This window comes from Lagenorhynchus albirostris, chromosome 5, assembly GCF_949774975.1.
Source record: "Lagenorhynchus albirostris chromosome 5, mLagAlb1.1, whole genome shotgun sequence".
In the NCBI taxonomy this organism is placed as follows: domain Eukaryota; kingdom Metazoa; phylum Chordata; class Mammalia; order Artiodactyla; family Delphinidae; genus Lagenorhynchus; species Lagenorhynchus albirostris.
The window spans coordinates 142,365,985-142,506,868 of NC_083099.1; the positions used below are offsets into that span (position 1 = coordinate 142,365,985).

The 140,884-nt window shown below is 51.8% G+C and overlaps 2 protein-coding genes and 1 long non-coding RNA gene across 13 annotated transcripts; 1 reads left to right on the forward strand and 2 right to left on the reverse strand.

Moving 5' to 3' along the window:
• Window positions 1-1,774: 1,774 nt before the first annotated feature.
• On the reverse strand, window positions 1,775-15,140 carry RSPH1 (radial spoke head component 1). 2 transcript variants are annotated; one of them, XM_060149473.1, is made up of 9 exons: window positions 15,087-15,140; window positions 12,503-12,616; window positions 12,295-12,400; window positions 10,182-10,272; window positions 9,357-9,492; window positions 5,794-5,865; window positions 3,557-3,713; window positions 2,646-2,789; window positions 1,775-1,827 (listed from the first exon to the last, which is right to left on the reverse strand). In XM_060149473.1, the coding sequence occupies exons 1-9, from the start codon at window positions 15,138-15,140 to the stop codon at window positions 1,775-1,777; spliced, it is 927 nt and encodes a 308-aa protein (XP_060005456.1). The 2 variants fall into 2 exon arrangements, with proteins under 2 accessions (XP_060005456.1, XP_060005457.1); XM_060149474.1 differs by lacking the exon at window positions 12,503-12,616.
• A 16,464-nt stretch (window positions 15,141-31,604) lies between these two features.
• Window positions 31,605-99,695, forward strand: SLC37A1 (solute carrier family 37 member 1). 10 transcript variants are annotated; one of them, XR_009540822.1, is made up of 22 exons: window positions 31,642-31,726; window positions 32,405-32,506; window positions 38,613-38,802; window positions 47,084-47,165; window positions 55,105-55,237; window positions 55,877-55,955; window positions 59,593-59,728; window positions 61,698-61,774; window positions 62,676-62,842; window positions 67,591-67,628; window positions 73,631-73,711; window positions 78,638-78,766; window positions 81,957-82,047; window positions 83,701-83,763; window positions 84,210-84,295; window positions 84,798-84,846; window positions 85,942-86,015; window positions 88,794-88,872; window positions 94,419-94,516; window positions 97,860-98,093; window positions 98,225-98,289; window positions 98,719-99,695. XR_009540822.1 is itself a non-coding variant. In XM_060150981.1 (20 exons), exons 2-20 carry the CDS (start codon window positions 38,747-38,749, stop codon window positions 98,732-98,734), a joined length of 1,599 nt encoding a protein of 532 aa, XP_060006964.1. In that variant the 5' UTR covers window positions 32,103-32,506; window positions 38,613-38,746; the 3' UTR covers window positions 98,735-99,695. The 10 variants fall into 10 exon arrangements, 3 of the variants coding, with proteins under 3 accessions (XP_060006965.1, XP_060006966.1, XP_060006964.1); XR_009540821.1 differs by lacking the exon at window positions 31,642-31,726 and adding an exon at window positions 32,095-32,306; XR_009540827.1 differs by lacking the exons at window positions 31,642-31,726; window positions 32,405-32,506 and adding exons at window positions 50,678-50,823; window positions 57,114-57,330 and having other exon boundaries at window positions 38,765-38,802.
• A 35,276-nt stretch (window positions 99,696-134,971) lies between these two features.
• On the reverse strand, window positions 134,972-137,500 carry LOC132521358 (uncharacterized). The gene is made up of 4 exons (XR_009540829.1): window positions 137,304-137,500; window positions 136,788-136,893; window positions 135,864-135,980; window positions 134,972-135,299 (listed from the first exon to the last, which is right to left on the reverse strand). It is a non-coding gene; the product is annotated as an uncharacterized LOC132521358 (long non-coding RNA).
• Window positions 137,501-140,884: the final 3,384 nt, after the last annotated feature.

A 140,884-nucleotide genomic window follows, 5' to 3' on the forward strand; every position in this document is an offset into this window, starting at 1 on the left:
CAATACTGTTGTGTCTCAGGGAACAGGGAGGCCCAAAGAGAGGGAGAGATGGGACAACAGCCGGTCAGTGGAGCAGTCAGAACACTCACAACATTGATCCATTTAGTTGGCCATCTTATATGGGTGCAGCTCATGGTGTCCCAAAACAATGGCAATAGTCATGTCGAAGATCACTGATCACTGGAATTATCACTGAGCCATAAAAAAAGAATGAAATCATGCCATTGGTAGCAATGGATGGACCTAGAGCTCATCATACTAAGTGAAGAAAGACAGACGGAGAAAGACAAATATCATATGATATCGCTTATATGTGGAATCCAAAAAAATAAGATAAAAATGAATTTATTTACAAAACAGAAACAGACTCCTCACGGACATACAAAACAAACTTATGGTTGCCAAAGGGGAAAGGTCGGGGGAGGGATAAATTAGGAGTTTGGGCTTAGCAGATACACACTGCTATACATAAAATAGGTAACCAACAAGGACCTACTGTACAGCACAGGGAACTATACTCGATATTTTGTTATATATATATATATATATCTGAATCACTTTGCTGTACCCCTGAAACTGACACGATATTGTACATCAACTCTACTTCATTTAAAAAAAAAAAAGATCACAGATCAGATCACCACAACAAACATAAAAATAATGAAAAAGTTGGAAATATTGTGAGAATTACCAAAATGTGACCCAGAGACGTGAAGTGAGCAAATGCTCTTGGAAAGATGGTGCCAATAGACTTGCTTGACACAGGGTTGCCCCAACCTTCAATCTGTAAAAAAACACAGTATCTGCAAAATGCAATAAAGCAAAACACAATAAAACAAGGTGGGCCCGTACTCAAGGAACTTGGATGTGACGTAGGTGTCAGCCCCCAGCCCACCAGGAGGCCTGAAGAGCGTACACACAGGACAAAGCCATCTCTGCGGTCAGCCCTGCCCCTCAGCCTTTTGCGGGGACCTCCCGGCAGGGAGCCCCAAAGCCCACCCCGAGATGCCGAAGGCGCAGAACGGATGGGAGGGCCCCCTCCGGCGGCACCTGAGGGTTTCTTACCCAAGCCTGACATGTATTTGTTACATTGCGTTTTATGAGCATTGCACACAGGAATTCTTATTTTCTAGGTGTTTTCCTGGCTCACTTGAGGGCAATTTGAGAGAGGGACTTCACTATCTAGTCACTCAGCTAACTTAGCCAGAATCCATTTCCATTAACCATCTTCAGCAGAGTTACAGTCATATGATGTTTTTCTTTCTCCTAGGAGAAAACAGCACTAAAAAAAATCATGGCAAAATAACCTGGTAACTTTTTTTGTTGGCTGCGTTGGGTCTTCATTGCTGCACACGGCCTTTCTCTAGTTGTGGCTAGCAGGGGCTGGTGGCTTCTCTTGTTGCGGAGCACGGGCTCTAGGCACGCGGGCTTCATTAATTGTGGCACACAGGCTCCGTAGTTGTGGTGCACAGGCTTAGTTGCTCGGCAGCATGTGGGATCTTCCTGGACAAGGGCTCAAACCCATGTCCCCTGCATTGGCAGGCAGATTCTTTACCACTGTGGAACCAGGGAAGCCCCAACCAGGTAACTTTTAAAGAACTGGAAGCAGAGGCTATTTCATAAACAAAGGATAATGAAGAAATTTATTTGCAACTGTAAAACATCTTAACAAACAACTAAGTAAGAAAGATTAGTGATAGATGAGTAATAACTACCCTGGTAACAGAAGCATCTTTAAGACTCAACCTCCTACCACTCGGGCTTTTGCTTCATCTTAATCCAGCAGCTCTGGCTGTCTGGCTTCCTCTTCTTCAAAATTAACGTTTCCTGGGAAGAAAAAGGAAATGTGAGTGTGTTACCTTTTTTCTATTTAAAAATGCATGATTTGCTAGCAGATCTTTTGCAATAGGTATTATAAATATTAAACATTTCTATTTATCAAGCAAAATCATGGAACGTTAAATTTTATCTTATACAGGCTTTTATAGATTTTCTTTTGGTACCAGTAATAAACTAAGCAAAAGGTTTATTCAGAGTAAAGAACATTCAGAGTAAAGAACATTCAAAGAACATCCATGTAAGTGAGAGTAAGGTCCAGCATTATCTTTTGCCTGCGCGCACTCATCAGTGAATAAAATTGCTGGACTATAATTTATAAGTAACACTGTTGAAACTCTGATCTCTGTGCAAGCTGAACTCCACGCTTCCCACCCTCCTCCCACACCCCCGTAAGAGCATTTGTGTGTTAATGCTGAAAAATTAAATGGTAAAAGGGTTTAAATTTTGAAGGTGTTTGCTGTATATTATTATACGTGCATTATTATAAAGCGTTATAAAGGTGAAAAGCATGTAGTAAAGTGAAGCCGTGGGATCAATCGACTGGGACCTGCAGCCCGAGGCATGCCGTATTGCTGAAATGCAGATTAGCAAGGACCCAGTTAGAGAGAACATGCATCGCACGGCTGTCCCTACCAGGACACCTAAGAAGGAGCGACATTCCCAGGGCAGGTCCTCTGAGATGTCCCATCCCTCAGGCCTGGCCCAAGGACGACCTCGGTCAAAGGCAGAGAAAACCCTGCGCCCACCCCGGCGTGCCTGGTGCCTCCTTCCCTCCCGCCCTCCTGGCCCCCAGAGCACAGGCTCACCCTGCTCTAAGATGTCGTAGTGGAATTCCTCTCCGTCCTCCCTGCTGGCGTCTCCCTCCTCCTCTCCAGGATGCACTGAATCTAATTCCCCCTCTGACATGTCGTCGGTCAGAGGCTGGACCTCCTCCACCGGCTCTCCCCCGTCTGAGATGGAACAAAGGGAACCGGTATCAGCAGACGCCTTGCCACACCCACCCTGCTGACAGCAGTGCCCGCTTCTCCATCAGGGGACCACCCCCTAACTCAGAGTCACAGCTCCACCCAGGCCTGGCATCTGCTCCCTCATCCCCATCACAGTGATAGGCTCAGGGATGGGCATCACTGCTCTGAAGCACTAATTCCCAAGGGCTTTTTATTTTAAGTATACAATATATATCCCAAGGGTTTTGATGAGCATTTGGAGAGAGAAGCTCTCTGTTCCCTAGGGTTCTTGAGCGGATTGGGTGGCAATCTGATAAAGTCACTGAGCTTTGGTCGCCAAAGGGAAGAGGATGCTGGCAAGCAGAGCCAGTGCACAGGAGAGAGGACATCCGGGCGCGGAGCCCTGATCCAGCCACACCTGAGGCTCTCTCCTCCCCCCACCGCTCCAGTTGTATGAACCAATGAATTAGTATCAGTATTTTTCCACTTAGGCCAATTGGAACTGGTTTTCAATCACTTGCAACAGAAGGGCTCCTGCCCAGTGTAACCTACCTTCGACACTCCACAGCCCCCTGAGGACTTCTTAGGAAGCCCCCAGCGAGGGTCACAGAGAAACACTGTCCAGATCCCCTTTAGGAAGGACCTGTCATCCCAGCTGCTGTCGGAGCCTTGCCCAGGTCACACCCACCCAATCACTGACCAAGGGGAGGGACTCAGAGCCTGCTTCCCGGGGAGCCCTACTCCATCTGCCCCCCAGGGCCTCCATATACCCTCAGCTCCTGGGGCCTCGCCCTGGCTTGGTCCATCCGCAGCGGGCTGCTCCTGGAGGTGGGGCGGGGTCCACAAGGCCAATTCTGTGATTTTGGTCACTTTCCATTTTGGAACGACAGTTACCGGTGTCTCCTCCTCATCCTCTTCTCCTCTTTCCTAAGTTAAAAAATGTAACTTGACCAACATGCATGGGACATTTAAAGTGAGGGGAGACGGGACAGGTTTTGAATTGCCTTGGGGCATTTTTATAACAGGATTCAGTGATCAGCATAATTGCCAACTCTCCGTAGTACAGTCCAAGGGCTGAAAATGAATCTTGAAAGAACGAGGATGAGACACGAAGGTGAGGGCAACGCAGTTCCTGTACTCATTCCGCTGACGGCACAGAAGGCGTAACGCTTCCCAGTTAAGAAATGACCAGGACTAAGCGCCCTTTGCAGCCGCTCAGCCACATTTCAGCTCTAAGATTCTTTAAACATAACAGAACAAACACTGAAACTGAGCAGGACCTCGTGGGGGCTCCTGGACACCAAAGCCTTTGTGTGCCCCGTTTCTTGTTTTAGGGAATAGGCCCCAGCCTCCATGACCTTCCCTGAGTTCCAAAGGGCAGGTTCAAGCGGTTACTAATCAGGAAAGGGAGGGGATGCAGAGATAAGAGGGGAGGAACCAAGAAACAGTGGTGCAGCCTTGGGGCAGGGTCCTCGTTCTGCCTCAAGGGACACACAAAACAATGTCTCTGAACTCTTCTGCAGAACTAAAACCCCCAAGAAATGGAAGATGTTCATCTGAAGATGTGCATTTGATGAAACTGGAATGTTTCATCACTACTTGACGAAACATTGTTCATTCCAGAGAGAAGGTCACAGTTTGATAACCTTGAGAAGCTCATCAAGAGACCCCCTGAGGCCAGATTAAAGGAGCACAGGCCCTGCACACACCCTGATCCTTATCAGCAGCCCCACCCTTGAACCATTGCTATGAAACTCCTCACCAAATTCCACCAGGTTGGGACACACAGTTTTGAGGGCATGAGCCCACTGTGTCCCCCTTTGCCTGGCAAAGCAATAAAGCTGTTCCTTTCTGCTTCACCCAAAACTCTGCCTCTGAGATTTGATTCAGCACAGGTGTACAGAGGCCACGTTTCGGTATCAACATCACTGTAAGAAAAAGCCTAAAAACACACAAAGACATCCATGGAATGACACGGAAGGGCATAAACCCTGAAGCTCTCGTCTCAAGGGTTATGGAGAGAAAAATAAAATGCAGTGGAAGTAGACAAAGTTCATCAGTTCCAAACGTGGAATAATTTATAATAATGAAAAATTCCAACAAAGGTTAACAGCCAACACGTGGCAATCTTACCAAGCATATTGGTCTCCGTCTCAGTTTTGTAACTATCACAAAACTCCAAAGATTGAACATCAATCTATAAATATGGAAAACTTCACTGTCGCAAAGATGATAACACCTGTGACAAAGAGTGACAGACCCCTGCCTATTACTTCCGTTGAGTCACTCAGAAATACACTGCTTTCCTCCGTGTCCAAATGTCTGAGTTTCTCCAGGACAGTGGTGCTTAAACTTGAACTGCACCAGAATCCCGTGGAGGGGTTGTTGAAGTCCAGATCGCTGGTCCCAGCCTGAGTTTCTGATTCAGGAAGAATGGGGTGGGGCCCAAAACTCTTCATTTCAAACAGATTCCCAGGTAGGGCCAGAGCTGCACGCGGGACTGCGCTTTGAGAACCGCCCCCAAGGGTGTCTGCTCTCTCATTGGCTCCTGTGTGATCATGTGATCCACCCCCCAACCCCCCCCACACCCCCCCAACCCCCACCCCCCCAACCCCCCCCACTCCCCCACCCGCTTCAGGCGCTCACTCCTCCAGCTGCTGGGCGTGTTGGCAGCTGGTTGTTCATAACAGAGTTCCTCCCAGGAACTGCCCTCCATCAAAGGAGGCCACATTGTCCAGGTTTCATGCCCCTGTCCACGGGCAGCCCACAGCCGGTGACTGGTCCACACGTGGGTCACAGGTCCTGGCCTCCATTCAGGACACTTTGAAGGGTCATCCCATTTCAGAGCTCCCATGGGGTCCCGTGAGAACCCAGCTTCCCCTTCTGCCCAATCCCCTTTCCTATACTCCCTTAGGGCAATTGGTCCCCACGCAGATCTGTAGGATCCGTATCACCAAGCAGCTCGTTTGCCTATGAACGCAGGAGTGATATAGACTCTGCAACCTACCACATCTGTTAAGCGATATTCCCCGTGCTGTTCACAGCCAATATCAAACACGTACTTTCCAGGGCCAACGGGCTACGAGCAAAGAGAAACCAAGAAATACTTCACTCTTGAGCGTCAACACCCAGTAGAAAGTACAAAATGCTTTATAAATGTGACTTTCATAAAACCTACCCCGAATCATGGAACTGGGGAAAATTCAGTATGGATTAAAGATGCTTTTGTGAACTAATGGCTAATGGAATGCAAAGTATAACGCCCCCTTTTGTTTGTTTTAAAAAAAAACTTTAACTACATTTTATCTCTTTATAAAAGTAATGTATTTATGACAAAAATTTCACTTAGTTGACCCACACAAACTAGCTAAAAATAGTACTATTGATATTTTTTTAATTTTATCTAAATATACAATATTGTGTTAGAACTACTAATATTTTGATGTAGTCTCTGTAACCTTATTTCTAATACAGAGATTTTTTTTTTAAATAAAAATCTGACCGTAACTACACGTGCTGACTCTTATTCTATCTTTACTTAGAAATAGGGCATGAACGACCTCCCATATCACAGATATTCTTCCATAACATCAGTTGTCAACCTGGTATGTTATTTCATCAAAGAATCATAATCTGTTTTACTCACCTACTATTGTTGACATTTGGTATGCTGATACTTTGGCAAAAAAATGCTATGGTGAACATATTCTGAGTTAAATCTTTAGGTCCACCCGTGGCATTTTCCTCGGGGTAAATTTTCAGAAGTTGAATTTCTGGATAAAAGTATGTGTTTATATTTATATATATATATATATATATATATATTTATATTTATATATATATATATTTTTTTTAAACCAGAATAAGGCTCTAATAATTTTCTTTCCCACAACAGCACTTAAGAGCCTCTCGTCCGCAAACCCTTATTTTTTCTGGGCTTAACATTTGTTATACTTTTACATTTTTTATATACATGTAAAAACAGGACCTCATCCTTTGAAGTCACACCTTTTAAGTTATTAGTAAGGCTGAATTTTTTTTCAACATTTTTGAAATGTAAATCACGTTGATTAAGTGCTTTACAAATTAAATGTTACAAATATCCCAACCCCTTTTGTCAGATAGCTTTTACATTTTCTTTATGGTGCTCTCTAATCTATACTGGCTTATTTTTATCAAGTGAAACCTTTTGGGTTTTCCTTTCTATTCTTGTATAGAAAGTCCTCTTCCTCAATCCAAAGGTCATAAATACTTATTCTTCTATCTGTGACTTTCTTGTTTGCATTTAAATCTTTATTTCTTCTAGTAAGTATCTTCTTCTACATGCTGGAGGACAAACTTTGGTTTTATTTTTTCTCCCAAATGGTCATCAAGCTGTCCTAGCACCATTTCTTTTTTTTTTTTTTTTTGCGGTACGCAGGCCTCTCACTGTTGTGGCCTCTCCCGTTGCGGAGCACAGGCTCCGGACGCGCAGGCTCAGCGGCCATGGCTCACGGGCCCAGCCGCTCCACGGCATGCGGGACCCTCCCGGACCGAGGCACGAACCCGCGTCCCCTGCATCGGCAGGCGGACTCTCAACCACTGCGCCACCAGGGAAGCCTCCCAGCACCATTTCTTGACTTCTCCCCACCATTCCTTTTAACTGGAAATGACATCCTTTCAAGTGCTAAATTATTTTATATACTTCGATCTGTCTGTGGACTCTCTAACCTGCTTCCCTGATCTATTTTTCTCTATCCTAGTATCACACTGTTTTCATTATCGAAGATTTATAGTGTGTGTTTTCATAACTTGTCAGCAAGGATGTGAACAGGTAATTGTCTGAAGGAAGAAAGTCAAACCAGCAATAAAAGTGTGTAAAGGTGCTGGGCCTCACCGGGAATCAGGGAATTCCACATTAAAACTATGAGATAACATTTTTTACCCACCAGATTTGAAAAGAAAATGTTAAAGACTAATACTATCCAATGTTGATGGAAGAAGTGATGAAGAGACTCCCATAGCCTGCTGACCAGAGTATAAACTGGCTTAGCTTTTCAGGACAATTAGAGTAGCCATCATCATTTAAAGTATCAATACTTGTAGATTTCGCAATTCCAGTAACTAACCTACATAAAAACTTCTGAATACACAAAAAGATAGCTTTTTGGGGGGTATATTTTTGTGTCCTGATATAGTGTGGTTCTATTTATGTAATTAAAATCCCCATGCTGGGCTTCCCTGGTGGCGCAGTGGTTGAGAGTCCGCCTGCCGATGCAGGGGTCACGGGTTCGTGACCCGGTCCGGGAAGATCCCACGTGCCGCGGAGCGGCTGGGCCCGTGAGCCATGGCTGCTGAGTCTGCGCGTCCGGAGCCTGTGCTCCGCAACGGGAGAGGCCACAACAGCGAGAGGCCCGCGTAGCGCAAAAAAAAAAAAAAAAAATCCCCATGCTGTAACTCTGTATAAGCTGTACGTGTAAGTCTGTGCCTTTGCGGTGCTTGAGGTGGGCAGGTGGGATCCAGAGTCTGGGCGTTTCGCGGGTGGAACTACGCTCTGGCATGACTTTCAAGTCTTTTTCTAACTAGCAGAACAAAGCCCCGCTCTGCTCTTACTCCTCAGGTGAGTCTAGGTTCGCAGCATTCATTGGTTCCTCCCAATTAACTCGTATCAAATTCTCTTTCTTCCACCCACCTCCGTGTGCCGAAAACTATCTCATGAGATTTTGCTGGGAGTGACGTATTCCATGTACAGATTTGAGGAGAACGTGCCTACACTTACAAAGACTAAAAGCAGAGTCTGCGATTAGGGTGTGAATTATATGGAAGTGAAAACTGAGTTTTAAGGGTCTGAGGCTGCTTTATTAAATCAGTTAGATGTTCCTCTGTCAAACTCTTAACACCTTTCATTTGCTCAGCAAACTCTTTCTTCGGGGAAAGTTACTGCTCAACCCCTGATCAAGGCTACATGGCAAATGCAGGGTGGTAGGTAGGTTCCAAATTATTCAGGGTTTCTCTGCATCCCATCAGGGCTCGGGCAACAAGGACAGGTAAGGCCACAGAGTCCTTCAAACAGAAATGACCCATCACGGGTACTGCGAACCGGAAACCTTCAGACCCCTGGCCTCCAGTTCCACCACCACCTGGAGCAGGTGGGTGGGCATGGGGCTCCAGGGAGGACCTGGTGGGTCTTCCTCCCTGCGGCTCCAGCTGCGGGCCTCCCAGGGGATAGAAAGTCAAAACACCCACAGGCTCAACTGCAGGAAATGCTCCAGACAAATACGTATTTCATATCCGATTTACTCATGAAACCAAGGTCAAGATGCCCCCAGTGCTATAATGATTCCCGCTGCTGGGAGAGAGCATGGATGTTACTGAGATGCAGAGAAACTGGTTGAGCTTCCCCCGCCCCCGCCCTGCCCTCTGTGGGTATCAGTGAGGCTCGGAGCTCAGCACAGCTGCCCTGTTTCCCTATCTGGAGGGGGTGGGAGGGTTTGCCTGGGTTTGTCCTATTTTCTGCTCACACATTTGCACAGGCTCGGGGAGGAGAGTGTTGCTTATTTCATGGGCAAACATCGCTGCCCGTCGACTTACATTTTTGTTCAAGAACTTGCCCTGGTACCTGTGGTTCAGGTGGATGAGCTCGGCCGTGCCCTTCTGCTGGCCGTTCACCCAGGTACCCACGTACTTGCTGCCCGTCTCCGCGTAGAAGTAGGTGCCTTGCCCGTGCCTGGTGAAGATGAGGACCGCGATGCACTCGGTTCTGTTGCAGTGAAAACCCTTCCAGGTTTATGAGACACACATTTGTTTTTGTGTTTTTTTGCGGTATGCGGGCCTCTCACTGCTGTGGCCTCTCCCGTTGCGGAGCACAGGCTCCGGAGGCTCAGTGGCCATGGCTCACGGGCCCAGCCGCTCCGCGGCATGTGGGATCCTCCCGGACCGGGGCACGAACCCGTGACCCTTGCATTGGCAGGCGGACTCTCAACCACTGCGCCACCAGGGAAGCCCTGAGACACACATTTGAATCAAGGGGGGCCTAGGCTGAGGTGGGCTCACCAGTGGCTTCTATATCTGGGCCCAATCTAAGCACACCGCCTGCTCGCGGCCCCAGCTGAGAGCAGGCATCCCTGCTGGACAGCGGCGGCCTCCTGCCTATCAGCTGGCTGGCGCGTGGAAAAGGCAGGGCTCCTGGGAGCTGCAACTCAGTGCCCAGAAGGTTCTCCTGTGCCCTCCGTGGCCTGGGGCCCTTGGGTGGGTTCCCGGGAACCTGCAGCAGTACATTGCTCCCACGCTGGCCTTAAAGCCATGAACCATGGGGCAGAGCTGGCCAGTGGGCTCTCCAGTCATGATTCTGTTGCTTAGTCACCGTCATGTGCTCATGACGTGAACTGATCTGCGGGCCCAGGGGGAGAACCGAACCTTTGGTGAGCAAACCACTCCCCGGTGTAGCTGTCATTGTTGACGTAGTAGTACACGCCGTGGCCATGCCTCAGGTCATCCGCCCACTCCCCTGGAAGGGCCACACAAAAGCAGGGGTCAGGAGGAAACAGCTCCGCCCTTCACCGCTGTCCCTGCCCACTCTGACCCCCCTCCATCCCTGCCTCTCGGCCGGACTGATGGACACCTGGAGTGGGGAGCCGGCGGAGGGAGGCTGAGCCGGGCCTCTGGGGGGACGGGCTGGCAGGTGTATGTACTGGGCCACTTTTTCCCACTTGGCCGGCGGCACAGCAAGGCTTCAAGCCAGGGTTTGCTGCCCTATGGACAGTGGCCCCAGCTCCACACCCCTGCTGCCTCGTGTGCGTTCAGTGATCCAGCAACAACTTGGAGCCTCGGTGGTCTATTCTCAGGCATTTCCATCTGTTTCCCACCTCGCACCTGCTCTGGCGCCTGGGGCCGCACCCCCTGCACACCTGTGTGGAGCATCCTCGCCAAGTGGCCGCGAGCCGGTCTGCGCCCCTTTCGGCCAAAGCAGCGGCGAAGAAGTCCCATGTTAACTTGGGCTTTGGGCCGGAAGACTGTGGACTTACTGAGCTAAAATGAGTACTTAGCCTCCGACCTCAGAGAGGAAACCCCTGGGCAGTGACTGCGCCCTGCACCCATTAAGGTACAAAACCATAAGGGGACACGACAACTTACAACTGCCTCCAAAGGCGTTTTATATGTTAGCTAATAACCTTCGCAGTAAAAATTCCTTCAACCCCCTACTCTGAGCGCGTATATGTGTATCTCCACATATGCATATATCTTCTCATACATCACATATATAATATATATAAATAGATACGTTGTTCAAATTAGATTAACATCTACGCTGAAATCAAAATGACAATAATGAGATTAGGTTCATCAGAATCTGGAAAGAATTAAATCCTAAATTAGATTGTGTCAAGTTGATGTAAAAAGCAGATGGTCCTACGTCTGGAGCCAGGCTTCTAAGATTTACGAAACAAAACCAAAGAGAAATTCCATCTCTAGTAGGAACAGCAGTGGCACTGTCCACCCAGGTGTCGGACTCCAGCAGAAGCCCTGTTTGAGGATGCCTCGGTTCTGGTTTTATGTGGCCACCAGACCCGCAGCTCCAGCCCACACCCTCAGAGGGTGGAATCCGTGGTAAGAAGCGCTGCTATCGCACAAGCTACATTGTGGCCCCCCGACGTTTACTGAACACATACTATCCGTCAGGTCTGGTTCTGAGCATCTCACGTGTGTTCACTCCTCTGAGCCTCGCACTGCAGGGGAGAAGCTGAGGCAGGGAGGGATGGGGTCCCCTGAACCAGGTCACACCTACTGTCACACCAGTTCCGGGGTTGGGCTCACAGACCTTTTTGGAAATCTGATGAAAACTAGATAACTTCCCAGAAAAGCAGCCCAGAACATAACCTTTGCACACCGTTGGCGAGGCTCACAGCCCACCCCCGCTCGTCTCTCTCCCTGGGTTAGGAACGGCCTTCACCGGCCTTTGGGATGAGACATCACACTGTCGTCACACCAGGTGACAATGGTGGGTGGGGCGGCAGTGCGGTTCTTGGAAATAAGGGGACAAGAGTTCCTGAGCCACATAACATTGGCACGGAACGCACTGCGGCAGAGGTAAGGACGCCACTTTAACGAGGCAGAATGCCTCCCAGATCAGAAGCCTTCAGTGAAGGAACCACCATCTAAACCAACAGTGTGCTCATCAGAAGACGAGCCGGTCAGAAATGGAAGACAGCAAGAACAGCTCCAAGGACACTCTACCACTGAGCACCAGTTGACCTGGGTCCAACCCACCCCCCGAGGTCCGTGCTCGCCCAGCAGCCTCTCTCAGCGCATGGGCCCCCAGGAGGGAATGCGCAGGCCACAGGGACAGTCACATGCCCCCCTGTGGATCCGTTCACTAATTACAAGGCTCTCTGGTTTCTGCATCAACCCTGTGAACACAGGAACGTAGATTGTATTTGTTGAATGACTGGGGAACTTGAAGCTTTCGTGTGTGTCTCAGCAACCCCAAGTCCTCCACAGCACGGAAGTCTGCTTTGTGGTAATACTTTACCTTCATATCTTGATCCGTCTGGATAGATAAAAGTGCCTCGACCGTGTTTTTTATTTTTAACGTATTCTCCAATGTACCGCGCACCACTTTTAAATTTGTAGGTCCCCTGAAACACATTGATTATATAATTCATATCAATCCTGAATTTAATCATTGCTAACAGAGTATTAAAGTGGGTAAACCACCCACTCAAGCCACCGATTCTGACCTGGCCGTGCCTTTTACCATATTCATATTTCCCTTCATACGTGTCCCCATTGGGCAGTCTCGCTTTCCCATGTCCATGCCGCTCACCGGCCTCGTTCCGCTCCCCTTCGTATTCCTGGACCGAAGAAAACAAGATGATCACAGTTACCATTTATTAAGCACTAATCAGGGACCTCCCTGGTGGTCCAGTGGGTAAGACTCTGCGCTCCCAAAGCAGCGGACCCGGGTTTGAACCCTGGTTGGGGGACTAGATACTGCATGCTGCAAGGAAGATCCCACGTGCTGAAACGAAGACCCAGCGCAGCCAAAATAAATTTTTTAAAAAATGACTAAAATAAATAAAAGCACTAACTATGTGTTAGGCATTTTATAAATAGTATTCCATTGCCTCCTCCCAATCCTTGGCCTTGTCGCACAGGTGAGGTAGGTGCACACCTGGGTGACATGGAGCATCTGTCCAGGGTCACACAGCTGGTACCTGTCCATGGTGGGACTTTCACTCTCTCCCTCCAATGTATTATGATAATCCTTTACACTGTAATCAAAACTGACCATTTTGAGGAAAATGCGAGGTGCACCAAGTTGTGTTCTTTATAGGAACACATTTGAAGTAGCATTTGCGGGTGGAACGTGTCCTAAACCCACCTTCCTCCAATAATACAGAACTTAAAATGCAAATCATCCCTGGGGTGTCTGTGGCCTGAAGACAGCTTTGACCTTCAAGGATGGTGGGAGAGGGGCGGGGGAGCTGAGGAATAAACTGGGCTCAGTTGTCAACTTGAGTCTCCCAACTCAATTTAGTTTATCTTATTTTTAAACTCCTTATCAAGAGACTTAAGGTTCAAACGCTCATAGCTAAGATCGATAATTAATCTATCTTAAAAGTAAATCAATAAAAAACATAATACAAGCTTGTCGCTTCCCTATTTTCTCCATCCTTCATGAAATAAACGTTTCTCAAGCACCTAATACATGAGCGTAGAGTGCAAACAATGAATGATGAAATGGCGAGGAGCAATGAAATGAAATGGCATAGAGCAATGATTTGACATGGCGCTGGATCTGGATAGACATTACACATGAGCTCAGACACATTCAGTCAAGGGCTTCAGAAACAAACATTTTTGCAGTTCTTGTGCTTTTCTAGCACCGTTTGGCTCAGAAACTCATGCTCAGATTATAACGCAGAATTTTATAACCTTACAAACTTGTTTCAGGGTTAGTCTACGTCAAAGTGTACAGAAGGCTCCTCCTGCCACCCCAAAGGCCTCTCAATACACCCAGTGCTGAGACGCTGGGGTGCCTGAATAGGAAGAGAACCCTTGAAAATGACCCCAACTGTGAATCGAACCTGAAAATTATGGACACTAAAAAGTTACAGATCGGTAGGGCCATTTGAGGGGATGAACTAGAAAGCTTACTGGGAAGGTGATGTAGCTTGGGTTCCCCAGAAGCAGACCTTGGAGAGAGATTTTTTTTTAAGTGCTCCCAGGAGAAACCAGCAAAGGGGGTGCGAAAACAGACGTGAAAGAGGCGGCTGCCAAGCATGGGTGATGTCGGGTGATGTCCCAGACTCAGCCTCATCGCACAGGGGGCTCTGGAGTGTAGATCACTGCAGTTTGTCCTGCCTTTAGCACTAGCTGCTGGCTGTCCCGGGATGCGTACATCCCAGGCACTTCTGCCGCTCCCTGCTGGCCAGGCGGCTCCAGTGCACAGAGGTGCTTGTCTTGAGCAGCAAATCAGGCAGAAGCTGGAAGATGGGTGTGCAGAGCTAGTAGAAAAGGTCTGAGCAAGCACACCTATCTCAGCAGGGGTGCTAGATTTTTCAGGTAAATCTGAAACTATTTCAACTCTGTACCCTGCACACACACAGCGGATGAGGTTCCCGACCTGCCAGCCAGGCAATAGTCACCCTCTGGCTTCGGGCAGCACAAACACGCCCACATGGAGCCCAGCTCACGTCACTGAATGTGCATCCCTTACCGCCTCTCCGCTGTCTAAACCAGGAAATATTTCCAACGACCCGGGTCATTTCCAACAAGAGTGAAGAAAGCACATGTGATTATAGGCCTGTATGGTGATACGTCAGGAAGCCTTCGCTGAGCCTGGGACCGCCTTAGCATTTCTTGAAGGCTGCCAGGAAACAGCTTTCCTCCATCTTCCTTTAATCCTGAGGAGCCAGGCTCCATTACAGAAATAGTTTCAGAATAATATACAAAAATACATTCAAGAATAGTATGGTAGCTTGGGATGACCCAGCCATCCAAGGAAACTGCCTCGATGAAGGGTGACAGCAGGGAAGAGGACGCTTCCAAAGCCTTGGATTTGGAAATCTTTGCCTTTAACGATAGGAGGAATTGGTGGAGCGGGGAGCGAGAAGGGATTCGGCAGGCGGACGTCATAACGTTTCACCTTTCACAGCCATCTTGCAGGACGCAGCGCCCGCTGTGGCCTGCGTGGTCCTTGCTCTTGGCTCGGCCTCCCAGTGGGACTGTGGCTGGCCTCCAGGCCACCCCACTCTCCGAAACCGGCTTCCAAGGGTCCGCGCACCCCTGGGAGCTCCCCCCCTTACCCGGAGATCTCACCCCAAGATATTTCTCTCCCTCCTCCTCCAACTCTTCCGAGCCCAGGTCCGACATGATCCCGCCCCAGTCTGGATCCCGGGTGCCGCCTGAGCCTTTCTAGTCGGTAGGTACCAGCTGCCTGCACCGCGTCCGCCGTCGCCACGGAGACGCGGCCAGGCCCGCCTTCCTCCTAACTGGGGCGTAGAAGCCGAAAGGTGGGGGTAGGAGTCACTGTTAACCATCGCATGCTGTCATAGCAACGGGATGCATCCACCAATCGCCGCTTGGGACGGGAGAGAGGCGGGGCCTGGGGCGGGAAGGCGTAGGGAGAAGCCAATGGCAGCCTTCGGGGGCTGTCATAGCAACGAGAAGGGGAGCCTCGGCCAATCGTCGCGCAAGAGGAGGGAGGGGGCGGGGCCTGAGGCGTACTAGGTACTCACCTGCTCGCTAACCTGGACACCACGTGGCTTGCCCCCTTTAACCAGCTGCTGGGTGATGCTGCAACGAGGAGGGGTGCAGGAAGCGCGTCGGGCCAGTTCTCTTGAGGCCTTCACCCCTGCCTAGGGCTGGGCACTGCCCCTTCCCAGCCCCGGCCACTGGTTCCTCGGATCCCTCGGCAGGCCCTCTTCACCTTTCTGAGCTCTCTTCTGATCCTTCCGTGTTGGCGGTCCACAGAGATGTGTTCTTCGAGATCTTTTCTCGTGTTTGTAAACACCTCCTCCTGACTCAAGGAGTCAGCTCCGACCTACTAGCAGATGCAATCTACACTGATGCCCGTCAGGGTTTGACGTCTCTCCTCCACCCTACGTGTGAGTCCAGCCCCCTGGGGTTCCCATATGGAGCTCGCTCCCTCACACACGCCTAGACAGTCACTCACACGCGCACACATACACCTGCACATGGACACTCACTCCCACTCGTTAATGGGCCCCTCCTCCTAGCTTCCCTCCGGTCATCTGACCCTCGGCCTGCCCAGGGCCCCTCATGATCTCCTTCCCAACTCATCTGTCACCAGCCCTGATCCCAGCCTGTAAGTTCTAGCGGTGGTCTCTAATTCAGCCTCTCTATCTCCAGCCTTTGGTACTCTTCACCACCTCACGTTCCTCCTCTACTCCGAAGCCCAAATGCAGACCAGCCTTATCCACTGGCGTTCAGTCCCTCCATGTTCAAGCCCTAAGTCATCCTCTCAGCCTCACAGCCCACCATCCCCTTCCTATACTGGTTTAGATGCTCAGACAAAAGAAAACCACAGGCACTTGCCCCAGTACATCCTTCACTTCCCCACTTCTATGCCTCTGCCTGCGCCAGACCCTCCCTGGAAAGTCTCCCTTCCCCCAGCCCTGCCTATCGAAAGTCATAGCCATTCATCAAAGACTGGATACGAGACCACTTCCAGAAAAAGCTCCAAATTCATGATAAGGGTGCCCTCGTGGAGGAAGAGGGGAATGGGGCTTAGAGAAAGAGGAAAGGACTTCAGCTCTGTATCATCTATCTGGCTATCATCCATCCATCTACCTATATATTTTAAAGGTCTGAGTGTGACAACATGCAAAATTTAATTTTAAGTAGTGAGCTTTTATTAGTATATAATAACCATATTTCTCTGTATTTTTAACTTTTTGCTCTAAATGTTGGACACCTCCCTCCAGTTTCTATTGATCCTTCAAGTTAGCTGTGCTCTCTCTTAATTCCCATCGTACCTTTAGCCATCTTCATCAAATACACAAGACAAGTTCTGTCTCATGTGACAGTCATCTGGGTGGGTATCAGGAGCCATGCCGCCCTCATCTTCGTTTCCCCCTCAGCACCTCATGTTTTGCACACAGTGGATGCCCAACCAAGCCACGGAAATCCAGTCCATGTGGGCCTTTAGATCCCCTGGTGAGATGGAAATGTTTCTCCTTTATCACTTTTACTTAAAAGAATCTCTGTTTTGTGTGTGGAAGTAAACAAAGACCACCCAACGAGAACAAGCAAAGACTATTTATTCGCGGCTTGCTATAGCAAGGACTCAGCCACCATCACTTGAATTGCAGCAGAGACTCAAAGGCTGGCAGAGGAGTGGGAAAGCTTTATAGTGGGAAAAAGGAAGGGGGTTGGTGCCCTGACTGCAGGCTGTGGGTGTGGGAAAGCTGCCGGAGGGCTCACGAGAACCGAGACAGCCCGTGTGTTTGGTTACAGTAAAAATTCAGCTTTCTCTGGTTGGTCCTAAGGGGGAAGGGGGGGGCAAAAATTAGGGTGCCTCTCAGTTATAATCAAGTCCAGGCCATTTGGAGCCCATTGTTAAAGGGGTTATTGTTTGTTAGTGGATCAGCTAGTAGAGCTAGCGACTGACTTCCTGCCAGTCTGGACTACAGTAGGCTGGCTTCTTGCGATGGCTACTGTAGATAGTGGGTTGGTTTCCTGGGCTTTGTCGCTGCAACTTGTGGGTCAGAGTTCTATTTCTATATATGGTTTGGCCATCGTACATTTGTATATCCAATTTTAATGTGTTTTTGCAAATTATACAAATAACTGTGTTTCATCTTAAATCTAAATATTGTATGGTGCTCTTAGTTGCTTTTGAGATTTAATACCTTCAACAATAACCCCAACTTTTTGTTTATTTAAATCTAATATTTAAGTATTTTAAAAAATTGATCTAAATGGAGGGAAAACAGGTCTTAAAGTCATCATCATTTAGTGGAAATATTACTCCCCTAGAGCCAGAATGCCCAATGTCAAATTCTGGGTTCCCATGGCCTATTCGCTTTGGTGACCTCAGGCAACTCACCTGCCCTGAGCCTCAGTTTCCTATTCTGTAAACTGAGGGGAATAAACCCTTCCAAACTCGAAGAGCTGCCCTGGGGATCAAAAATGGTACCTTATTAATGTATTGTTATTTATTATGATAGCTATATAATGCCATCAATGAAGATCTAACAAAGAAATCACATATCGTTAATAGAAAGTTATCCTCGCACCCACCCACCCCCCTCCCAGGTGTGTCGTGTGATGTTGCTGGGGTATGGGGAGATGGGGGAGGGTAGCAGTGCCTGAGGAAACACAAAGGCCAAATCCATGAGGTGAACGGCTGAATAATCAACAGATCTTCCAGAAGACACACAGCATGCCAACGTTTCCCTCTGAAACAACAGCATAATGGAAGGTTGCAATCTCAACCGCATCTCAGGCCCAAATCCATCACTTACCGAAAAAAGAAACAATGTACAGGCAAATTAACACACAAGACCCTACAATTATATTGTTTGTTAGTTGCAAAGAGAAAAAGATTGTAAACACCCCAAATTAACAGTTTTTCTTGTGGGAAAAAGTGGGGACTTTAGAAGGACCGATGACTATGGTTTTCTTCTTTATACTTGTCAGTTGCCACATTTACTACAGTGGGGTGTGTCTTTTTATAATAATACCTCAAAATATTTTAAATATTAGAGATCTGGAATGGTAATACAATCAAGAATATGCAACCAGATGTTAGCTTTTTTGCATATAAAAATAAATGTCAGGAATTCAATTTTCAAATTTTCTCTAAAAATGCCAGTGAGTAATGTTTGCTAAGTTCTGACTCTGTGCTGGCAGTGTTTGAAGAGTTTTATATATGAATTATCTTAACAAATCCTCACTGTCGTTTCTCCATTGTACAGCTAAGGAAACGGAGCCACAGAGAGGTAAAGACATTGCTCAAAATCACACAGCCAGTGGGATTCAAACCATGCCATCTGACTCAAGCTATTGCTGTAAATCACTACACTCTACTGCCCCCCCGGATCTCTGATTTAAAGGAATAACTATGCTCTTCTGGGAGTGACTTTAACCATCTACCAAGCAGAGAACCACTGGCTCAAAGAGCCTTCGATTAAAAGACTCAGAAAGTGGTTTAAGCACACCCTGCCCTGGATCACATCATAAGCAGCTGGGTGCCTAGCCATTGAATTATTAGATCCTAAAATTTACAACTGGATTTATGGCTTATGCAAATTAGTCAGAATCCTCCCCCCCCCACCAAATCTTTCAGTCAATCTATAGTAATTTCATTACCCTGCAGGTTTAACAATCGTCCAAATAAGGCAAGATCAGGTAAACATCAGGACCGGTCTCCCAGCCTCCTGCAGCACAGAGCCCAGAAACTCCTTCCAGAAAGAGGCTGCTCCCCGCTCACGGCAGGTAGGAAGCCCCACCTACCCTCTCCCTATGAGACCTGCGTAGTCCAGAAAGCCCTCATTCGGCCAGCCTGATGCCGGGCAGCCCCAAACTCCCTGACCCTTAAGCCCCACGTGACACGCAAGTACTTGGTGATCACAGAAGCAGCGATTTCAAAATCCGAAGGCCTGCGAAACTGTGGCATAGCTCATCCTCCTTTCCTGGAGACAAAAGGTGAGGCCTCACTAAGAGGAGTTTCTTCACTGGAAAAAGGAGGAAATCCTACTTCTCAACCTTGACAGGGAGGCACTTCCCCTACTCCCCCAGCCGGCCCTTCCCATCACCCCCCGGGAGGGGGTTCCATCCTCTCCCCTCCCCCTGCCCTCCCCTCCCCCTCCCCCCCCACCGCAGGGAGCGTGCGCAGATGAGCCCTCCGTGGAGAAGGGAGGGGCGAGGCGGCAGGGCTTCAGGTGAGCCGCGGAGGTGAAGGACCACGGTTCCTCCCAGCTCCATTCCCCCAGGCAGAAATTATCTTCTTGCTTTTCTTAAATATAAATGAGACCCTCCTCTCTCTGCTTCTCCCACCCCCGCCAAAAGAAGGGGTGAAGGAAACCCGATCCGTGGTTCTGCCCAGAGGGGCTGGGGATAGTGGCTTTGGCTCCTTCGGTGGGACCGCCCCGGGGAAGGAAGGTGACTTGGAGGCCTCCTGGGGGTCCGCTTCCCGTGTTCCACAGCTTTCTGACCCACCTCCGAGCTGGGTCGGGGCTGCCTGGCAGTTGCCATGGCGACTGGCTGAGGCCCTGAGCCTGTCCCTTCTGGACCTTGGAGGACAAGGCAGAGGGGAGTCGGCAAATTGCAAACAGGGTTGTTTCTGTGTGTGTTTACAACTGCTCAGATAAAAAGCAGGGACTTTCAACAAAAGGAATTCAGGCCCATCTTCGGTGTGGAAATGTGTGGTTGTTTATTAAAATACTTGTGTTCTTGAGAATGGAACTATTTTATATATATATATATATATATATTTATAAACATACACTTTTAGGTATATCTATAGGTAGATATAAAAACACAGGCCTTGTAACTTCTTTTTTAAAATGGAGTTTTTATGGCATTTAGTGGGTAGGAGTCAGACCCAGGTTTGAAATCCTAGCTCTGTTTGCTTCTTTCTGAAGCCAATTTACCCATCTGTAAAACGGAGGTAATAGTTCACTGCCCTTTTAGGGCTGTTGTGAGGTCTAAATAAGATGTTTATAATGAGCTTAGCACGGGCCTAGCACACAATAAAACACCTAGTAAATATTAGCTATTACTAATAATTGTATTATTGTTACTCAGCACTTAGTAAATGTTACCTATTATTGTTAATAATTACACTGTGGTTACTCACATAGTAACCAAGCACGTTCTGTCTATCCATGGGTCTTTGGGGAAGTTCTGACGTCAGGTTGTCTTGGTCATTTTCAATTGTGTCTTCCCGGAGAGGATCAGACTGCCAAAGATGGTTCAACCAGGTAATCGTGACAATCAGAAGTTAGTCTGTGAAAAACAGATTATGTTTAATGCTTATATCCATTAGCACTGATACACATGAGGACGGGAAGAGACCGAAGTTTCTAGAAAGATATTGACGAGTAGATTCTTACGTAAAAGGAACTCTTTTAACTGTTTGACGTTATGTCTCTTATAAAAGTGACAACTGACAAGGAGGAAATAAACAGATACACACACACACACACACACACACCCCTACACACCTACGTGAGGTATGCGGTTTCATGGAAGGATATTGAGAATGCTGTAGTCCAGAAAGGAAGTAAATTCTTTTCCATCCAGGTAGTGGGATTATTCAGTAATTCAGCAGCAGCAGTGGGCGGACGGGTTCATGCAGTCAGGCAGGGTGGAGCCAGGAGACATCAGGAAGTTGGGCCAGCTCGAGTTTATGTTAGGCAGCAACTTGAGGGCACAGACTGTGCTCACTTGTGCTCACCTGTGCTCACCTGTGCTCCCCTCACCGCCCCCCACCATAGCAGTGCCCGGCACATAGTAAGCCCTCAATCAAAGAAGCTTGTGATCGTGGTGTTAGGTAGCATTTTGTAACAGAGTTGTACTTTATGCAACACTTGGGAAAGGAAAAAAAAAGGTGAAGTATATCAATTTCTCATTCTTTTTTTCTTCTATCTTTTTTTTTAATTCTCCTTAAATCAGATTCCATTTTCCAGGGGCTCTCTCAGTATGTCAGTTAAATAACTATGGCTTAGTGTGTGCTGGGTCCCTGGTCATATACTAGGGGTTATGAGGAAATGAGGGAAGAAAAAGTACAGACCCATTTGGGGCAAGTTTGACATTAATCCATGCTATTTAAAAAATTACCCAAACTATGATATCTGATGGCTACATGTTAGTGCCTCAACCTAGAATGGATGTCCTTTCCGACTAGTGGATAGGAAGGTTGCTTCTGTGTTTGATATTACCTGTCATCTTGCTCTGGCCAGTGGTAGAGGTGGTGGGAGAGTCCATGGTACGAGGGGCTGCACCTTCTAGGCCTAAGGATGGAGCAGTCTCTCTGAGCAAGGAGCAGGTGGGGAGGCTGCAGGCCGCTCTTCCCAGAGTCGGGCTCACCCTACCCAACCTTCAGGAGGTCGTAAGGACCAAATAAGACGGTGAGGATGAGAATGCTCTGGAAACGGCAGATGCTGGAGAAACGTAATGTGTACGTTGAACTCACATTTTTAATTCACTGGTTGTACAATATTTGATGCACACAGAAGAATACATGTTCATATGTGTCAGTGATGTGGCAAAGTCACACACAAATACCCGGGAACCTACTTCCCCAGATTAAGAAATGAATGAAGAAATAAAGAGAATCACCACGGACATCTGAGCGCAGAGATCTCTGTCCACACCTCAAATCCGACTCTGTAGAATTTGGTTATAGAGAATGAAGAGTTACTGGGCCGGTGGGAAGGAACCTTAAGACTAAATACCTACTACCACATTGCCTTTTAGAACGGCCGGCCTGGGCCTGCTCCCTCCAGCAGAGTGACCGATTCCTGCTGCTGCCCGGTCTGCTGTAAGTCCTTTCTCTTCTTTGCTAATTTGCTGGGCAAAACAGCGTCTCCTGGTGCCTTTACTTTGTACTTCCTTGATTATTTGTGAAGATAAGCACTTTTCCCTAAGGCTCGTTCTCCATCTACATTAGCTGTCGTTAACTATTTAGATCACATGTCTCCAGGACACCCTCAGAGATCCGTGTATGTCGTGCTCTCTTTCTGAAATGCAAGACCTACCTGGGTCTTGTTTCCCTACCTGGGGAATAGTTCTTCAACTTTACCCAGATGTCACCTCCTGGGGACGCCTTTGCTGGCTGCTTCAGGCCCCTCTGACCACCCCTCTGGCTGTGCCTGTTGCCCTCCTTGCATAGTTGTGACTTGTGTTTCGGGGTCAGCCTCCCTAAGGGTCCCAGGGCCTTGACCCCTGCAGTCTAGCGCAGAGCTTAGGCTCGGATTATTAAAAATTACTAAACGCTCTTGGCAAATTGGGGAAATACAGTAAAGTACAAAGAAGAAAGGAAAGAGGACCACGAACCCCACCTCCCAGAGAGAGGTGCCCCTGCTGGCATCTGGTGCGCGTCCTCCCGGGCTTTTTGAATGGGTTTATATAATGTGTGTGCTTAATTGAAGTCGTTTCATTTATCACTTGCCATTATCACTTACCATTATGGGGTGACATGTCCAAACTTCTTCAAAAGTGTTTAAAAGACTGAAAAGTATGTCACCTTAAGGATGTACCAAAATTATCTTGACTCAATCAAGATTTGATAAAAGAATGAATGGGAATGTTTAATACAAGTTTGAAGGATGTAGGGGGCGTTACCTAAGGAAACTGTACTCCATTGTGTTACTAAGAAAATACCGTTTCAGGTGTCTTTTCTGGGTACCTCATTCCCCCCTGCTCTGGGATGACCCCCTGAGGGGTCCTTTCTCAGCTCTGGGTGCTGGCCTCTCCTCCGTGGCTCTGGCGTACCTGCCTGTCTGTATGTACAGGCCCAGAGGGACCTTTAAAGTACAGTCCCTCGGTTTATAACACGTATTTTACCAAACCACACCTAGGCTGAAAAGTATTGAGCCTTGCTGAAGACCGTATAAAAATATTCCAACTTGGTTATCCTATTTATCTGCACTAGCTCAGCTGAGGGGTGACTCCCTAGTTGATGGACCGGTTTCCTATTTCCCTTTCCCAGACCTGCTATGACCTTATAGGCTTAAAACTAGGAGGAATTTACAGCGCATGGGCTCGGGCAACACGTGAGCTCCAGAGGGGAGCTCCATTGCCAGGAACACTTGGCCGATGACAGCAACAGTCCCTGCATCCGGTGCAAGCCTCTCTAGCAGCCCCGCTGGAGTCAGGGTCCAGCTACGCCCAAGGCACTCGGGCATCCTCCAGCGACCACTCCCCTCACCCCAATATAGAAGAAAAGCAAGAAAGCGCTCAACTGGAAAAACTGCCAGGGCCCTGGAAGAAGGGACCTTTGCCCACCTGTCTTCCACGAGCAGTTCGCCAAGGACCGCCCTCGCAAATGGCAGATGCCTCAAGTGTTAGGTGTTATCATCGGACTCACAAAGCTCCTCTCCCCCAAATGCGTCCCACCTCGGGTATCACGGGGTCTAAAATCCAAGCCACTGCCTAGGCTAAGCACGTCGTTCTATCTTTTTTTTTTAACATTAACGTTTATTTTTATTGTTTGAAAATACACGGCTTTGTCCTTTTTGTGCCTCTTCTCACAGCCCAGAGGCAACTGCTTCCCACTCTTAGCCTTTTCTCCACGTTTCCAAAGGCGATGAGTGCACCGCGACTTTACTGTCCAGCTTAGACCTCTTGCTCTGCAGACGAGATCTAGCTCTCTGACATCCCCGAGGATAGTTCTAAGTGCTGTTAAGGCTGCTGCCTGGGCTTTTCCCATCCAGGAGGAGAGCCTTGGGTCGGGACAGAAGGGGTGACTCACAGAATACGTGAGTCAACTAGGGTCGAATCAAGAGATCTGCAGCCCGAGGCAGCCGGAGGCCTGGCCGTCTCCTCTCTGGGCCCCTGGGGACCCAGCAGACCTGCTCCTCATTCTTGGTCAGGCTACGGCTCCTTGGTGTGTGGACTCTTGTCTGCCTGGATGTGCTTCTAGTGGGAGGCTCTTCATTCGGTTCTTTACCAACAACATCAGCAATGGAACCAAAAATCTCCCCGGCTCACCGGTTGAGCGCCCCATACTGCTAAAATTCTTGCTTTTTGATCAGTGGAGATAAAATGAAACGCCTTCACGGTCAGGAAACGCGTTCCGTTTCCTTCTCTCTCTAATAATATTTCATGCTTTTCTGCTTTCTAAGCTGGAGGCATTTTCACGAGCTCTGAAGCCCAGTATCCTCAAAGCTCCCTACGGGGACCCATCGGCACGCTTCCGCCCTCCCCAGGCGATGTCTGCTCCTCCCTGGCTGCACACGCCTCGCCTCGTGGTTTTCCTGCAGAGACAGAGCTTCTGGGCAGAAGGTCCTTTTTTCCAGTCTGATTTCTCCTTGCAATGCCCACTACTAGCACAGAGCTTGTTTGTGCATAGTAGGTTTGCATTCCTAGTGCCTCTCTACCATGGATGACCCAACCCTCCAGCAGGTGTCAGAGTTACCTCTTTCTTAAGACCAGGGAACAGGAGTGAGTCTTCCCTGCGAGCTGGGGGCGGTGAAAGCCGACCCTTCCAAGTGGAGCTGTCCACCTGTCTGTCCTCTCTCAGCGCCGCTGAGGCTCACGGACACGCTTGCACCACCTCTCAGATCGGCGCTGAGAGAAGTTCATTGTCTCATGACCTTCCGTCTTGTCTCCGGGCCACACCTGCTGTCCCCTCCCCAGGGTTCCCAATGGTTCCCCGGAACCCTCTCCATTTCCCCAAAACACCTCCCTCTTCACTTTCACAACTGACTCCCTTCTGCGACAAAGGGGACAGAGGGAGGAACCCTCCCCTCGTACCAGCCCACCGGCAAAGTGACGGCTCTCTCCCCTTTTTCCATCGTCTCTTCTCCAACCCGAGGCTCATTCCTCCTCACATGTTCTGGATTCCTTGTCTTTCCGCCTCTGGAGGGACATGTGTCATTCAAGCACGCAGCTCCCTTTCCTGGACGTGTCCACACCCACCCTCCCTTCTGGCTGCTCTGGGACCTGGGCCTCCCGTGAGAAGGGGCTAATTTCCAGGTCTGGGGCAGGAGGTGCATGGGATGAGCTTGTGAGGACATCTTGTCACCCTAGAAAGCAAGGACACTATCAAAGGTACCCGGGTCACGTCAGAAGGACTCACTGGCCAATGCGATTCAACAAGGAGAGTAACTGGAATGGATGCAAATACAGCAACTGTGGCTCAGGCCACTCATGCGGAGAATAAAAAAGCAGAACAAAGGAAAACTCACGGCTAACTTTTGAAGAACAGAAAGTCAACTCATTATTTTGACAAGTGGCAAATAAAGGAATTCCACGTGTATCCTGCCTCTCCCATATGAGCCGCGCTTCAGAGTTAACTAAGTAACTGATGAGGGGAAGTTTCTCTTTATAGAAGTAGGCTAGCAAATAAAAAGGAAACAATGAAATTATGATGTCCATTTCACAACTATGAATTCTACTTCTAATGAATTAATGAACTTAGGCAAGGAACGTCTAAGTACGGCAGAAGATGACCAGATACCAGGTGCCTCACTGGCTTGAATCGTCCCGAATCTGATCACGCCTCGGGAGCTCCTTGCCAATTCCAGGTAGTACAGGAAGTACACAAAGAATATGTTCGACCCTATCACAACGATGGGGTCAGCACAGTGCAAAGAGTAGGAGACTCTGCAGGAAGAACGGCCTGGCCTCCGTGACAACAGCAAGAAACTGCTTAGGACAAAGATGCAGGGGAATCTCCAGATGGAGAGATCTAGGAGACACATCAGACAATACATGTGTGGACTGTTTGGGTCCCCATCCGAACATACACTGACAGAGTGAGACCATTTATGGGGCACTCAGGGGAGTGAGAACACGGGCTGGGGATTTGATGCTATTACGGAATTATTCTTGCTTGGGGAGCCCTGATGACGGTAGAGTGATTATGTTGAAAACTGTATCTTTTAGAGATACACACTGAAACTTTATAGGTGAAATATAACGTCTGGGATTTTCTGCAAAATATCCTGGGAGAGGAAGTGGGTCAAGACAGAGGAAACAAAATCGGTGGCGCATTGATGAAGCCAGGCAGTGGGTACCTGGGGCTTCATTATAAGGTTCTCTCGACTTCCGTCTACGCTTGAAAATGTCCATGCACTTCCCTGGTGGTCCAGTGGGTAAGACTCCGCACTCCCAATGCAGGGGGCCCGGGTTCGATCCCTGGAGGGAGAACTAGATCCCCCATGCACGCCGCAACTAAGACCCGGCACAGCCGAAAGAAAGAAAGAGAGAAAGAAAGAGAGAAAGAGAGAGAGAAAGAGAGAAAGAAAGAAAGAAAGAAAGAAAATGTCCTTGCGTTTAAGAAATGTCCTTCCTCCCCGAGTCCTTCTCCAGCTTTGGGCCCTTCACTTCTCCCCAGCGCAGCCAACCTTCCTGAAATGGTTTTCTGCTCTCCTTCCTCACCCCCACCCAGGCCTCTGCCACCCCCCACCCAGGAAGCTTCACAACCTCCAGGGTGAGGCCAGTAGACAATGACTTCCTTGCAGCCTCCAGCTCCACGCCCGCTCCCTCCCCATCAGCAAACACTGCCTTGCTGCGGCTTCCTGGACATCACACTCTCTGGCTTTTCCCTCTGCTCCACCCACAGCTTCCAGGCCCTCCTCCCTGCCTGGCCCTTAGATACTGGCGCCCCTGGGGGCTCAGCCCTGGTCTCCGGCCCCGGGCAAGCTTTCTCCTCCCCTGCTGTCTGTACCAGGCCTCTCTCACCCACCTAGGATTCTTCCAGAGACTCCAGACTCACACATCCAACCCCAGTTAACAGCCCACGGGAACCAAACGCTCAACAAGTATAAATTAATTCCTTGCCCGCACCCTGCCCTTCAAGTCTGCCTGTCCTTCGTCTGTCGCCTCGCTCCACGAAGATGCCGCCATCTAGCTCGCTGCCCAAGCCAGACAGCTGGGTGTCATCCCAGCTCCGTCTTCTGCTTCCTCTCACCTCTTGGGCCTTCCTTAAGTCTGTGCTCCCAGACAACCATCCTCGGGCCGGATTGCTGCCAGGGTCCTCAGCCTCCCCACTCCCTTTCCCTGCTCCGTCCCCGCTCCCCATACCAGCCTGCGGGCTCGTGTCCACGCTGTGCCCCCTCTGCACAGACCATGTCCCTTCTCTTCCCCGAGCGCTTGGCCAACTCCTTGTATGCTGCTGAGATGTCACCTCCTGTGACCATCAAGTCTGGGTCAGGTGACCCTCTTTTGCACCCCATGTCCCCTACTGCACTGTGTGACACAGTGCTGTGATGATTGCTGGTGACCTGTCGTCTGACCTCTCCACTAGCTGGGAGCTCTTGGCGGGGAAGGACCATATCTGTCCTGGGCTGCACTGCGTCAGGGGGGCTCCCCCGGCCTCCGCCCCCCTCCTAGATCAGGGCAGTTGGAGGGCAGGAGGGGAAGTGGGGCTGCGGACTCCCTTCTTCCCCGCTGCTGCTTCTCTACCAAAGTGCCGCCCTGGTCCAGGGGGTCCCTCTATAGCCTCAGCGCCCTGGGTTCCAGTAATGGCTCACTTCCCTGGCCTCTTCAGGCCTCGGGTGCCAACTTCCTGCTGCCTCTGGCCTGGGAGTGCCTTCTCCACCACCTGCTCAGACTTATTGAGCCTCGTAGTGGGTTAAATAATGTCCCCCTCCGGCCCCGCCCTGCCCCGCCCCACAAACTCATGTCCCTCCCTGAAGCTCTGAACGTGACCTTACTTGGGAATAGGATCATTGCGGATACAGTCAGTTCCGTTGAAGTCCTCCCGGAGTAGGGTACAGCCTAAATCCAACATGACTGGTGTCCTTACAAGAGGGGGGGACACAGAGACACAGACACACGGAGAGATGATGTGAACACAGACAGGCCAGGTGACGACAGAGGCCTATTAGAGCGATGCACCTACAAGCTAAGAAACACCCAGGATTGCCAGCGACGCCGCAAGCTGAGAGAAGGGCACGAAACCCATTCTCCCCTGGAGGCTTCAGAAGGAGCACGGCCCCACCAGCATCTTGATCTAGACCTGTGGCCTCCAGACCTGTGAGACCATAAACGTCCATTGTCTTAAGCCCCCCAGTCTGAGGTCTTTAGTTATGGCCGCCCCAGGATATGAACCCAAGTCCCTTCCACTCTTGCCGCAAGCCTCTTGCTCTGTGGATTCTGCAAAGGCAAGGCCCCAGTTGACTGAGGCCTCAGCGCCTGGCACACTCTGGCCCTGGTAGGCACCCAAGACACATCTGTCGGATAAGAGTGAATGTGCCTCTCATTTGGTCTGTTCCTCTTGTTCTGAAATAAAAATCAAAATAAATTCAAAGCAAGCGTGGAAGTCTCGAGTTAAAGCAGAGGCCCGGCCAGGCAGGTGTGCTGAGCGGGAAGCCCCAGGTCTGGGCACCCTGGACTCATCTCTCTGGAACCCTGGCCATGGGCTGTGAGAGCGGCAGCCTGAGGGCACACCTCCACCGGTCCCCACGCTGTGTCATGAGTTCGAAAAGCTCGATATGAAAAGTTCAACTGGGTTGGAAATTCATTTATTGATTCGCACAAGAAATGTCAACATTACACCTAGAAAGAAAAGGAAGAGTGTCAGATTCTTAAAAATAATTTCAACTTTTGTGAAATTTGTGTGATTGTAAAAAAGACTTTAAAGTTATCATCTACCTGCGCCAAGAAAGAGTGTCCAGAGTGACATCCCAGCTGTGCTCCGTCCTGAGCTTGTGTGCAGTCATTTCAAGCATAACACCTGATACGATCATCAAAGCAATCACGCGTTTTCGTTTCAAAATGTGAACCGTTTTATTTGGAGATTTCATACAATTTACTAACTTCCCTAATCCATTTTAGGTGTTTCTTACAATCATACGAAAGATTAATATAGAAACTAATATTTTCTAGAAGATTAATATTTTAATCTTTGTAAAATTCATAGATGAATATTTTCGGCAAGTGTTATGTAGACCACCTCAGGTCCGTCTGGTTTTCCCCAGTGTGCCGTACAAACATCATCATTTTCTAGGTGAGAAATGGTGTGGAAACGTGGAGCATCCCCGTGCTGAGTCCTTCCGCACCTGTTCATGCACTTGGCAAACGTGGATGCGACCTTCTGAGTAGGGCAAGGCCCCGAGAACCCCTCCAGTCCCAGGCTAGGGGCCAGGAGACAGATTTAGAAATAACCAGTACCAGTTGGGTGTGCTAAGTCAGGAGCAAGAGGTATCTACAGTGCCCTGGGAAAGGAACAGACAAACACCTGACCTGGGTCTCGAAGTCTGAGCTCACTAGGAAGAGCCGGGGTCTGGACGGCTAAGGCAGAAATAGCCACTCAACGTGTGAGAAAGTCCTGGAAACTAAAAGAGCGGTCCTGAGCTTTGGTCGTGAAGTCGAGAGTGGGTTAGGGTCTTGTTTTCCAGCTACTAAGGACTGAGGCTCTTTCCTGATCCGGAGGGGGATCTCGAAGGGTTCTCATCAGGAAAGCCAGGGTCCCATCTGCTTTAGGAGGGCAATGTGAAGGGCTGGACGAGTGGATTCAGGAGGGGAGAGCTTGCAGGCAGGGAGGCTGACGCTCAGGGAGAGAGGAGGAGCCCGGAGCAGAGCCTGGGGTGGCTGGAGAGAGAGGTGTACCAGGGTGGGCAGGCTTGCATCACCATGGATGGAGAGTTAGGGAAGGGAGGGAGGAGGACTGTGAAAGGGGAGGTCTGCGGAAAGAGACCTCGCCAGGGGGAGGGAGGAATCAGGAGGCGCGGGCCACCTCCCTTGCAGGATGAGGGGCCGGCAGCCATCCTGCGGCTGAACCTCAAGGCTACAGTGAGGCTGGCCAGTCTCCTTCCTGCACTGAGAACGCTTCTCAAAGGCCTACAGAAGCGATGCATTCGACACCCAACTTAGCCAACGGGAAAGGATAGCAGGGTGTCCCCAAGCGCAGGCCTGGCAGGAGGTGGGTACCTGCCAGGAGGCTGTGCGCACTCTCCTTCTGACCTCTTTGGGCAGTTACTGCCAGGCCTTGGATTGGTTTTGTTAACATCTTTATTGGAGTATAATTGCTTTACAATGGTGTTAGTTTCTGCTTTATAACAAAGTGAATCAGCTATATGTATATATATGTCCCCATATCCCCTCCCTCTTGCGTCTCCCTCCCTCCCACCCTCCCTCTCCCACCCTCCCTCTCCCACCCCTCTAGGTGGTCACAAAGCACCGAGCTGATCTCCCTGTGCTATGCAGCTGCTTCCCACTAGCTATCTATTTTACATGTGGTAGTGTATATATCCATGCCACTCTCTCACTTCGTCCCAGCTTACCCTTGCCCCTCCCTGTGTCAAGTCCATTCTCTACGTCAGCGTCTTTATTCCTGCTTGGATTGGTTTTAACTTTAAGCATTGTTTTAATAAGGGGGAGACTTCTTCCTGCAATTTCTTCTGCAAAACATGCTTTCTGCCTCACTGGGCCCTTCCAGGGAGGTGCTTTCCTAGGAGCTGGGCACCTGGGCTGGATTTAGATGCCATGTGTCTACCGCGGGTGCTTTGCAGGTACCCCAGGAAAATAATCAGGCTTGTGCGGGGCGGTGCCCGGTCACTTTTTGGCAAGAAGTGAGCGTAGCATTCGCGAACACTGTTCCTGGGTGAGGTGGGAAGCCTGTTATGGTACCGGGGAGGGTCCGTCTGGTTCAGGAGACTGAGACCCAGTGCGGTTCTCCAGCACAGCCACGTGAGGGGCGTGTCACACACACACACACACACACACACACACAGGTGTGATCAAAGATGGTTCACCACAGCCGATCGTGGGCCCCATTTTCGCTTAATACGAGGCTACTCATGAGTCTGACCCCTGAGAGGAGGTAATAAGAATAATGTCCAGGAGACCAAGGCTGGCCCCCTTTAGTGCCGGTCCTTTTTCGGGAAGCCCGGCTCCGCTGCTGTCCGGGAGGACTTACCTTGAGGACAAAGGGTCCTTGAGGAGCTCTTCTTTGGTCAGTTTCGAACTCAAGCCGGGGCGCCCGCAAGCAGGTGCAAGGAGCAGGGACCGCGGGGAGGAGTCCTGAGCGGCGGTGGCCCGGGGTCTCCTCGTGGCGGCGTCCCTGCCCGGCCTCCCCGGGGCTGGCTGGGCCTCCGGGTGCGCTCCGGGGCCGCGGGAGGACCGGCGAGGGGATGAGGGGGAGGGGCCGAGCCGCCGCCGCCGCCGCCACCGCCACCGCCACCGCCCGGCCGGGCGCCCCGCTGCCTCAGGAAAGTGAAAGGGCCGCCGGGGCCTCCGCGCGCCGCCCCAGGAAGTCGCGAGCAGGAAGCGCCGGCGGCGCCCGGGCCGGGCAGCGGGGCGCCGGCCTGGGGGCGCAGGTGAGACGCGGGGACCGGGAGGGGGCCGGTGGGGAGCGGGCGGCGCGGGGACCCCCTCCCCACCGCCCGCGCCGGCCGGGCCGCGGGACTCGGGCGCCGCGGCCGAGCGACACCTGCCAGCGCGGGCGACGGGCGGGGAGGCCGGGGGTCCCTGCGCCGGGCGCGCGTCTTTGTGCTCGTCCGGGGCGGAGGCGTCCAGCGGGCCCCGGGCCCGGGGCGGCCCTTGCAGCGGGCGGGGGCGGGGCTGGAGGAGCGGCCGGGCGCTCCCGGACCCGGCGAGCGGACCCCGGGGAAGCCGGTGCCCGGCCAGCAGCCGCCCAGCGGAGCCCCGGGCGGGGGCGAGCCCAGCCGTCCTCCGGGCCCTTTCCCCGACCGGGCGACCGCGGTGACAGCCCAGCCCGGGGCTCGAGAGGGGAGCCCCGCGCGGGGTGGGCGGCGCGGCGGGACGTGGGTGTGCCCGCCAGTCCTCCTCCGGGACGGGCCGCCGGGGAGGAGCCGACGCTAAAGCCGGCGGGAGGCTCGGAGCGCCGGCTCCCTGGGCCTTCGGCTTGTTCGTCTGAGCAGCTGGTTCCCGGAGCCGGTGAGCCTCCTGGAGGGATTTGACTGGACTCAAAGCCCCGGAAAGTCACCCGGCTTCGGGGCCCCAACCGTCAGGCTCTTTTTTCCAACACCCCCCAGCCGCCGGCCCTCCCAGCCCCTGCAGCCACGCTGCTGATCCTGGGGACCTGGCGACCTAGGACTGCGACCAGGATCCTGGAAGGCCCCTCTGCACACCGCCAGGTTTGAATTTCTCCGGGTGGAATTCCAAAGCCCGCCTTCCCTTTATTCTCCCTGAGCTTTCTGTCTGGAAAGTGCCCACCTGCCCTTGAATCTGAATTGTGTGAGGATGTTCGAGTTGGTAACTAGATTAGATCTCCCCCTCCCCCCATGGCTCCTTCTTTAATGTCTTTTAAGGTCAACCTTGAGAACCCAGGGCTCTAGACCTCCAGTGTCTCACCATGTGGTTTTGGAACGGCATTTGCATGTTCTGTGTTGTACCCGCCACCTTGAGGTTCTGTTTGTTGGTGGGAGAAAGTGGTACAGGTAGAGGATTCCTTTTTGTATTTAAGCCCAGGAAAGAAATACTGGCTATTGTCATTAATTTTTAATATTGCTTACAGCCTTTAAAGCACAGACCATACAAAATGTTTTCTCTGAAAAGGAAGTTGTGTTTCTCTTTCTCTTTCTCTCTCTCTCTCTCTCTCTCTCTCTCTCTCTCTCTCTCTCTCTCTCCCCTAAAAGAAAAATGTCTGAAAACTTGTTTGGGGAACATGCATTCCCCCCGCCCCCTTTCAGTGTTACGCGCATCATTGCTTTTGAGACTCATTTTCGTCTCCAGCGAGTACGAACTGTTCCCCAGGTAGTGTGCTGAGGGTTGGGCTCCCTCAGGTCATCCCATTTTATAGTTGTGTAGTTTATAGAGTAGGTTGGGCACTTCCGGAACATGGGTATAAAAATGTATATTTTAGATTGTAAGAGAGATGCTCTAATGGGGTGTTTCTGAAGTTGCTATCTTTAACAGTAGGATGAAACTGGGTATTCTGACACTTTTCCCTACTGGAGTGGTGAGTTCCAAGGGTGCCTATTAAGAGCCGTTTTTTTAAAAGTACGTTTTCTTTTTTATGTGCTTGGATTATGTGCCAAAAACGGGGCTTAAACCAAGTGATCTGCTCCAGTTCTGCCGCCCTCTCTTTGGAGGAGACCTGCCCAAAGGAAGCAGGTTGGAGGGAGGAGGGCACTGAGGGAAACTGGACCAACCTGAATTTGTCCCACAGCGTCCAGCCAACCCAGATCAGCCTCCGGGCCTCTTCCTCGACGAGACAGTGGGGCTCACAGGAGAGCACGGAATTTGTCACTGATGACCTTGGCGGTCTTGACTGGCTGTCGCTGGAATGATTTTCAGTGGGCACCGTCCAGGCTTTGGAGGAAGGGGCCTCATTAAATAGAGCTCTTAATGTCCTACGTGTAAAATCTCTATGTTTACACATCTTAATTGCACTTGCAGTGAAAACTTTTAGCGCTTGAGTTCACGCATTTTACAGAGGGGTAAGAACCATGGTTTTAAAAGGAAATCAAGATTTTTTTTTCCTCCTGACTTTTCCAGTGTCTTCTGGATTTCTTTTTTTTTTTTAACATCCTACAGGTTTTACCAGAATTGAATTGAGGTTCATTGATTAGTCGATGTAATAGATGGCAATAGACTATTTCCAGATGAGCTGTAGGTACCTAGAGAAGCAGCATCTGGACAGAGGAGGAAAGTTGACTCTGACCATCCATTTCCAGGTGCTATAAAACTTAGACCAAATCCTTTACTCTAAAGGAATCACTCAAAGATTGTTTCTCAAAGTATATTTAGGCCCAAACAGGAGCCCACTCATTCTGAGCAGAATTTTAGTAAAATGGTTTTTTTAAATCTAGAGATTTGAGCAAAAACATTGCGAAGCATTTGTGGAGCTTGGTTCAGCGCATCTCCTGACCGCTCGCTCTGTGCTGGGTTCTGAACCAGGGGATGGGGACCAGGTGGCTGCCTGCAGCGCTGGGCCTTCCTCCCTGATTTCTACTGAGAATGACACCAGCTGCTGTTTACTGAGCATCTCCTCCACACCGGGCTCTGTGCTGAGGGCTGTCCATAGATCACTCATTTCATCTTTATAACAACCCTAAGTAGGTACCATCATCCCTATTTTCTAGCTGGGGAAGGTGAGGGAGCAGAAAGCTGGTGGCGTGCCTGGGATTAGCCAGCCCAGGGTCAGCTGTCGGGGCAGGTGGCACTCTGGTGGGATGAAGAGCTGCGGCTGTGACATAGTTAGGGCCCCGGTGGGGTGTGGGTGCAGGCCGAGTGGCCAGGCTGGCTGTCCAGAGCAAAGCTGTAGTTCCCCTGGCTGGAGCAGGGGGGCCTCAGTGCCTCACTGAGAGGAGATGGGGGGAGTGGGGAGGGTGTGAGAGCTTGGCAGGGTGCATTTTGAAAACTCACTCTGGAGGGAGAGCGGGAATGAACATGGGAAAACTCTTTTAATTGGGAAGACACAGGCACTGAGGAAGAGTTTAGGTCTTCTAAGTCGGAACTACTTGCTATTACTTATCTGTTCTCTCAAGGAAGTTGTTTAAAGACACTGAATACATTTCAGCTTTAACTCGAGATGAATGTTTAGTCAAAAGTCGCTTTCTTGAACACCATTATATAACCTGTGACTTTTCGATAAGCATTAAGGCGGAGCAGTGCATGCTTCTGCATGCACTGTGTGCTGTGTGATTTAATGCATGGGTCCCAAAGATTCCTTGTCACCGAACATAGGAGAAAAACTGAAGGCTGGCACGAGTCGTGAGGTTGGCTTTGGGACAGGAGACCAGGCCTCCCTGCGCCTTCCTTCCCGCCTGGCTCTGCCTTCAGCCCTGACTGCAGAATGGGGCCGTTTTCCAAGGCCTCTGAGGTGACCACAGGTGTGAGAAATGAGGTGGCACAGACGAGCTGAAGTTCATTCCCACGGCATTACGTGCATTTAGACTTCATTGCAAAGCCACAGTCAAATGATGGGCTTCGTGACCTGCCACCTTGTCCAGGCCTATGTTCCTCTCTGTTACTGTGGCGCAGACGTAGCCCGGGACACAGCTTGGGGGAATGGAGCACGGCCAGTTCCCTGGCACCCTGGTGAGGGAGCACCTGGTGCGACCACTGGGCACATATGGGTCTCCTGTGAATATGAATGTTAGCTCTGCAGAGTACTGTGATTGGGAGTGAACAGGTTGATCTCAGGAGGGCTTCCAGATAAAGAGGAATTCAGTGGTTCTTTCTTTTTTTTTTCCCCACTGTCCATCTGTTTATTATTTTTTTAACATCTTTATTGGAGTATAATTGCTTTACAATGGTGTGTTAGTTTCTGCTTTATAACAAAGTGAATCAGTTATACATATACATATGTCCCCATATCTCCTCCCTCTTGCGTCTCCCTCCCTCCCACCCTCCCTATCCCACCCCTTCAGGCGGTCGCAAAGCACCGAGCTGATCTCCCTGTGCTATGCGAGCTGATCTCCCTGTGCTATGCGGCTGCTTCCCACTAGCTATCTATTTTACGTTTGGTAGTGTATATATGTCCATGCCACTCTCTCACTTTGTCACAGCTTACCCTTCCCCCTCACCATATGCTCGAGTCCATTCTCTAGTAGGTCTGTGTCTTTATTCCCATCTTACCCCTAGGTACTTCATGACCTTTTTTTCCTTAGATTCCATGTATATGTGTTAGCATACGGTATTTGTTTTTCTCTTTCTGACTTACTTCACTCTGTATGACAGACTATAGGTCCATCCACCTCACTGCAAATAACTCAATTTCGTTTCTTTTTATGGTTGACTAATACTCCATTGTATATATGTGCCACATCTTCTTTATCCATTCATTTGTTGATGGACACTTAGTTTGCTTCCATGTCCTGGCTATTGTAAACAGAACTGCAATGAACATTTCGGTACATAACTCTTTTTGAATTATGGTTTTCTCAGGGTATATGCCCAGTAGTGGGATTGCTGGGTTATATGGTAGTTCTATTTGTAGTTTTTTAAGGAACCTCCATACTGTTCTCCATTAGTGGCTGTACCAATCCACATTCCCACCAGCAGTGCAAGAATGTTCCCTTTTCTCCACACCCTCTCCAGCATTTATTGTTTCTAGATTTTTTGAGGATGACCATTCTGACCAGTGTGAGATGATATCTCATTGTAGTTTTGATTTGCATTTCTCTAATGATAAATGATGTTGAGCATTCTTTCATGTGTTTGTTGGCAATCTGTATATCTTCTTTGGAGAAATGTCTGTTTAGGTCTTCTGCCCATTTTTGGATTGGTTGTTTATTTTTTTGTTATTGAGCTGCATGAGCTGCTTATAAATTTTGGAGATTAATCCTTTGTCAGTTGCTTCATTTGCAAATATTTTCTCCCATTCTGAGGGTTGTCTTTTAGTCTTGTTTATGGTTTCCTTTGCTGTGCAAAAGCTTTGAAGTTTCATTATGTCCCACTTGTTTATTTTTGGTTTTATTTCCATTACTCTAGGAGGTGGGTCAAAAAGGATCTTGCTGTGATTTATGTCATAGAGCATTCTGCCTATGTTTTCCTCTAAGGGTTTGATAGTGTCTGGCCTTACATTTAGGTCTTTAATCCATTTTGAGTTTATTTTTGTGTATGATGTTAGGGAGTGTTCTAATTTCATACTTTTACATGTACCTGTCCAGTTTCCCAGCACCACTTATTGAAGAGGCTGTCTTTTCTCCACTGTATATTCTTCCCTCCTTTATCAAAGATAAGGTGACCATATGTGCATGGGTTTATCTCTGGGCTTTCTATCCTGTTCCATTGATCTGTATTTCTGTTTTTGTGCCAGTACCATACTGTCTTGATTACTGTAGCTTTGTAGTATAGTCTGAAGTCAGGGAGACTGATTCCTCCAGCTCCGTTTTTCGTTCTCAAGATTGCTTTGGCTATTCCGGGTCTTTTGTGTTTCCATACAAATTGTGAAATTTTTTGTTCTAGTTCTGTGAAAAGTACCAGTGGTAGTTTGATAGGGATTGCATTGAATCTGTAGTAGAGTACAGATTCTGGGTAGTAGAGTCATTTTCACAATGTTGATTCTTCCAATCCAAGAACAGGGTATATCTCTCCATTTATTTGTATCATCTTTAATTTCTTTCATCAGTGTCTTATAATTTTCTGCATACAGGTCTTTTATCTCCTTAGGTAGGTTTATTCCTAGATATTTTATTCTTTTTGTTGCAATGGTAAGTGGGAGTGTTTTCTTAATTTCACTCTCAGATTTTTCATCATTAGTGTATAAAAATGCCAGAGATTTCTGTGCATTAATTTTGTATCCTGCTACTTTACCAAATTCATTGATTAGCTCTAGTAGTTTTCTGGTACCATCTTTAGGATTCTGTATGTATAGTATCATGTCATCTGCAAATAGTGACAGCTTTACTTCTTCTTTTCTGATTTGGATTCCTTTTATTTCTTTTTCTTCTCTGATTGCTGTGGCTAAAACTTCCAAAACTATGTTGAATAATAGTGGTGAGAGTGGACAACCTTGTCTTGTTCCTGATCTTAGTGGAAATGGTTTCAGTTTTTCACCATTGAGGATGATGTTGGCTGTGGGTTTGTCATATATGCCCTTTATTATGTTGAGGAAACTTCCCTCTATGCCTACTGTCTGCAGGGTTTTTAATCATAAATGGGTGTTGAATTTTGTCAAAAGCTTTCTCTGCATCTATTGAGATGATCATATGGTTTTTCTCCTTCAATTTGTTAATATAGTGTATCACGTTGATTGATTTGCGTAACATTGAAGAATCCTTGCATTCCTGGGATAAACCCCACTTAATCATGGTGTATGATCCTTTTACTGTGCTGTTGGATTCTGTTTGCTAGTATTTTATTGAGGATTTTTGCATCTATGTTCATCAGTGATATTGGCCTGTAGTTTTCTTTCTTTGTGACATCTTTGTCTGGTTTTGGTATCAGGATGATGGTGGCCTCGTAGAATGAGTTTGGGAGTGTTCCTCCCTCTGCTGTATTTTGGAAGAGTTTGAGAAGGATAGCTGTTAGCTCTTCTGTAATCAGTGGTTCTTTCTTACACATCATGTGAAGTTCATTTCAGTGACCTTTGAACAAGCTGCCCCCCACCCCACCCGAGGACGGATGCTCTACCCCTACCTGGTGGCTCTCATGGTGGGAGCGCCCTGTTGCAGGGAAATCCAGCTCTGCTGTGGGCTGGGTGGCCACACCACGTGCAGTTACTTCTGCCAGGGCCTCCGATGGTGCCATTGTCAGAACACTTGACTTTTCCACCCCTCCTTCTCTTTATAGAGAGCCGAGCCTCTGCTGGAAGGAAGAGGGGAGGCGAGACCCCACAGGACACCCCTGCATGCTTCCCAGGATTAAGAACCTATTTATGAAGCATCTTATTTCGTGACCGAAGCTCCACGGTCAGTGAGACGTAAATGGCCCCACTTCCCCCCGGCATTCGCTTCATCGTCTCGTTCTCCAGGGATCAGTGGTAAGTCCTTGGGCACGGTGCCTCCATGCAGCCAGTGCCCCCTGCCCCCAGTTTCATGATAAAACGCACGTGGATGACCAGCCTCCCCAGAACTGTTGAATGGTTTATTGGTGGTGGAAGCGGTGACCAGGAACATGGCTGAGCTGTCCATCTTTGGTTCTGACAGTGACAGACAGACTGAAAACCTTCGAGGTTTTCAGTGGTTTCTGGTCCACTGAAGATAATCCTGGTCCCCACCCACAGAAAAATGACCACTGACTACTGGCAGGGTAATAAAAGGGCTGTGGGTGAAATAAGTATATTAACTCTGAGCTTAGTGAGTGGCCTCGCTGGGTCAGGACTTTCAGAGAGAAAATGAAACCTGAACAAGTTACATGCAGATCACTTTGTGTTCTGAGAGCGCCTGGTGTGCTCTGAGAAGCTCTCTCACAGGAGATTCGTGAATCCCACACTCCCTGGAGCAGGCGGATCGTGAGGGCGGAGTGCAGAGCTGGGCTGTCTAGTCTCTAACCCACACTCTCAGTGGGTTTTCTCCCCTGCTGATCTCTGTTGGGAAGGAAGAATTGTTCCTCTACCCTCTTAGGTTGAATGATTGGGGGCATGTGAATTAAACTGACAGAAAAACAGATTCACAAGAGAAAAGACAGATTTAACCACATATGTGTGGGAGTTCACAGAAAAACGTGACTCCAGGGGGCCTTAGAATTTGGGGATTGTATGCCATCTTAATAGGGGAAGAGGGGCAAGAGAAGGGCGCTTTTGGGAAAACAGGTAATTTTTTGGGAAGGTAAATGTGCCCTTAGGAGACTAGCTGAGAGCTAGGATACCATTGTGCCAATGTCTGTTTAGGTGTGATGTGGACACGTCCCGTTTCTGGCATTAAGACTCAGTCTCTGCTGGCTGCTCCCAGGGGAGGATGTATGACAGCTGAGTTCTTTCTCAGAGGCTCTGCTTTTAGGCAGATAAGCGATTTCAGGACTCACGCGTCTTCTGCTCAAAATAACGTTGATGCTGCAGCAGCGTGTTCTGAATCCCTTCAGCTCCATCTCACCGGCGCACTCTTGGCCTCCGCACCTTTTGCAGCTTCTCAGGCCCAGGCTGGTGGGTGGAGCACCCACAGGATCTCAGGTGTGACTTCAGACATCTGGCTCTTGCCACAGCAGTTCGCTTGTCCACTCGTCTCCCGTCTACTGCTAATCTAGCCACAAGTGGTTCCCTTTTATTTAGCGGGTGTTTATCTTTCCCTTGTTTTGAAACTTTATTTTGATACAATTTCAAACTCACAGAAGAAAATAAGAATGTTACCAGGAGCTCCTGTAGAACTCTTATAATCACAAATTCTATTTTTTTTTTTAAGGTTGAGACCTACAGAGATAGAAAGGTGCTTCTCACACTTAGTGTGCCTGAGAATCACCTGAAACATGTTAAAATGCAGATTCTGACGCAGTAGATCTGGGTGGTGACTTCATTTCCCAGGTGATGCGGTGCTTTGCGTCCATAGACCACGCTGTGAGTTGCAAGGAGATAGCGTATTTGTCTTCATTTCTATTCCATCTCTACCTCCAACTTGCTCTTTGACCTTGAAAGGTTATTTCACCTTTCTAGATCTCAGCTTCCTTAGCTGTAAAAGAAGAGAATTAGCTTTTCTTCTAACATTCCTGCGAAGGACATTTTTTCTGTTTTTCTACCCAGCATGCGTTGCCTCTTCCTCACAGCACTTTGATTTCCTTTGGGGAATTGACTTCCCTCCTTTGTGTGCAGGTGTGATAGGTAGGTGAGTCTCAGGATTTTCCATCCCGTTATGGCAGCCCCGTGACCTTCCGCCAGAGCCCAGGTCCAGCAGGAGGCAGGAGAGGACCTAAGGTGGGCTACAGGCCTCTCTCTCCTGGGACTTTCCATCTTGAGTTGAGTGAACCTAGGGCAGAGGAAATGGTGAATCGCCTCTGGTCCAGCCGTGGGGGGCCAGGTTCAACTGGCAGACAAATTCTTAACATTTGTCCTCATTTACTTCTCCCCCTACTTTCTCTCATCTCGTGTGTGTGTGTGAGTGTGTGTGTGTGTGTGTGTGTGTGTGTGTGTAGATGTACGTATACACACACACACATTTTTTCCTGAACCATTTGAAAGCAAGTTAAAGACATTATGCCCTTTTATTTCTAAATACTTCAGTATGTACTTCCTGTGAACAAGACATTTTCATATAACTGCACACAAAGATCAAAATAAGCAAGCTTAACAGTTATAATGCTATTATCTAATCCACAGTCCACACTCAAAATTATATCAAATGTCCAATAATGTCTTTCATAGATTTTTTTTCCCTGGGCCAGGATCTCGCCTGGGGCCACACTTTGCATTTGGTTGTCCTGTGGGTTTAGTCGCCTTTAATTTGGAGCTGTTTCTTGGCCGTCCTTTGTCTTTCATGAGCTTGCCATTTATGAAGGATACAAGCCATTTATCTTATAGACTGCCCCTTGTTGTGTGTGTGTCTGGCATTTCTTCGTGGTTAGGTTCAGATTATGCATCTTTGTCAGGAATAACACAGAAGAGAGACAGCTTCTCGCTGATGGTAAAGGAGTTACGAATATTGGTGGCGGGGGAGGAGGGACAGAATGAACCGTGTGGTGTTGGGTTGGAATTAAAGATATCAAGAAGAACTGGAGAGGAAGTAGGGGGAGAAATGTGTGTGTGTGTGGTGTGTGTGTATGTAGTAGGTGTGTGTGTGTTGTGTATGTATGAGGGGGTGTCGTGTGTGCGTGTATGTAAAATGCCCTCTCTCTGCCCGCTGAGGGGCCCTGGGGACAGTAACACCCCGGCAGCAGTGAGCACACCCGGTGCTGGGTCTCAGTTTCTCTGTAACGTTTCCCACCGAAGGAGCCAGTCAGGCATCCTTGGAGGCTGGGTCAGCACTGGGCAGAGAAAGTGAGATGAGCCTGGAATATCTTGTGCCAAGAAATAAGGAAGTGCTTAAAAATGAAGGGGCGCTGACTGGCCCAATCTGGGATGAGATTTGAAATAAACGATACCAGTAATGGCTTATAGCCCATTGAATAAAACAAGCATCCAGTGAGTCCATTCTGCTCTAACTAAATAATGCATAAATGGGAGGAAGGAAAGCTCCTTCCTGCAGTACAACGCCAGCCGCTAAGTAGAGCAGGAGTGTCCACGCTGGAGCGTCGCCCCCTGAAACCATCAGGGCTGCTTGGTTTAGGCAAGGATCATCGATGGACACACACGACGGGGGGAAGGTTGGAGGAACAGGATATCTATGTAACCTCAAAGTACGTACCCACAAACTCCTTATTGACTACTAGAGGGAAAAACTGTCGCTCTTCTGAGGGGTGACCACGCAGAAAGCCCCTAAACCAGGCGGTCAGTGATAACATCACTGACGTCGTGGCCCTCCTTTAGGGTGCTCTGGAGAGACAAGGTATGCCTCGTTTCCTTGTTCCTAAATGAGGGATGTCTGCTTACTAATTTCTGTGCCAAACGATACTGTTCAGTGACTCTCGTCTAAAGAACTTTTTACTTATTTGCATATGACCAAGATAAATAACACTCAGATGAGGAAACAATATTCTCCCTTGAGTCTCTGAATTGTCTGGGAATGCCTGCGGCATTCTAGAACATCGCTGAGGAAGCTTTGAAGGTGCCTTGCTGAGATAGGCTTTTTTTGCTAGAAACTTGGGGTTAACCCAAACACTATTCTTGTCGTGTTGGTGGATACAGAGAATGCTATCTATTGTTACAGAAAGTAAGTGGAACACTGATGAAGTAAAGGTTTAAATAATTCATTTTTAATTGTATTTGCTTAATCTTCATAAGCCTAAATGTAACACAAAGCAAAAATTAAAGTATCGGATTATATTCGTATCCTGGCGCTGCTATAACAAGTCCACAAACTGGGTGGCTTAAAAGAACAGAAATTGGGGCTTCCCTGGTGGCGCAGTGGTCGAGAGTCTGCCTGCCGATGCAGGGTACACGGGTTCGTGCCCCGGTCTGGGAGGATCCCACATGCCGCGGAGCGGCTGGGCCCGTGAGCCATGGCCGCTGAGCCTGCGCGTCCGGAGCCTGTGCTCCACAACGGGAGAGGCTACAACAGTGAGAGGCCCGCGTACCACACACACACAAAAAAAAGAACAGAAATTAATTTTCTCGTGGTTCTGGAAGGCAGACGTCTGAGATCAAAGTGTCGGTAGGGTCGTACTCCCATGGAAGGCTCAAGGGAAGCACGCTTCCTTGCCTCTTCCCGTTTCTGGCGGCTGCTGGCGGTCCTAGTTTTCCTTGTCCAGCTCTACCTGCGTCACCACGTGGCCTTCCTCCCTGTCTGTCTCTGTGTCTCCCCCTGGCCTTTTATAAGGACACGGAGCTGGATTTAGGATCTTAGTGGATTTTAGGCCGTACGTGAGTTAAGTATGACCTCAGCGTAACTAATTACATCTGCAAGACCCGATTTCCAAATGAGACCACATTCTAAAATTTATGGTGGACATCAATTTTTGGGGGGACAGTATTCAACCCACTGCAAGATGGATAAAAGCAAACAAATATTATCCAAAGTCCTTGCTTCACAAGTGATAAAGGAAGAGGGTGGACGAGGATAGAATTACAAAATGAGAAAGGGCTTCTGGAGGATTGTTTAATCCCCATAACCCTGCAGAAGTAAAAAGTCTGCTCGCTCGCCCGGACGGGGGTATTGCCATGGCCGCTAGGAAGGCACCAGCCCCACAGTGGTTTAAAAGTGACCAGTGGGGCTGTGTTTAGGCCTTCCAGAAGTGGAAAGCTCAGCCTCTAGCTGCTGGGTCTTCCCCTCTCCTCAAATCCTACGTAATAAGATGAGGAAGGAGAGAGGAAGGATTTGAAAACAGGGAGTAGAGTTGGCCTGATACTGGCGAAATGAAAGATCGGGTTCCTCTTTAGGCGACATACATTCTGTGTGTGTCTAGGAAACTCCCGGTTTGCAGGGTAGGTTGACCCTTTGCCCTGATTCTGCAGAGCAGGTTCCCTCCGAGAACCCTGCTAACTGGCAGGCCAGTACTCTTCCCAAAGGACCTGATTCATCAAGGTGTTTCACCTCCACCCAAAACTGAACTGAAAATGTCTGGAGGCAGGTTCTCCACTCTGTAGCCCTTGGTGTTCTCGGGGCTTCCATGGCTGTGCTCCAGCGTGTGGCATCCCCCAGCACGGGGCGGTCATGGGAACCACTTCCACCCCTGCAGGCCCTGGGCAGGTGAGCATCCCATGCAAGACTGCCCGCTAGACAAGAAGGCGAGGGCCTGGGGATGGCTGCTGGGTTCCAATAACCTGGACACCTTGGCAGCCTAGGAACGAATGCAGGTGTGTTAGGGCCCCAGGGGTCTTCAGACCTGATTGAGGCATATGGATGAGCTCGTTATTTCGGGGTTTATTTATTCTATTTAATAAATATATTAAATGCACTTAATAAAACTAGAATATTTATAAGTGGAATGTTCTGGGTAGAGAGTGGAGACCATGAACCTGAGGCCCATTTTCTTTTTAAGTTTATTTATTTGATTTTTGGCTGCGTTGGGTCTTTGTTGCTGTGCACGGGCTTTCTCTAGTTGCGGCAAGTGGGGGCTACTCTTCGTTGTGGTGCGTGGGCTTCTCATTGCGGTGGCTTCTCTTGTTGTGGAGCCCGGGCTCTAGGCACGGGGGCTTCAGTAGTTGTGGCATGACGGCTCAGTAGTTGTGACTTGCAGGCTCAGTAGTTGTGTCTCGTGGGCTCTAGAGCACAGGCTCAGTAGTTGTGGCGCACGGGCTCAGTTGCTCCGCGACGTGTGGGATCTTCCCGGACCAGGGCTCGAACCCGTGTCGCTGCATTGGCAGGTGGATTCTTAACCACTGCGCCACCAGGGAAGCCCCCCCAAGGCCCATTTAAGTAGACCTGCTCTTTCCAAATCCTTGTGAGCTGGGTGATGATGAAATTCAGAGTCTCCTGGCCAATGGCACACCTGTAAGCTGGTTGTGTGTAGCATCCTTGAGGGCTCCAAATCCTCTCAGACTCTGATTTGGGAGGGGCTGGAGGTAACTCAGACTGAGAGTATTTTCTTACTCCTTGTGGAGATGGGAAAAGGGAGCTCTGTACCCAGATGGGGGCCGATCGGGGTCCCCCACAGTCCACACTAGCCCTAGCAAGTGGGCATCAAGCAACCAATGGATCTAGCTATGGGCTGGAAATTCGGGTGTTGAAAGTTCCAGTGGCCTAGAACCTTCATAAGCTGCTGCAGAGGAGCAGGGGGTGGGATGTGGAGAGCTTCCAGCAAGGAATTGAGAGACCTCCACCCCCTCCCAAAACAGATGACTTTCAGAAACACAAGGACAAAAGCCTAGACTTTTGTTACAGGTCCACTGTACTTGCATAGTCTGTGTTCTTTGCGATAGACGACACACTCACTGGGTTTTAGTTTCACTTTTTTCCTACCTGCTCATTGGCAGGGGTTCGAAGAGAAAAATCCTAGGAAAACCATCAGTAAATGTTTCCTTGATGAAGTCGGCGTGGTGTGCCCTCGCTAAGCGCAGTGTTCCGGAGGTTGACGGTTTGAGTCCCACGGTACTACCAAGCCTTTTCTCCCACCTGAAATATGACCTTTTGTTAAAACGCTGGCAATATTTATTTGACTCCTGCCTTTTCTGGTGGCCAGGGAGCCAGACACCCTCAGGAGTCTTCGTGTTAGTCCAGAAAGCTACCCTTGAGAAGTAAATCACAACATTGGAAACGTGGGTGGGAGACAGGAGGAAGGCCCTCTCCTCATCGAGGGCCTTGAATGAGCCGCCTCCCCGGGGGCCGTGGCCCCCCTGCAGCCCCTGTCTGTTCTGTCGCCCCTGCCTCCGCCTTGGGTCATTACGGGTTTAAGCCCGCACGCAGTTGGAAGGTGATTGGCCTTTGCAGACCAGAACAGGACGGGTTCTTCAGGGTTAGGGGCCCCAAGGACTTTATCCTCCTGACCCGTTGTCTTCCCCGAAGGGCCGCTTTTCTATAGGGTGGTTCAAACATTTAGAACCACATTTAGACCTGAATGAACTTTCATCTTCTTGCTAAAGTATCTTCTTGTCTGTAGTCTCCATACACCTCAGCACTTCCTCTCGAACTGCTTTTCTCATAAACCAAGCGCAGCAGCAGGGCTTTGGGCCACTAGTTTTTATGCCATTGGCCTTATTCATAGCTTGTCAGCGTCACTGAGATGTTCTCACTGAGGCCGGTGAAATAGTTATTTTTCCGCCTTGCTGTGTCCTTCTAAAAAGTAAAAAATAAATATGTTCTTAAATGCCCAGGGTAGCGGGCTTATAAGTCGCTTGCAGTTGATTCCGTTACGCACTAAATCATCATTCCTTTTTGTCTGCTTTGTAAACCCACGTGTACATCTGTGTCCCAGGTTTCTCTTTGGTTAGTTTTTCTCATGATGGTTTAAATAGTTTCAATTAACAAAGTAAAAGTGGCACATTTTTAAAATATTGTAGTGGTGTTATAAACAGGATTGATCTTTGACGTAGGACTAAGTAAAAAAAATACAGCATAAGGAAATTTGAGAATCCCGTTGCAATGGATTCTTAATGCACCTTTTTTTTAATTGAAGTATGGTTGGTTTACAACGTTGTGTTTAATTTCTGCGGTACAGCAAAGTGATACATGTATACGTTCGTTATACACATATATGTTCGTTTTCATATTCTTTTCCATCATGGATTATCACAGGATATTGACTATAGCTGCCTGTGCTCTACAGTAGGACCTTGTTGTCTATCCATTCTCTATGTAGTAGTTTGCATCTACTGATCCCAAACTCCCAGTCCAGCCCTCCCGTCCGCTTCCCTCGCCCTTGGCAACCACAAGTCTGTTCTCTATGTCTGTGAGTCTGTTTCTGTTTTGCAGATAGGTTCACTTGTGTCATATTTTAGATTCCACATATAAGTGATAGCATATGATATTTGTCTTTCGCTTTCTGACTTACTTCACTTCGTATGATAATCTCTAGGCCCATCCACGTTGCTGCAGATGGCCTTATTACATTCTGTCTTAGGGATGAGTAATACTCCATTGCATATACGCACCACATCTCGTTTATCCATTCACCTGTCGATGGGCGTTGAGGCTGTTTCCATGTCTTGGCTATTGTAACTAGTGCTGCTATGAACAAACAGAAGGTGCATGTATCTTTTCGAATTACGGTTTTGTCTGGGTGTACGCCCAGGAGTGGGGTTGCTGGATCATACGGCATCTTATCTTATTTTATGTCATCCCTGCCACTGTTTTGTGTTTCAGGTACAGAGCCTTCATTTTTATTTTGACATTTTTGCTGTATGCAAGTTTTCACTTATCTCGAAAGCCCATCAGCATAGTTAAGGTAAGAAATCATTAAAAGCACCCGATGTCATTTCCTGCCTGTAATCTCTGTAAGGAACTAGTGAGCCGGTTGGGGGGAAGGGGAGTTTGGGGGAGAGCAGTAAGATAAATGGAGAAAATGGATTGTTGAGAAGCAAGGTACTTTGCTGCTTTGGTTTTTAGTTTCTCTTTTCTGAAATTAATAGCTTTAAAATGGTTTGGGGATTTATAATTTCAGAGGTGGTATACTTTCGGTTATATTCGTTGACTGTCCCAGAATTCTAAAGCTTAATTACATATCTATTCTGTCTTGTGTGAACTTTCCCTCCGAATATATCCAGTCTAAAAATGTTCCCCAAATTGCTTCTACCGTCATTAGGCTTTGATCCTAAGTCTGGCAGTGGTGGTGTTTCTCCATTATTCTTAGAACACTGAGTTCCTGTGTGAGTGATGGGTGGGCAGGAAGTTATTAAGCAGGCATTTAACTCGACTTGGGGAAAAGAAGATTAAAGGAGACAGTCCTACGTAGTAGCCAGTTGTAACCGGGGGAAAAGCAGAGTCGTTTTCTTACCCTCACTGGAATGACGTCATTTTGCCTGCAGCCTGTCAGCTGGCTTGAATGGCTGCTGAGCCTTTATCATAGAAGGGACGAGGAAATCGTCCAGGGCCAAAGGTAGTTCATTTTACAGCCCGACTACCCCTCCGTCACTTTCTCCTCATTGGCCGGGACGCAGGTCCAGGACTGTGATTCCACTGACCTTTGTAGTCCTGCCTCCTCTGCTCCCCGGGTCGGGGGGAGGAGGGGCCGACTGCTGGACAGCTGTCGTCTCGGGCTCCCGGCCGGTGGCAGAGGCAGTGCCGAGGCTGTTGCTTCTCTGGACGGTTCTGTGTTCCCCGGCCTCCAGCAACTCCCAGTGGGCGTGAAACACCATCCCGCTACTCCAAGGGTCCTAAAATTCCTCGACCCCTAGTAAGCAGGCATTTCCCCGGCCCTTCCGGTCGCTTGCAAACTTCTCCCTTTTTTAATGTACGAAGTTTGAATAACTATGGCAATCTTTGCAGACCTTTTATAATGCAGTTTTCAAAACAGAGAAAAGGATGGGACAGGAGAGGGTGGGCCGTCATCCACTTGACCAGTGTCTCTAATATCAGTACCAAGGACCAACCCGCCCCTGTCAACTTAAATACTACTAATTCCTGCCTTCCTGGTTAGGGAAGTACACAAATGGCTCAAGAGAAAGGCAAGTTATGAAAAGGGAAGAGACCGTTGAAGGGACCTTAGGGAGTGCCTAGAACTGAAGGAGCCAGCGGGGTCGGGAGCCTTCCTGCGGCTCCAATGGATCCTGCAAGGCCGGGCGAGGGTCCTGGGGCCAGTCCTGGCCTGCTGGGGGCGTCACGATGCAGCAGCAGCCTGACAGGCGCGGGGCCCATGTTGGGACCGAGGCAGCATGCTGAGGGGGCTGGCCACTGGAGGGTCTCCTTCTGGTGGCCACGAGGGTCCCCATTTAGCCAGGAAGGGATGCGGCATTGTTCCAGGCCACTCTCGCGGCTTCCCCGTCGGGGGCTTGGGGCTTAGTGATGAGGGGTCCGGCTCTTAGTTAAGTTTTCATCAGTCACGGTGACTGCCGCTGGCTGAGCCCCGCGCCTGACAAGGTGCGCGCCTCCCTTATTTAATCTCATCGTCACGGCAGTCCTGCGCGTGTCCTTTTGAGGAAACTGAGACTCAGGGGCCTAATTCCTCTGTGCAGGCCAGGGCCACCTCAGGTGAATTCCACAGGGTCGGGCTGACTCCAGGGTCCCTGCCCTTGCCCTCCCTGCCACGGGTCTCTAGGGCAGGTGTAAGAAGCTGGGTACAGTCGCAGCATCACACCCAGATTTTCTTCAACACGCAGATTGTCTGACTTAGCACCTTAGACGTGCCTGGATGTGTGGATTGGCCTAACGCAGAACCCCAGGGCTTCTTTGCCTTCTGAGATAGATCAGATGTCACACTCCATATGATAAGTTACTTTGCAATGCCTTGTGCTGTATTTAGCTCATCTTATTTATAAAACTAGAAGTAGTAATGGTGCTGTTGACCCAAGGAACAGCCTGAATTATCTATAACCTACATTTATTAGCACATTATGAGCAAAACAAAATTAAAATACATTTGCGTACCTGGAACTGATCGCCAGGGGTGATGAATCATAAAGTGATTCATATTCTTTAATGTCACTTCCAGGGACGTGACATGTCGTGGTGGCACGAGGCTACTCTGTTTAGACTTAGTTTAACCACTGATGAAACCTTTCATTTTTCTCTGATTTTAGTATATAGCAAAAAGGAAAAATAAGTGACAGTGATGAAAACAGGGCTGGGAGGAGGTGGGGTTACAACCCTGCTGTCTTCTGAGAGCTGCCCCAATGCTAGCCCTGCCTCTTAACTGGAGGCCGATGGACAGGTGGGGCCTGCACACTGCCCGAGGGACACTCTGGGGGGCTCTTCCCTGGCCCCCCACCCCCGGGCTGGGCCAGAACAAAAGCCTGAAAGCAGAGGGTTCTCGGGGAGAGCCTGAGCTGCAGGGGATCCCCGAGGGGAGCCGTCACATTGACCGGTCTGAGTGTGAATGTCCAGCCCTCTCTGCACACACGGGACCCAGGAAAAGAAAGCCGTGAAATCCTCAGTGGCGGACAGAAAACAAAGCCTGAAAGGCTGGAAGTGTGTACCTTGGCTTTGGGTGGGAAACTTGCTATCTGGAAAGTTCTACCGTTCCCAGTATTCGTATTTAAATAGGACACAACTCCAATGAAAATCTCAGCAATGTCTTTTTTAACTGAATAAAATAATCTTAGAGTTTATGTGAAAAGAATGACCAAGAATTAATTACCAAGGAAAGTGTGGAAAAGGGAACATTTTTTAAGCCACTATAATCAAATTATTATGGTATTGCATGAGGATAGACAAAGAGGCCAGTAGAAAAATATAGAAAATACTGTGGAAACATACAGTAGAATGGCTGACAGAGGTGACGGGAAAAGTATAGTTCATCTAATAAATGGTCTTGACACAACTGCAGATTCATCTGGAAGAAATAAAGTTGAACCCCTATCTTATAAAAAATAGATGGATAGATTAAAGATTTAAATGTAAAAAATTAAAAGTAAAAATCCAAGAACAAGATGATGTCCCTCTTAGGGGTATGAAGTTGGGAAATCCAAAGGAATGATGGACGGAGGGGGTGAAGAGGCAGTTCACAGACAAGGGATATAGGGATATACCACTTTATACCCCCAAAGTGGCAAAACACCTAAAAGAGTAATAGCCCCTGTTGCTGGCAGTGATGGCGGGAGAAGACTTTCAGGTACGGGTGATAGAGATGTGAAGTGTTACGGCCTTTTGGAAAGCATCTGGGTAACACCTGTTGAAATTAAAAACGCTTGTCCTTCAGTCCTGCTTCTGGGAATCTTGTCCATAAGAATGGAAGCGCCAGCCCTTAGGAGTATTTGCATAGGCATCTTTTTTGTAGCATTGTCTGCAATTTTTTTTTTAAAGGAAAGAAATAAAACGTGGCTATTCTGTGAACTTAATCAGCAGCTGAAAGTCTGAATAAATTGTGGCACATCCATATTCCGATATGTGCAACCACTTAAAAGAATTCATTGGAGCCAAACCAGTCGACTCAGAAAGATTCCCAGCAGGTATTTTTGAGTCAGAAGAGTCAAGGCGGACATAAGTCCGTGTAGAATGATCCCATTTAAAAAAAAAAGACAGTGACCCAAAAGCTTCCCTGTGTATTTCTGTACACCTTTGTGAGTGGGTGTACCTTTGCACATGTAGGCGTGTGTCTGGTCCATTTTCACGTGGCTCCTGTGCACTGACCACCTCCTGGGTGCTGGGGCCCAGGTTGTCTGTTCTTCCTGTTTTGAGCGCTGTCTCATCCACTCTTGCTGCTGTAACAAAATACTGTCGACTGGGTGGCTGTAGCCAGCAGACATTTGTTGCTCACAGTTCTGAAGGCTGGACGTCCCAGGTCAGGGTGGGTGCAGCAGGGTCAGTTTCTGGTGAGGGCCCTCTTCCAGCTTGCACACGGCCGCTTCCTTGTAGCTTCACTTGGTGGAAGGTTGAGGAGCTCTCTGGGGTCCGTTTAAAAGAGCACTAATCCCATTCATGAGGGCTCCACCCTCATGACCTAATCACCTGCTAAAGGCCCTACCTCCTAGTACCGTCACCTCGGGGGTTAGGTTTCAACACGTGAATTTGGTGGGAACACCAGCCTTCAGAGCATAGCGGGCGCCAGAGCTTTCATTTCGCTTCTAGGACTTCTTTTGCATAATGCTTTGGAGAGTTCTTTTAACCGAGAGCTTCATAAAAGGAGTCTAAAGGACTAGTTAAAATAAAAGGACCCACACAACCTAATGAACCCTAGAAAATTTACTACACATATACATTCTGTATAGATTATGGACATACACGTGCACGTACGTGCGCACACACGACACTCCGTGTGTCGTTCAGAGGTGAAGTGAAGCTGACACAGCCCCCCTCCTCCTGATGAGGCCCGAATCCCCGGCTCTCAGTCTCCTGCCCCCTCAGCATCTTCTGGACCCCTTCCCCACTCCCACAGGCAACGAGCAGCTCGCTGTAGCCTTGGCCAGAGAGCCGAAGAGCCCATGTTTTTGGAATGAATGAGCGCATAAAGAGTTTCTCAGGGTGAAACTGCTCAAGTTCAGAGTTTAGCGCGTAGAGTCTTCATTAATGTACATTTATATAAAAACATTGGTGCCTAAGGGACTGCACGGGCCGGTGTGTGTGGAGCTTACAGGGAACATGTCTCCTGCAGCTCCAGCTGCCCAGTGCTGGGGGTGGAGGACGCTAGAGAGGGGATCTGTAGGTGGGAGGTAAGTGCACACCCCCATGTCTCTGCCCCTCCCCCCCACATGGTGCTTCGTGACGTCATGGCTGTTTTCTGCATCCTTCCATCATGTCCACACCTGTCTTCTCTCACTCCCCACCCACCCACCCCACCCCCCGCCCACCTTCCAGTCACTCTGGTGTCTTGCAGTTTATTGTGTTGTTGCCATTCCTTTGTGTATTACACAGACATTTCTAAACACTTATGAGCCCCGTGCACCTGGAATGTGCCATTCTGCTCTTCCCCCTTGGCGTTTCACAGCCGTATTTCTCGGCTGCCACATTGTCTTTTGAATGATCGACTTTTAATCACTGCCTGGTGTATTTTGATTAATTTTATGTGTTATCTGTTGATATAACCACACGAGGCCGGCTAAAAGTCCAATGCGCTATCCAATGCGTTATCCATTGCGCCATCCATTGCGCCACCCATTGCGCCACAGAGCCAGTTTATGTGTTATCTGTTGAAAGGCACATGTGTAAGAAATTTGCAAAGGAGACTGCTTTTATGAAAGCAAAGGACTAGCTCCCCACCCCCAAAATGATTTTATAACATGGTAAGAATCAGTTCACCTGGTGAGTTTTCTTTCTGACAAACTAAGTTTATCTTAGTTTCATTAATCCTTAATTTTCCTGCAGACACCAGGTTTGGGGAATAAAACTCATTGGAAAGTTAAAATACGGCAGAGTCTTATTAAAAGCTAACATGTGGTCATTTAATATCCTCAGAACTCTTTATGCTCAAGTAATGTCAAGCCTTTTATTGCTTTTGCTTCAGCTTCTCAGCGGGGTGGGCTGGAGATTGCATTTCTCATATGAAGGAGGAGGTCTGGGGAGAGAAGGGAGCTGAATGAGATTAGGGCCAGCTGGAGGCCCTGGGGTGCCCCTGTGTGGGTGGACCCCAAACACACAGCTGCCAGTCGCTGAGCCTTTCTGGGCGAGGGACCCGGAGAGGAGCTCTCTGCACACACCTCCACACGCCCGTCTTTACAGCAGCGCCGACGGGCCGCGCTGTGCCGGCTTCTTAAGAGGCTGCGGGGAGTCCCCGTGAGTCGGCCGAGGTTGGAAACTGGGACAGCAGCACCAGGATCCCGGCTCGGAGCCCGTCTCCCTGACCGGCACCTCTCATCCCGGGACAAACCAAAACAGAAAACCTCTTCTGCTTGTTCATGAAACAAAAAGGGATGATTTCTAATCCTTTATATCCCCCGTGCATGGTGAAGGAGGATGTGGACCTGCCAGTGGGAGCCGCGTCCATAACGGTCCTCTTCCCAGGCTTCCGTGTAAGGCGTGTGTTAGGAACCCCACGCCAGCCCCGCTCGAGGGTCCCCCTCAGCCCATGGGGGTCCTTGCGTCCTGCCTGTGGCTCCCTTATTGAAAGGTGAATAGACAGCAGGCCCGCTGGCTTCCAAGAGAAGCAGCAGAGAAAGGTGGGCGGACGCCCCTGACTTCTGAAGGCAAAGAGGAGAAGGAAATGATCACATCAGGCGGGTGGGGACGTGCTGGCTATCCAGCTTTATGCAGAGAGGCAGGGCTCCCCCGTGTCCCCGTCCCAAATTCACAGCCACGTCCACAGTTTCTCAGGCGGGCAGGGAAGGGGCTCGGAGGATCCCAGGATGGCAGCGCCCGGCCTCCACCACCGGGGAGTGGGAGCTCGGCGGGGGAAAGCTGTCTGCAAAGTGTTACTTTGAGTTTGGAAAGCGGAACCTCGGCTAGTTTTAGTGGAACCTTGTGTTTAAATTACAGCAGAGCAGCCCAGCGAAGATGACAAAGCCACGTAACCACAGAGTGGCTGGGTCCCGTGTGCCAAGCCGGGTCTCGGGGACGTGTGTCCGTGTAAAATCAGGTGTCCCACCGTGGCTGGCCACAGCCCTAGCACGGCGGCCTTTTGAAGGAGATCGGCCTCTTTAGTGACCCCTCCTGAAGAGGCGGGGAACCCACAGAGCGCAGGTGGTGGACAGGCCTCCTGGCTGCCCCCTGCACCTGGCGGACTGGGGTGCAGCTCCCTGCCCGCTGCCCTGTGTCTTGACCCTGGGGTAGATGTTCCTTCCGGGGCCAGGCTTCCTCACAGCCCCCCAGGCCCAGCCTCTCTCAGGTCGCAGCTCACTAAAGGCCGCCCCTTCGGGACCTCTGCTCCCCCTGAGGGCCACCGCCTTGACCTTGAGGACGCCTCCTTTCTGCCCTCGCTCACACCTGATGGATTGGTTCATCTGAGCCCCGTGTAGCGGAAACCCCAGAAAGCGCCCAGCAGGGGAGAAGTGGGAGCCGGGGGCCACCTGGGAGGGGACACGTGGTGGCACCGCAGGCGCATGGAGTCCTGTCTGCTGCCCCTTGTGTTTTAAGGAACAAGTCACCTGTTACTCAGGTCCCCATACCAGGACAGCCCCGGCTGCCCTGCGGCACTTTTCTGGAAGTGTGGATGCCTCCTTAAGGAGCACCTTGAGCTAGTTTTGGGCGGGGGGCGGGGGGGGGTTGACATGTGATTTGCACATAGTAAAGTGCACAGATCTGCGGTGTCTAGCCCAGCAAATATTTACACGCTCACCCGGGAAATCATCACGCAGGTTAAGGTCTGGTCCCGTCACTGTTGCCCTTCCCTAGGTGATGAACGTCACCTGGATTCATTCATTTCCCTCCTCCGGAGCTTCGTAAACAGAGTCTCCCATTTGTGCTCCTTTGTGTCAGGCTTATTTTGTTTCGAGATTCATCCTCGTCCTTGTGGACCTGTAACTTGTAGTCAATGATATAAATCCAGCAGGATGAATCCACTCTTCCGTTCTGGGCAGGTGGGCCCCCATGCTGCCCGGCTGCTCTGAGCAGTCGTCTCTGGGTGGCCCGGTACAGGCTGTGTTGGCTGTGTCTCAGGAGGAGACGGCCGCTAGGGAGCTGGAGGAACCGTCCTCGTTGGCAGGCACTCTGTGGGTTCCCTAGACACACTACCCCAGAGGTGCCGTATCCCCCTAGAACGCAGTCACCCTAGGACAGCTGTAGGGAGAGGGGCGGCTGAGCCCCACCTGAGTGCACTCTCTCTCTCTCTCTGGCTTCTGTTCTCCCCATGGATGTCCCAGGGTGAGCTGCACAGCTTCTGCACGGCTTCATATGAGGGGGAGGTCGGATTCCACAGCCAGAGCCCAAAAGCTGGGGACACCCCCGCTCAGCAGCTCCCAGACAACGGGACCGACTGTGGCTGGGCCCCATTTGGTGAGTTCTCCGTCCGTGCCCTGCTTTCGTCCCGTGACTGAAGCTGGCCTTCCCTGCGAGCCTCCTCCACAGGTGTCAGTCCCCGCGCCGGCTGGCTGATCTCAGCAGCGGTGACGATGCTGTCAGATGCAGCCGCGCCTCCAGGTGCAAACTAACCTCTCCTCCCAGCCTCGCACCTTCAGCTGCTGCACGTTTCCCGTGCCCGTGTGCAGGGGTGTCGCTCAGTGGTCAGATCTGCTGCAGGTCATCTGCAGGTTGCATTTGTCCAAGCTGGAAGTTAGGACTTACAGAGCGTAAGCTGTGGGTGGAGAGAAGAGAGCAATCTCAGAGCTGTGGTGTGGGGCTGGCCTGGGGGGCCCGAACCAAAGCCGGGGTAACATGTGAAACAGAACAGAACCCACAAGCTCACCGCCAGCAATGGGGATTTGACCTGATGGGAGTAACGTTTATGTAGCGATTATTGGAAACATGGTGACTTGATTTCCAGTTGCTGTATTTTCTGTGTTCCCTTCTGAGGACGCCGCCCAGACGTAGAGAGCAGAGGTCGCGTACGTCATTGTACCTCTCCCGGACATAAATTGGTGTTTAGTGAAAAGTAAACAATACCCTCCTTTTCCTGTTGCTTTTCGCCCCACGTAGATCAGGACAACTTCCAGCAGCTGCTCGGCGCCCTGGACTACTCCTTCCTGTGTGCGTACGCTGTTGGCATGTACCTGAGGTAGGTCTGGCTAAGACTGCAAGACCCAGGTGGTCCGCTGGGTGCAGAGCGCAGCTCAGGTACGGCTGAAGACGCGGCCCCGCCCGCAGGTGGCTGGTCCTCCGGTCTCTCCTCAGAGACAAGGGTGAGGTGGAAGCCAGCACACGGCCCGGGTGTCCTGCAGATCGGGCAGACTGTCCTCGGACGGCTTTCCTGGCCCCGGGGTTGGATGCACCGTGAGCCCTGCCGGGACCCGGTCTCTCAGGAGCAGGGCCCTGGCAGCTCCCCACCCGGTGAGCACGGCAGAGCCTCCTCTTCTCTGGTTTCAGGGGCCGCCGTCTCTTTCCTAACCCCGCCTGGCATCAGAGCAGTTCACACAGCGGGTGCTTGGCGTGTCCACCTGGATGGCCCACTAGGCCGGAACAGAGCCTCCCCTGAGTGCCAGAGGCCGTCCTGCCTGGTGGTGGGAGGTGTGCCCAGAGGCACATTGCTGGGATTCGATCCCGGCTTGACGGCCCGCTTGGGTGGCTTTGGACGAGTTACCGCACCTCCTTGGGCCTCAGTTTCCCCTTTGCAAAATGGGGGAAACAGTAGTTCTTAACTTACAGGAGTGTGGTGAGGTTTAACTGAGTTAATACATGCAGAATGCTCAGAACAGGGCCTGGCCCGTGCTGTGTTCCCAGTGCCTGTTACATACGATCGTTAGCCCATTCTTTTTTTTTTTTTTTTTTTGCGGTACGTGGGCCTCTCACTGTTGTGGCCTCTCCCGTTGCGGAGCACAGGCTCCGGACGCGCAGGCTCAGCGGCCATGGCTCACGGGCCCAGCCGCTCCGTGGCATGTGGGATCTTCCCGGACCGGGGCACGAACCCGCGTCCCCTGCATCGGCAGGCGGACTCTCAACCACTGCGCCACCAGGGAAGCCCCGTTAACCCATTCTTGATCCAGTTCTGAATTGGCCTAGGGAGGTGGTAAACATTAGTGGGTAATAACAGGACGTGCAGTTGGCCGGTTAAAAACTATTGCTACTGTGTCAGTCCAGCCAGGTTTAACAGGAAAAACAAAACAAAACTTACAGGGACTAAGGCCTTTAGTCCAAAGAGGGCTTTGTTCAGAGACACAGAGTTTCAGAGCTTTGGGAATCTCTGGAATCCCTGTAAACGTTTACCTTCTTCCCTGAGATCCACCCAGACTGTGTTATCACCGAGACCTGGACCCCCTCCCCAGCTCAGGACCGTCTGGTGTCTGGTACCCAGACAGGCGGTTTCTGCTGATGGAGTGGCTGTCGCCCCTTTGTTGAACTTGCACATCTGCATGGAGCTGCAGGGCTTGTCCGAGTGCGGAATGAATAACACGGATGCAGCACAGAACGGGAGCCCAGCTGCGGAGAAGGACAGCGTAAGCCTCAGGCGCCTCAGGGCGTGGGCTGCGACCGGGCTGCCAGCCGCATTCCATCCTGCGGTCAAATATTTATGTTCTAAAAACCGCAGTTTTACTGGACACCAATCATCAATAATATAAAAAGACCCCAAGGTTGGAGTGTGTTTTTCTCAGTCACTAGAAAACACTAGTTAAAGGTGGTTCTCAGCTGGGAGTGATGTTGTCTGCTAGGAAGCATTTAGCCATATCTGGAGATAGTTTTGGTCATCTCAGCTGGAGAAGGGGGTGCTACTGGCATCTAGTGGGCAGAGACCGGGGGTGCCGCTAAGTGTGCTACAGGACACAAGACAGCCCCTCGCCACAAAGAATTACCCGGCCCAACATGCAAGTGTGCTGAGGCTAAGAAAACTGGTTTCAATAAAGTGGTTTCATTATCGCTTATTTACTGGCAAAGATCGTTCTTCATGCAACTCGCCAGCGAAGGTTCTTATTAAATAATTTTATTTTATTGTGAAATAGCATTATGTATTTCATAATAACCTAATGTGAAATCCACAGTGGCCTCGTGACGGGGATGAGGGTGTACCCTGCTTCCTTGCATGCTTCCTCGCATGGCTTCTTAGTGACATCGTGACACGTTGCTAGTGAGATGGATGGTGTTAGCGTAGCAGGTAACTCAGACGTGGTGGCACCTTCGCTAACCCAGGTCATTGCTGGCAGGTTCAAGCAGGTGTGGCGTGGCCTTTATTACCTGTAGGAGCCTGATACGACGTGGAATGCTGTCCATTCCATTAGGCCTTTTCTTTAAAACTTGAAAATAGAGACCAAGTTGAGCCCCAGTATGGTCTAGCAAGACTAGAGGACGTTTGTAAGCCCCAGCCGATGGCACTAGTTGCAGGAGGCCCATCTGACTCTGACACTTACTCCGTGACCTTGGGCAGGTCAGCCAGCTCCTCTGGGACATGCTCCCTCTTCTCTGAAGTGAGCAGGATGAAGTGGATAGTTCCTTTAGCTCTCGAATGCTCTCGAGTTTGTATGTGATCAGTTTCTACTCAGCTTAAAATTGGACCTGAATGCTGTTTACAGTTTTAAATTACTTCCTCTGCTTTAGTGTTTAATAGGTCATCTGCGTGATACTAGCTTGATCTTTTTCTTTTTCTTTGGTAGATTCTGAAGGAAGATCTCGCTGGGGTATTTGTTCTTGAGATGAAAGACCAGAATTTTGGAGCTGGTTCCCAGGGTACTGTTCACAGGCAGGCAGGCAGGCGTCATCCTTCATTACGTTTCATATCTATCTGACTCCTAGAATGATTACGTGGAAGAAAACGAGACCCACAGAGTGTATGTAAGGATTGCAGAAGGCTCACAGTCATCTGTGGTTGTTCTCCAGCTCTTTATTCACTTAATAAGTCACAGTGTCAAGCTGTGTGACATAGTGACGTGTCCTACAAGGCAGTGAAGGATGTATTTCACATGGCATTGGGTAGTGAGGTGTGATGGTGGTAAAGGCCTGTTGAATGTATGTCCCGGTATGAAACTGGAGATTTTCACCCTCCCCGGCAGCACTGGAGCTGTTTGATTGAGCACCCACTACCTTGCCAGGCACTTAACCGAATTTATCTCGTTTGAGCACCCAGGCAGCTCTAGGAAGCAATTCTCCGGAGAGATGAGCTCTTCAGGGCGTCACGTTGCTGTTCGAAGGGAGCATGGAGGCTTTGCCCCACGTTTCAGACTTTACCTTAAGGAAAAGGCTCTGCCTTTAAACCAGATCACAGTGCTTGTGGCCAGAGGGTCGTTGGCAAGAGCGCCTCTGGCCTGGCCGCTGATGCAGCGGCTTAATGCCAGCCCGAGGGCCAAGAGGCGTGCTCAAGGTCACAGGTGACCCCTTTTCGTATTTGTCTACAGTTCGACAGTTAAACGTGGTTCTCTTAAAAATATACGTTCACTGACTGTTGTTTATATAAAACAGGATTAGCCAGCAGGACAAGGTTTTGGTTTTGTTTTTTTAATTGGCAGGCATCATATATGTCAGAGTGTCTCCGTTTTATTATTTGACAGTGACTTTCGTTAGAAATAGGAAGTCTTAAAAGGTGTTGCCAGTTTCTGGTTAATAAATGCTCCATTGAAAAATGATTGTGATGAAAATTTACTGGGAATTGGAGTGCTTTCAAGTTCTAAAAGCTCAGAGCATGAAAGCACCCAGCCAGGAATCGCTGGGTCACTTACATCATGGGTGTGTTTGTTTTCTCACATTTGTCTTTCTTTTTTCTCTGTCCCCAGTGGCATAATAGGGGAGCGTCTGCCCATTAGGTATTACCTGACTTTTGGAATGGTGGCCAGCGGTGCTTTCACTGCCCTGTTTGGGGCAGGGTATTTCTACAACATCCACAGTTTTGGATTCTACGTGGTGACCCAGGTAAGGTCTGGCCCACGGCTCACCATGTATGGGATTTCCGTGATGAGCCAGACGGGGTGTTAATGTCACGGGTCCCAGGCTCTGCCAAGAGAGGACATGGCAGGTGGTGGGAGTGGGCGCAGCACTGCGTCCTGGCTGAGGCCAGGGTCAGCGCCATGGCAGGTGGCGGGAGTGGGCGCAGCACTGCGTCCTGGCTGAGGCCAGGGTCAGCGCCATGGCAGGTGGCGGGAGGGGGCGCAGCACTGCGTCCTGGCTGAGGCCAGGGTCAGCGCCATGGCAGGTGGCGGGAGGGGGCGCAGCACTGCGTCCTGGCTGAGGCCAGGGTCAGCGCCATGGCAGGTGGCGGGAGAGGGCGCAGAACTGCGTCCTGGCTGAGGCCAGGGTCAGCGCCATGGCAGGTGGCGGGAGTGGGCGCAGAACCGTGTCCTGGCTGAGGCCAGGGTCAGCGCTGGTACATCCAACCCCTTTTCTCTCCTCTGCTCTGAAATTCCAGCCGGGAAGTGTTTCTTTCTTTCTTTTTTTTTTTTTTTTTGTGGTACGCGGGCCTCTCACTGTTGTGGCCTCTCCCATTGCGGAGCACAGGCTCCGGATGCATGTGGGATCTTCCCGGACCAGGGCACGAACCCGTGTCCCCTGCATTGGCAGGCAGACTCTCAACCACTGTGCCACCAGGGAAGCCCCGGGAAGTGTTTCTTAGTTTCAGGAGTTGCCGCCCAAAGAATCCTACTTGTCGGTACCCCGGCAGGGGGCTTGAGGCATGAAGCCCTTCTGAGTCCTTCTGCCTTAATTTGGGTGCATTTGAGATGTTCTGTCTTGGGTCAGACTTGACCGCTCTGGGGTTGGGGGAATGAGGGGCGTGGTGAGGGGAGGAGGTTGAGGGGACTTGGGGATTGTCGGGGGGCAGTCAGCGGGGGGCGGAGGGGGCGGGGGAAAGGCCAGGGCCTAAGGGTGCTGCAGGGGAGTGAGGGCCGGACGAGCATGCGGCCTGGCCCTTCCCGCGGGGCTCAGTGCTTCCAGGAACTCCTGGATCTGCCCCTCCCCACAGCCCTGTGGATAATATTAGCTAGAAATGGAAAATGACTTGAAACAATGACGCTCAGCTTCCGAGGCTCCCCAGACACAGCCCAGGGAGATGTGGCAAGGTCATCAGGGCACATCGTATGTAATTTGCTTTTAAAATTTTCACCATAGGACTCGAAAGAGTTTGGCTGTTTTCATTACCAAAGCGATGCACACTTTATGGTGATACAGAAAATCGGAGAGAAGGAAAAAACCTATTTCCCAGAGTCCCAGCACGTTCCTGGAGGGAAGGCTGAGCCTGGCTGGCCCTGAGGCCGGACCAGCGGCTCCCAGTCGGCCTCTGGAGGCTGGTCCTTCCCCGCGGCAGCTGGAGGAGGCTGCCCCTGAGGCCCCTGAGACTAAAGCAGAGCCAGTTGCTGATACACTTCCTGAATCCCTTCTTCAAACAAGAGCTCAGGGCGCTCTTGGCAAGTTGGAGAAATCATTTCTCTAGGCGCTAGTCAAGGTTCTTTTCCCTTCGGTCGTTAGCAACAGTACCTTCCTCGTGATATAAGAAGGGAAAACGTGCAATTCACAAGCCACCCTTATGGTATCATCACAGTTCTATAAAAAGGAGAGGGTTTTTCTCTTTGCATAAAGTTTTAGCTTGGAAAGAGAACGGACAGCTTGGCCCCAAGCTGTTGACAGTAGTTCATCTCCGAGCAAGAGATTTTCTTTTCTTTTTTTTCTCTACTTACTCCAAAATTTTCACAATAGGCACGTACGACTCTCGTGGTAAGATATATGCGTATATTGTTAAAATACACGTCTGGCTGTCGAGGCTCATATCGAATCGGGTTCTGCCCCTTCCTTTTGTGAGAGTCCCCGCTGGGCGCCCAGACCCCTGAGGCCAGGCTCCCGGGTGTGGGTGTCCCCCCTCAGCGGTCTCTTCCTTTGCCCTCTGTCACAGATCGTCAACGGACTGGTACAGACCACCGGCTGGCCCAGCGTCGTCACCTGCCTCGGCAACTGGTTTGGCAAAGGGAGGTAAGGAAGGCAGCCCTGCTTCCAGCACGTTCGTTTTCAGAAGATTCTGATGAAAACCAGACCGCTTTATGTTTAGTTTTTCTTTAAATTCATTACAGAAAAAATAAGATGACTGAAACCTCTGGGTCTTGAGGGTCTAAAATTCAGGCAGGCCTCTGTTTCAGGAGATGCCACCCCCGTTGTGGGCAGGGCGGAGTCTGGGTCATCTGCGCAGCCAGCCAGCAGCCCGGGCCTCACCTGGCCTCCTGGGAAGCTGGGAGAAATGCAGTCAGGGCCTTGCCCCAGGCCTTTCGAAGCAGAAGCTACATTTTCACAGGACTGAAAGGCACAGGGAAGTGTGACCTGTCCAGGTCACCCAGAGCCTGGTAGCAGAGCTGTACCCAGCCTCTGGTGACCTCACTGCGGTCAGATTCCATCGTAACATCTGTGTGACAGGCAGCACGGCCGGGCCCACGGTTAGGAAGTGGTCGAAGATGCCGGACAAGATGGGGAAACTAAAACAGGAAACTCACTCCTCCAGCCTTACTTAGCCTCGTTCGTCTGGCAGGTTCTTCAACGTGAACTTTGGTTGATGGGGTATTTCATCAAATGATCGTATTTAGATTGCAAAGGCACAAATTTAAACTTGGGGCCTTCCAAGAATTCTAGGAAAAGGCCTCTTTCTTCTTTTAGTCATAGAATGAATAAGCTCAGAGACACGTAATTATGCAGCCGGAGGTAAGTGAAGATACTGTCCTCCCGTAAACACCCCTGGTCCCGAGCCCTGCAGAGGTGGTGTGTTGCGCTGCCTGTTTACTTCTCCACCAGCTCTTACGCCGTCCAGGCACTGTTGTAACCTCACGTCCTGATCCGCGTAAGCCCCGAGACATCATTTGCCCCCTTGTGTTTTGCTGTGTTGCAGGCGAGGTTTGATCATGGGGGTCTGGAATTCCCACACGTCTGTGGGCAACATTCTGGGGTCCTTGATCGCTGGCTACTGGGTGTCCACGTGCTGGGGCCTGTCCTTCGTCGTGCCTGGGGCCATCGTGGCAGCCATGGGGATAGTGTGCTTTCTCTTTCTCATTGAACGTAAGTACCGGTGGGTGATGACCTCTCCCCGGGAGGGCTTTGCGGGGTTGCGGGGGTGGGGGGGCGGCGAGTTTAGGAGAAGAGGCTGCTGCAGCTTCATCGCAGGCAGGGATGGGGCTGTCCGGCTCTCCCTTGCCAGGAAGACTTCCGTCTTAGGTATAGGCTTCCCTGATGAGCCGCTGCTCTCCTGGTCTTGCTGGATTTTCGGCCGTTTCCTGACTTCTGGAGTAACCGGTGTTGACGCTCCTCCCGCCCTGTCCTCTGGCCCCACGGCACTGGGCATGCATGGTCTCCTGCCACGCTGCCCGCTGCCCTGCCCACGCCCGTCCTGCTGCCACAAACTGAAATGGGCCTCACCAGCTTGTGTGTCTTCTGATAAGATACAGCCTTGCCAGTGTTTTCAAACCATGACGTGACTTAAGATCATGTACCTTAATCAGGCAGCGTTGTACCAGAAAATCCAAGCCTTTGGTCCATCCTAGACTCAATCGCAGGCTTTTGTTTTAACTGAATTTTAAATTAATTCTTTGAATAGAAATCGGCAGGACAAGCATTGCTAACGATTACACTAATGACAGAGAAGCGGGTGCTCCCTTAGCTGGTACGCGTCAGGGTGCTCCAAGCCCACGAGCTGTTCTGATGAGTTGTATCTCGCGTTTGCCTCTTTGATTTGTCTCAAAGCAAAATGAGATCGTGTGGCACTAGATGGCTCCACTGTCAGCTCGCAGGTAGGGCTGCTCCGGAGTCAGATGACCTCATCCCTGGGAAGCGCCAACTGTAGCCTCAGCTTTGCGTTGGGAGTTGCGTTGCCGGTTTTATCTTCCATAAAGGTTAAGGCGCTGTGAAGTTTCTCACTTCTCTTTGCTTGTTGCTAATGCTAACCTTTTCATTTTTAAAATAACCGCCGTTTAGTGGAGCACACGTGAGGCTCTCAGGCCAGCGTTGTGCTGTCAGTGAAGAAGGAAGCTAAGGTTAGATGAGGAGTCAGACGCCCCCCTCCCCTGGGTGTGAGCAGAGGGCACGGGGTTGCTCAGCTTCCATCTTCACCGTTTTCTCCAGGGGCCCAGTAAGCTTTTAGCAACATCTCGAAATGGCCCAAACAAGTGAATCGTTGAACAGATGGGGGCGCGGGGGGAGGGCGGGTATTGTGACTTCCTTGCCGACATGCCGACCTGTGGCACCAACTGTCGCTTGTGTGTCACCGGAATTCCAGGAAGGATCGTCGTGTCACCTGGACTCTCCAGGGGCTGCTTCCACACCGTCACCCGGACAAGGATGCGCTTCCTCTATGTTAGTGCAGGGACACCCCCCCACCCCCGCCCCCGCGTGCCTTCGGCCCGAGGTCCAGAGTCCACGGTGGCTTTTATTCTCTTCCTCAACTGATAAAGGGGCGGCTCTGGGAAAGGGGCGGAGTGACAAGGAGCGGAGGGCCTGGCAGTGGACGGGAACTTGTTTGCTGGCCCGGCCAGGGCTCTCAGCGCCAACACCGTTCAGCTCAGTCATCCTGGGCGGGGCAGGATTTCCAAGAACGCGGAAGCCCTGGTTTGGTCGTTTATAATGAAACGAGAGCGTCCTCGCACTGAGGCGCCGCTCCTGTAGCTCCCAAGGGGGCGCGAGGCTGGGGGGCTCTCCTGGAGCTGCTTTCCCGCCGCTGGCCATCCTCTCACCCCCTCTCCTGTTTCCATGGTGACCGTGGGGCTCTGCCTCCCTCCCTCCCAACCCCACCCCCGCCCCGCCCTGGCCCACTCTGGGATGAGATGCACTCGCTCAGCTTCCCCCAGGCCCGTAAGGTGTTCCTGGGAGATGTCCTGGTACTGACTCAGGGAACAGATGAGCACTCGTGCCCCCTCCTTGGCCTGTGCGGAGGCGGCCTCAGCGGGCACTGAGGACGGACGGGGCCCTGGGGGGCCACGGGCCGCCGGGAGGGCGCTGTGGGCTGAAGTCCGGGCCACAGAGGCCGTTCTCCCCTCCTCCCTCAGCCCATCGCATTCCCCTGGGCCGTGTCGGTTCTTTTCACCTGGAGTCTTAGCCTTTAGCTGTTAGGTGTCCAAGGTAAACATGGTCAGGGTTGTGCAGGCTCGTCCGTTGAGTTCCGTGCCCCCGTTCTTCATGAGGCCGCCAAAGATTTCCTCCCACTGGGCCTCCTTTCCTGCCCTCACCCCTGCGCTCCCCCCCCCCGCTGTCCCCATGGCTGGGGCAGGGCTCTCTGGTGTCCCGCGAGCATCGCTCAGTCACCTGGTCCTCGCTCTCTCCGCCGTGGGCCGGTCACCTCTCCCCGGGACTGGCCGGCTTTGTCCGACCGCCCGCGGCTGCTGCTTTCCTTGCCTGGCCTCCGCCCAGCTCACCAGGGCCCAGCTTGTGCGGCCGGGGGCACCTTCCGGACTTGGCGTTTCTCCACCGTCTCGCTGAACGTCTTCCTCTTGAGCTCGGGCTCTGGAGGCACTGCTCTGCGCACATGACTTGGACAGGACGCCCGCCGACCGTGCCTCTGACACTTTCCTCTGGGGGCGGCTCCTGCAGCCGGCCTCACGGGAGGAGGCGTTTCTGTGCCCCTAACCCTCCCACGCTGGGACCCGGCACCCAGGGCCCCCTGTCCACGAGTGTCTCAGCGAAAGGAGAGAAGCCGGTTCGCAGGCTCAGACACGCTTACTCCTCCTCGCGCAGCCCGAGCCGGGCCCTTGTGAACAAGGCCTCTCCTCCTGGGCCCGACGTCACCTGTCAGCCTGAGGCCATCGCAGGCACAGGCCTGTTGCTCTAACAGACCCTCCACGGCGGAACGAGAATCAGACCGCCGGGCCCTCTCTGCTGAGAGGATTGGTACCTGTACTCCCCCTGGTAACAAGGAGGTGGTGTCCGCATGAGTGATGATGAAAGCCAGCTGCAAGCAGTGACCAGCACATCCTGTGTCCGAGAGCAGAACACTGCAGAGAGGAGAGACCGGATCCACGTGCGTCTCGGTGGCTTACTTCCGCTCCCTCCCGCTCCCTAATCCCCTACTGCAGGGTGGGCGGGAAAGCCCCAGGAGCGCCCCTTCTCGTGACCAGCAGCGAGAGACCGGCTCGGCCCTGTTCCCCCTTCCTGCCGGGGCTGGGCCCAAGGGACAGGGCACCCCATCCACAGGCCCCTCCAGGGCTGCCTGGGAAGCTGCCCTCAGACGTGTCCCAGCCAAGGGTCACTGGTACTAATGTCCTGCGGGGTGAAAGCCCAGGAAAAGCCACGTCCTGGGGACCAGCCGCACCCCATGGAGACTGACCCTGGGGCTCACAGCACAGCTGGGGAAAGCCACGGGCTGGGGAACTGCTGATGTCACTGCACATCCCCAGGGCCATCGGGACCATCAGGGCTCCCCAGGCCCACCCTCCGCAGAGGGCGGCGGGGAGGAGCCCCCAGCCCAGGAGCACATGTGGTCCAGGGGCCCCTCCGCGATGTCACCCTCTATCTCGCGGGAGGGAACGCCGCTGTGGGAAGTTGAAAGCCCTGTGGCTCGGTTTGTGTTTCAGGGTGGTTAAACTGTCTCACCAAAACTTATAAAAAAAGACCCGGGTTCTGGGTGATGGGGAAGGAGCAAAGCTGTTACAAGGCGGCTGTCTAGATTCTCAAGAAGTGGAGTTCGCTGGCCAGGGCGACTCGTGGCCCTGAGCCCGGCTCTCGTTCCCGGGTCACACCAGCGTGATCTTAAAGTACGAAGATGAAGAAAGCCTCGCTTCTGGTTCTGTCCGCTTCCACATGTCCTTCCCTCTGTCGACAAAAAGTTAAGCAGTGGATCTAAGAAAACAATGGGACATTTTATTCAAGCTGAATTTGAGGATTGTAACCGAGGAAGGGCATCTCAGGAAGCTCTGAGGACTGTTCCGCCCATGAGAAGTCAAGACACAGTTATGTAAGGTTTCTGAGACAGAGGGATTATTGACAGTTTACATAATCCAGGTCTAAGAGGCATCGTGGTGGGTCGCGTGGTCCCTTACAGGCTCAGTAAGGAATGTTGAAGGAGTTGTCCTGTGGATGCTGGGAGAACGTTGCTCCTCTGGGCTGCACAGGTATTCCTGCTCATGGGGGAGGTTGGGTTGATGCCTCCTGTGGATACACGATGCACGGTGCGGGGCAGAGGACGCCCAAGGGCAGAGAAGCATTTTGATGTGTACGTGTTTCTTGTCCTGCCGTAAAACGTGAATTTTATTTCACACCTCCTTGCATTTAGGTAAAAGGCATTTTGTTCTATTTCAAGGTAGATGTTTTGTGCCTGCTAATTTTCCTTCTAGTTAATTCCGTAACATTAAATGACCCATCCCAAACGTTATTCAGAGCCCCGCTACTCTGATCTGCGGGTCATGTTTTTCTAGTTCCTTCTGATACTTACGTCCTTTGCATGTACCTTACACGGCTCGTCACCATAGTGTATTTAAGCTCTGCTTGTTTTTACTTGTAAACTATTTTCCATGTTGCAAAGCAGCCTTCATATTCGTGACGATTTACGTTTGTCGGTGCTGGTTTCGTACCCTCCCGGCTTCAGTGCGTGGGGATCAGGCAGTCATGGGGCCCGCGTGAGGGAAGGGGCGCGTGTGGGTTCTTGCGGGGGTGGCCGAGCTGCGCCCTCACCCCACCAAACGTGCTGCCTCGTGCACTGTCTTTTTTCTGAAATTGTTGCTAATGTAGTAAAAGCATCAGAGGGTGCCTTGCTTTGGTTTACGTTCTTGTGTCGGAGGAAGCAGCCAGCCCTGGTTCACACTGTTCCGTGTTTGGTGTTTCAGATCCGAAGGACGTCGCCTGCTCTTCCTCCCCGGCCATGGTAAGGACGTGCTCCCTGCTTCTCGTGTCTTCAGTGTGCTGTGATGATGACTGTCACCAGCCTGGCCCTGCCTGTCCTGTCAGTGGGTAACAAAGTGTGGACAGAGGTCCTGCCCTGAAAATACGGGCAGTTTTAGAAAAAGATTAATCATGATGATAACAACCAAAACCAGACGAGGAGCTTGGTGCGGTCTGGGTTAGGGACTCAGAGAGCGACCAGGAGCTGGGGACCGGCCGGGCCTCTCGAGGAGCAGGGACATCACACTTTTCCTGGGCGGGTGTGACTACAGGCTGACGCAAAGCTAAGCTGGCTGACGTCACTTGAACCTGGCGTCCACACCTGGCAGGTGGCCCGCTAGGACCGCCCAGCACCAGGACCACATTCCCTGAGTCATTGTCACTGCTCACCGCCCCTGACCTGCTCACGCCCAGCTGGTGAGCAACCCTGTGGTCTTCGCGGCCCTGGAAGGGCGCTTGCCCCGCCGGCGTCCGCAGAGGTCTCTGCCTACCCCCAGGTAACTAACTCTGGGAGCTGCCCAGGCCAGCTCCCCGCCCCTGGCCTTCGGCTTGCTCTCTCTCCTGTGTCGCTCCCAGCCGGGGTGTCGCCCTTGCACCCGGTTTCCTGCTTAACCTTAGAGTAGACCCCCCGAGTCGTGCTCCCTGACTTCCCTCTCCCGGCTCCCCTCCTGTCCTCTGGCCTCCACCGCTCTGCCAAAGCCACCCGCCAGGGCCCCCAGCAGCACGGTCTGACCGCATGTGGTCAGCGCTCTGGCCTCACCCCTGACCTGTCACCAGCGTGTGATGCGGTGGTCTCCTCCCTCCATGAGATGCTCCCTTTGGGGACTCGTAACATGCTCTCCTGCTTCTCTGGTAACATGCAGAGCTCTTTGCTGGCCCTACTCTGGCAGACCCCCAAACATGGGAGCCCCCCCAGCCCGGTCCTTGGCCCCTTCTCCCCTCGTTCCTGCTCTCACCGTAGGAGATCCTGCGTGGGCCTGGGGCTTTCAGCATCCTCACGGCACCTCTGTGTGCGTTGATGTGCAGTCCCCAGCATGGTCCTCTGCCCTGAGCTCCGTGATCATAGGTCACACTGCCCACCCGACATCCCCACAGAGGCGTCTGGGTGTCTTCCCAGACTTAACATGACCAGAATGTTCTCTTTATTTCACCCCGTAAACTTGCTAGGCCCCTGGCATTCCCCGTGTCAGTCAGAGAACCGCTGTCCGCCCGTTGGACAGGCTGGATTCAGAGGACTCGTCCCAACTCCTCCTTCCATCAGCCCCGTGGCCCATCCATCCCCAGGCCCGTCAGCTGTGTGTGTGTGTGTGTGTGTGTGTGTGTGTGTGTGTGTGTGTATGCGTGCACGTGCACATGTGTGTGTGGAGTCATCCTTGTGCACAGCTTCAGACGTACAGGAAAGCGTACCTGTGCTAGAGGCGTTCCTGCACTTGTGTGTGTGACCTGGGGCCCAAGCTGTGTCGTCTTCCCCCGCTGAATCCTCCCTGACAGCTCACTGAGCCTCCCCAGGGTACATGGGGTAGGGTGGCCCACGGAGCTGGGGTTCCTCTTCCTCTTTCTTCCTCACAGGGGTCAGTCAGAGGGAGAGATTGGACTGATTTCTGGGGGCGTTTCATCAGCTTCTGCCACAGCCCCAAAGTTCTCTTTCCCACAGGAACTCTACTCACTTCCTGTAGGGCCCTGGAGAGACCGGTGTCACAGGGCCTTCTCGAGGGGCCCCAGAGCCTGGGGAAGTGAGGGCAAGCTGGGCTGGTTCTCTGTCCGCTCTGTCCGTTTGCACCTCCCCCCTATCGTAAGCAGAGCTTCCGTGCAAAGCCGGATGCACTTGCAAGACATCTCACAGGTGCTGACTTCTAAGTAGAGCCGTGTCCTGGGAATTTCCCATCTGAAGGTGTTATTTTCAGCATCAAGTTCTTCTCCTTTCCAGTTCTTTAAAGTTTTCATTATGGAAATTTTAAAACACGTAAAAAGGTAAAAAGAATAGTATCATGAACCCGCATATGCCCATCACCCTGCCAGTCTTATTTCATCAGTACCCCTTCTAATACTCCCTCCGTCTCCTCATGATTTATTTTGTAAGCAAATACCAATCATCATATTATTTTGTCTCCAACTATTTCAATATATGTTTCTAAACTCTAAGGACTCTTTTATTAAAAACAAACAAACAACAAAAAACATTACTGGGGCTTCCCTGGTAGCGCAGTGGTTGAGAGTCTGCCTGCCGATGCAGGGGACACGGGTTCGTGCCCCGGTCCGGGAAGATCCCACGTGCCGCGGAGCGGCTGGGCCCGTGAGCCATGGCCGCTGAGCCTGCGCGTCCGGAGCCTGTGCTCTGCGACGGGAGAGGCCACAACAGTGAGAGGCCCACGTACCGCAAAAAAAAAAACAACAACAACAACGTTACTATACCATTAGCACACCTAGAGACCAACAGTAAAGAATAGAAAAAAAAAAATAGAGGTAATCAATTAAGCCTGACAACTGAAAAAACACACAACCTAAAAGTTGTGAGTAATGTTTATTCAGGGACCTTACTGAGGACTGTAGCCCAGGAGACAGCCTCTCCGTAGCTCTGAGGAACTGTTCCAAAGAGGTAAGGTAGGAGCCAGGATATATAGGAGCTTTTGCTGAAAAAAAAAGCCATGTAGTCAAACATCGAGAAAGATTACTGTTAATCACAAAAAGCAGACATCTCAAGTTAATGATTTTATTGCTTGTCTCTATAGGAAGATGCAGGGGTCTGGGCTCATTGAAATTATTCCTTAGATATGCATCTTAACGATCTAGGGCCAGTATCCAGTTTCTCTCCTTCCTGAATTCCCCTCAGGGCACACAGTTGGGAGGGGCTGAGGTGGGGACTGCAGCGGCTGATAGCTTGGTGGCAGCAACATTCTTTGTTTACTGAAATGGCAGACAACATTTTTTGTCCACAAGCCAAAATTTGTTCTTCGAAAAGATCAACAAAATTGACAATCCTTTCGACTGACCAGGAAAAAAAGATTCAAATTACCAAAATCTGGAATGAGAGAGGGGACGTTACTGCCAACTTCACAGAAAGAAAAAGAATTATAAAGGAATACTATGAACAACTGTATGCTAACAAGTTAGATAACTTAGAATAAATGGGAAAATTCCTAGAAAGATGTAAACTACCAAAACTGACTCAAGAGATAGAAAATCTGAATACGCCTATAACAAGGAAAGAAACTGAATTATTAATTTAAAAATTGACTACAAAGAAAATTCCAGGACTAGATGGCTTCATTGGTGAATTCTGTCAGACATTTAAAGAAAAATTAGCACCAACTATTCACAAACTCTCCCAAAAAATAAGAGAACAGTCCCCATTCACTCTCTGAGGTATTATCCTGATAACGTAAGGAGACATCACAAGAAAACTAGAGACCAATCTCTCTTATGAATGTACATGCAAAACTCAACAAAATACTAACCCAGCAACGTATAAAAAGGATTAACTATCATGATCAAATGGGATTTATTCCAGGAATATACAGTTGGTTTAACATCTGAAAATCAATTAATGTAATACTTCACATGAATAGAATACAGGACAAAAACCACAGGGTCCTTTCAGTAGAAGCAGAAAAAGCATTCGACAAAATCCAGCACCCCTTCCTAATGCAACAGTCAGCAAACCAGGACCAGAAAGGAACTGCCTCAACCAGAGAAAGACGATAAAAAGCCACAGCTGGGCTTCCCTGGTGGCGCAGTGGTTGAGAGTCCGCCTGCCGATGCAGGGGACACGGGTTCGTGCCCCAGTCCGGGAAGATCCCCCATGCCGCAGAGCGGCTGGGCCCGTTAGTCATGGCCGCCGAGCCTGCGCGTCTGGAGCCTGTGCTCCACAACGGGAGAGGCCACAGCAGTGAGCGGCCCACGTACCGCAAAAAAAAAAAAAAAAAAAACCACAGCTAACGTCATACTTAATGGTGAAAGCTTGGATGCTTTCCCTGTAACATCAGGCACAAGACAAAAGATACCTGCTCTCACCATTTCTACTTAACGTTGTACAGGGGGTTCTAGCCAGAGCATTTAGGCAAGAAAGTGAAATAAGAGACGTGCAGATTGGACAAGAAGAAGTAAAAGTGCCTCTGTTAGCAGATGACGTGATCTTGTATATAGAAAATCCCAAGGAATCCACCAAAAACCTATTCGAGCTAATTAAAAAATTAGCAAGGTTGCAGGATACAAGATCAGTATATAAACATCAATTCTATTTCTGTACATTAGCCATGAACAATCCAAAAACGAAAATAAGAAAACTTCATTAACAGCAGCATCAAAAGGAATAAAACACTCAGGGATAAATTTAACCAAGGAAGTACAAGACTGATACACTGCAAACTACAAAACATTGTCGAAAGAAGTTAAAGAAGACCTAAATAAATGAACAGGCACCCTGTGTTCACCGACAGGAAGATTTAATACTGTCAAGATGGCAGTATTGCCCCAAATCGATCTACGGATTCAGTGTAATCTATATCGAAACCCCAGCTGGCTTCTTGGCAGAAATTGACAAGCCGATCCCTGATTTCATATGAAAATTTAAGGAATCCCGAGAGGCCAAAGGAATCCTGAAAAAGAACGAAGTTCCCAATTTCAAAACTTATTACAAAGCTGCAGTATTCAAGACTCTGTATTACTGTCATAAGGGTAGACATACAGATCAATGGAATAGAACTGAATTCAGAAATTAAACCCTCATACTTACGGTCGGTTGTTTTTTGACAAGGCGCTAGGACCATTCAGTGGGGAAAGGATAATCTTTTTAACATGTGGTGCTGGGACAGCTGGGTATCCACAGGCAAAGAGTGAATTGGGAACTGTTTGTCACGGCGTACACAATATTTAGATGCATCAAAGACCTAAATGTGAGAGCTAAAACTATAAAACTCCTAGAAGAAAATATAGGAGGACATCTTCATGACCTTGGATTAAGCAAAGCCTTTTTAGATATGACACCAAAAGCACAAGGGGTGGAAGGAAAAATAGATAAATTGGACTTCACTGAATTTACAGCTTTTATGCTTCAAAGGGTACCATCAAGAAAGTGAAAATACAACCCAAAGAATGGGAGACAATATGTGCAAATCATATATCTGATGAAAGACTTGTATCTAGAATACATAAAGAACACTTAGAACTCGGTAATAAAAAGACAAGCTAGTTTAAAAAGGGGCAAAGGATCTGAAGAGACATTTTGCCAGAGAAGATAAATACATGGCCAGTAAGCACATGAAAAGGTGTTTAGCTTCATTGGCCATCAGGGAAGTGTAATCAAAATCACAAATTCAGACCCACTAAGATGGCTAGAATCGAAAAGACAGATAATAGTAAACTGGAACCCTCATACACTGCTGGTGGGGATGTTAAAATGGCGCAACCACTTTGGAAAACAGTCTGGCAATTCCTCAAAAGGTGAAGCATAGAGTCACCATATGACCCAGCAATTTCACTCCTAGGTATATTCAAGAGAAATTAAAACATACGTTCATTGTACAGACACACACACACACACACGCGCGCACCCCATGGCTCCAGTGGTCGAGCTCTGTCTTGTCCGGCAAGCCATGCTCTCCTTCTGTATGGAGGGTGTTTTGTTCCTTCTGAATCCATCTGCTGTTGTAGGAAGTGACTGTGTTTTTCACTGGTTAGAGGAAAAGTCGTTTAGAAATGTCAAAGCCGTTAAGGAGAGTTAAGTTGCATTCACTGGCAGTTTTACGTTTCTTTATTCCTCGGTCTTGGATTATTCTTCAGGAAAGGATTTGATTTTCACCCTCCGTTATCTGAGGGTCTGGAGCCTTGAGATTAAACTGATTAGCCTTTGTTTTGTTTTAATCATTTGTCTTATTTTCCCTTGATAGCATTTTTGTGAAGATATTTCGTGTCCTTGCTGCAGTGAGTCTAGGTGTAATTTCTGTCCATTGATTCGGTAATTGCTCTAACTACATTTTTTTCTCCCAGCATCCAAAAAGCTACGAGAACGGCACGCACAGATTCCGGCCACAGAAGCAAGCGCTAACCGAGGAGAGGAACAAATCTCTGGTGAGTTGCACACGAGGCCGCTTGGCAGGAAGGCAGAGTCCTGCCTCAGCGACATCTGTCGCAGACATCCAGGGTCTTGTATTTCTTCAGTTTGCCTTTGTTAGTTTGTGAATCCAATTTGTAAGCGATTCATTCATCCGACAGCTGTCTGCAGCATTCAGGGTTGCAGCACCGGTGCCACGGACATCAGTCCCAGTGTGGAACCTGTGGAACTCACATCCTGGGGCGGGACGCGTGTGGGGTAGAGAGAAAACCAGCAGCAGACAGAGCCACCCAGAGGACTGAGCAGGCACTAATTCAGGCCTGGTGTTGGGCGCTTCCCGAAGCTGGTGGCTTTGCGTGGAGCTGTCAAGGAGGTGAGGAGTGAGTCTGCACACACGTGGCCCAAGGGGGTTTCAGGTGGAGAGAGCGTAGGTGGTCTGGGAATGAGAGCGACCCGAAGGCAATATAGAAAGTCGACTTCCAGCCCTCCACCCGTTCACAAGTGGGGAGGCCAGGATGCAGTCCAGGGCTCTTCCCCAGCGCTGGGCTCACCCTCCCCTCTCCTTTCAAGATGCAGTCAGCCTCGTATCCCCAGATGCGCACCCGCCCATACAAGGGCTGACTGTACTAAGCCATTGTACGTGAGGCACTTGAGCGTCTGCAGATTTTGGTCTCCGCGGGGGATCCCTGGGACCAACCCCCTGCAGATCCCGGGTACCAAGGGATGACTGTCCTTCCAAGAAATTCCTCCCATTGCTTCTGCCTAGCTGACCGCATGGAGCCGCAAGGGCATTTTAGGTTTGGTTTTAATTCTTGAAAGTATAAGATATTCTCTTTTCTTTTTAAATCCGTTAGCTTAAAGGATAAATGTGCTAAACAGGCTTCTTACTTTTTTTTCTTTAGTGCCCAAGGAAGTTATTTCTGGTGGTTGAAATAATGGAAGAGGGAAACATGGTGTCTCATACATCTTGGTTCTTAGATCTTAGTGAAATTCAACTGAAATGCTTTAAAATCTCTACTCACTTCTGAGTTTGCATCAGAAGCAGGTGTCTTAGATTGGGCTGCTGTAACAAAAATACCCTAGACTGGGTGGCTTAAACAGTAAACATTTACTTCTCGCATTTCAAACGTTTGTTTCTGGAGGCTGGGAAGTCCCAGATCAAGGCACCAGCAGGTCTGATGTCTGGTGAGAGGCTTCTTCCTGGCTGGTAGGCAGCCGCCTTCTCTGTGGATCCTCAGGTGAAAGAGCAGGGAGAGAAGCAAGTTCTCTGCGGTCTCTTCCTATAAGGGTATTAATCCCATCATGCGGGCTCCACCCACATGGCCTCATTACCTCCCAAAGACCCCACCTCCTAATACCATCATATTAGAGATGGGGGTTCAACATACAGATTTTGGGGGAACACAAATGTCAGTCCATAGCATCAGGTCTTAATCAATGTCCAAATGGCTATAATTCCTCTCCGCTTGTTACTGAAGACTTATCTTTTCTCTGTGTTCTAATGTAGTTACTGACCAGTAAAGCTAGCTCTCTTCTGAGCATAACTTCCCTCTTCCTCTTTTCTGTTCCTTCTATTAAAGTCTATTTACTAACATGTCACCAAAGAGACAGTTACGTATTTAGAGGCCCTCGTAGGTCCTGTTTCAGGCCCGGCCACGCCACAGGCTGACTTTGATGTGGACATGACCGGGCAGGTGTTGGCCGCAGTGGACGGCTGTCCCCTTTCAGCTGGCCCCTGCGCGCTAACCAGGCTTTGTGTGGTCCCCGCCCTTCCGTAGCGTGGAGAGCTCAGGTGCTGGAGGTGGCTCCTGGGTCAGCAGGCAGGATGTCCCACACGTTTGGCAAGACACACTGGTGTCACCTTTCCCCGCGTGACCTGGCTCAGATCCATGGGCTCGGAGTGGAGCCTTACCCAGGACCCTGATCCCCACTGCTTTTCACCTGGGACTGCTTAATTCCCTTCTATGCCAGGCATGGTTCTTAGACTTTGTGGGGAAATACGTAAAGAAGGGGGTGGGCAAGGAAGAGGATGTGAGCAAAGAGAAAGAGGCTCCGGGGTCTCTCGCCACGCGGCGGACCCGCGTCCAGCCCTCGTGGGCGTTTACCGTGTCGTCTTGGGGGTGTCGACCTCTGTCGTCTTTGTAGTCACATGTCCTTCATGTCATCCTCAGCTTCTCTAGGGTCTTTATCTTTTTAAATTCTTTCCATTTTGTGTTCTTATTTTTTATTTTTATTTATTTTTGTTTATCTTTTTAAAACATTTATTTTCTTTGACATATAGTTGAATTACGACGTCGTGTTAGTTTCTGCTGTACAGCAAAGTGACTCAGTTATACATACATGTATATTCTTTTTCATATTCTTTTCCATTATGGTTTACCACAGGATATTGACTAGAGTACCTGTGCTCTACGGGAGGACCTTGTTGTTTATCCATTCTCTCTATACCAGTTTCACCTGCTAACCCCATCCTCCCAGTCCAAGCCTCTCCCACCCCTCTGAGGGCCTCTCTGATTGGCTGTGGCCCAGCGGCCACCTCAGGGCCGCTCGGTGGGTGTTCTGATGCTGAAGGTTTCTCCACCGGGCGCGCCAGTGCGACTCCATCTGAGGCCGGCACGCGGTGAGGCAGGGCTGAGCCGTCATCCGTGCAAACGCCCCGTGTGCGTTTGCTCTATCACACGGAGCCCTTTCACTCTGTGCATGTATAAACCTCAGAGGAGGGTCCCCAGCTGAATAAGCCCCCAGCCCCCTGAGGGCTCCCCATCCCAGCAGATCCCCCGGGGGCTCCAGGCACACCGCTTCCCCTGCCCTGTCCGCCCAGCAGGTCCCTGTTGGCTCCGAGGAAGAGGCAGCCTCGCTCTCCTGATTTGCTTTGGAAAACCCGCCATGACCTCACGCATCCCTCTGTCTCCTCCAGACACTGCAAAAGACTGGACTTGGGTGGCTGGGACGGCCCCCACCCCCCAGACTGTGCATAAAGGATGAGCAGGTGTGAGCAGGAGGCCCATCCTCAACGAAGACAGGGCCTTCCCTGCCTGCCTGAGGGGCTGCTCGTGGCTTAGAGCAGAGGGGCTGGACCAGGGCTTTAAACCAGCCCAGTTTACAGAGCAAGGAAGGGCCAGGTGCTGACCCAGGGCTGTGACCTGGTGGGTTTCTGTGCTGGACCTGCAGTTACTACTGTCCTGGCTGAGCAGAGTCTCTTGACTTTCTTTTTTCTCTTTATCTGGCTGTATTTCATGGTCTACCAGTCAGACCACCTAGTGTTAAAGAAGTCTGTCCTGTGGTTCTCAGCCTGGACTACACATCGGGCTCTCCTGGGGCCTGCCCCTGAGACTGCTGTATTCGGTGTGGGGTACAGCCTGGGCACTGGGGTCTCCCAGAGCCCCCAGGAGATGCCAGGGTTGAGAACTAAAGATTTCATCTCCTACACTGGGCAGCCGGCGTAATTCATGAGAGAAAACTTTATTTCCAAACGCAAATCATAATTCTCAGTTTTCATATACCTTTGCGGAATGGTCGTCAGGAGGATGTTCTGCGTCCTGAAACATCAGAGCACGTGGTTACCTGCGACCATGTTCACCAAAGGCCGGTTCTCAATGCCTGAGTCATGGCGGGCACTGGGCTTCTCGGTGATGCAGCCCTTGCTGCCCGAGAGCTGAGGCGCTGCGTGCTCAGGGCCCGTAGGGCTGCGGTTGTTGTAACCTGCCAGCCTGTTGCCCAATTTCTGTCTTTTACCGGAAGAGAATTCTAATATCAACAGTGGGATACCGCAATGCAGTGCCTTTTTTTTTTAATTTAACTGCATTTTTTAATCTAACTCGTGTAGATTATAGTGAGATAAGTACAATAAAACCTATTTGGTTTTGTGGTAAGTCCAATATACATAGAAACATTGCTTTTTCAATCCTTGACCTGTATAGTGCACTCACGAAGGACACTTTTAGATCATCCTTGCTCTGACTTGATATCCCACCCAGAGTTGAGGACCACAGTTCTTTGTCTTAATGAAGATAAACTTTTTTTTTTTTTGCGGTACGCAGGCCTCTCACTGTTGTGGCCTCTCCCGTTGTGGAGCACAGGCTCCGGATGCACAGGCTCAGCGGCCATGGCTCATGGGCCCAGCCGCTCCGCGGCATGTGGGATCTTCCCGGACCGGGGCACGAACCCGCGTCCCCTGCGTCGGCAGGCGGACTCTGAACCACTGCGCCACCAGGGAAGCCCTAATGAAGATAAACTTTGTCCTTTAGGGATGTCTGGAATCAGAATTTATGAAATAGTGGAATTTGTTTATGAATTTTAAAATAATATTGTTTTTGATTATGTATGTCCTTTGTGAACTCCTTAAAAAATACAGGATCATGGAAAGAATTTATCGACATTTCATACAAATTACATGTAATTCTACCATTCAGTGATAACCATTGTCGGTTTAGAATTTAGCTTCTTTCTTCCTATAAATAGGTCCTTTAGTTACCTACTTACAGAGGTACATATTCAAACATTCTTTGAGATCGTGATGAAAATGTGCTTTTGAATGATGTCTTATTACTTAATGTATCATAAGCACCTTCCTATGTCATCAAATCTCACAAACTTTTTTTTTACAACTGCAAGATATTTATATGGATGTACTTTAGCAATTTTTCTCAATGATGGTGTGACATTAATTTTATCATATAAGTATTTTTCCACTTCCCAAATTATTTTTCACAGAGTCCTACAATTGTTGGGTCAAAGGATAGGATTTTGTGTGTTTTTAGTTAGTATTTCCCAAAACCACGTGAATGTTAATGGTCATAAAGCAATGGCCACAGTGCAGATGTCACCCAAGGCGTTCCCCAAGGCCTTTAGTGGGGCAGCTTACCACACCTCAACCAAGCAGACTACCTGGTGACACCTTTTCTTTTCTTTTCTTTTATCGTTTCTACGGGATCTGTCTCTAGGACCCAGAGATGCAGTGCTTACTGCTGTCGGATGGAAAGCGCTCCGGCCACCAGAACCACGTGGTCGTTCTCCCGGCAGACGGCGGCGGCATTGCGGCCATCAGCTTCGTAGGGGCCTTGAAAATTCCCGTGAGTTACACGTGTCCAGGAGAGTTTCAAAAGGGGGCATTTATGCTCCCTATGAACAGAAACTGGCCTGTTGATAACCAAGCTTAAAAAGAGAAATCCGTGATTCTCCAGATCACGTAATCCATAAATTAGAAATCCGTAGCATGAACCAGAAGTTGCAGACAGGTCAGCTCAGGAACGAATAAGGCTGCAGAGTTGTGTTAGCCTCTTACTAGTTATAAAATATATTGTACGTGTATAGTATGTATACGAAATTCATGGGCTCCCTCAGCAGAGCATCTGGGGAGCCATGCGGAGGGCTCTGAGGAGCTGTGTTCTGCTGACGGGGAGCCGTGGAGGGTGCTGAAGACAGAGCCAGGAACAGAGGCAGGATGAGAGGAGGGAACACACCCCGCCCCTGGGGGCCGGCATGGACGGCCCCATGGGCCACACTCAGAAACACCTGGGCTCCTGCCCTTGGGTCCTATCCAGGGGAACAGACGTGGGTCTCATACAGCAAGATCGCTTCCCTCACGCTGGCCTCGGGGAAAACCAGCAGAGAGCACCCAGAAGCTCCGTAGCGACCGTGTGGGAGCTGGAAACTAAACAGTCCACCCAGAGCCTTAGAATCACGGCCCACAAACGAAAGAACTGAGAACTTCGGCTTTAGAACAGAAACTTCTGCCAGTGTGCGCTGTGGAGGACCCTGTTGCCGGTTTCCTGCCGGAAGAGAATGTTGAAGGCCAGGCCTGGACATCTCTGTGGGCTGGCCAGAGGACATGCTGGTTCTAAATTAAAAAGTTATTTTTTAAATGTTGCTAATAACAACAAGTAACTTTTCTGTTGTACCTTATTGTGTAGCCACCTCAAATACTTTTGCTAAAAAGTAGGGTGCACGCTATAAATAGAAGTGGGGTGGTGGAGAGAACAGGTTTCAGAGCCCTGGCCTGGCCTGACCTGGCCCTGCTGCAGACGAGCTGGGTGTGCCTGGCAAGGGTGTTAACCACTCTGGGCCTCCATTTCCTCACTGTAATACAGGCTCAGGACCTGAATTACTACTTAATGCTGTTCTGGGGATCAAATGAGATCATTAACTACACAGTAAGCACAACGCCAGGCACATGGTAAGCATGCAGTACCCCACCCACACACACCCTCATACTGGGTCTGACTGTGAAAACATAACTTGCTTAATTTCAAAGGCACTGCCATGAATTGCATATTGTGTGCTTTGCCTAGTTTCGAGGGATGTTCGTAACTATGCAGTATAACCTGGGAGGAGCAGGGGAGGGAGTCAGTACCTTAGTGTTACCTGATTTCTCACTCAAATTTCCCAAGTGATATCTGGACTTACTGTCTCACAAGGGCCACCTCTTTGTAAACGCAGACATAAGATGGAACACAAACAAGCGTTTCACAGTAGCCGTGAGACTCCAAACCTGTGTCCTCGCTGAGATCTACGTCTCCCTTTTGGGTGTTAACCAAACTCCAGTTCTGCTGCTTGCCCTCGAAAATCAATACTCGAGAGGCAGGTGTTGGTTAGAACGGAAAGTCGCTTTAACCAGAAAAGCTGACAACCGGGGACAAGGCGGACTCATGTCCCCAAAACCACCTCCAAAGATTCTGCTTGGCCATGAACGTTTTTAAAGAGAAAAGGAGAAGAAATCTCAGTTAATCACTGAGATAAGGGGTCAGAGTTGTCACCATCCCCCAGTGTGTGCAGGCTTGTGTGCAGGCTTGTTGACTTCTTGTGATCTTTCTTTAGATGCTATCTTGTTCACACAATTTGTTCACAGGCTTACGGACAGGGAAGCTAAGGAAGAGATCTGGTCATCCATTGATGTTAATTACTTCTTCTTCATTTTTACTTCTTTGATCTAGGAAAGAACCAACAGGTTAGGCAAGGTATTGTGTAATCAAAAGATTTGACAGGTGTACTTAGGCCAGAGACGCGTAGACCATGGGGGTGCCTGGTTTAAGGTTAGTTACAGTACAGCTCTGCTAAAGTGACGAGAGAAGGGGCATCTCCTGCAGAGAGCTCTTTCCTTCCAAAAGCTGCTGACACATCCCGCTTGTCAGAACATCATCCCATTTCTATGAGTTCATGGGGGAAGGTCCATCTTCTATAACTTCTTCATGCTGACATAGGATGCCATATTCTCAGAGTGGGAGAAGTTGACATGGGGCACCTCTCTGCTGACAATTTTAGTTGCCTGCTTATGCAGAACAAGCTACAGTTATTGGGTTGGCCAAAAAGTTCGTTCAGGTTTTTCCATAACACCTTATGGAAAGACCCAAATGAATTTTTTTGTCAACCCAATATTTTGATGCCCACAAAGACAGAGATTATTATGTGCAGTAGTGTTAATCCCATTCTCTTGAGGCCAGTTCTCAGAACTGTGCTAACCGTAGGTCCAGTACTTCTGAAGATGCAGCAGCTGTGTCATGGCTACAGTCTGGTCACCACGCAGTCAACTTTTGCCTCTGGTGGCAGTTACAGTATCTGTAAAACAACTCGGGAATGTGCATCAGTTACTGAAAGATTCTGTGACTCTGTTCTCCTGGTTACTAACAGCTCAAGCCTATTCCCTTGTGACTCAGGGAGGCCTGGGAAACTTCAGCTTCTCTACGAACAAGAGGCAGGGGCATGCAGGGGCCTTTGTACTTGGACGGGCAGGGGGCGTTGCAGGGTTCTGCCTGGTTCCGTGGGTGTTTCCCACTAGCTTGCTTAGTCCCAGGCAGGCGGAGGTAGCCTGTGTATCTTACAGGATGGTAGGAATCGTTTGTGCTGTGTGTTTCCAGATCTCTGTCCTTTGCAGTGATTTCAGTTTTAGGGGGAAAGAAATAGCCAGTAAATACTCAGTAACTAGATGGCCCTGCACGACATCTGTGCCCTTTGAGAACCCCTTTAATAGCTAAGTTCCAGAGAGATATGGTGTGAGAATTAAACCAGTAGTATTTTTATTGACTCTGATCTGATGTAAAGACATTGAATTTCAACCTTAAAAGGTAAGAGTCCATATCGGTCAGTTCTCCAGTTACCTCACGTCCTCCACAGCAGTACAGTATCCGTGCATCTGGAGGTGCTAAAACCAGACCCAGGATGTGGCCTGTTTTTATGGGAATGAAGTGCTGTGTAATTCTATTGCATATTTCAGCAAACCTGCTGAGTCCACTTTCGGGGTGAACCCCTGCTCTCTCTCTCTTTCAGGGCGTGATAGAGTTCTCTCTGTGTCTACTGTTTGCCAAGTTGGTCAGCTATACTTTCCTCTTCTGGCTTCCACTGTACATCACAAATGTAGGTGAGTACGTGTTGCTAGCATCACAGCTGGGAAGTTCTGTGCGGGGTCTGTGACCGGGACTCCCTTTTATCCACTGGTGTCTGTAGTCTTGGAAAGGAAAGGGATGCATGATGCTTTTGAATCAAACAACATGATTAGTAGAAATGTACAGACAAAAAGAATTCAGACAGCAACGTTTCATTGCCATAATGATAACCTGTATGGGGTTTAAAGGGTTGGCACGGTATATCCCAGCTGTGGCTACAAATTCCATGGGGCTCTTCCTATCTGGGGCAGCATACTTTTAATGTAGGCTGCGTCGGACTTTGGGTCACAGCAGCTGGTGAACAGGAGCAGAGGCCTGAGGGATCTGAGATAAGAAAGGCTGAGTAACTGGCCTGGAAATTGCTTCCTGGAGATGAGCTCTAACTCTGGGGAGCAGACAGTTTGTCTCGCATTTCCAGTCCAGCAGGCGCTGAAGCCGGAGATTCTGACAGAGCAGACTCGCCCCGCAGTGACGCCCACTCCCTGTCCCGTGCGCTCACGCACGGGAAGATGGGCAGGGACCAGCAGCTCCTCCGGGGAGAGGTCCTGTGCAGGGGCCGCAGCCGCGGCTAAAGGGACAGGGATGGTCAAGGAGGGCCCCGAGCCCTCTGGGCCCCGGGGTCAGGGAGCGTGAGGACAAAGTGAAGAAACCAGGGTCCCCCGGAGGAGCGGGCTCTAGCGAACGTGGAAAGAGGAGACACTTGGGACATGGGGGCTCCACAGTACAGACCAGTGACTCCCGGCAGTGTCGTAGGAGCCGCAGAGGTGGATGTGAGCCCGAGGCCGCAGGGCTGACTTTCTCGGGGATGGAGGTTGTGGAGGCGGCGAGGGCACCACCCCGTGTTAGCAGGGAGCTTCCTTCCCGGGCCAGCGACCTCCACTCGTTACCGCAGGCAAGGCGCACACCGTGTAGACACATGGGTGCCTGATAGGCCGGCCCTGCGCCTTCCACCCCAGCGGTCTCCTGTGACTGCGAGGGGCTCACATCGTGAGTTACTACCCGCGTTTACCGTCCGAGGGATTGTTTGAGAAGAGCAGAGTTGCCGGTATGTGCCGTTAGGGCCTCTAGGAAGGGCAGGACCTGATTCACGGTCCGGAGGCTCCACCTCCAGGCGCTGGCCAGCCGGAATCCAGCTTGAAGCTCAGGCTAAGTCCAGCGATGGATCCTGAGCTGAGCGTGAGGACACCTCGGTCTCCTCCTCTGGAGGAGAAGGTTCCAGCCGCCCCCGGCCTGAAAGCTGGGGGTCCTGTGGTCCGTGTCCAGGGCGCTCTTGCGGCCAGCCCCTTCCCCAGGTGGTGCCCCACAGGCCCTGCCTCGCCTTCGGGCCGTGTCTGACTTGACGGCTGCCCCGAGGGGGACCCAGAGCAGAGGCTGGGTGTTGCTTGGACGGAGCCAGGGGAATCCGCACCTTTAGGTGAAGAGTGTTCGGTTTCCATCCTTTCTGTGTGTCTGCCCACAGAGCGGACTCTTTCTTCCTTCTCCTCTGTAATTACTGCCTTGACACTAATCTGATAGTGGATCTAATTGCTGCCTGGTTTAAATCATGCTTCTGAAACAAAAGAGCGCTGTGTGAGGCTCGCACGCTGCTGCGACGTGCTTGCGGTGACGCCCTGCTGTCACGTTAATAGATCACCTCGATGTCAAGAAGGCCGGGGAGCTCTCCACCTTGTTTGATGTGGGCGGGATCTTCGGTGAGTTCATTTTTGTTCTACTTTGACTGAAGCCTTCACCGCCGCAGCGCTGCGTGAACGCCCGTGGCCCGCGCGCTCTTGGAGTGGACTTCCAACCAGGAGGCCCCCGAGCCAGGCCTCTGAGGGCAGGTCCCTCCCCATCCTGGGCCGTGAGCGGTGCTCCCTGGGGACCAGGGCACGCCTCATGTGGGCGACAGACGGGCGGTGTCAGGACCCTCACAGGCAAAGGGGCTTTGAGGCCAGCCTGAAAGCTGACCCCTAGACCTGGTGCCCTCGGGTCACGGGTCAGCAGCGCTGAGGCGGCTTCCCGCTCACGGGCTGTGGAAACGGGTCTAGAGAGGAGGTCGTTCTCTTCCTGCCGCTGCTGCAGCACGGGTCCTGCTTCCTCTCCTCGGGGTCCTGCCCTGGCCACACACGCCCCTCAGGACCCTCCCTCTCCCTTGCAGGTGGGATCCTGGCAGGTGTTATCTCCGATCGACTGGAGAAGAGGGCCTCCACCTGCGGCATCATGCTCCTACTCGCAGCCCCGACGGTGAGACCAGCCCCCAACCTCGTCAGGGCACCCGCGCCTCTGCAAACAGCTTCTCTGTCTTCCCCGCAGCACACACGCCAGCTTCCCGGGCCCCCTCCTCTCAGGGCTCTGGTTTCTGGGAACGGGCATCACCTCAACCCCAATCAGTGCCCTGGTGTTCGGGACAGACAGCCTGGGAGGGGACACGGAGCTCAGGGGGAGCTGCCCCAAACCCAGGCCCCTCCCCTGGGAGCTCAGAGTGGGGCCACCCCCCTGGGTTCCCAGCTCACAGGGTGATCAGACCCTGTGTGTCTGGGACAAGCCTGGGGGCAGTTGGCCGAGCACTCTGGCTGCCTGTCTCTGGGTAGCCTGCCAGGGCGGCGTGGCCTTCCTTCCTTTCTAGGGGTTTCCACTGTCTGGTTGGCTGCCTGAGAATCACTTTTCAGAAATACACATTCCTGGGTAATCTCTCAGCTAGTCGTAGTAAACCTTTGTCTTTCTCTGGTTTTGACACCGTTCACAGCTCTACGTATTCTCTGCCATCAGCAAAATGGGTCTAGAAGCCACCATCGGTGAGTCTATGAGGCCTTTCTTTACTTTCACACACATTTTTTTTTGTCCACACAGCCTTGTGAAATGAAACTTAAAAATCAACAAAGAAGCAGTTTGTGCGACGTAGCTACAATTGTCCCTGTGTCCCTCTTGGGGGATGGGGGGGCAGATGGGAGGGGCCCATAGACACTTCTGCTCCCAGACCTGAGGCCTCAGGTTTGAGGGCCAGCGTGGGAGGGTGCAGGCCCCTGGGCTTGGGGCGGTGAGAAGCTCTGGGCGCCCAGAGCAGGAGGCAGTCAGAGAAGCCGCACGTGCCCCGGAAGGCAGCAGGCGGGGCTGCGGGGACCCGCACCCCCAGCATCAGCAGCCCAGGGGCACCGTCCCCTCTTAGCTGCTCTGTCAGCTGCCATTCTGGGCACGGTTGCTATTTTTAACTTCCTGCAAGGAGCGCTATCAAATTATGGCTCTGACGCTGAGTAACTGCTTCTTCTGTTGTCTCGTGACAGCAGTGGGGCTTGGCAGGGACCCCGTTAAAAGTTATCCACAGGGCAGGTTCCTGATTCAAGGAGCCATGGAGTTTCCTGGGACCCCTCGGTCCAGAAGCTTCCACACAGAGGAATGTGAACCAGGGGATGGTCTGGGAAAGTGAGCCCAGGGGACAGGTTATGAGCTCGGTGGTCCCGCCCATGCGGAGCTGGGCTGTGCAGCTGTGGGTGCAGAGAGGAAGCCCTGTCTGCTGCAGACGAGGCTGTGGCTGGTGGTGGCATCCAGGCGCTCACCCGCATCACGTCTGTGCCCGGGTGCCGGGGCTCTCAGTTCCTCTTGGCTTTTGACAACACCGCTGCCCGTCACGTTTGAGCAGGCGGGGACCAGGTCCTCTGAACGGCGCTTGGATCTTTGGGAAGTGTGATTGAAATTAGAGACATCTCAGGGCAAGTTTGAAGGAGGATGTTTGTGACACTTGCCCCAGCAGTGGCCACTCCCCTCACCGGCCTGCGTCCCGACCCGTGTGTGATGCCGGGATGCCCACCTAGGAGTAGCTAAGACGGTAGAGGCTCTCCCGCAGGGCCCTGTTCTGCTGGCTGAACCCCCCTCCCGGTTTCTGTTTCCCGCAGCCATGCTGCTCCTCAGCGGGGCCCTGGTCAGCGGGCCGTACGCACTGATCACGACCGCCGTCTCCGCCGACCTGGTGAGTGAGGGCAGCTCAGCGCAGAGCCGGGGCCAGGTGCTGCCCGGGGCGGCCGCTCCGTCCATCATGACTCAGTGGTCTCTGTTAGTAAAACGGTCTGTTTCTATAAGCACTCTTTTGCAGATGACCAGTAAGGATGCCAAGAGTCTTCTGAAGCAAATAAGGGGACATGGCAGTCCCGTCCCATAAACAAGTGGGCTGAGACGGTCTGAGGCCCGAGGTCCGAAGCCAGCAACTGGCTCGCTCCTCTGAGCTGCCCTGGCAGCCCCGGAGGCTGGTGGCCGTGTGCCCCAGAGCCCCGCCCACCCCGGGTGCCCCCTCTGTGCCCAGCCCCCTGCTGGTCTTGAGGACTTTAGGGACAAGCCCAGTGGGGTCCTGGCCCTGGGAGGACACACTCCAGGTAGTAGGCCAACATGGTAAAGAAATGGTTCCGGTGCAGGGTGGTGAATGCCACGGCAGGGCCACCCAGGGCCTTGGAATCCACGGGGGCTCCTGACCAGTTCTCCCTGGAGGGGAGGCTTCTTACAGATAACATTTGACTGTCGACCTTAGGGGCCCTGAGAGAGCAGGGCTGTCTCATCCACCTGATAGGAAAGACGGTCAATTTCATGCAGGGGCCACGTGCGGACATCTGAAGGACACACTGCACTGAAATACAAAATCCCCTGTTAGAAGGTAGTTTCCATAAATAGACGGGAGAGGAGAGGCAAGTGTCCTGCACAGAAGGGTTTATGCAGGTCCTCTGCCCTGGGGGAGGGAGAGCACCTCCCCTTTCCTAAGGGGCAGGCTGTGCACAGGGATGTCCTCCCACAGAGGGCAGCGTGGGGAGGGGGAAATAGAGTAACTTCTCAGGGGAGAAACCTGACAGCCACACCTCCACCAGGGGTCACCATCAACGCCAGCAGGGACGCGTCATGTCGATGCAGGGATGCCGGGTAAGAGGTGACGGGCACGGCCCTTCACGTCCGTGGTCCCCCTCCCAGAACCCACACCCCATCCAATCGCAAGAAACGAGGAAAGTCCCAGAAATAAAGTCTGAGAAGCTGTCACAGCCACGAGGAGCCCCAGGAGACACAAGGACTAAACGTTATTCAGTGTCCTGGGTGGGATCCTGGGACAGAGAGAGATTAAATTAGACACGAGGTAAAAACCCAGGGGGTCTGAATCCAGTGTAGATTTTCACGAGTACTGCATCGGTAGTGGGTCATTCATCATGATGAACACAGTCGAAAGGTGTAAGGTGTTAACACAGGGGAAAGTGGCAGCAGGGTTTGCCACGATCTGCTCTCTCTTTGCAAACTTTCCGTGACTCTAAGACTATTCTAAAATTAAAAGCGTATTTAAAATCACGAGCAGTTCCCCAGAAGTGGTTTACAGACTTGTGGGCAGGGCGGCCGGGCGTCTCAGCCATGTGGTCCTGCATCCCCTCCCCCAGCCAGCTCCCGAGTGCCCTTGAACTTTCCTGCCAGCTCCAGTGGCCCCCTCTTCACTTCGGCGTCTCTCAAGTCCTTTCTGCATCAGACCCAGAAGCCACCAGCCTCCAGCTCACTCTCCCGTTTAGAAACCACAGCAAGCCCATGTCTCTGCAGTCCCCACGCCTGCTCCCGCGTCCCCTTCTCTCAGGGCCGCGGGCGGTGCGTCTGCCTGGCCCTCAGCCCTCATAGAGCCACCAGCCTGCCCTCACGCACTGTCGTCAGCATCCCAGGCTCTTTGCTTCCAGGCAGAACCAGAAGTCCTGTGCTGACAGGGGAGCAGAGAGCAGAAGAGGAAGGAGGGGGTGCTTTTCTCTTCCTCGTCCCCACGAGGGCTCTGGCCCACCCTCTCGTTGACAGACGGCTCCTAAAACTGCCTTTACAAAGCGTGTCCAAGCTCCTGTCTGTGTGAGCACAGAGAATTCGGGAAGGGTGTACACCGGCCCAGCAGCGTGTTTGCCCTCATGGAGTTAGAGGGCGGAGGAGGGACTTTCACAGATTCCGGAAGACGTGGATCCTGGGGGATTAACTCGTCGTGTGTGTGTGTGTGTGTGTGTGTGTGTGTGTGTGTGTGTGTGTGTGTGTGTGTGTGTGCTTTATTTTATGCTGTAGATGTCTGCGTACACACACAAGCACTTGTATTTTACAAGCTTTGGTTTATTTGTACAGTTTTAGGCTTCCAGGCACTATTTTTCCTGCTTTATTTTTTCCTTTTATTGTACTCAGTTTGTGATTTTTTTCCCCCCAAACCTGTACGTGTGCTTTCTGAAAACCAGAGGTCCTGTTGGTTTTTCATTTAGGACTTGTGCCCCCTCCGTTGGTTTCTTGGGTCCTGCCCTGTTACCCGTCCCCGGGCACTTGCCACTAATTAGACACTGCAGAGGCGTCTCAGCCACGGCACAGAAAGCGCCAGGCAGACTCGCGGACGCAGGCATTAGCACTGGTACAGCTTAGGGACCGGGCGAACACCATATTCATCTTTTCATTTTCCACGCTGGCCGATACGGTGCCTCGGTGATAGTGCCGAGGAAAGATTTGCTTACTGAAGAGAATTCTAAGACCTTTTTCAAACTAGAATATATTTGGACAAGTATTTCTGATGAGTTCTTACTATTGAAAGCACTTGAAACTTTGCATCTTTTTCCAAGGTGAGATTGGGATGGAACAGAACTTAAATTTTCTGATGGAAATACCCGTTTTGCTTTGCAAAGGGATTTGGGTGAATTGTCATAGAGGAGGTGTAGGTTTATTTCTGCCTCTGCTGTTGCTGGGACGTGTTTCACATTTGTGTTTCCCTCTCTTCTAGGGGACTCATAAAAGTCTGAAGGGAAACTCCCACGCCCTGGCCACCGTGACCGCCATCATTGACGGAACTGGGTCTGTAGGTACGTGGATGCTTTTAGCCCATCACTGTGGCCCTAGGGGAGACACATGGTCACATCCTAGTTAACAGACGCCCAGGATTCCAGCTGCCTTGTTGATGTCAGGATCAGCTGGTCTTCCTAAAATGTGAGCAGATCAAAAGCGCGTGCAAACCCAGAGCAAACAGGCGGCTGGCCCTGCCTATCCTCTTTGGTCGGATGGTTCCAGAGGAGACCTGCGCACGTGGCTGGCAAAACCAGGTTTCCTGGGTCTGAAAGGAGGTGGACCCAGGTTTCCTTCCAAGCCGGTGGTGAGCAGACTATGGCCCACGGGCCTCTGGGCCACTGAGTGTTTCTCACAGTCTTTCAAGGGAGATAGGATCTTATGTCAATATAAATGACAGGTGAACTGGCGGGTCTCGTGGCGCACAAGACTCCGAGTGTTACCAGCCCCGTTAAGGATCTTGGAGAGAATGCAGTGGCATATTCTGGAGGGAAAAGGAGCAACTCACGGCTCTGAGCTGGGCCGCTGGGAGCTGGTCAACAGCAAGCCTGTCCTGACCCGTGAGTCAGAAGGCTGACAGCAACGTCCGTGACCTTGTTGAGCCTCTTGGGAGGAGCACACAGACCGGGACCCCTCCCGCCAAGCCCCCGGAGCCGCCTGCCCCGGGCTGCTGTGTCGGTGAGGGCCCCTTTCTGGAGACATGGGGACTGGAGCTGGGAGGTGGGCTGGAGTGGCCCCGCTGGCCGCTGCGGAGGTGTCACCTGCTGCCCCAGGCCCCTGGAGTAGGGGGACACTGAGAGAGGGGGCAGGCCAGGTGGGGAGGGGCCCTGGGGCGTCTGGAGCACCCCTGTAGCAGTAAACCAAGCGCTTGCCGGACAGAAGCGGCTCTGCAAGCACAGTTCCACCCAATACTGGCCTCTCCTTGGGCCCTCCTCGGTCCACCCTGTCTGGGGCGTGCGGACCCCTCCCTGCCCAGGCTCAGGGCCTCTCCCCGCTGGCCCGCCCTCCTCTGGAGCACCGTCCACCTGTCTGCTCTGTACTGTCCTCTCTCCCTGCATCTGAATGGAAGCCCCAGGAGGACAGGAGTTTGTTTCGTTCTCGGTTGTACTCTGAGCCCCGGGACGGTGCCTGGGATGGAGCAGGCACTCAGTAAGTGGGTGAGGAAGGAGTTGCCCGGTGGCTCTAAGACGGGAGAGCGCAGGTGGGCGGGGCGGTCTCCCATCCAGGCTGTCGGGTTCGAAGATGAGGGGCCGGGTAGCAGAGGCCTCAGCCCTCACGGCTCACCGGGACAGGGCCGCACTGTGATGCTGGTCTCACCACCCTGATGTTCTCGGTGAGAACATCCCCTCGGGGGCGCCTCCTGGGAGCCGGGGTACAGGGCTGGGGTTAGGGAGGTCGGGCAGGGGGCCGTGCCGTGTGACGGGTGTCCGCGTCTGCCAGCACGCCCCCCCGGGCTCACATGGCCCCTGAGAAGTTTCCCACAGCCTGGAAGATGCGCTGTCGGGAGACTCCTGGGCTGAGCACGGCTCTGAGGGGCTGTGTGACCCGGCCGCATCCTCTCCACCTCCTGTCCACAGAGGCCTCTGTCTGAGTCAGTCCAGCGCCCACTGTGACACCCTTTTCTGAAAGCAACTTGGGAGCTTGGCCGGCAGCCCTGATTGCATTTTAAAGCAGAAGATGGGGGGTTAAAAAGAAGGAAATTATGAAGTAGCCTAAAGAACACATTTTTCTTGATCTTCTCAAAACAAGAGGGAAGCAGAAGTTCTTGGCCCAGGGTAGAGACTGCGTCTCTAATCGGGGGCAGGCTCTCAGCTGCAGGAGGAACCAAAGCCCAGCTCTGGACACCTGTCACCCCTCACAGAAGGAGGGCAGAGGCCAACTCAGACCATCCCCGGCCTCTGCACTCGCTGCAGGTCCTGCATCCTGGGTCTGGCTGAGCCTCGGACTCCACGGGCTCTGGCAACCCCAGTGCACCGGGACAGAGGAGGTGGTCGCCATGGAAACGGCAGGCAGGCACGTCCACCACTGTGTCTCCCCCACTGTTTGTCTGCTTAAGTGCTGCCCAAGTAGATGGAAGCAAAGCCAGGCTCAGGCAGAGATGCACACTGTTCCAGCAGAAATTCTGTTCACAAGGGCGTTTACCCTGATGTGTTTATTAAATGTTGTAAATGTTGGTTCCAACGGAGACAGAGCTCGACTAATTGTGAACAAGCTGGTGCCTTCTCTCAATTCACCAGAGCCAGACGGTTGCAGGGACACCAGTTCACGTGTTTGGTGCGTTCACAGGGTTGAGAACTGCATCCCGGTGGGCTGCAAGGCTGGCTGTTTCTTTATGTTTATGCAGGGCGATTAAATAGAGCCCTGAATTTCTTCAAGTTAATTTTTATTTTCTCAAAGTAACACACACTGTTACTTTAGAAACCAGATAGTAGTCTTAGAAACGTATTATAATGCAAAGTGACAGTCCCCTGCCCACGCCCCCTCCGCCCCCTCTTCCTAGAAGCCATCGCTTTCGACCATTCTGTCCCGTCTTCCCCACACACACAGTCACACGTCTCTTGATCCATCACCTTGTCTGCTGTCCTCCTGGTGAGGAAGCTGGGGCCCCTGCTCCCCACGGCCCCTCCTCTCGTCCTCCCCAGCCATCCTGACTGCTTGACATCGCTCACTCTTGAGCCCAGAAATAAACTTTAACTATTACACCCTTAATATGCACGTTTTTGGTTTTCCCCAAAGTAACAAACATCCTGTTTTCCCTTTTGTTTACTTTTCTGTCCCGGCTGTTCCTTCCTCTCCAGCGTGGCCGGCAGCCTGCGAGGGGCCCTGCAGCCACGTGACCCCTGTGCTCTGCCTAGGACACGGCTCTCATCCCAGAGCTGCTTATACTGCCCTCCTGCAAGCCCCTTTCATGTCTTGGCCACGGTGGACCCCTGTTTCCTAGACCCCGTGTTCTCCTCTTTGGTGGAAAACGTCTCCTAGTAGCTTCCAAGGAATAGTTTGCAGGAGGCAGATTTGAGGGCTCGGGAGTCTGTGGGGTCTGGGTTCAGGTCTCTCCCTTGGGTATAGAATTCTAGCCCAGAGTCCTTTTCCTCCAGAATTCTAGTGTCTTCTAGCTCCCGCTGTCACCACAGAGAAGCCCGTTGTCACCCTTAGCCCAGGCCTCCACCTCTGACCTCTGGTCTTTCCTCTTGGAGGCCCCCAGGCTCACTTTACCTCTGCAGCCTCTTTGCATCCCCCATGCCCTGGGCACCTGGGGCCCACCCAGTCTGGAAACACATGCCCTGCATCCCTGGGAAAGTGTGCTGTGTTTTCTCTTTGACAAGTCTCCTCTCCTCTTCTTGTCTTCCTAGAAAACCCATTAGTTGGATGTTTCACTTTCTGGATTCATCCTTCAGTTTTCTTTTTTCCTTTTGCCTGACGATGTCTTTGTTCTCCTCTACTTTCTCCGAGATGTTCTCGGCTTTCCTTTCCAACTTCCGTGCTGAACTTTTAATTTCAGGCATCACCATGTTATATTCATTAGTGTCATCCTGCCCTTTCAGTGCATCCTGTTCTTCTTGGACGCAGTGTTGTGAGATTGAATGCTGTGAAATTGCTGAAGCTGGATGGTTTTCAGACACAAAAGTGGGAGTTTCGCATGATTCAACTCCTTTTTCTGTTAGTTCTCCGGGGGTATGACATTTTCCGGGGAATGTTCTTCTCCACGGTTTCTTTATTTCCTCCAGATTCCCCCTCCTCCCGGCTTGTCTGCTTTCACGTTGAGGCTTTTTCCTCTACACGGGTGAACCTTGGCCATCCCATCATATATTCATATTTAAGACGGAGCCACTAAGAACTCGTCAGCAGCCCTTTCTGCACGGGGCGCATGTCAACTGCTGGTCTTCGGGGTCCGACTGGGGTCAGGAGGAGGAGACCCACCCCCCCCCAGGACCCACAGGGGTGTGACCTCACAGCCAGCATTCTTGCCACTGGGAGGCAAGGTTAAGCTTCTGCTCTCCTGGGGTGTGGGTGTCGGGGGGTGATCACTGAGTAGTGATGCTGAGGGGAGAAACCTGGGGTCAGAGGGGCCGGAGGGTCGTATCTAGCCGTTCATTATAGAAGAGTCTCAGGCAGATCCCGTTTCCTCCTACCGCCCCTCCGCCCCTGCCTCGTGCACTTGGGCAGTCTGGCTCTGAGCTGGGAGTCCCCGGCCCCTTCTCGTGAGCAAGGAAAACCATGCCAGTCACGCCCTTTAAATCCCATCCTCAAAAGCAGTGCCTTCTCTCATCCACCCGTCTCCTTGTGGGTTTTCATTTTTTTTAACTCAGTTATGGTTCATCCTGGGGTGTTCGGGAGGGAAGAGAGAAACACGTGTGCACAGTCCACGTTGACCTGGAGTCCTTCTGTGACTTTCAAAAAACACAATTGCTTCTCCGATTATAAAAGTAGTAAGCGCTCTTTGTGAACGCTTAACACTAGCACGTCTGACGTAGGAAAGACCCTCATCAACCTCTCTCTCAGAGGTTAAAGCTCAGTCAGGAACTTGGTGGGAAGTGTGGGAATCCACGCTTCTTCCTGTTCCGAGCCACTGAGCCATCCTCCACGCGTTTCATAACTTATTCCAGTCTCTCTTAGGAAAATAAACAACTGCTGCAACAAACGTTCTTAAACAGATATTTCTGGATATTTTGAGGAATATTTGCTTTCTTTTGTTTTATCATTTTTTAAAAAATTATTTTGACATAATTTGAGACTTACAAAAAGGTTTCAAAAATAGTACAAAGAAATCATATTTGCTTTATCATTCCCTCTCCCTCCCTCCCTCTCTCTTTTCTCTGTCTCTGTACATACCCACACATGGGCACATACGCATGCACACGAGTGTATACTTATGAATGTACACGTGCATGTTTTTTCCCAAACCACTTAAGAGTAAATCGCAGACATGCTGCCCCTTTTACCGATAGCTATGTATTCAGCGTGTATTCCCCCAAAACAAGGAATTCCTGGTATAGCCACAGTACAATGATCAGGATCAGGAAGTTAACAGTGATACAGTATTAACATCTACGAACCTTATTCATATTTAACCACATATTTTTATAGCATAAGAATGTCTAAGGTTGTGCATTAGGTTCTGACTACTTTATAATAATTTTTTAATGGGATTGTTGGGTCAAAAGAATGGATATTGTAACGTGAGGACACATTTTTAGATTTGCCTCCAAAAAAAGCTTGGACCAATCCTGCTTCACCAGTACAAGTACCAGGCTTTTTTATCCCTGATCAGTCTGACAGGTGAGAGTGAAATTTTAGCGTTTAATGTGGTTTTTCTTTTTTGGGGTCATGCTCCGTGGCTTGCGGGATCTTAGTTCCCCAACCAGGGATTGAACCCATGCCCCCTGAAGTGGAAGCTTGACGTCTTAACCACTGGACCGCCAGGGAAGTCCCCTTAACGTGCTTTTTTAAGTTAGGAGTAAGGTGTCGAGCACCTTCCTGTATATTTACTGGGCCTGGGTATTTTGGGTGGTCACGTTCCAGAGTTTTCTGCACACAGCGCCACGCGTGTCCCTTTGCCTCGTTCCAGGAGCAGCGCTGGGCCCACTGCTGGCCGGGCTCCTCTCCCCGTCGGGGTGGAGCAACGTGTTCTACATGCTGGTGTTTGCAGACGCCTGTGCCTTAGTGGTGAGTCATCTTGCTTTCCAGCCAGGCAGCTTTCCCGAGTGTCTCTGTGGCTGTCAGCCACACACCGGGGGCACTTCTTCCTGCGGCTCTTGGCAGAGTTTGGGCCGGTGACAGACCCCTAAATGTTCGTGGTCCTAGGCCCTTTCTCTGGTTTAAACAGATGTCCGAAGCAGCAGCAGGTTGGGAAAGAGGCCGAGAGGGGGCTCGTGTGGGCCTCGGGCGGGTTCTTGAGCCCCTCTGCTCCGAAGCACCCACCTGTGCAGTGGGCAGAATAACGGCACCAGGGACGGGATTTACTGTGGGGGCTAAAGGGGACGGTGCACTTAGCTGGCCTCCTACCCGGTGCCGTGACTGCTCCCACACCCCTCCTGCCCCCAGCCGGCCGCACTGGGGAAGCAGCTGGTTCCCGCACCCAAACTGTTCTAGAGCTCAGAACAGGAGCCGGGGCCGCCCATGCAGCACTGAGCACTGCGGTCTCTGCGCCCCGCGTCTGTCCCCTCCTGCATGCGCAGGTCGGAGGCTCCCCCGGGATGGAGGAGGCCGGTCCCGACGGCACAGCCCTGCAGTGGCCACCTGCAAGAGTGGCCACCGCGCCCCTCGACCGGTCACCCCGCGCAGGGGCCCAGGCCTGAAGCTACCGTCTCCTCTCGCGTCACCCGGAAAACCGAATGTTGATCCCATTACAAATGAGTTGAGGATCTTGGAAATATCAACTCCATCAATTAAATGAAACCTTTATGTTTTCATTCCCGGAAGCCCCAAGACACAGCTCCCCCCATTTCATACAGAATCAAATACCGACTCTCAACTTATGAACCTGTTAGGTGTTAAAAGCAGCTCTTCAATTAAGTCCCCAGATCATTTCCGCCAAGCAGCAGTGAAACTTCCATCGTTATGGCTGTTTAAGGCTGAAAACACTTCAATTTCAGGAATACCAAGTAATATATACACTAAACTTCCTTTTAAAGCACAGCTAAACTCGTAAGAAAGGAAAGGATATCCCCAGGACCCCAGAATGTAAAGACAACTAAAATAAGTACCCAGGCTGATGCTGGAGCAGCCAGGGTGAGTCGTCGGTCTCAGGAATTGAGGGGCTGGGTGGTTATGCCTCCCCTCCCACAGCCCTGGGGCTAAGAGGCGCGGTGCTGGGCTGGCCCAGGATGCGGAGCTGGCAGTGGAGACCCCTCGTCAAGCCCGGACCGTCGGGGGTCCCTGCGTGTGGTGAAAGCATGCACGTTTGCACGCTGCTACGGAAGACGGCCAGGATGCGTGCCGTCTCAGCCCACACGCCAGGCTGGGGGCAAGTCTGCCCTGAGAACTTTTAGCCATGGACCTGCTTACAGTAACCTCCCGTTTTTTAACTTAGCATTATGTAAATGTTATGGAACACCTACAAAACATTAAGTAAAGTTGGTTCTAGGGTGGTGATGTACCTGGTTCTTCGGCAGAAGCAAATCCCAAACCATGTGAGAGGAACAAAGTTCACCCCCCGCCGCGTGGGGCCTCTAACACCCAGCTGCAGATGAGCTCACACTCCCAAATCAGGAAACAGTAGGGAACGGCCCGCTGTGATGCAGTGACAGGCACAACACACAGACCCCCGAACGGCAGGTAAAAGGGTTATCGCATAAACCGTAAAAATAAACACTTGTAACGTTACTAAGATGATCATACTGAGTGAAGTAAGTCAGAAAGGGAAAGACAAATACCATATGATGTCACCTGTGTGTGGAATCTAAAATATGACGCAAATGAACCATCTGCAAAACAGAAACAAACTCGCAGACATAGAGAACAGACTCTGGTGGCCAAGGGGGAGGGGAAGTGGGGGAGGGAAGGGTCGGGAGTTTGGGGTCAGCAGACGCAAACGATTATACAGAGGATGGATAAGCAACAAGGACCTACTGTAGCGCACAGGGAACTATATCCAACCTGCAGGGATAAACCATAATGGAAAAGAATATGAAAAAAGATTGTCTCTATGTGTATAACTGAGTCACTTTGCTGTACAGCAGAGATTGGCGCTACACTAAATCAACTAGACTCCAATTTAAAAAAGATGAAAAAAAATGACTAAAGATGGCAAAGAAGGGACTGAATTCACGTGCAAAGAACAAGAACTAAAAAAGACGGAGCTGGTGACATACAGGTATAAGGAAGTCATCCAGAATGAGCCCAGAAAGGGGAAGCTGGAAAATACTAGGGAGCAGATAGAGATTGGAGGCTCAGAGGAGACGGCCCGGCACCGTCCAGCAGGAGTCCCAGAGGAAGAAACTGGAGAACCTGAGGTCGAAGCAGTCGTTGAAGAGAAAAGAGCTGGGAGTGAGGGGTGTGGGAGAGGACCCCACCGGGTCTGCGGTCACCAGCGGACGGCAGACTAGCTTGGAAACCCCGACTCCAGTTACTTACAGGAAACACACCTGAAATGTCAGAAAGGACGAAAGGGAAAACACATAACAGGCAAACAATAACTGCGAGCCCGCGGCACCGGCTAGGTCAGATGAGAGACTCCAGCCAAAATCGCTGCAGGAGAGAGCGAGGACAGCCAGCAGACGGCTCGGTGGTTCCACTGAGGACAGTCTTTTCAGCCTTAAAGACCAGACACGGGCTTCCCTGGTGGCGCGGTGGTTGAGAGTCCGCCTGCCGATGCAGGGGACGTGGGTTCATGCCCCGGTCCGGGAAGATCCCACATGCCGCGGAGCGGCTGGGCCCGTGAGCCATGGCCGCTGAGCCTGCGCGTCCGGAGCCTGTGCTCCGCGACGGGAGAGGCCACCACAGTGAGAGGCCCGCGTACCGCAAAAAAAAAAAAAAAAAAAAAGACCAGACATGCCTCTTCTCTTCTGGGGTCTGTAGGCCAGTTTCACCTCCTTCCACGTCTGAGGCTGGACCTCCACGAACCCGGCAGGTGACTCTGGGGGCCTGCGGACTGTCTGGCTGTGATCACGCCTGGGGCCCTGCTCTCCGAGCCCCGGGCCTTCCCCTCTCCCTCTGACCCCCGTCACACGGGGCTGCAGCCCCCTGCGCGGGCTCTGGGGCCAAGAGGACCTCTCCCTGCTGGGCAGTGCACACAGACGGCCGCTTTTGTCACGTCTGAGAAGTTGGTGGGGCGACCAGCAGGCCCTGAGGCGGCAGGGCCCGGGCTCTCGCAGAAGCTCCCCCGTGGAACAGAGCTGCTCCAAGGGTGGCCGGGCAGCCTCCGGTGCTGCTGGCTGCGGACCCTCGCCTGGTCCTCCATTACCCTGGTCTCCCCCAGTGTCACCGTGACCATGGGTCACCTTGTCCTCACTCTCTGTCTTTTTCCCATTTGGACACTTTATGACTGGACTGATTTCATTTTAAACAGACATCTTTCTGGCTGGAATCTGTCCTAAGGGCGTTATTCCCAGGAGCACGGCCTCCTCCCAGTGACACACGGGACTCGGTGCCCAGCAGCCCTGCCCTGGGACCCGGCCCGTGGGCAGCTGTGCGGGGCACTCCCACCGCTCTGCTTGAGGCTTTTAAGTTCTTTACGTTCTGAGGAAGAGGTCCCTCCGTGGGCAGCTGGTCCCCAGCGCCCCACGGGAGAGCCGCAGACACGGTGAACTTGAGCGCCCGCTGGGTTGGGCTCCCGGGGGGCGGGGCTGCCCTGGCACCTTCCCGCTGCCAGCAGGGCACCACCCGCAGGGTCTCCCAGCAGTAACCGTGGCCTTGTCTTTGCTCTGGGTGCAGTTCCTGCTCCGCCTCATACACAAGGAGCTGAGCTGCCCGGGGTCGGCGACGGGAAACCAAGCTCTGTAAGTGCGCCCTGCCCCCTGCGCCCCTCAGCCTCTGAGCGTCAGCCCGGCCTGTCTGCCACCACACCTGCTTCTCCTAAAAGACCACACCTCACCCGTGGTCCCTGGCACTGCACGCCTCATTCACGCTCATTTTTCCTTTCCTAATCAATACCTGGTGTGGGTACGATCCCGGCAACCTCTCCTCAAAATGGAGTGAAAAAATGTGCGGGAAATTTACCTCTTTTCTGCTCTTTGAGCTGCAGCTTTCAGACAAACATAGCAGCTCCCAGGCTCAGCCTGGCTCTGCTCCCGCTTCCTGCGTCCTCTCCCCTTTTCTGTCCCCAAGGCCTCGGGACAGGAAGGGAGAAGCTCCAGGCTCTGCGCTTTGGGCGTGAATTGAGCGCTGCAGGCTGGGAGACCAGCTGCTGTTTCACCCTCCTCTTGCAGGTTTAAGGAGCACTGACCCTTCGAGTCCCGTGGAGGGAGGCTGGGCCAGTCCTTCACAAACTGTCTTTCAAGGAAGAGTTCAAATAAAGGATCCTGTGTTGAAAAGAGTGATTTACCCTTGCCTTTTGCACATTCACCTGGGAAAGACACACAAGCCACTTTGAGAAATCCTGGTACTGTGTCAGCCGGGCCGTGGAGCTCCCCGGCAGTGGTGGAGCAGCTCGTGGGCGGTGCTGGCTGCCGCCCGCCGAGCCCCACGAGCTGGCTCCTCGGGGCGCCGGGTGGCCCCTCTGCATCCTGAGTGGCAGCGGCCGGGACTGGTGTGCAGCGCCCAGGGGAGCCTCGGTCTCTCTCAGGTATTTCAGCGCGGGACGTCCAAGTGGGTGGAGCTCAGATGGCAGGAACGTGCCGGGGGACAGTCAGGATGCTGCAGGCAGTCGGGGTGCGGACCGCAGAGACACCTCTGCAAGGACAGAGCTGACACCTGCATCAAAACCAAGACAGAGCTCAGACCCATCATGTCACCCAAAAGATGTCCCCAGCACTTCCCCCTGCTCTGCACCCACCCGGAAACGGTCCAGGGTGGACTGCAGTGAAGCCGTCAAAGCCTGTGGACAGACTGGAGGACAGACGGCCGCCCCAGAACCCCGGGGGTTCCCGTCACCAGAGCCCCAAGGGCCCCGAAGCCACTGGCCCCGGGTGGGGTCGCGGGGAGGACGCGGTGAGGCCGGGCCCGCAGCCCAGCCCTCTGTCTCCCCCCGTGACGCCACGCGCAGACCTGGGCCTGTCCTTGGTGACACAGCACTGGGGCGGATTTATTTGCTGAAATGGGTGATGTGTTACAGAAGCTTAGGGAACATACGTGGCATCTTGTCATTGATCCAGACAAGCTCCGATGGTTTTCTAACCACCTGTTTCCTCGGGCGTTGCCTCTCGGTTGTTGACCTTTGAAATAAAATGTTTAAAAGAAAAACCAACTCAGGCAGAATGTTGGTTATTTCTGCTCACGTCTCCATTACATTCAAAAAAGAAAACTTCCAAATAGAGCTTCGCGCTCTTGGTTTTCTCAGGGTCGATCACAGTCCGTGGTTTTGCAGCTGGAAGCAGAGACCGTTTCCAGCAGAGAGGGGGTCACCCGCTTGCGGACAAGTCCCCAGTCTACACAGAAGGTCGTGCCCAGGCCCCAGCAAACCCAGCGGCTGGATGTTTTGTAAATCATGTGATGCAAGGAATACCCCAAGGTTTGTCCTTGACCATGAAATGTCACACCGGCAGGAGCAGGGCTGCACTTGAAAACTGCACAGTTCAGGGCAGGCTTTCAGACGTCCTTCTCAGAACAGGCATCTTCTAAGGTGACACACGTCTTTGTCAGACAGGGTGCCGAGTGTTAACACCTGTGCACTGAAAGGCAGGCTGTCCCTGGGGCCGTGGTCAGGTCTGGCTGTAGACCACGGCCGTCTTGTTGTCCCCGCTCTCCAGTGGCGGGCAGGCGAGGTGAGGGCCCTTCTGAACACACTGGTCCTCACAGGGAGCTTGCTTTTTTTGTTAACCAAAGTTACTTACACACTTAGAAAGCTTCCTCCTACTAAAGATAAAATTTCCATCGACGCTAAGTGGATTCCATACGGTTTCGCACACACGGTTCACTCAGCCTCATCCTTCTGTCCCTCTGGCATCCCGTGTTTCATCCTCTGCCTCTGGCCCACACGTCCTTATTCTCCCTCCCTGCCCTTGGCTGTAAGCATCCTTCTCGCCTGGCCTCCAGGGATCGTGGTGGCCTGAGTTTGTCTGTGCCCTGCAGGCTGCGGCCCCCTTGCTACCGTACAGCCTCTGTCCTTTTTTCGTTACTAAATGGCATCAACAAGGGCAGGAAAAGACTCAGAGCTCCCGCCTCAGAGCACAGTTCTGTCTGGGGCCTGAGCTGCTCAGATGCCCAGGTGAGGTCTTGAGTTGACCCAATTCAATTTTGCACCTTCCCCGAAGAATAGCTACCCTCTGTTGTGGTTCAGCAACAGAAAGCTTTTTAGGAGGCGATCGTTGTTTTTCCCAACCCAGGGCACTAAGGTATTAGAAGAAAATCTTCCACAACCCACAGAGGAAGAGGGGCGGCCGTCCTGAGCCTGCAAAGGGACATCAAACAGCGCCCTTGGAGGGGAGAGTGCACCCCTTTAGAAAAGGAGGTTCACACACGGCTATTTTCTGAAGCAGCTTGGCTGAAGCATTCTCTATCCGTGAGTGGAAGATTTCATCCTGACTTTTAAGGGAAAAAGTATATGATTTCAGTATAAAAATACATCATCGTTTCATTCCGCGCAGTAGCTGGGATAATATCCTTCTGCAAGTAGCCAGCCGTGGTGCCTATGTGCTTGTATTCATATGGAAATGTAACTCTGCCCTTCTTGAATGTATATGTCAGTAAGATTTTCCTATTCAAATCCATAAAAAATGCCCAGGATGATTGAAATGCAAGCTTGCGACAGGGGCAGTGAGGGAGCCAGGGGCGGGGCTACAGCCCCTCCAATCACAAATGAAAGAGAAACTGGTCCTAGAAACTCGCCATGATAAAGAGCTCCCTCCGATCACCAGCTTGTAAAATCCAGTAAGAATAAATTATTGGAAAAAATGAACTGGAAAAAGAATATGTCATAACTTTTTATCATTAGATTCAATACACATACAAGCACTCTGCCGCGTTGCTGTAGGAGTTTGTGAACGCTGACTCCCCTCTCTGCTCACCCTTTTTAAAAATGTTATTGGAGTAGAGTTGATTTACAACAGTGCGTTAGTTGCAGGTGTACAGCAGAGCGATTCAGTTATACATGCACATACATTCATTCTTCTTCAGGTTCTTTTCCCATATGGGTCATTACAGAATATTGAGTAGAGTTCCCTGTGCTCTACAGTAGGATCTTGTTGGCTGTCTATTTTATATATAGTCGTGTGTGTATGTGAATCCCAAACTCCTAATTCATCCCTCCCCGCCCTGCAACCCACGTTTCCCCTTCAGTAACCATCCATTTGTTTTCGAAATCTGCTCGTCTTATCGTGACCTGTAACCAGTGACCCACCAGACACACCCGGCATAGGAGGGAAGCTTGCAGGGCAGGGAGCTGCGTGGCTGCCCCCCCATCCCGGGGATGGGGGCTCCAGGGTGGATGGCTTGGAGGCTGGCTGTGGGGGTGCAGGGGCTGCTGTGAGTGACCCACACTGTGCGTCACGTGGAGTGTCCCCAAGGAGCGTCAGCAGTCTGGCTTCCAGGGCGCCCCAGGGCTGCCAGGCTGGGGAGTGCCGGCAGCTCCTCTGCTCACTGGCCGGGCTGCAGGCGTCTGTTTCTCCAACCAGAGCCCAGTGTCAAACGAACACATGGGCCCCTTGTTCAAAAGTCAGAAGAAAGTGCTGTTCAAAGTACTAGAATATGAAACGTTTTCCCTCTTCCCTGGGGAGGGGCGGTAGGAGACAGGATTACGGGACCGCTGAGGATCCAGTCCTACAGCCCCTTAACACTGCCCCGCCGGGCTTCACTACAAACCACAGATCCAGAGAGAACACCCTGCAGGACTCAACACAGCAACGGCAGAGCAGTAAACCCAAGCACAGGCCCCGTGGCTGCGGCGGCCGTAGCCCGTGAAGCCATCATGGCGACGCCGCGGCCCCACCCAGGCTTAGACAGGACCTGCAGGCCGGACGGGGAGCCCGGAGCCAGAGTCAGCCGGAGGGGACTCGTGTGCTGTCCCTGCCACTGTGCGGCCCCTGCACGTCGTGCAGCCCGTTCGGGTTAGGGTGGCCTGTGGGCGTCCTCCTCTAGGGTGTCTGAAAGGTCCCACCCCAGGAACGGACACGGGTTCTGGGCTCATCCTGTTACCGATCAGGGTTCTTGGCCTCCTTAACCAATAGAAGTTGATCAGAGGCCAGACGAGAAATTCAGACAGGGCTTTCCTGGGGCCCCTGCTGCAGCAGGCGGGATCGGCAGCAAACCCCAGGTTCCCTTGCTTGCCTGCTCCCGGGGCGGGGGGCGAGCTGTTCCTTACATGGGGTGAGGGGAAGGGTGTGTCCAAGGGTCAGGCCGGAAGGGCAACTTAGGTGATCTGCCCACCCCTTAGGTGGTGGTGTGTGCAGGGGGTCTGCGCAGTGGTGTGTGCAGTGGTGTGTGCAGGGGGCCTGCGCAGTGGTGTGTGCAGTGGTGTGTGCAGGGGGCCTGCACAGTGGTGTGTGCAGGGGACACGTGCAGTGGTGTGTGCAGGGGGCCTGCGCAGTGGTGTGTGCAGGGGACACGTGCAGTGGTGTGTGCAGGGGGCCTGCGCAGTGGTGTGTGCAGGGGGCCTGCGCAGTGGTGTGTGCAGTGGTGTGTGCAGGGGGCCTGCGCAGTGGTGTGTGCAGGGGGCCTGTGCAGTGGTGTGTGCAGGGGACACGTGCAGTGGTGTGTGCAGGGGGCCTGCGCAGTGGTGTGTGCAGGGGGCCTGCGCAGTGGTGTGTGCAGGGGGCCTGCGCAGTGGTGTGTGCAGGGGGCCTGCGCAGTGGTGTGTGCAGTGGTGTGTGCAGGGGGCCTGCGCAGTGGTGTGTGCAGGGGGCCTGCGCAGTGGTGTGTGCAATGGTGTGTGCAGGGGGCCTGCGCAGTGGTGTGTGCAGGGGACACGTGCAGTGGTGTGTGCAGGGGACACGTGCAGTGGTGTGTGCAGGGGACACGTGCAGTGGTGTGTGCAGGGGACACGTGCAGTGGTGTGTGCAGGGGGCCTGCGCAGTGGTGTGTGCAGGGGACACGTGCAGTGGTGTGTGCAGGGGACACGTGCAGTGGTGTGTGCAGGGGACACGCGCAGTGGTGTGTGCAGGGGACACGCGCAGTGGTGTGTGCAGGGGGCCTGCGCAGTGGTGTGTGCAGGGGACACGTGCAGTGGTGTGTGCAGGGGACACGTGCAGTGGTGTGTGCAGGGGGCCTGCGCAGTGGTGTGTGCAGGGGGCCTGCGCAGTGGTGTGTGCAGGGGGCCTGCGCAGTGGTGTGTGCAGGGGACACGTGCAGTGGTGTGTTCAGGGGACACGTGCAGTGGTGTGTGCAGGGGGCCTGCGCAGTGGTGTGTGCAGGGGGCCTGCGCAGTGGTGTGTGCAGGGGACACGTGCAGTGGTGTGTGCAGGGGACACGTGCAGTGGTGTGTGCAGGGGGCCTGCGCAGTGGTGTGTGCAGGGGGCCTGCGCAGTGGTGTGTGCAGGGGGCCTGCGCAGTGGTGTGTGCAGGGGACACGTGCAGTGGTGTGTGCAGGGGACACGTGCAGTGGTGTGTGCAGGGGACACGTGCAGTGGTGTGTGCAGGGGGCCTGCGCAGTGGTGTGTGCAGGGGGCCTGCGCAGTGGTGTGTGCAGGGGGCCTGCGCAGTGGTGTGTGCAGGGGACACGTGCAGTGGTGTGTGCAGGGGACACGTGCAGTGGTGTGTGCAGGGGGCCTGCGCAGTGGTGTGTGCAGGGGGCACGCGCAGTGGTGTGTGCAGGGGACACGTGCAGTGGTGTGTGCAGGGGGCCTGCGCAGTGGTGTGTGCAGGGGGCCTGCGCAGTGGTGTGTGCAGGGGGCCTGCGCAGTGGTGTGTGCAGGGGACACGTGCAGTGGTGTGTGCAGGGGACACGTGCAGTGGTGTGTGCAGGGGACACGTGCAGTGGTGTGTGCAGGGGGCCTGCGCAGTGGTGTGTGCAGGGGGCCTGCGCAGTGGTGTGTGCAGGGGGCCTGCGCAGTGGTGTGTGCAGGGGACACGTGCAGTGGTGTGTGCAGGGGGCCTGCGCAGTGGTGTGTGCAGGGGGCCTGCGCAGTGGTGTGTGCAGGGGGCCTGCGCAGTGGTGTGTGCAGGGGACATGTGCAGTGGTGTGTGCAGGGGACACGTGCAGTGGTGTGTGCAGGGGGCCTGCGCAGTGCCCCGCCTTTGCTCTTGGCTCTGCAGAAGTGGCACTTGGGTTTTGGTCTTTTTATATCTTGCTGGCATTAATTTGCCCCAGCTGTGCGTGCACGCAGTTATTTTTAGCCCCTTATACTTTCTTTGTATTCTGTTGCTTGAGAAGACGTTTGTCCAGGTGCAAACCCTGCAGCAAAGGGTCCCGAGTCCCAGCCTGTCTCAGTCCTTCCAGGTGCTGGGCTGGCCTGCCTCTCCAGCTGAGCCAGTCAGTTCCTTTCAAGTCACCCTTTCACCAGTCAGCCTGGTGTCACTGTGCCCTGAAGGCTCAGCCTTCCTGATATGCTTCTAAGGAAGCGTGGTTAGGTGTCCCCATCCCTGGCCTGTTCCCACCTGGCCCCTGCCGAGGGCGCTAACTGACTGGGGCCACTTTACCAAGGCCCATGGGAGCGGGGCCCCGAGGGCAGTGACACCGCCACGGGGACGGGGTTCCACGCCAGGAGCCGGGCTCCCCCGCACCCCAAATAAAGCACAGGAGCTGGTTCCCTTGCTTGCCTGCACGAAGCCCGACCCTGAAACTGGTGAGTCACCATCCCAGCTGAGATGCTTCCGTGACAAGGCAGGGGCGTCACCTCCAAACTCACTGCAAGCCAAATGGGGACCTTGTGACATCTTGGCGGAGGGTCCTGGCCCCGCTGAGCCATTGCAGGGGGTACCCCGCGGGCAGAGCCGGGCCGTGTCCCGCAGCTCAGAAGGTGGGCAGGCTGCTAGAGGTTTGCCCCTTTTGATGGGCTCGTCCCCCCTTTCCTTTTCAGTCGGATGTCTGGGTACCTGTGTCCTAAACACCATTTCCTCTCCTCTTCCCATTGGTTTTACTTATTGATGATTTCCCAACAGCACCAAATGGCTTACTGTCCGGCCGGGACACATCACACATGCGTGTTAAGTGTGCACGGGTCCACCAGTGTTTAAAATAGATCGATTTAGACTATTTTTACTACTTCGAGTCAAACTAAACCTACAACCAAAAACAGATAACCCTGGCCAAAACATATCTTTGTGTGTCGTAGTCGACGTGACTGAGGTCCCCGCGTGGGTTGCATTTGCACCAGAAAAGCCGGGTGTTTGGGGGCCGCAGGAGAAGCAGGTGTCTTGCTCCAGAGGACAAGGGCTACAGCATCCTCTCCACAACGTGTCTGACCCCAAAAGGCTGAGGCCAGTACTGCCTTCCCTCTACCCCTAAGCGAGAACCAGCCCCGTTCCAGGGGAGCCCCTCACCCCTTCATGTACAAGTGATCAATGATTGTAACTTCACAGCCATGTAGCAGGGATCCAGGGCAAAAGGTAGAGGGTTACCCCTACCCTGGAGAGGGCCCCGGGCCTCCCTGCCCTTCAAAGTCAACACTATTCTGACCTTACCAGGTTTCCTGTACTGCAGCGAGTGAGGGTGTGTTTCCTGTCGTGTGTCGGTGGCCCCCAGGCACCTGCGCTGGCCTCTTGAGAGGTTTTGCCCGTTTTCCTGTTGGGCTGCTGGCCTCTTTCTTTCTGCCCGGCAGAGTACCTCCTGGAGCTGGTCCCCGTCTCTGATGGTTGGTTTTCCGCTTGGCTGGTGTGTGTCTGTGTGTGTCGTGTGTGGGTGTGCATGTGTAGTCCCCTACTGGTTCTGTGTGTCTGTTGGAACCCTGACCTGTTCAATGTCTTCCTCTCTTGTCTTCAGGTTTTAAGGGGACATGTCTTATTTTTATAATCAGAACAAGTAATAAAATTAATTTTGAAAGTAGGGGTAACACTAGAGAGAAAGTAAAGACCACTGTTGTGGGTTGTGGTCTCCCGGGCCAGCTGTGTTTCAGCACGTCCTCCCAGGGGCTGCAGCAGCGGCAGCAGGGCTGTGGAGCCTAGGACCCTGCCACACCCTCAGGGACATCGGGTGTCACCAACTGCACAAGCGCTGCGTTCAGAACCCCCGGCCGGGAAGCCACACCTGTGAAGACACCTCTCGGGTGCCTGGAGTCATGACTTCAAACCCGATTGGTAGACTGGTGTCATTCTTTCATCCAACACACGTGTCTCCCGGTGCTGGAGAAAACCAGCGACAGGCAGGGTGAGTGCAGCCCCTGCCTCGTGGGGTTGGTCTGTGGGACATAGACCAGAGCAGCAGACAGACCAGCAGTGCCGTGTCGGGGGGCCAGTTCTAGGAGAAACTAAACCAGCATGAGGGGACAGGAGGGAAGAGGTTATTTTACGTCGGGTGGTCGTCTTTGAGGAAGGGGTAGTTGAGCAGAGGACTCAGTGACGGGATGGAGTGAGCCGTCCAGGGACCCGGGCAAGCTGGCAGGACGGTCAGCGGGCACCATGCACAGTGGGCGCTGCCTTAACCAGGACTGGCAGGGCCAGGGAAGGAGGCAGGGAGGTGCAGGGGGTGGCGGGGAAGGGGGACGGGATCCCCGGTGGGTGAAGGGGCAGGTGGTAGGGGGACTGAGGACCTGATGGAAGGACAGTGCTGCACGGTCCGGACGGGCAGGGGAGGTGGTCAGCGGGCCTCAGAGCAGAGACTCGGGAGGTCTGCCTATCCCGGCCACAGCAAGGCTGAGGCTGTGGTGGCGGAAATGGGGGCTGACGTGGGGGGAGGCGGGCCAAGCTGGGCAGCTGGCGATCGGGAGACAGGGGTTAGAGACGGAGGGGCAGAAGGAAAGCCGAGCTGGGTGAAGCGCAGCAGAGGCTCGATGTGGGCGCAAGTCACAAGCTCGGAGCTGACAGACACCACTTGATGGTGGAGGACCCTGAGACCCAAAGAGAGGCCCAGTGGAGACCAGCCCAGGCCTGCCGGCCGGTGGTCTGAGCTTTGCCCACCGTCCCTTATAAATGCCGAGTCCAGCAGACCTCTGATGGCCAGTACCCCTGGAGACGCCCTTGTCTTTACAGCACTCCTTCCGGCTACCGTGACGCATGCCTCCCAACCCATGGGACCGCCCACGCTCCAGGGGTCCCGGCCGCTGACAGACCACCAGGGGCTCCCCCCACAGCCAAGGGGCTGGAGGGCTCACGGGACCTGCAAGCCTGAGGGTCTGAAAGGCCAAGACCCCTGTTATGTGTTGTCTTTTGTTCTGATTTAATAGAACCGAGATCTGTTGCTGCCACCAGAGGGCCTCCCTGCGCTGAGTCACAGAAGGACCTGTGGAAGTACGACCACGTCCCTGGGGGGCTCCTCTGCAGGGGCTCCCTGGGCCCCCAGCCAAGCCCCCAGGCTTCCCTCAAGGGCTGGGTTTTCAGAGGGTCCCTTTGCTTCGCTGTCACATTTAATGTGGTACAGGAAACCGAAGGGCAGGTGTCAGATGGCCAGCCTGGCAAGGGGAAAGTTGGACCTGCAGGCGGTGGGGAGGGGTTGGGCCCAGTGCAGCCGGGGGAGGGGGGCGGAGGGGGGCCTGGGAGGCAGGGGGATGGGGCCAGGGGAGGCACCGACCTTGTCAAGCTCAGCTCCACCGCGGGCGGGGGGGGGGGGAAGCTCCATCACGTTCAGTCGCCACCCCCTCCTCCCGAACTCATGAGGCCCCGTCTTCCCCTTCGTTTAATAAAATAACGAAGGGCCGAGGTCTAGACAGGTTGACTGCTCAAAGCTCCCTGAGCCAGGTTAGCATCCACGTTTCTGCCCGCAGCTCACCGTCCGTCTGTCCTTCCCCAGAGAGGCTGGAGCAAACCAGCAAAATCCTTGTGATTTTGTTTTATGGTCTTTTTTTTTAATACTTCTTATTAAGGGAATTTTCATGTCCACATGAAATGGACAAGATAACGTAATAAGCTCCTCACTCCCGTCCCCGGCCTCAACAGCCATCCCGGCACGTTTCCTGTTTCCTCTCCACCTGTGCACTTTCATTTTCCTCTCATAATGTTACGTATCTTTAGGTAAAATCTGGAATCATATCATTGCACGCAAACACCTTCACTGGCTTCACCAGCCATTTGCTCAGCTCTCTTCTGTAGGAGCAAAGACCAGACGCTGATCTCCACTGTCCAGACAAAGTCACTGACGGCCCGAGAGCCTGAGCAACTTCCCACAGCACGTCCGCAAGATTCAGAGCTGGGAGCCCTGGGGACACGGGTCCTGCTGGTGACCTGACCCCAAGGGCAAGGAGCGAGCCCCACCGACGTGGTGGTGTCACCTCTGCAGGTGACCACACATGTGCCACCTGGACCGAAGCAGAAGGGTGACGACACACGTGCCGAGTAACTAGGTCCTCCCCTCACCTCCTCGGCCACAAGATTTCATAAATCCCATCGCCTGGGGTTGAAAAGGAGGAGAAATGAGTAAGAAACTCAAGATACCACTAAGTTCATTTTTAGAAACTGCAGCATGAAATGAGAAATGAGTGTCTCTAGAATACCAAGTAGGGGAAATGATAAATCATGCCTCCAAATCATATGAAATGCCAGGAAACCGTCCAAGTACCCGTGACTCAGAGGGGCCTGGGGGCGGGATTTGATGGGACCGTGAACCACTGCAGGACTTGTTGCAACTCAGCAAACAATCGATGGTGTTAAACGACATCCTCCAGGGAAGATCAGCTCTCTCTCCACCAAAGCAAACGCAGCGTGAGGAACAGTGGTGGCTCAGTACTTCTAGGGCTCCCGAGTCACGTGGGAACAAAACTTCAGGCCTGGGCTTCCCTGGTGGCGCAGTGGTTGGGAGCCCGCCTGCCGATGCAGGGGACGCGGGTTCATACCCCGGTCCGGGAAGATCCCACGTGCCGTGGAGCGGCTGGGCCCGTGAGCCGTGGCCGCTGAGCCTGCGCGTCCGGAGCCTGCGCTCTGCAACGGGAGAGGCCACAACAGTGAGAGGCCCGCGTACCGCAAAAAAAATAAAAAAGAAAAGAAAAACTTCAGTCCTGTTCCCTGAGCTAGGACCCGTGGAGGGACCCCCAAAGGGCTTTCAGGTATATGGCCGGGTGCATGCCAGGGTTTACCCAGTCCCGAGAGCTGAGTCACCACACCTCAGACACCACCCTGTGTGCGGCCAGCACGACCCGGAGCAGGGGCTGGACCATGAAACCGTGTGTGCTCACCCTGACCACCCTGGCAAGCCCGCCCGCAGGGCTCATCCTCCCAGCCCTGAACCTACATCAAGCAGGCTTGTAATGCATCTGTTCCCCTGGAGTCCCTAAAAGTCCTCCTGCTTCTTTAGTCCTCTGCGGCAGTCATTCGCATTTTCTGCCAAATATTCTCGCCCCTTCCAAGCACACGCAGCCATTGTGATGCCAGCCCCCTGCCTGTTCGGCCAACATGTTGTGAGAGGGGTGACACGTGTCCCTTCTGGGCTGAAGCACTTAACTGCCCGAGTGTGACCCTCCAGAGTTTTCCCTCTGCCCTTGTGGCTGGTGACGTTGAGATGCTGGCTGCTCTGTGAGCCTGGCTTAGATGTGAGCAGAGCCCCTGACAGGCCCAGGGGCGGGGTCCCCGCTGAGAAACCTACACAGCTGAGGGGCTAGCAGGAGGGCCGTGCAGAGACCATCATCAGAGGCGAGAAGAGGTCATTCCTGGTGGGCTTGGTCACTCATTTAGTAAAATTGTCACCTGTGACCCGTGGGAAGCAGGTCCTCCACCTTAGGACACCGTAGCTCTAGGGGACACGGTTGGAAATTGGATTTTAGCGTGTGTGGGTTTAGTTGCTGTTGGAAAGACATTATACAAAAAGATGAGCTCAGAAAATAATTCTCTGGTTTGTAAGCGGGATGAAAGGCAGAGAGTCAACACATTGAGGAACTCGCAGGGCTGGAGAGAAGCTACTGATTCTCAAACCCCAGCGGCAAAGTGGCGAACCCGAGAAATGCCTGAAGCAGCAGCTGTGAACCTCAGCCATTTCCACGGGTGAGACCAGGGCACGGCCTCGCGTCCGTTCCTAAAACCTCTCCGTGGATCAAGGCGACTCCCAGGGAGTCATTCCATTCCAGGTGGACACAAGCCAAGAGAAGGTCGTGTCCCCCATGTCGGCTCGTAGGCTCAGAGACCACAGCCATCTCTCCACCATCGGGGTGAGAGGACGATCCCCCAGAGAGACTACAAACCAGGAGGAAAACAGCCATTGCTCGTCATGTGCAGTAGCTACACTGCACGAAGTCGCTGTGAACCCAGAATTAGTGAAATCTGAACCATTGCTCCAAAGGGGAAAAATACAGGGTCAGGGTCCTGCGAGCCTCTGGTCACTACATTTTCATCAGTCAATGAGCCTCTCTGGTGACTAGACAGCTCATTTCATACATGATGTTGATTCTCTAACACTGAGCCCATGCCAGCAGCCCCATAACTCACTCCTGTAACGAAGCTCATCTGACACATGTGTTTTCTCCGGGGAGGCACGTCCCAGCCTTCCTGCACTTAGGACACTAGACAGCCCTTCCCGCTGTGCTTGGGGCCATTTAAAAAGCAAAATCACCAGCAAAAAGCACAAAAATGTGAAAAACGTGGCACTAAACAGGCCCTGGAAAGAATGCTGGTTTGCAGCACGAGCTGAAACAAGCGGGCAGAGTCACCCTGTCACCCTCAACTGGGGACTTGCACATCCGGCCCCCCAGATCCTTTGCCTCCCTGTGCATGTCAGAAAAGGCCCCTAAATTCCTCGAGTATTGATTCGAGGTTACGAATACATTTTCTCGAGTAGATGAATTTAAAAACAGAATCTGCGAATAACGAGGACCAGCTGTGGTTGAGGCTGATGGGAACTTAAACATGCCCTGTTCTCATAGGAGCAGACAGGCTAGGAGAGCAGCTCAGCCCCCAGCAGGGCGGTTCCCCCACGTCCAGTTCAGACGTGACCGAAGACAGCAACAGCAAAGGGAAAACACCCAAGGGGCAGAGCCACAGCCAGAGCACGGTGGACGGGGCTCTTCCCACCCCACCGGGATTCCAGGATGGCGCAGAGCTGGGACTCCTGTGTGCCTGTCCTCCTGGCCCCGTCCAATGGGTGTGAGGGTCTCTGTCATCCAAGCCCAGTGCCGACATTTTATATGGAATGTGGAGGGGCTAATTTGCCTTTTCATCCAGATCTCTGACCCCATGGGAACCGCTGGGCATCACCCCCAATGCAGAGACCCCCCCACACACACACACCACCCAGAGAGCCGGAGAGTTTTGTGCAGGACTGAACAGGAGCTGGGGGTGGTGCGGGCAGAGCTATTTCCAATGTGAGGAGAGGGAACCTTGGGCAGTGGAGCGGATGCGTGGGCATCAGTGCTACTCACCATGGCCTCGGTTCTCTCCGCTAGGCGCCCAGCCGGGCTCCCAGGAAGCAGACCCTGAGATGGCGCTAAGCACATAGGATATTTGTCAGGAGTTCCCTTGGGATCGAAGCCGTGGTGGAAAGGAGGGGCAGAGAAGGACGTGGCAAAGGGCGCTGTGGAGCTGCTGTGCAGACCAGACCACAGCCTTGGGTCCCCGGGCGGAGATCTAAGCAAAAATGGCCCTCAGGTCCCCGACGGCGGGCCGGGTCCTCCTGCTGGGCTGCTGGCTGCCTCCCCGCTGCCGACGCCCCCTGCTGCCCAGAGAGCCTCTCTTTCTGCTCACTCGTGTCTACCCACCAAGGCCCCCACTTACACCTCCTTGTTCCTCCCCTCACGTCGCCCCTCCCCACCTCTGTTCAGCTGGCCAAGTCCTTCCCCATCGCTCGTGAATTCCAGTACCTTCTAAGATTGGGGCTGCCTCTCCTTCCACACAGAGCGGAGGACCAGGCGGCCCCAAAGCTCTGCCCATGGGGAGAACTTTCCCTCTCCCTGGAGCAACCTGAGAGAGGCTGTCGTGTGGCAGCCGTGCTGCCTTGGCTGGAATGGACCCATCCCTGAACTGGGCGGGGCTTCTCCTCCTGTACCTGCTCACCGGGAGTTTCTCATTTACTGTCTTGACCAGGGTCAGGGGCATTTCCAGAGGCTTCTACCTGTCATGTCCCACTGTGATTGTTTTTACCCCCCAGAGACTAAAGACCCAGAGCGAGCTTGCTCCAAGTTTGTCCTAATTATAATCTGGGGTTGGGGGACGTGACCATAGGGGGTCAGAGACCCAGTGGACCCACTGTAAGCCAGTCCTTGGCCATGACCACCTATAATTACTACCTGGCTTCTATATACCCGCCCCAACAGGGGGCCACTGTGGAGCTCTGGGTCCTTAGGTACCAAAGTAAACTCTAACCTATGTCTAGCGATCCTTAAAATGTTTGGAGACACCCCATACACAAGGGAATGGCTGCAAGCCATTGTAACAAGCTCGCGTGTTATATGGTCCATTCCCCTAGGGACCCAGGCTTCTCAGGTCTGGAAAGAGGGCAAAGGATCATGACTCTTTAATGAGGCAGCTGTTCTTACCCTCCAGATAGCCATCCTTGCTTTTGTCTCATGGTCTGCGTTGAGTGGTCCCCTTGTTGGCTGCATGTACATTTTGCCCCTGAGGATGCTATACTCTATTAACCATTTCAGAGGTCTGCAGGTTGCCATACCGACCCTTCTGCTCTCTGCAGTGATTCTGTCCAGCTGTGTTCTGACGGGTCCTCACCCACACCTGATCCTACGGTTTTCATGTCTTTGTCTCTGGGGCTCTTGGTGAGCCTGGTTATCACGGCCCCTCCTCCGGTGAGCCTGTTCCACAGACGAGGCCGCTACTGACTTCTTCGTGAGGCTGGTTCTCGTCTCACCGACGCATTTCATGTGCCTATTGTCAATGGTGTGACCTGCAGGACTTCCCAAGGAAAAGAAGCATCTCGTAGGTTTGGGGCTCACACAGGTTACGCATTCCAGCCAGGTGTGTTAACATCTCCCGCTATCGTTGCATTTGTAGATTTTTCTACTTATTTTCATTCTGTCAATTTTTATATATATTTTGGTAACATGTTATTAAGTGCATACAAATTTAGAATTGCTATATCTTCCTGGTGAATCAAAGTATCCCCCTTTGTCATTCGAAAATGGGTGTTTCTAGTGATTTTAATCTTGAAGTCAATTTTGTCTGAAATTAGTATATATACACTAGTTTTCTTTTTGTGAGTATTTGCCTGGCATGTTTTTTTTTTCATTATTTTGTTTTCAGCCATCTTTATCCTTACTTTTTAGATACTGTGGGATGCAACAAAGCAGCGTCTAGAGAAACATTTTGGGTCTTGAATGCCTTTCTTCAATGAGAAAAATTCTTAACCGATATTTCTTCGATATTGCTTCTGCCAATTCTTTTTTTCCCTTTCCTTTTCAGACTCCTGTAAATATTTACAAAACCTTCTCACAGTAGCCTTTATGTCTTTTCCCCCCTATTTTGTATGTTCGGTCCTGTGTCTCTCCTTGCTTTATTCTGGATGTTTGCTTTTAACCTGTTTCAGATTCACTCGTTTTCTCATGAGGTAATGGAACATTCTGTTAAACCAATCTATTGAGTTTTTATTTCAATAATTGTATATCGCTATTCTCAAATTTGTATTTGGTTATTTGCATTTATGTTATATCATTTTTTATAGTTTTCAATTCTCACTCACTTTAACATTTTGCCTGGTTAATTCCAACATCTAGAGCCCCTGAGGGTCTGTCTAATTTCATTGTCCTTTGTTTCTGCTGGTTCTTGTCAATACTATCTTTTCTCTTAGTGTGTTCGGTTATTCTAGATTTTGTACTGGACAATGCACTTGGAGCAAAAAGATTTTATAGAAATAATTGATGAAAATATTTTTCTCTGAGAACTTTTTGTGACTGCCAGGCTCCTGGTTATATTAGCAATCTGGAATCATTTTAATCTAATTGTAATAAGTGAGATTTTCTGAGACATCCTATGTCTGAAAACTGGACTGAACTTTTCGTGAAGGCTTGTTTATTTCCAATTCACTTTTTTTCCCTTAGGTGTAACACTTTGGGGTCCCAACCCAAAGAAGGAGGCCTGATAAGACCCCCAAACTTGGAGGACCTTGAACTCTAAATGTCATCCTCTCTTACTATGGGATGGTAGAAGGCACTGCTCAACTTCTCAGTGGCCTCTTCCATGATTGGCAAACACTCTTAGTAGAAAAACTGCCCCAGAAGCTGGGTTCATCTTTCCAAATTTTGATCTTCTCCCTGACGTTGGCCTCGTGGTTTTCACTGTCTTATTAGTCCATCAGTAGTCAAGAATTTTTTTCAGATATTTTGTTCAAATATATCTTGCTGTCCTCAGAGGGAGGGTTGGTCCAAGTTGCTTAGGTCAGTATTCCTGGAAGCACAAGTCTTTACACTGTTGTTCTCAGCATAAATTTAACAATTCACTCTTCTGACACCAAGAGATCAAAGCTTCAAAGATGCTCAGTTTGTCATCCTGACTACGTCACTCTATACTCTGAATACAAATGGGAAAAACAAATACAGTCAGACTTTGTACGAAGTTCAGAAGCTCGAGGACAAGCTGACCTAGCACTCTAATAGGTTGCCTTTCCAAGTTCACCTGTCAGGGGGTTGCCTAGATTTCAGAGTGTGTGTTCCCATGCAGGACAACCAGCCCACAAGAGCCCCGACGTGGGGCTGAGCCACTGAGGCCGCGTGAATTCTGGGTCACAGGATCAGAGGTGCAGATGGGAGGAAAACTACAGGAGCCAGAGATGGGACCGCCTCCCTGTCTGCCAAGTAGGAGGAGGGCCCAGGAGAAGATGTTTAATAGGCTCACTCTGCCTTTGGTGTTTGCCCACCTCTCTGCGTTCAGGTGAGGGGATGGTGACCCTCAAGGGTGACTGGCTGGCTTCCCTGAGCTGGCTACCTACACCTGTGTGCGGTGGTGGAGAGAGGTGTGTCCAGAGGCGGCTATGCCACCATGGCCAGCGTCTGAAGGATCATCTGACTGTGCTGCCAGCTGCCAACCCTGCTTTGCTCCCTGCCCGGTCCCGGCCCATTCTGAGCCCGTCTCTCCAGCTTCTCCTCGATTCCGTGCATTCATTATTCAGTGAGGGTGGCTTTCTATTGTGTCAAAGCGAGAATCCAGGCTGGCACCCACGATTGGCACACCAGGCAGGTACCCAACGGCACACACTCTTTTAACCACAGATGCTCTTGTTGACGTCTGAAGTAATTGGCCCTGCTTTTCCTTCCAGGCTGCAGCCCAACCGGAAGATCACCGTGAATATCTTTGACCCCTCAGTGCATTTATTAAAGAGAAACTGGGCACGTACGAGCCTTCTGGTGGTGGGTTATTTTTCTCATCAGAAAGAGGGGAACTGGGGAACTCCCTGGTGGTCCAGTGGTTAGAACTCTGCGCTTTCACTGCTGAGGGCACGGGTTCAATCCCTGGTCGAGGAACTAAGGTCCCACAAGCCACACGGTGCGGGCAAAAAACAAAAACCAAAGAAAGAGGGAAGCTGACAGCGTCTGTTGAGAGGGGAGGATCAGACAGTGTCCAAACTGCTTTCCACACACGAACTGTCACTCCACTCACGACCCCCTGCTGCTCCCACCCTCTGGTGGATCCTGGGACCAAGGCTCGCATGTTTGCCACAGATATTACCTCTTGAAAAACTGTCGCAAAGGAGACTTAAGGAGTTAGTTTCTGATTTAACTGGGTATCGCCCTGGGGAGTCTCTCTAGAGGGTCCCCAGGCCACCAACCCCTCCCACAGGCACCAGGGTGCCCTTCACATCAGACAGCAACCCCCTCGTGTGCTCACTTCCCTGCTTGTCATGGTGGGTCCAGAAAAACAAACATTTTAGGTTCAGTGGTTATCTTCAAGCAGCAGGGCCTCGCACCCAGACAGGACCTCATCGAGAATTCAGGAGGGCACGGAGCAAGAATCTCAAATGGGCCCCTTTTGCCTTTCCGATTTTTTTTTATACAGATTCTTTTTGATGTGGACCATTTTTTAAACTCTTTATTGAATTTGTTACAATATTGCTTCTGTTTTATGTTTTGGTTTTTTGGCCGCGAGGCACGTGGGATCTTAGCTCCCCAGCCAGGGATCGAACCCGCACCCCTTGCCTTGGAAGGCGAAGTCTTAACCACTGGACCGCCAGGGAAGTCCCTCTCTCAGACTTCTAAAACTGGAAACTTCTGCCCCTTGTCCTGTGAGGAGCGGCGCCTGCCTCGTCCCCGCTACCAGCAGGACACCCCGTCCACTCCTCTCTCAGCATCTCTGCTGAGACTTAACTTGTCCCAGGGGTGCCTGCGGTGGGAACACCCAACGTGAGTGGGATTCATGCCAAGCAGATATTCTAGGAAGTCCCCACCTTTGTCCACAGGCATCTAAAGGTGAAGATGGACGAGGCCATGCTCACTGGAATAATTGCCAACTTGAGTTGACTTAACTCACAGTTACCTGGAAAATGGCGCCCGAGCGCACAGCTGGGCCCTTTGAGCTGAATCCTCGTTTCTCGCCCCAGTACTTTCATGTTCTGTGTAACGCTAAGGAAAAATCTGATCTCCATCCCTACTTCGAAAACATTACAAGGCACTGGCTCTGGCAGCAGAAAAAGGGTGGAAATAGCAGATCTCAGGCATTAATGTAAACATCTGTTCCAAAGCGCACTATCTTCCATATGGACGAGTGAGAGCATGTCCAGAAATGTAAACCATCTCTTTTGTATTAGTATTGCAATGAACGCAATTAAAAGCTAAAAAGAGGAAAATGTCTACCATTAAGACACAAAGACATTTAAAAAGGCGACTGTTGGGGCTTCCCTGGTGGCGCAGGGGTTGAGAGTCCGCCTGCCGATGCAGAGGACACGGGTTCGTGCCCCGGTCCGGGAAGATCCCACATGCCGCGGAGCAGCTGGGCCCGTGAGCCATGGCCGCTGAGCCTGCGCGTCCGGAGGCTGTGCTCCGCAACGGGAGAGGCCACAACAGTGAGAGGCCCCCGTACCGCAAAAAAAAAATAAATAAATAACAAAAAAATAACACTGCGGGACGAAGGCATAGGCGTACATATGGTGCCTTGGCCAGTTTGCTGTCGCCCTTCACGAGAGCATTGCCCACAGGTCTCAGGTGCAGGATTCAGCCATCGTGACATGCCTGCTCCTGATGAAGACGTGACTCCCCTCCACACCTCCCCCAAACCCGTTCTGAGTCCAACTCCTGGACTCAGGACAGGACTGGTCACCGCCCTGTTGGAAACACCAGCTGGCATCTGCCGGTCTCCCTGGTCATCCTGGGGCAGGAGGAATCTCAGTCCCCAGTGAGATGTGCCTCTTGTCACCTCATGGAAGCTGGTTTCATCTTCTACCTCCCAGACATCACTGCCTTTACTCACTCATTCCTCGAAAAAAGAAAAAGTAATTCTACTATGTGTGTGACATCATGCTGGCTGCCATGCAGATGACTGAGGTGAATAAGACATAGTCCCAGCCCTGGAGGAGTGTACAGCCCTCTGGGGATGGGACGTGATTGGAGTCAGGGACACCGCAGGGAGAAGTCCTGAGGCTTAACGCCTCCCCGCGGCCCTGCTGAGTCAGGTCCCCACGGCTCAACTCACTGACTCAAGTTCCCGTCGACTGCGTTCCCAGCGCGAGCCATGCCTCAACGTGTGGGGTCTTAAAAGTACTATCTATTCTATTTTGATTAAGCGTCTGTCATCTGCATTTCCACTTTGGGAAAAGCTGTCAGTCACTGCTTCCCTGCAACGCACGTGGAGATGCGCAGGCTAATTTAGGGGCAACTGGAGGATGACTCACATAGAAGAACTGGTGAGAGCTTGCCTGCTAGAGGAGCTGTCGAGATGGGGGCATCTGTCCCTTTATAACCTCCCCGTACGCCCATCACACACCCTCGCCTGGGGTTGTCAGCCCCCTGGATAATCCTGATCAAGAGGCAAAGAGGATGGGGGCTTCCCACGGAGCCTGGCGTGGACGCTGAGCCCACGTTTCCTCACCAGCAACACCCACCCCGCCCCTGCACCAGCCAGTCCCAGCCACAAAACCCTTGGCACCGAAACAGTTGGATTCTGGCTTTGCAGCAATCAGGAAACGCTGCGCAATAGTTCTCAGCACCCACCCAGGTGCTGTTTGAAAAATACATCTGCCCAGGCCCACCCTCAGAGATGCTGATTCCCTTAGTCTAGGGCGGGCCCAGTCATCAGCATTTTTTAAAAACTCCTCAGCAGATACCCAAGGGCACCCGGAGTTGAGAGCCCCGCTCGGCTGGAGGAACTTTTCTGCGCTGAGGACTCAGAGCCCTAACGAAGGGTCTTCTTTCTCCCGGACTCGGCCTGAACCCAGCCCTGGAGCACATCCCTCAAAGCGTCTTTGCTTGGATTAAAGTAGTGACTTCTGAAGTTCCTGAACTGCTCTAGCCTATTTCACATGAGAAGCTATCATTCTTTTCCAAAACAATGGAGTAAAATGGCCGTTTTCCATATCTACCGATTTATAAGGTGACATTTTGTATAAAACAGACACCCATACTAGTCGTAAAATTAACCTGAAACTACAGTCTTCTCCAGAGCTGGGGTCCAGGACGTGGTAAGTGTCGGGGTCACGTTCCACAGCCCGCTGCCGCATCAGGGGAGCCTGGTTCGTACTCACTGTGGTCTAAGCTCCTGCAGACCCTGCAGACACCTGGTCCAGGGATCAGGCCTCCCAGTTCTGCAAGGAGGCAAGACACAGACCGGCACAGCCTCAGTCCCACAGCGGAGAAGCTGCTGTGATGTTCACAACTTTCCTAACACAGACAAGGCCGGGCCTTGAAGCGGAAAGGAGTCGATGTCACGTCTTCGAGCTGAGCTAGACTATGTATTCAACCTGGAAGGCCGCTGACGCTCGTGGCATGGCCATTTTTGGTGCTAAGACTGAGATATTCCCTTCTATCCCAGGAGAAGACTTCTCCACGCCCCCTAATTATTTGTTTCTCTTCTTTCTTTTTTTGGTTCATGTTATTCATGGATAATGGTCAACCTTCATTATGATCGTGGCACTGGTCACAGGTTGACCCAGAGGGAGAGGAAGGCCGAACCACGTTACCTATGGACAGGTCCCCAGCACAGACATGCTGTGCCTCCCTTCCCATCATCCTCCCCAGACAGTACTTGACCCCGAAGGAAAAGAGTTGACAGGGCTGCCCCTGTTACTCCCGCAGACTGGCTGCCCCCATCCCGACGTCGGACACCAGCTTCCGTTCCCTCCCGTCCCCTTTGGGCTCTCGGACAGTTATTGCGGTGCTAACACCCCAACGTCTTCCCTTCACTGTTAGAGCTTCTCCACTTTACATGCAGCTGCCTCCTGGAGGGAAGTTCCGTAACTCCTTCATCTTCCAGAAGCGCCCATTAAACTCCTGCTTCACACAGTACGCTCTGGGGAGCCCCACTCCCACCCACTCGCCCCTCGTCCACAGCAACACAACCAGGCTTGCTGTGTAGACCAAGGTGGTTGTGCCGTCCACAGCGGTGCCGCCAGAGGGTTGAGTGGGGCTGAAACCCAGCTCATCTCCCGGTGTGGTCCCAGAGTTGGCACAGGACGCTGCAAAGGGGCACCCTTGACCTCCACCAGCGAGTCCAGACTCCTGAGTCTATTGGAGCGGGAACAGAACTAGAGGCGGGGACTCGGCCTGACCGTGGGGCTGGGGCCTCGGTCTCCTCCTGCCCTCGGGCTGGGATTTGCACCATCAGCTTCCCCAATTCTCAGACGGCCGTCCCAGGCCTCCAGTTTGCAGACGGCGGGTCCTAGGACTTCTCAGCCTCCCTCATCATGGAAGCCAGCTCCTTAGAATAAGTTTATATGTATCTGGTTCTCTGGAGAACGCTGATGAGTCCGGCCACCACGCCTGGATTCTGTCCAGCGCGTCTGTGCCCTGAGTCTGCCCTGCACCCCCTGAAGAGGACCCCACACAGGGCGGGACCCGGGGGTGCGCGTGCAGGAGCCGAAGGGCCCTCATCTGGAAGCAGCTATCACACCCACCCCCTCGCGGCGGTCTAAGTGGATTGTCGCCAGGTGGGGGGACCGCAGGAGCACCTCCACTTCTCCAGCTCAGCCTTCATGGACCGTCAACAAAACAGACCCAACCAAGGACAGAAAGACTGGCCGGGGAATTGCCCATCTCTGGGGCCATTGGGACAGAAACCCAGGGCAGCCGAGTGCCCAGCCAACACGGTGTGACACACAAGAGTGAGTCCAGGGCAGGGGATCCCCAGTCAACCCCGTCCTGAAAGGCAAGAAGAGCCCGAGCCGCCCCTGCTGTGGAGTCTGTTCTGCCACCTTCAAGAGGTGGGGAGGGACGAGGGAAGGGAATAAAACAGTTTGTGAGTGTGGCCACTCGCAGGGCTGGACAGCCTCCCTGGGCTGAGGCAAGGTGGGTAGCCTTGAGGGGCTGCCTGCAAAGCCCCGCTTCCCACCCAGAATTTACACCTATGTCCTGGTAACGCACTTAACCCTGTACATCAGGAGATGGAAGGGAAGCAGGTCGCTGTGGCCCAAGAGTGTGATTGGACGGGAGACGTCCCCTGGGCAATGACTGGTCCTCTCACCCCATCCAGGAAGAGCAGGGTTGGAATGTGTGTGTGTGTGTGTGTGTGTGTGTGTGTGTGTGTGTGTGTGTGTTTGAAAATACACACCTGTGTTGAGAAGGGAAAGAAACTCCTCCGTTGGGCTGAGAGAGAGAGCTGCCTGCATCTCCTCGGGAAGCGCTTTCTCTTGAACGCAGCCGGTGGGCCCTGGAGGGCAGCCCACCCTCCCTCTCCCACTGTAGCTCAGAGCAACTCAAAGGGTGAGGCATCCTCCCCTGTACCAGAGGGGAGGGCTGGCCCCCACCCTGTGGCCCCATTTCTGCGCGTGCAGCACCTCACTCTCCTTCCTCTCCCACACAGAAGCTTGCAACCGCCTCTGCCTAGTATCTTCCCTCCTGCCAAAGTCATTCCCTCCCCGGAGCCCTGATGTCACCCCAACACATCTGCTTTGGTAAAGAGGTGTCAACCGCAGCACTTGCCACCCCCGGAGCCCATGCAAGGACCTCTGCACCCCGTCATGCTCCAGGTCCACGCTCGGACCACAAGGCTCCTCCCTCCCAGGCCCGGGTTGGGCCCCTGGTCCCAGCAGACACAGGCTTGTCAGGCAATGGCTCACCGGTTCGGTCTGTGCCTTCTCTCCGACTTGTGTTCTCCCACAGACCCCACAGGCATGCCCTTAAGTAGCCCCCCTGAACTCGAGGGATCCTCAGAGTTTCTCTTCCCTTGTGCCCAGGAGCCCAAAGCATCTCCAGGCTCATCTGCCCCCTTCACTTCCCCTCCAGGCGCTCTTCCCCCGGCCTCCACAGAGCCAGGCCTGGGCTCAGGGGCAGGACCCCTCCTGTCCCACCCCCAGGGCTGTGTACCTGTGGGCAGTTCTTTCACTTCCTGGCCTCCGGTTCCCTGATTGTAAAGGAGGATGAGAATGAGGTTTGAAAGGTACATAAAATCCCTAACGCAGACAGGTATATAATAGGTACTCGAAAAATGTGTTTCCTTCTCCATCAGCTCCCCTCTCTGCCACCCCAGTGAATCTTCCTAAACTACCACCCTGCTGTGCCCACCCCCTAGATTCATAAGTTGAAGCCCTAACTCCCCAGCATGGCTGTAGTTGGGGTAAGGAAGTAATTAGGGTTAAATGAGGTCATCAGGGTGGGGCCCTGGTCTGGTGGGATGAGTGCCCTAATCAGAGGAGACCCCAGAGCTCACTCTCTGGAGCTCTTTCTTCCTTCCTTCCTTTCTTTTTTTAAATGACATTAATTCACATCATTTTCAGAAAATAAAAATAAATGATGATTTAGAAAATAAAACCATTTAGATAATGGTTAGCTTATTACTTTGGAAGGTGATTATTGCAACCAGCCTTGCTGTGTAGACCAAGCGGTGTTTCTTTTTTTTTTTTTTTCATTTTTTTTGGGGGGGGGGGTATTTCATTTTTTTTTTATTGGGGTATAGTTGTTTAACAATGTTGTGCTAGTTTCTACTGTACAGCAAAGTGGAGTAGAGTTCCCTGTGCTATACAGCAGGTTCTCATTAGTTATCTACTTTATACATATTAGTGTATATATGTCAATCCCAATCTCCCAGTTCATCCCACCTCCCACCCCTAGCCCCTGCTTTCCCCCCTTGGTGTCTATACATTTGTTCTCTACATCTGTCTCTCTCTCTCTCTCTCTCTCTCTCTCTCTCTCCCTCTCTCTCTCTCTTTCTTTCTTTCTTTCTTTCTTTCTTTCTTTCTTTCTTTCTTTCTCTCTCTACTTTCTCTCTACCACACACCCCCCACTGAGTATATGAACCAAGGAAAGGCCACGTGAGGACACAGGGATACAGCAGGAAAGCATTCCATCTACAAGCCAGAAAGTGAAGCTCACCAGAAACTGAATTTCCTGGTGCCTTAATCTCAGACGTCCAGCCTCCAGAGCTGTGAGAAAACCAACCGCTGTGGATCAAGTCGTATAAGCCTGTGGTATCTTGTTACAGCAGCCCCAGCAGACAAAGATCCACCCCAGCCATGTTACTCTCTTCCTGCCAATGGTTCTCCTCACTACTTAGTGAGGTCAAGGTCATCGGGCAGGTGATTCAGGCTTCCCCAGGTCTGGCTCCAGATACCTTTCTGGTATTATCAACCCACCACCTGCAAAACTCAACAGCCTGGCCATACTGGGCCCAACTGACGTCTGACTCACAGAGGGACAGACAGATGGGGGATCAGGAGGGCTCCTGAGAGGGGAGCAAATTCAACACCTTTTACAGTGACACAGGTGGGGCCCGAGGGTGGTCATCGTCAGTTCCTGGAGGGGGAACTCCACCCACAGGCATCTCCTTCCTGGAGCCCACTCCTTCCTGGAGCCGGCCCCCTCTCCCCCACTCCAGGTGAGGGATGCTGAGAGATGAGGGATACTGACAAGTGAGGGATGCTGACAGAGGGAGTCATGTGTGCCGTGGACCCTCCAGTGAGAGGGACAGGGGACACGGTCCTCTGCTCTGTAGAGCCATGGTTTCCATTAGAGCTGTATTTTGCTTTCTACGATCCTTGAACTATTCACTTACTTTTATTTTATGTGTTCAGTTATGCAACCAAGATTTATTGAGTCAACACTGTTTAAGGGGCAGCGTCCAGCAGCGCAGGAGGCTGACAAGTCTCTGTCCACTCAGAACCTGGAGTCTGACAGTCCATGTGGAAGAAACACAGGACAGCTAGCAGCAAAGGACAATCTTCCAAAAGAGGCCTTTTCAGTCTCTGCAGAATTTTATCAAAAGTGAGCGATTTTATCTTTATGCAGGTGGCAGACTCATCTGTCTCGTGTTTCTGAAAGGCTGACACAGTCAACTTTCCCATCTTTTTTTTTTTTTAATTTATTTGGCTGCGCTGGGTCTTAGTCGCTGCACGCGGGATCTTTAGTTGCGACATGCAGGATCTAGTTCCCTGACCAGGGATCGAACCCAGGCCCCCTGCATGGGGAGCACTGAGTCTTAACCACTGGACCACCAGGGAAGTCCCTCCCATCTTATTTAAAAGGTCCCTGCAATGAAATGTGAGTTTTAAAAGCTATGGTCTAGAGGTAGGTGCTGCTGAGAATCTGTGAAACCCGGGAGTTGTTCTGAAAAGGAGACACAGGACCAAGTGTCCCCTTCTGGCCTCCGTGAGCGTGAGTGGGTTGGAGGAGGATATCTGCTGCTGTGGCCTCGGGTGGGGTTTCTGCGAAGAGGCCCCTCGAGCTGGGCTGCACTTTCCCCTGAAGCTGATCGCAGACGACAGCAGGCTCCTCCCAGCTCTCCTGGGTCATCTTTTACTTCTTTGGTGCCACGTGATTGGACAGGTGTTGCTAGGAAGAACAGACGCGTAGACACGCTTGCTTCCCGTACTGATGCTCTTCTCTTCCTAACGCTCCAATCAAAGGGCTCCTCGCCCTGCACCTGCCTCTCTGGTACCAGGGGCCGCTCTGTGTCTGCCTCACTTTGGGCATCTCCCAGCTCAGTCTAGACAGACTGGCATCTGAAAGGGACGGGCGAGCCTCCCACCCTCTCCCCACAGAGAACAGTGCTGGTTTGCAAAGAAGAAGGATTGGGCTGAAGTGAAGGGCAGGTGGCCGGGGAGCAGGGAGCAGAAACTGTCTTTAGGTTTTCATCGTGCCCATAGGATGCATGTCTTCCCTGTTAACTTTTTAGACATTTTTTCACCTAATTCAATAAATTCTGGTATATTTGGGCCGTGACAACCATTGCAGTATTTGTTTCCACTATTTATATACCATTTTCTCTCCTTTCTTGTCTTCTTTAAGATTTTTCCGGTATTTTCTATGATCATTTCCTCCCCTCATCGTAGAATTTGTAACCAAATAGGAAAAAAAAAAAAGAGGGAAATCCAGAAATGACTTGTATATCGCTTTAATATCTATAAGAAAGATTGTGAAAAAATGCAGGATTCCATAATGTTAAAGGTCAGTGCAAATAGATGAAAAAATATTTAAGTATCTTAAATGAATGGAAATTAAAGGTGGAAACAGAGGGTTCATTGTTCTCTCTACTTTGTGCATATTTGGAAATTTTCATGATTATAATATTTTGAGCACCAAGAAAAGGCAAGTCCCCCTGAAGCCTGGAGGGGGTCTAACAGTCTTGGTGGGAATTGATGACTCTGTGAGTGGACAGAAAACTTGGGTCATACACAGCTTAAATCTTTGGGATGTGAAAACAAGGATTTAAAAGAAGGGATTTGTGTTATGAAACCACCCCTTTTAGTGGGGCTCTCTATGTCCAAATGTGCTGTCAAAAATAATTCACTTAGCATCCTGGCCAGTGTAGACAGTCACACACAACTGTAGCGGGACGAGACTCCACTGCCCCCAGCTGGTTTGGGGATAAGCCATTGTTTCCATAGTGGCCTTTTAGGGTTCACTTCTTAGGACCTTTCAACATCAGAAATATTTGGAATTATATACAGAAATTTTAAGAAAATCAAACTCACAGCCTATAGTATTTTCAAGTTAAGGGATTTATGGGCAGTTGAAGTTTTATCTGCTCATAATTAAGTTCACTGCAATAAAAGCCCTGCCTGGGTTCTCCTTTCAATTGATATAGGAGTAATTGATCTGGACTTGGGATATGAAATAAAAATGTTACTAAATTTATTTTCAGTTTTGAAACATACAGGAGAAGTCGCCATGTTTAGAAAGTGAATTTCTCAGCTAATGAGATCATGGTAAAGTCTGATTTGTTAATCAGATAACTGAAGCTCTCACCAAGAAACTTAACTTTGCTAAACTTACACACGTAGTTGAAAATATTCAGAGGGGTTTAACATTTGCTTCCATTGATCAAAGCCTGTGTTTAAGAAAATGGAGCTGTTTCCAGTTACCAAAATTATAAATATGGGCTGGTAAATACAAGGAAGAACTAGTTATGCAAATTCTCAACTTCGATAACATGAAGATTATTTTTTAAAACCAAAGCCAATTTCTGAGTTATGTTTTCTGTACAAAATCCAACCTTGAGGTGCCCAAACTCACATTTAACCCAAGAGGGAAAAGGCAGACAGAAGCCAGCCGTCTACGTTTGTTACTTTGCAAGCGTGCTCTGACCAGGGCGCTTTGTGAAGTTCCTGCTGGCCAGGAGGGGGCCCCTGCGAGGGGCTTTTAACCTCGGAGAATCGGGACTCGGGAAGTCACGGCTCTGCTTGTCCACCTCTCTGCCATCTCCTCATCTGCACCTCCCTGGCCTCAGCTCTGCGTGGCGCCTCCCAGCTTGCACGCAGCCCTCCCTGCATCGGCTGACCCTCTGCTCCTCTGTCCCAGACCCTTCAGGAGACAGCGTCCCCCTTGTTTCCTCCACACCAGGTCCCCACCCCACCCCAGCCCAACACGTGCTTCTTCCTGAGGCCACATGAATCAGACGCGTGATCTCCAGTCCTCATGACGGTCAAGCACAGAGCACTGGACCGGGAGTTCCTGCTCCATTCAGCCGCCAGACACCGAACCTCGCCTTGGGCCCTGCTCTCCCAGGGAGGGGCTAAGGTCACGGGGGACAAACGTCCACCAGAAATCTGGCCTTCCCCAGAGTTGGGGACCCCAGGGCACATCACCACAGCAGGGTGCCCGGCCCCACCTGCACTATTCCACTTTCCAGGATCTTTTCATGCTAACACCTGGGTCCCAGTTTATAAAATCAGGAAGGAAGCACTCACCCAGCAGCCTTCACAAATCCAGCAGAGACTCAGCTCAGCTCAGCTCTTCCGATTATCTCTCCCCGGCATGTCTTTATGTAAAATTGTCCGTGTTCCTTCCCCACCGAGGACCGTGACGTGCTCCCTTGTCTGTGTGATATTCCGAGGACCTTGCCCAGGAAGCGTTGGCTTGTGCATCTGAGAGCACAGCATGGCCTCACTGTGTGTTCGATGTGGGATCCACCGGGGCCACGAGGAATCAGTCGGGCGACTGAGCCTGTTCCTACAGCCCCTGAAGCCCTGGTCTGCACTGAGATCCTGATTCCACGTTTATGTCCAAGCTGGGAAGTCTTTATCAGGTGCCCCAGGTGCAGCGAAGACACCAAAACTGTGAGAGGTGCCTGGACCCGGGGCAGCAGGGGTTGCAGCTCTGGGGGCCACGGACAGACGTGTTCAGCGCCAGCACCCGCCGGCTGTTGGCGTAAGTGACGTCATCTTGGGCTTGCTAGGTCCCGCCTGTCCTTCCGCTGACCCTACCCAGGACTGCACTGTGCAGAAAATCCCCTCTCGGTCATCAAAGGCTCTGAGGTTAATAGATATCGTTTGATAATTATTAGGACCAGGTGGCTTCCATGCTTTGCTAGTCCCCAAACAATGATGAACGCTGATGTGTTCCCAGCACGAGGAGTGGTCGCCCATTTAATCTTCTTGACTCAGGAATGCACGTCCTATTTCCAAGCATGCACCCCATGCCCTAGGTTAACTGTAAAACTGTCCCAGTGGCCCCTCGGGGGTGCAGAGTGCAGCTGTGAATACGGACCATTGCCTGCCCGGTCCACCCTGCTAGTAAATTACCTAATAGTGAACCGACCCATTGATTAGACGGAGCTGCCTGCCTCATGTTTCAGTGTCAAGACACCTTCTCAGTGAGGTGGGCACTTTTCCTTCCCTCCATCCTTCAACACCCACCTCCCTTTGCCCCCTCAGGGCATGCTTCCCCTGGGGACCCCAGCCTGATTTCCTGCTGCCCCGCCTGCATCTCGATAGCTGAGCAGTGTTGTCCCAACCAAAGTGGAGCCTGAGACAAAAGGAAAGAGATGCACCCCTAGTCACATGTTCTATGTAGTTTTATATGGTCCTGTCTCTGCCAGCGCATTAAAATAGTTGCAAAGATGAAAAGCCGCAAAGCCGATGTATTAAAACTTACAACGCTATTTTATTTATATCAAAACAGAATTAATTATAATTTTACTCCAACTTAAGTTAATTTAAAATTCTTTAAGATAATTACTTGGATAAGAAAACTTGGCAAACGTGGAAAATCTTAAGTAAAAATAAGAATAGTCTGAACCAAAGAACGTAGGACACCAGAAGGGAGCCGTAAGGTAAACCACAGACTTGCGCGGTTATGACGCATCCACGCAGGGTCACCAACTGTGACAAATGAACCACTCGGGTAAGGAGTGTCGTTAACGGGGGAGAGAGCTGTGCGTGCGCAGGGGTAGCGGGGATGTGGGAAATGGCTGTATTTTCCCCTCAATTTTGCTGTGAACCTTACACTTCTCTAAAAAAAATCAAGTCTTAATAAAAATAATAAATCTAAAAAATAAGATTAGCAAACCAGTAGTTTTTGAAAATATTATTAAGTCCGCTTCCACGCGAGCCAGGTGTAGTGCGTTGAGCGGTGGTCCCCACGCGCCCAAAAGGTGCTCCATCCGGAACCCATGAACGTGACCTTGTTTAGAGTCAGTGCCTCTGGAGGTGCAACCAGGTTAGGGTCTCAGTGTGACGTCGTCCCGGACTAGGGTGGGCCCTGAAGCCAATGACAAGTGTCTCTATAAAAGACAAGAAGGGGAGGAGACACACAAGGACACCAGCTGGGAGCTGGGAGGGACTCTCGAAACTTCAGAAGGACCTGCCCTGCCCACACCTTGATATCACACTTCTGTCCTCCAGACTGGGAGAGAATACATCCCTCTTGTTCTAAGCCCCCCGGTTTGTGATAAATTGTCACAGCAACTCCAAGAAACGAATACCCCAAGGTTTCACGTCCCCTCCCAATGCCCCCAGCCCCCCGCCCTGCTCACACTTCAATAAGGTTTGGCGCTGCACTGGTTTTTATTTTAAATGTTGATGGTGCATTTTTTCAATTTAATTTTGATTGTTTAAAAATGTTGCCTCTTTTACATGGCTCCAGTGAGCAAGCATCTGGCTGGCTGAAGGAAAGGACTGGCTGGTATCCGGAAGACGGGCCACCTTTGGGCCCCTGAATATTGACACACCACGCCCACGCCCCCCGCGGGTATTGACATGGGCCACAAACATCTTCCACGTGCCCATCCACGAGATCCACCAGTGTCTCCCGAAGGCCCACCTCGTCACCAGTTTTCCACCTGTGCTCCTTCCACGTCTCTGGCCGAGAGGCTAACCCTTTCCCACCCACCATGGATCAACCGAGATCTGCTCCCCGGCCAGCGCTACACTCGCAGGAGGGGGACGACGGCTGGCTGTGCCTGTCGGAGCCCTGATCGCTGGGAGCACCCCTTCACCAGGGTCCTCCAGTGACACTTTGATGGCAGCGCACCGGCCGCGACTCCCAGCCGGTGGCAGCAACCTTCTCTTCAGAACCTTCTCTTCCCCAGGCCCACGCGTCTCCTGCATTAAAGGGCCCCAGGCTTGGGCTGAGGAAGAGGTGGAGATGGACCCGACGGGACCACAGGGCCCTAGCTCCCGGCTCAGACAGTTTCCCAGTGCTTTCCAGGCTGCTCTGACCTGGTCGTCCCACAAAAACTTCCGTCTGCTGCGGAATTCCACTGTGCATCTCCAGTATCATGGTTGGGGCCACGTGGTCCCCAGAGACCTCTTTTAGGGGTGGCTGCACTTCCTTGCTACGAACTGTCTTAGCTGCAGTATGAATACCACAGTGGTGGAGGAGATCCTGTAAGTACAAGAATGTGGTGCTGGCGGAGGACCAAGGGCAAGAAGGGGAACCTATTTATCCCCGTGAGGACAGAGTGCTGCCCCTCGGTGAGTGACGGGGCTAGTGTAATTCGCCGGCCACCAGGAAGTCAGCCCGTCCCATGAGGGGACACAGGTGGCTCAGCAGTGGTCCAGGGCGGCACTCAGCGGTGGGAGAGCCAGGCTGCCTTTGGTGGAAGGAAGACCACGTGGACCAGGTGGTGCAGACCCTCCACCCTGCAAAAGCAGGCAGCTTATGCCTGTCCTTCCTGATCGGGATGGAGAAGAGGCTTTCTCCGGCCAATAGCCGCGTAGCCACTGCCGGGGCTGCACTGACCTCCAGTAAGGATACGACCTCTGGACCACTGATGAGCTTCGTGAAAACCCACTGTCACGCTCTGGGGTCCTTTGGATGTTTGCACCTGAGCAACAGGTGAGTTACATGGGCTTATGGTATGAATCTCTGCCCCAACACCTCTCCAGCGTCCACTGCTTTCTCCCAGGGTGCAGTGTTGGGCCTGGTTCCTCATTTCACGGGGCTGCGGTGTAGAGGGCAGCTCCAGGGCTTCCCCGGCCCCTTCTACCACGACGGGCATTCGGCCAGGTGCTAAGCACATTCATTCCCCCTCTATATCCTGGGTCTGGGAAATAATCAAGGATGGAGACTGTCTCTGCAGGGAAGGGAGGCTCAGGGAACTCGGGAGCTCAAAATGTTCCACTCACCTGGCCTCACCCCCATCTCAGGGTCCCTGTCTTTACCCCCAGGGCCCTTATGTCAGCTGCCTCTGTGCTGTCGATGTTGGGCCAGATCGTTCTTTGCTGGGGGGCCGTCCTGTTTGCATCCCTGGCCTCTACCCACTAGATGCCAGTAGTACCCTTCCCACTTGTGACAACCCCATGTATCCTCAGACTTTGCCAACCTTCCCCTGGGGGGGGACACGGCCCTGGTCGTGAACACACGTGCGCTTGGCTTCAGAGACCTGGCCACGCTCGAGAGCTCTCACTCGGCGGCCTCACACAGACCCCAGTCCCGGTCCTGAGGCTGCAGGGGCCATGGGGGTCCTTCACAGCTGCCCCTCTGGGTCTTCCTTGCTTATCCAGCAATTGGAAATTTCCTTGTTTCCTGTGTAGGTTAAGAGGAAGCCCGGAGGCTAAACTCTCTTCCGTCTCCACTAGGAAACCATGACCCAGCTTCTCCCCTAGTGCTTTGCCTCCTTCCATGCTGGCCCCTTGATTATGGGAATCATCAAGATGCTCTGATACCCGCGTTTACCTGTGTTCTGTTTCCCTGGCCAGGAGGTTACCTTGCATCTATGACCAACCCAATCCCAGCCCCCACTCTGAGCATCTGTTTTCTGTCAGGATAGGGGGGATTCTTTTTTTGTGTGTGTGGTACGCAGGCCTCTCACTGCTGTGGCCTCTCCCGTTGCGGAGCACAGGCTCCGGACGCGCAGGCTCAGCGGCCATGGCTCACAGGCCCAGCCGCTCTGCGGCATGTGGGATCTTCCCGGACCGGGGCACGAACCCTCGTCCCCTGCATCGGCAGGCGGACTCTCAACCACTGCGCCACCGGGGAAGCCCAGGGGTGGTGTGGGCAGGGTCCAGGGGAGCCTCAGAGACGGAAATCTGGAGATCGTCGTGGTGGAGTTGTTTCCACCCTGGGCCCATGGGGTGGGTGGGTGAGAGCTCACCAGGAACTTGAAAGAAGCCCACGGACAGCAGGCCACCATGAGCAGAGCGGTGACCTTCAAAGGGAGACAACGGGCAGGGGCTCTCCTCCCACCACAAGCTCCTGCCAGGGCTCCCTGTTGGCAGAACCCAACGGAAGCCAGAGGATAGGGGCCTGGTGGTACACCCACGTGGGTCAGCCCCAGGACAGGCAAAGAGAAGCATGGAGAGGGGACCTGCAGGGGCGGGGCCCACAGCACAGTGTTGCCGCCCTGCAGCCCTGTGTGATGCCCTCCACCGTCACGAGGCTGTCCCCTGTGCTGGAAGGCCGAGCCCCACCTGCTCAGGGCTGGTCCTTCTTCATTTGGGCCCAGGTCAGTGCCGCCTCCTCAGAGGCCTTGCTGACTCTCTTAGATCCCCGTTGTCCCCACTCCTTAGAAGGTAAGCCACGTGTGGGCAGGAGCCATGTGCCCCCAACACCTGGAGCAGCGCCTGTCACCAAACAGGTACTCAATGAGTGTGTGTCCGCCTGCCTGCTAGACTTGTGAGTGAATGTGCTGACGTTTGCCCAACCCCTACCAAACATCTTATGTAGTCATTCATCCATCCATACATCTAAGCTCCCATGCGTCCATGCGTCCGTCCATCCAAGCATCTGTCCATCCACATATTCATACATCTAAGCATCCGTCCATCCATCAGTCATCCATACATGTGTCCGTACGTGCATCCGTACATATATCCAAGCATCCATCCAAACATCCTCCCAGCCACCCACCCACACATTCATCTAAGCCTCCATGACATCAACACGTACATATGTCCAAACGTCCATCTGTCCATTCATCCATGTAAGATACATTCTGCTGTCTCTTCCAGCACCAGCATCTCTCCACCCAGTGCCCACGGCTTAGGACAGTAACCTCATCTTTAACTCCTCCCCTGGCTTCTTTTTCCGGAGATAATGTGTTGAAACGCACACAGTGACCCTGAGATGTAAATGCCATGGACAGAGAGAGCTTTGCCTGCGCTAAGGTCACCACAGCTAACCTCCTCACCGATGCAAAAGAGCTCTCCCAATGACGGAGGGCCTGAGGGGGACATTGTCACACCCACAAGGGGTGGGCAGGGAAGGCCTGGCCCCAAATTAAAGCAAAGAAGAGAACTCAGAGAACCCTGGTTTTCACTGTGTTTACTCAGAGATAGCGTTTCTCCTTTCTCTGTGAGTCAGCGAAATAGATTTAACAATGATTCATGTAAGTTCTGTCACCGAACATCAGATCATCATGGGAAAGAGTTACATGCAGTCAGATCGCTGGATATTTATTCCATACAGTGATAACTCCTCAGTCTGACTAACTCTTCCACTGACGTGGATGGTGAGACCAATATCATAACAGAGCCCTACAGACGCCGCAGCTCAGCTGAGGAGTGCTTCCAGAGAGGCCTGCCTTTTCCAGTTTTATGCCATTTTGTACACCATTTTCTTCTCTTTTTTAAAGCTAGAAAGTGGGTGGAAGGCCAGTGTGTAAAACCTACTGACAAACAGGGATGTTAACAGCATTTTGGGAGCTCCTGGCCTGGCGTTGTTTTTGTTACCGCGAACACAATTCCATCAAACCCACGTGCCTGAGAACAGCATCTCTTCAAAGAATCCATCCGGATTGCAAAATGATAAAAATGACTATTTCTAGAAAACCGAAAGACTGTGTGTTTTCGTCAGCTGCCGTGATGAGGTTTTCATGGAATTGGCCTTGGAGGCTCTGTGTGTTTTGTGGGTGGGATTAGATTAACCCGCACACACCTGAGAGGGATTCGTGTGGAGTTTGAATAGAATTTTACAGAGTTCATGCACACACAAAGCACACACACACACACACACGCGCGCACACACACACAGGAGCACACACAGGCGCACATGCACACACACACAGGCACACGTACACACAAGCACACATGCACACACTGGGGGAAGCTGCCTCTGACAGCCCATGCCTGCTTCCAAGAACCGTCGAGCTCTGAGCTCCGTGACCTCCCTTGCAAATTCTGATGAGCATCGACGTCTCAGAGATGGAGAAAGGAACACGTGACACTGATGTAATGTCCCAGCTACATTTGGGGTGGTGTCAGGGGGACAGAGAAGATGAAGTTTTCTTCACTCTCCTGGCAATCTATAAATGTCTACGAAAAACTCGTCCTCAGGGTCAGGTTACAGGGGACTTCCTGGGTCCACTGACAGTGTTGAGCTACTTTTGAGCAAAATATTCAGGCTAGCTCTGCTGACCCACAAAACACAGACAGAGGGGCTCCTGGCCACGGCAGGGGATGACCACAGCCGGCAAGTAACTTGCCCCAAACTCAGATGCCCTCCAAGGAGGGCAAAGTGACAGGAAGGGCTTCAAGCCCAGCCCCAGTAGAGCCCTGTTCCAGGAGCAGACCCCGTGCTGAACCCTTATGAAACCATCAGTCTCATCAGGTGGGCTCCTGGGGGCCCTGCCCACGCTACCTGGGTCTGGATTGGGGACTTTTCAAAGGGGAGGTCACTTTTGGATGAAAGACTACCTTTCAACATTTTGCTTTGAAGTTGCCATTGCAACCTCGGGCTTCTCATCAAGAGATTCACGGCTTAGTTCAAAATTAACTCCTGGGGATTCCCTGGTGGCGCAGTGATTGAGAATCCGCCTGCCGATGCAGGGGACACGGGTTTGTGCCCCAGGTCCGGGAGGATCCCACATGCCGCGGAGCGGCTGGGCCCGTGAGCCATGGCCGCTGAGCCTGCGCGTCCGGAGCCTGTGCTCCGCAACGGGAGAGGCCACAACAGTGAGAGGCCCGCGTACCGCAAAAAACAAAAAACAAAAAACATTAACTCCCGTTCTTCCTCTTCCAGCACATGGAGAGTCTTTTTTTAATTTCTTTTTCTTTTTTTAATTGAAGTATAGTTGATTTAGAATGTCGTGTTAGTTCAGGTGTACAGCACAGTGATTCAGTTATGCATATATATAAATCTATTCTTTTTCAGATTCTTTTCCCTTATTGAGGGACAAGTATTGAGTACAGTTACATGTGCTACACAGTAGGTCTTTTTTCGTTTGAGACTCTTCATTCCTTATACATCCTTCCTGGGTTTAAGATTGTCTCAGGGTCATCTGATAGGTTCCTTCCCAGCGTCTTTATTTATTCCCTCCAGCCTTGGACGGTTTGTCGAACTGTGCATTCTTCCTACCCCCCACGTGTGAGTGCTCATCAAAACACCCTTCCTGTCACCTCCTTCTTTCTGCAGCCACCGCATCCTGCCCGGGCTGGGAGGAAGAAATGAGCATCTGTCCAGGCGCCTTATCGAACGCTCTGCAGAGAAGCAGCTCAGTCATCTGTGAATTCCACAGCAGATGATAAACTCCTGCAACACTGCTGGCCCTCAGCCTCCAGCTTGGGGAGCCTGGATTGCTCGGTGACCATGGTCACGGAGCTGGGAGCGGGCAGCTCACAGGGTAGACTGGTTTCCCAGCCAGAAACCCCTCCAGCCCTTCCTCACCTCTACATCCAGGTGGCCAGGCCCTGAGAGCCCACCCACCCCTGACAGGCCCTGCAAACACCGAACACATAGATACTGGAGTTGAACAAGTCATGGGTGGTAGGCGGTGGCTTTCTCACCGTGGGAGTGGGAGGTAACAGATGTGCAAGAAGAGGGGTAGCAACGATCCACATGGTAATGGACTCGAGCGGGAGATACCAATACGGTCACGTTTGACTTAACATAGATACCGAGGTTCTACGTGGAAGTATTTATAGATATGCGTATACACATGGCTCAGTAGGTTCACATATATTTTCTTGCTCAGTCAGCTGTAAGGGATAGCTGAGCCTTGCAGCAACTCCAGCAGCAATGAGCACACTCAGGACCAGATGCTGGTTCTTAAAACCATTCTCCAGTAAAAAGAACCGGGGTGCCTTGGAGAGATGGCTGATTCTAGGACCAGGGCAGGAAATATACAAGATGAGCTGCAACGTCTTGCGGTCTCAGAAAGTAAAGAAGTCCTGGGGCAAAAAAAAGAAAAAGCACATGGAGGAACATCAGAGACACAGAGGACCCCACTGAAAGAGCCCCCAGTGGCCAAAGTGGAAGAATTTGAGCAAAAAAACAAAGTAGTAAAGGGTTATAGCACAAAGGGTAAAATAAATATCCACGAGTCCAGATAAATAAATGGGTGAATAAACAAATACACAGGGTGAGAAGAGAAGATTTTCACCGCAGAAGAATTCAGGAGGGTTTATGCAGGTCTTCTGCCCTGGGGGAGGGAGAACACCTCCCCTTTCCTAAGGGGCAGGCTGTGCACAGGGATGTCCTCCCACAGAGGGCAGCGTGGGGAGGGGGAAATAGAGTAACTTCTCAGGGGAGAAACCTGACAGCCACACCTCCACCGGGGGTCACCATCAACGCCAGCAGGGATGCGTCATGTCGATGCAGGGATGCCGGGTAAGAGGTGATGGGCACGGCCCTTCACGTCCGTGGTCCCCCTCCCAGAACCCACACCCCATCCAATTCCATCAGAAACACGTCAGACAGATCCCAAGGGAGGGACATCCTGCAAAATAGCTCACCAGTCCTCCTCGAAGCTCTCAAGGGCATCAAACCCAGGAAAGTCTGAGAAGCTGTCACAGCCCAGAGGATCCCCAGGAGACAGGATGCCTGATGTTATGTGGTTTCCTGGCTGGGATCTTGGAACAGAAAAAACGATTAGGAAAACACGAAAACAAGAATCCAGCACGAATTTTAGGTAAGAATAATGTATCAATATCTGTTAGTGGGAATGTAAATTGGTGTAACCACTATGGAAAACAGTATGGAGATTCCTCAAAAAACTAAAAATAGAACTACCGTAGGATCCAGCAATCCCACTCCTGGGCATATACCCAGACAAATCTACAATTCCAGAAGATACACGCACCCCTATGTTCATAGCAGCACTATTCACAATAGCCAAGACATGGAAACAACCTAAATGTCCATTGACAGATGAATGGATAAAGAAGATGTGGTCTATATAAATGCAATGGAATATTACTCAGCCATAAAAAAGAATGAAAAATGCCATTTGCAGCAACACAGATAGACCTAGAGATTAGCATACTAAGCAAAGTAAGTCAGAAAGAGAAAGACAAATACCATATGACATCACTTATATGTGGAATCTAAAACATGACACAAATGAACATATCTACGAAACAGAAACAGACTCACAGACAGAGAGAACAGACTTGTGGTTACCCAATGGTATGGGGGAGGGGAGGGATGGAGTGGGAGTTTGGGATTAGTAGATGCAAACTATCACATAGAGAAAGGATGAACAACGAGGGGCTACTGTAGAGCACAGGGAACCGGATTCAATATCCCGAGATAAACCATGATGGAAAAGAACACATATATGTATTACTGGGTCACTTGCTGCATAACAAAAATTAAACACAACATTGTATCAACTAGACTTCAGTACATTTTTTTAAAAAAGAATAATGTATCCACACCTGTTCATTCATTCTGATAAGTGTAGCCCGCTAAGGTAAGAGGTTGATCACGGGGGAAACTGGTGCAGGGTCCATGAGAACTCTGCGTGCTATCTTTGTCATCTCTCTGTAAATTTAAAACAGATCAAAAGTAAAATTTTATTTAAAACAATATAATGAGCATATTAAGCTGTGACTCATGGAAGTTGCTGTGAAGTGACCAGGCACCTCAATCGGAGTGCCCGGCTCCCTCCTGGAACGACTCATGCTGGACCCAGTTTGGCCTCGTGGGGTTCTCCCTCCAGCTCAGTTCCCACCAAGTTCTCATTCTACTTGGGTGACGGTGCCGGTAGGATGTGAGTTCCGGGCAGCGAGGCAGCCACGACACTGGCCACATGGGGAAAGCCCCCCTGTGGCGGCTGTGGGTTGGGGGCAGACAGACAGACAGATGTGGACGGAGACCCGGATCCACGTGCCTCTAACTCTAGATCGACCCTGGACTTTTCGTTTGTGAGTCAAAGCGTAGCCTTTGCTTACATTTATTTGAGCTGAGATTCTGTCCCTTGCAAATGAAGCATCTAATGAGCCCTGGATGTAATCCGTGTTTCGCTGGCCCTGTGTTGTAGAAAGAAAAGACATTTGGGGAACCGTATCTTACATCATCAAACATTAATGTTTTTATGGGACACCTCACAGACGAAAAGCCTCCAATCTACTTTCCTCCGAAGCACCAAACGTTCCTGTACGCGGTGGCTGAGTGCCCGTGTTCTTTCACCCTGTTTATTACGCGGCTGAGGACCAGCTTGCCCTGAGATGACGGCAATTTGAAGTTTTGCCAGTAGGCTGTTAGACCCACTCCTACCTTTGCACTTAAAAGAAGGAGGGGGCAGCAAATGTATGTGAAACAGCGACGGCAGCGACCCCCCAGCTGTGTCTCATCACCACAGGTACAGAGCTGCTGCTGCACAAATGTTGTGTGAACGGGGACGGCTGGTCACCAGGGAGATAGCCTTGAAGTAGGTGGTTCTGGGCGCACACGGCATCCCACACACGCTCTGATGGTCAGCAGGACCGGCTCCAGTCCTGGAAGGCAGCAAGGAAAGATGGAGCAGGGGAGGCCCCAGGTGATTCCCATTAAAGGTCCTCGCTGATGCGGGCATCCCTCCCCACGGCTGGATGCCGTCACCTGGAGCATCTCAGGGAGGAAGACGATTGCCGACCGCCCTGATGTGGGAGCAGAAGTTTTCTTGGGAGTGTTCAACGCTCTGAAGGGGCCTCTTCAGCAGTTCTTAAACCTATACTCCCAAGTGAAAAAAATTACAACTGCCATGGCAACAGTGATCTAGTGCTTGTTATACAGAAAGCAGAACAGAGAAGTACGAGGAAGAAGAAAGGCATGGATGAAGTCACGCTATGTGGGGCTAAGTGCTTTCCACGCTTTATACCATTAATCCTTGCAAAGGCCCTGTGTGCCCATTTCACAGAGAAGAAAACTGAGGCTCAGGAAGGGTAAGCAATCTATCCAGGGTTGCCCAACAAGTAAGAGCTGGACTCAAACCCCAACTGACCACATCCCAGGACCTGCGGGCCCTGCCTGGCCTCCTCGCACACATGTCACCGGCATCCAAGTCTGCTCGGGTCACTTTACAGCTTTCGATCCTCCTGTGGCTTTGGTTACACCTAGAGTAAAACCCCAAACCCTGCAACGCCAGCCCGCTCTGATCCCCAGCTGTCCTTCTGCCTCTGCTCCACCACCTCCCTGCCCCAGCCCTGGCTGCCTCAGGCCTTCCCTGCTTCTGTTCCCTCCTCCTCGACAGCTCTCCCTTCAAACAAGTCCTTCACTCTGCTCAAATGTCACCCACTCCATGATGCCTTCCCTGACCACAATATCTAAAACAGCAGCCCGAGGAATCCTCTATCCTCCTTCTTGGCTTTATTTTTTCCTTGATAAGTCTTATCTTTGTGCTGGAATTATACATCTATTGTTTGTTTATTATCTATCTCCCCACCAGAATATGAGTCCCAGGTAGGTGTCTGTTTGTCTGTCTCCCCGCTAGAATATAAGTCCCAGGTTGGTAGAATTCTGCCTATCTTGTTAACTGATAGAGCTTTTGGCAAATATCTACTGGAGATGGGACTTATCACACCACTGCGTGTATGTGCAGGTGGGGACGAGGGGAGATGGGCACTATCTCTTGCTTACAAATCTTCCTCCACTGTCTGTCTGTGAGCTTGTCAGAGAGCAGGGCCCAGCCACATATACCTTTGCCACAATCCCTGCTCCCGGCTCCCGACTCCCCACTCCAGGCCCAGCGCTTCACCCTGCTCTGAGCTCAGTGAGTGTTTATTTGCAATTGTCTGAATTTGGGCCGGGCTCAGAGGTTGGGAGGCCTGACAGGTCCTGCCTGTCCATTTGTTTTGATGTTGGTCTTTACGAAGTTCTGATCAGAAAGAGGCCATCGCAGGTTCATGTTTCCAAACTCTGGCAAATGCTTTTTTCTTAGCAGAAGCTTCTTTTTTAGAACTCAGCCTTTTCTGTGTTCAAAAGCGCTTTCCCTCATTTAAGGGCGTCATGGTGTTGAGAATGGGCTCACCCCAAAGGCTAGGGGACCAGAGGGTCTGGGACTGAATTCCACAGACTTTCCCCAGGGCCGGAGGAAAGGGAAATCCACAGGTTAGATGGAGTTGAAAGAACTAAACCAAAAGAAAGAGAGAAGAGAGGAGAAGGGAAGAGGTCGTAGAGGCCATGGATTGTGGAGAGAGCCACTCTCCTGTCTCCATGGATGAGGGGACCCGTCTGGGGGGAGGCAGCCGACAGTGGGGTCTCCTGAGACCCAACTCCCTAAAGCTGCCGTCAGGGGGATGCCTGGAGCATCACCCACAGCTCATGGCTCTCAGACCCAAATTATTTAAATGAGCAAATATTAGTCACGGCTCAACTGCTAAGAAATTAAAAAAAAAAAGAAAAACAGGAATTTCCAGCTGTTAAGATCTCTCTCTTCCATCATCCTGCAATTTTCAAAATCTAATCTTTCTCCCATGTTGCAGGAGGGGCACTTTTTGTTTATTTGCTTACTTTCGTGGGACGCAATAGAAGAAGAAATGGGCTGATCGGGGCCTTGCCTTCTCCCCAGCGGAAGGATTCAGCGGCCCCTCCCTTTGACCTTCGTAAACCCTTGGGGTTTGGGACACTTGGAAGGGAGGAGGACGCTCTTGGGATACAGGACAGGGAACTTCCTGCTGATTTGGACAGGTGGGTGCTTCGGAAATTAGTCACAGATTTATTTACAAGAGGCATGACCACTGTCCAACTTTGAGTTTACAGAAGAGTTTCTTTCGCTGAAGGATGTACCAGCTCCGGCCCCTAAACTAGCATTCGGAATATTTTTTAAAGCATTCCTAGGCACTGCGGAAGCCATCCAAAATAAATAGGACACTATCCTCCTCTTTAAAGAGCTTGCAATTAAGTCAGAACGCCAGGATCTACAGATATAAGCTATTATGGATAATCACGTACAGGTCTGCATACGAATTAGGCCGTCGTGTCCTAGTTCTGGGAATGAGATCATCAGTTTGCAGTGGGTTCTACTCACAACGGCAGACTTACTACTGAGTCGAGCCAGAGCCGGGGGTCATCTGGGTGCTTGGATCAGCTAGGCCATGACCTCGGTTCCTGCACCTGCTGGGGCAGTCACCCTGGGACTCCTGAATGCAGGGGAGGCTGAGAACAGACTCCGATGCTCACCCAGAGGCCGACAAAAAAAACCAGCCTGTCGAGTTGGCGTCTGGTGGACGGCCACCCCCCCTCGCCAAAGAACTTGGGTGACAAGAGACAGTGAGATTATTACAGGAACGAGAGCTCCTTGGTGAGCGGCCACTGCCGGTGGCAGGTCTTAGCATCATCCCCCAGGTGACTGGGCCCAAAGCACACAAACCCCTGCCTCACCCCACTTCGCCCTGTTGGAGCCTCCTTAGCTCTGATGATGTCACTCTGTTCCTCTCCCAGTTGGGGCAGCTCTGTGCGTTGGGATGAGCTCTCGCGCCCTGACACCCATCTGAGCGCAGGGAACGTGGTGCAGAGAGAGCCGGGGTCCCCGTGCTGCTACAGCGCCTGAGCC

Bases quoted from the DNA above. Each gene is read 5' to 3' on its own strand.
- SLC37A1 (XM_060150981.1), top strand. From the start codon at position 38,747: ATGGCCCCACTTCCCCCCGGCATTCGCTTCATCGTCTCGTTCTCCAGG. The intron at 82,048-83,700 runs GTGAGTACGTGT...TCACGTTAATAG, and splicing joins ACTGTACATCACAAATGTAG to ATCACCTCGATGTCAAGAAG. The intron at 84,847-85,941 runs GTGAGTCTATGA...TGTTTCCCGCAG, and splicing joins GGGTCTAGAAGCCACCATCG to CCATGCTGCTCCTCAGCGGG.
- RSPH1 (XM_060149473.1), bottom strand. From the start codon at position 15,140: ATGTCGGACCTGGGCTCGGAAGAGTTGGAGGAGGAGGGAGAGAAATAT. The intron at 10,273-12,294 runs GTAAAGTATTAC...TGGCCCTTCCAG, and splicing joins AGACGGATCAAGATATGAAG to GGGAGTGGGCGGATGACCTG. The intron at 2,790-3,556 runs GTATATGGAGGC...GTTCCATCTCAG, and splicing joins CGAGGCCCCAGGAGCTGAGG to ACGGGGGAGAGCCGGTGGAG.